The 144,179-nt window shown below is 34.6% G+C and overlaps 3 protein-coding genes and 2 pseudogenes across 3 annotated transcripts; 3 read left to right on the forward strand and 2 right to left on the reverse strand.

Annotated features, from left to right (window-relative positions):
• The first annotated feature begins 11,729 nt into the window (after nt 1-11,729).
• Nucleotides 11,730-18,349, forward strand: LOC132274253 (laccase-14-like; annotated as a pseudogene).
• A 14,151-nt stretch (nt 18,350-32,500) lies between these two features.
• Nucleotides 32,501-34,969, forward strand: LOC132272796 (laccase-14-like). The gene is made up of 3 exons (XM_059773886.1): nt 32,501-32,531; nt 32,651-32,779; nt 33,514-34,969. The coding sequence occupies exons 1-3, from the start codon at nt 32,501-32,503 to the stop codon at nt 34,518-34,520; spliced, it is 1,167 nt and encodes a 388-aa protein (XP_059629869.1). The 3' UTR covers nt 34,521-34,969.
• A 1,059-nt stretch (nt 34,970-36,028) lies between these two features.
• LOC132272797 (uncharacterized oxidoreductase At4g09670-like) lies at nt 36,029-38,425 on the reverse strand (annotated as a pseudogene).
• A 3,055-nt stretch (nt 38,426-41,480) lies between these two features.
• On the forward strand, nt 41,481-92,607 carry LOC132272798 (laccase-14-like). Its single transcript, XM_059773887.1, is given in 7 exon segments — nt 41,481-41,658; nt 88,468-88,645; nt 88,764-89,008; nt 90,306-90,434; nt 91,171-91,824; nt 91,827-92,114; nt 92,239-92,607. Coding segments are annotated over 7 exon segments (1,803 nt in total). The 3' UTR covers nt 92,370-92,607.
• Nucleotides 92,608-93,026: 419 nt separating this feature from the next.
• LOC132274255 (uncharacterized oxidoreductase At4g09670-like) lies at nt 93,027-99,309 on the reverse strand. Its single transcript, XM_059775488.1, has 2 exons — nt 98,782-99,309; nt 93,027-93,865 (listed from the first exon to the last, which is right to left on the reverse strand). The coding sequence occupies exons 1-2, from the start codon at nt 99,241-99,243 to the stop codon at nt 93,245-93,247; spliced, it is 1,083 nt and encodes a 360-aa protein (XP_059631471.1). The 5' UTR covers nt 99,244-99,309; the 3' UTR covers nt 93,027-93,244.
• Nucleotides 99,310-144,179: the final 44,870 nt, after the last annotated feature.

A 144,179-nucleotide genomic window follows, 5' to 3' on the forward strand; every position in this document is an offset into this window, starting at 1 on the left:
AACCCAAAAATTTCCCCGCTGATACTTCAAAGGCACACTTCATTAGATTCATCTTTAACTTATGGGCCCTCATTCTTTCAAAAGATGCTTTGAGATGAACCAAATGTTCCTTTTTTATTACTGATTTTACTACCACATCATCGATATATACCTCCATAAACTTGTTGAGCATAGTATGAAAAATAGAGTTCATAGCTTGCTGATATGTAGCACCAGCGTTCTTCAATCCAAAAGGCATCACTACCAACTCAAAATTTCCAATCGATCCTGGACATCTGAAAGTTGTCTTTGGGATATCCTCCTCGGCTATATAAATTTGATTATAGCCTGAGTGTCCATCCATAAAAGAAATGATTTCATATTTTGGCAGCCGCATCAATCAATTGATCGGCTATCGGCATAGGATACTCATCTTTTGGGGTTGCCGAGTTTATGCTTTGAAAATTAACATATATTCGTAATTTTCCATTCTTTTTAATAACAGGAACTACATTTGATAACCACTCGACATACCTTATAGTTCGAATGAAACCAGCATCCAACAATCGTTCAATTTCTACCTTGATTTTATCTACCACCTCTTGAGACATTCGGCGAGGTGGCTGTTTGTATGGCTTGTATCTATCTTTAATGGGTAGCCAATGTTCCACTAGATCTTTGGATAAACCCGGCATTTCTTCATAATTCTAAGCAAAACAATCACTGTATTCCTTTAACATGCCAATCAACTTGGTTTGTAATTCTGGATCTAGCAGTGCACTGATGTAGGTCGGCCTCGGCTCTGCATCAGTACCTAAATTAACCTCTCTGAATGGATCTTGAGTTTCTGCTTTGAGATTATTAAGCTTAGCTGGTGCCAATTCCAAGTCTTCTAATTGAATGGCATCTAACTTTTCATTATCGATTTACTCAACTTCGGTAACATTAGCCGAGAGTCTTGGCTCTATTTTTTCTTCATTTTCTAGCTGTTTTTCGGCTATGTAAGCTTACAACCTAATGCAAGCGGCCCTGAGCGCCTGCTACCGAGTTGCTTCTCTTTCAAGTTTGGCTTCCATTAACAATTTTTTCTTCAGTTATAGTAAGCCGAGGGAATTCTACCTTCGGCCTAGAATTTTCCTGTTGCAACTCGCCGATTTCCCGATCGGCAAGACTCCTTCTCATAGTTGCCAATATGGGGCTCCCATCGGCTTTTATTCCCATAAATAGAATAGGAACACACTCTTCATCATACAAAATAGTATATGCCGAATATACATTTGCCACAAATGGCTTATCATTGGCATTCACTATTTTCACCTTGTCTCCATCCCAAAAGATCAACATCTGGTGTAATGACGATGGAATGCACATATTTGGATGAATCCAATCACGGCCTAAAAACAAATTATATGAGGCCGTGGATTCAATAATAAAAAATATTGTGAATGATGTTCTTCCTCCTATTTCGACTTCTAAAGGAAGAATTTCTTTAGTGCTAGTTGAACCTCCATTGAATCCACATATAGCTACATTAGTAGGAATAACATCTTCCATACTCTTTCTGAGTTTCTTCAACATATTAGCTCGGATAACATTCAGAACCGAGTCTTTATCTACAAAGACTCGATTAACAGGTTGGCCTTCTACCCATACCTTCAGATACAATGGCCTTAATTGTTGAGTCATTGCTAACAAAGGTTTCTCAAAGACTATCTTCTCTACCGATTTTGAAGAAAGAATTGATAACTTTTGAATTAGCTGAGTTTCTTTCTCCTTGGCACTACATTTTCCTTCTGTTTCATCATTCTTTTCAGTATCTACAGTTGATGCTGATGGGGCCTGGAACATTGCAGGTAATACAAATGCCATATTACATGACATTTCATTTGGGAAACTGCCAAACTGAATTCTAAACTCATTTTTGCGTCTGGGTCATTTCGGCTGATGCTTTTTTACCTTATCTGGTTGATCTTTCTCTGGAATATTGACCTGCTCAACCAACTCTTCTTGGCTTACCTTTTCTGTTTTCCTTTATTCCTCAGCCCTTCTCCTTTATTCCCTACGTTTCTGTGATCGAGTAGGGCCGCTATTCGGATGTTGCTGAACTCTAGGAAATTTTAGGTGATTGACTTGAGTCTATTTATCCTCAGCCATGTCTCTCCTTGGTCGTACAGTTTATACTTTATAGGAATCGGTGCCTTTTTGTACCCAAATTTTTAATTGGACTACGAACGTTATTTAAATCTAGTATTACGATATTAGGAATGGAATCGGCTAGATATATATTCTTGCTGATCATTTTTCTTTACCTTCGCATGACTTCTGCTGGAATTTCCCTGCCGAAGCTCTTCTCCTGGTTTAATTAGGAAGGTAAGCCTTCCAAGAATCCCTTTCTTCTTTGGTTGAACCTCAATTGGCTCTTCTTCCTTAGATTTCTGCTGCCCCTTACAATTTGGGCAACAACCATGGTCTATTAAGGCCAATTGAGCCTCTCTTAGTTGTCTCTATAACTCTGCCCTCTTTTCTAGTGTCACACTTGATGAAAGAAACTCACCTGAGATCTTCTTTGCCTTCTGCCGATTTTCTCGCTTAACTAAGCTTATCACATTAGTCGATGTGATTGTAGGAAATGGATTGGTATCCACATTCATGGTATCTGATGTTTTCTCCAAAAAATTTAATGTACCTTTATCAATGACCTTCTGTAACATACCTTGTAGAACAGTACAATCATTAGTAGTATGGTTCCAAGGGTTATGATACTTACAATACTCTTTTCTTTTCAGGTCACTTACTGATGGAATCTTATGCCCCTTAGGCAAATATATCCTTTTATCAGCCATTAAGTGATCAAAGATTTGATCTATTTTTGATAAGTCGAAAGAATAGATTTTCCCTGTATCGACAGCTCCTTTCCTTGTTGCTGATGTTGATGTTGCATTGTCCCCCATGGTCGGCTTAGGTTTGATCAATGCCTCATAGATGTATGGCTTTTTGAAATTGATCTCAGTAACGTCAACTTCTAATTCATCACCAACTTCTGCCGAGAACACCTCATAATTAGGGTCCTTATAGTAAGCACCCTTGGAGGAATTCTTCATTTCTTTCTTTTCTTTAAGTATCTCCTCATTGCGAGTGGTCCTGTCTGCTAAATCGAAGAGATCTTGAAATTTAACCCCGTCAAACCTTTTGTGATGTTCAATGTCTAAACCATTTAATGCCAACTTGATATATTATAGTTCTGGCAAACTTACTCGACACTTGAGTTTGATTTTTCTGAACCTGGCCACAAAAGTTTCAACCGATTCATTCGACAACTGAGATAATCGAGATATATCTACCAGCGTAGCTTCTATCTCTGTTCGATAAAACTGGGTATGGAAAGCTTCTTCCATTTTATCCTACGTTCGAATAGAGTTGGCAGGTAGATTGATGTACCATTTAAATGCTGCCCAGCGAGGGAACTAGAAAATAACCTCATCCTTAGCCAAAGATTAGGACCTGTTTCCCCACATTGTGCTGTGAACCTTGTAATATACTGCACTGCAGAAAAGATTTCCTCACCACTGTATATAGAAAAATCAGGATACCGATAATTTTTGGGTAACTCATAGGCATCGACATGATCAAGATAAGGCTTCTTATATATTGGCCGAGCACGTCTGCATCCCTGTGCTACCTCAGCCTATATTAGGGCTAAAATTTGAGCCCTATTGATCCCCGCATTTTGGCCTGGAGGGTCATTCGGATGAAGTGGAACATATAGTTTGACCCATTCTTGTTGTGGATTTATATTTATATGCCCCCCGACAGTCGCCAGTGGTATTATTGAGTTACCCCTTCCTTGGTTCTGACTGCCCCCTTCTTGCTGATCTCTTAAAGGAGGAATCGGTTGCATCAGTGGGCGTTGCATATTCTGATTCTACTGGTGATGTACTTGCAGCTGATATACTGGCACAGTGGTTATCATTGGTGGATCTGATAGTATTGGTAGATTACCAATCGACATGCCGAGTGTTGGGTTTTGTATATTGCCGATCGGCATACCGAGAGTTGGGTTTGGCAGTATCACTCCTATCATCGTTGCTCTTGGTTCTTCAGGAATGATCACTTTTGATGAAGAAATATGTTGAACTAATGACTCATAGACATTTGAAGCTTCGGCTTGATCAGATCGGCTTTGAACAACTGATATTTGATTTGATATTGAGTCCACCTTCAGACCCATCCCATCTATACGAGCTCCCAAATAGGTCTCCTGGCTTTCCATTCCCTGCCTGATTGCTTCAAGCATTTGCATAATTGGAACATCCGATAGGAAAGACGTCCTGCTATATGGGATCCGGCTTGGCCAGTTGGCTAAACTTCTTCTTCCTCGTTTGTATTCATTGTCTTTGAATTCTTCTTGGGAGGCATCTTTGCTATAAATTATTCACCTAATGGGGTCCACCAGGTGTCCTAAAAATATTGACAATAAAACCAGCTCGTTAGATCCGATTTTAAATTGATGTAATACGGGCGTGCCATAACCAATTATATGGTTCAAGTGTAAATTTTTAACTACAGTCCCTTTAAGAAGGTTGACTTTCAGACGATACGAGGAAAAAAGGAACAGTAAAACTCCTCTTTTGAGTTCATAATTGCCTTAATTAAAAGGACTTTTTACAATGAATAATTTATAGTAATAGATTGAGAATAAAAAGTGGAGAAAATTTGGGTATAAAAAAACATAGAGAGAATGAGATAGAGGGAGAGAATTAGAACGAGATAAAGAGAATAAGATAGATAGAGATAGAGAAAAATAGCAAGGATGTTATTTAGGGAAAGGGCTTGAGAAAGTAAACACAATAATAAAATGATTCTGAGAGTACTGAACCTCACGTAAAAACAAATCCCTACACATAAGCATTCTAATTACATCAAAACTCTATTAAGTAACTAACTAGTGTTTTCAAATGAAAACCCAATCCTACAGATAAACACAATTATGCAATTAAATAAATAATCTAATCGATATATATTAGCAATTTCCTTCTTATCTATTCGTTACTCCAACTCATCCAAACCAACTCCATCTGTAACACTCTTGAACGTAATCCATGCAAAATCCAATCCTTCTTTAAATGCAACATCACTATCCAATTGTAATCCAAGTTTATTATTTGATCCATATAGAACAGTTCGATTTCAGCCCAATTGTAGTCCAAGCATTCTTTAGCCCACTTTCAGCCCAATTATATTCCAAGCCCAATTACCAAAATAGGTGTCAACAAAAACACGAGCACCTTGTTAATGTAACTCGTTCTCAAATTCAATAAAATTAAAAAATGAACAAACACTATTAACTTATTAATGTAATGCATTCTCAAATAATAATTTAATGCAATTAAAGAATGATCGAACACTAGTACCTTGTTGATGTATGGTATTGTTTAAAAATGATTCAATAAAATTAAAAAATGACCAAACACTAATACTTTGTTAATGGAACCCATCGTTTAATAATGATTTAATGAAAGTACATAAAGAATGATTAAACACTAATAACTTGTTAATATAACGTGTCATCGGCGCTATTCGGCTTAGTTGGTAGAATGCTCAACTTCCTCAACAGATATCTTTATGTTTGAGTCTCCTTCTCCTAATTTATCAGAAAAAAAATCTCTAACTGAAGTATCACACAATCTTATGACTTAAGAAAAGAAAAGACAGAAAGTTACATTTTGTGGGAAGTTACACCCAGGATATTATTCTCTCTTGTTATTTTCTACATTACGTGTTAAAGACTCTCAAAAGTCAAATTTGATTGCATTGAATCTATGAAAGAGAAGTTCAAGTTCGATATTTTATTATTCTTAAACCCATGATTGCTACGTATTAATGGAGATTTGTGACACCCCTTGATTCTAGAGCCACGGGTGATCAAGTCCGAGCACAGAATACAAGGGATATCAAAGAATTAATATTTAAACAACATTGGAATACAAGATGAATTAAGAATAAATAAATAAACTGAAAAGAAAACTAAATAAATAATAATTAAATAATCCCATAATAAAATTTGTTAATCCTCTGATACTAGTAATTATTTAAACTACAACTCGAGAATCCATACTATGGACCCCTAATAATATCCTAACTGAAATAACTGAACTGAAATAAATCCAATAATTAAAACATGAAGAAAAAAACTCCTATGTAGAGTCGGAAGAGTAAATGACTGTCTCTGCTCGGCACGAACAATCTTTAAGACTGGAATTGACGAACACCTGAAAAATAATGGTGGGTCAGGCTCACAAACAAGTTATAATCTACTACATCCCAAACAGAAACCCGATACATGTATATATCCTAGTTAATTCAACAATAATTAAGTAATCCATATATAGATATCTATACACTAAAGGAACCTCACTAGACTATAGAATTGCCTCAACCTGAATAGTAGGCAACATGCAAAACGCACATATAGTGGGCATGAGTACCTAGACCTACCAGGGCACACAACTACACTATATCTAGCTACACATCCCTTACAATATACGCACCCTTACCATTGATTATGAGATTCAAGCTCATATCATGGCATAGTTATATATATATAATCCATGTAATTAGATCCAAAATAATTTATTTAAAAAATCTAGAATTAATCTAGCATGCATAGGGTATGAATCAAAGGAGAAGAGAAGAATTAAAACTTGCCTTTATGGATTTGATAAAAACCCTAGCCTCTTTCTTCCTCTTTCTCTTTCTTCTTCTTCTTTCTCTCTCTTACGTGATTTATTTTCTAACCCCTTTTACAACCATATAGTTATATATTTATAAGCAAATAAAATAACCCTAATCCTTTTCCCAATCCAATTATAATTAAAAGAAAAAGAAAAAGAAAAATATAAAAGTTAATTTAAATAAAATATAAAAAAGTAACTAATTAAATAATATATATATATATATATATATATATATATATAATCTATCTATATCCTCTATTATATAAATACATATATATACACATCAGATTATTTAATGTTATAAATAATATTAATTAATAAATTTCATTCCTTATATATATATGTATATACAACTATCCATGGGTAAATTATATGTACCCATTTAATCTCCCATCCAAGTAGTCCATAGGACCCAATTGGTTAGTCCACTACTATTATCTATATCCAATTCCTTTCAAAATGAAAAATAAAAATGTATAAAACTAAAATGAAAAAAAAATAATAAAACAATTAAATTCATAAACAAATACACATCATCACACACAATCACACAATTTGATTTAAATAAATAATTAAATCAATTAAATAAGTAAACAATTGGCCAAGAAATCAAATAACCAATTGAAATGCAATTAAAACAATTAAAATAATACCAAGACAATCCTTTTGAAATTAGAGGTATTACAAGTTTCTAGTGTTCCAATTGTCTACTGTGTAATTTTGTTTTTATTTCACTTTTCAATTTTATTGACCTTTAAAGCCATCTCTAAAATACATCTTTGACTTTGAGAGTGAAATAATGCTATACAACCAGAATTATTGCCTGGTCACATCTATTCAACTTTCAATATTTATGGATCATAAGTGTCCCCTATTTACTTTTTAAGTTTTAAGAAGCTTCTGTTATAATCATTTAAGAGTTTGTTTGGATATTTAATAAAACATAAAAGATTCTCTACCGTAATTATGATTAGCCATATCAGTCGGTATACGAGATATCGTCCGGTTCGTAATTTTTTTTAAAGATCTGATATCGTTACACATTCTCATGAATCGACTGGTTGGCCGTAGGGGTGCACAAAAAAACTGTAGAACCGTGGAACCATGAGAACCGAACCGAACAAAGGGCTTTGGTTCCGATTCTGGTCCGGGTTCAAAAAAATCTAAAACCGTGACTTAAGGTTCCAATTCCAGTTCTAGACCCGTGGAACCGAGTCGGAACCGGAACCGTATATAGAGATATATATTATATTTAATTATATTATATTACAAACCAAACTACTAGTATAGTCACAATTAGTTTATTTTAGTCATTAGATTCCTCACCCACGTGGTCCCTGGTGTCATTGACTTCTTGAAAACTACAAAAGCAATAAACAAACCTACCTAACCTCTCATCTCTTCTTTGGTGAAAGCCGTCTCCTCCTATCTTTTTCTTTTTATTTTTTCCGATGAAAAACTTCTCATCTCTTCTTTGGTGAAGTCGCCTCCTCCTATCTTTTTCTTCTTTTTTTTTTCCCCCAATGAAAAACCTCTCATCTCTTCATTGGTGAAGCCGCCTCCTTAGTACTCCCATCTTTTTATTTTCTTTTTTTTATTTGGATGAAAAACCTCTCATCTCTTCTTTGGTGAAACCGCCTCCTCCCATCTTCTGTTTCAGTGTCCTCTGTTCAACTTTGATTCGTTATTCATTGATGATTCTAGCCTTTTATTTTCTCAAAACCACACACTGTCGTGACACCGTCTCATTATCGTCACGACTTCAACGGTTCTGTGGAACCGAATAGGAAACAAACCGTGAATGGTGGTTCGGTTTGGTTCCATATACATATGGTTTCGGTTCCATTTTTAAGAAACCGTTGTGACCGATTCCAGTTCCATAAGGAACCAAACCATGTGTACCCCTAGTTGGCTGGTTTACACCGACATTCGCCCGAATCTGTTATACAGCGACCAAGTTCGTTACCGTGACCGATACCGCGATTGCGAACCATGACTGTAATACATCACAATATTACATGTTATATTATCAATTTTAACACTAGTACAAAAACAATTTAAAGCTATATAGCATATTTATATCGAAAATGCAACACCTCATATTACATCATATTACAACATTATAACATTATAATTTTATTTTTTTCTTTGTCATTTATTATTAAATTTATTTCACAACAGCTTTTTAAACCGATCTTTAAAATACATCTTTGACTTTGAGAGTGAAATAATGCTACACAACTAGAATTATTGCATAGTCACATCTATTCAACATTCTATATTAATGAATCATAAGCTATGAAGCACGGACACCCCTCTCAAGGTCCAATACTAGTGTCGGACCCGCGTGTTCGAGGCTCGGACACGTGTCCGACCATTCTGTGAAGTGTCCAGAAATTATTTTTTATTAGGCACGGTTGGGACACACGGAGGACATGTATTCGACACAACGGGGTATATATATATATATATATATATATTAAGAAAAATGGGGTACCTAATGTAATTTTTTGAAGTTTAACTCTTTTGACTCTTTTGTCTGATATTCTAAACTTTTACTTTTATTAAATTTTATGATTTTGTTATGTTTATTTTTTTATTTGATTCGTTCATCTCAGTACTTGAATTAAATAAATTTTTAGATTGTACCAAGAAAAACAGAGAGAAATCAGAACAATTATATTTGTGGATGTGTGTAAAATGTAAACTGTAAAGTTGTTGATAACTTTGCTTTGTTCTTAATTAATTGAAGTATTTCTTTTATTGCAGTATTTTTTTGGGGAGGTTAGATTTATAGAATTTTGAATTTTGAATATATATATATATATATACATATATATATTATTTTAAAGGCTTATCCCCGCCACGTCCGTGTCCTATTTTTTTGAAATTTGCCGCGTTGCCCTATCCGTGTCGTGTCGTGCCCGTATCTTGTGTTCGTGTCCGTGCTTCATAGATCATAAGTGTCCCCTATTTACTTTTTAAATTTTAAGAAGCTTCTATCATAATCATTCAAGAGTTTGTTTGCATATTTAATAAGACATAGTGGATTGTCTACTCGCCATATCGGTTGGTACGTAAGGTATAGTCCGTTTCGTAACTCTTTTCAAGGGTTTGATACTGTTACATACCTCCACGAACCGACTGGTTCGGCCAGTTTACTCCTATATTTGCCCGAGTCTATTACACCGCGACTGTAATCTTTACCGTGATCGATACCTCGACTGCGAACCATAATTGCAATACATCACAATATAACACGTTATATTATCAATTTTAACACTAATACAAAAACATTATAACGCTTATGTAACATATTTATATTGAAAATGAACACCCACATGTGAAATATTACATCATATTACAACATTATAAAACTATTAGATTAAAACTTAATTCATTTTCATAATTGGTATATTATCGATTTAATATTATTCCAGTAACGATTTAAAGTTGTTGTGTTGACGAAGTGAGCACAGAAAACAAATATAAATGAGAATCTTGATTCCGAATAAAAGCAATCGAAAAGAAAATTCTATTCTCTGAAATATTTACTTTTCAGGAGCTTGCTTGGTTTGTAACTAGGTAAATAGTTTTCTATTCTCGAAAAACTGAAAACTGAAAGTTGTACAAAAAATTCTGCTTGGTTTAGTTCTCTAAAAACTATTTTCTAAAAACTTAATTATAAAAATGTCTGCTTTCAAAGAACAGTCTTTTATAGTTTTCTAAAAACTGTTCTCCATTTTCTGAGTTTCTGAAAACTATTTTTAAGAGTTACAAACCAAGCATGCCTTCTACTTTATTTGTTACTCATTTCTTTTCAAAGGAAAGAGTGCTACAAAAATTACCTTGATCATGTTGCGAAAATACATTCATAAATACATTCACATTATAACCAATGGACACTAGTTCAAATGATATTATAAGTTCTCTTCCCCATAAGGAAAGGTTGAGCATTTGAGGCACGGTGAAGGCATAATTAATATATATAATGGATATGTATATATTTATTTAAACTTTAATATATATATATATATATATATATATATATATATATATATATATATATATAAACTAAAACACCTCCCACATTATCTTCAACTAGGAGGATCCTACTAAGGAATCATCTTATGCTACGTTTGGTGTGCATGAATGGAATGAAATGCAAGTAGGAATGGAATGAGAATGGAAATGGAATGGAATGGTCATTCTCATTCTATTGTTTGGCTATAAATATGAAATGTGTAGGAATGGAATAATGATAACCATTCTAGTGTTTGGTTGGACCAATTTAAAATTTAGAATTGAATAAATTTCTAATTGAATTCTCCAAAATATCCCTCTTAATTAGTAACAAATAAATTAAATTAAATTAACAATAGTGGTGGTGGTGGAAGGCGGCGGTGGTGGTGGTAGTGGCGGCGGTGGCGGATGGTGGTGGCGGTGGTGAAAGGTGGTGGCGGTGGCAGTGGCGGAAGGTGGTGGTGGTGGTGATGGAAGGTGGTAGAAGGCGATGGCGGTGGTGGAAGGCGATGACGGCGGCGTTAGTGGTTGTGGAAAGCAGCGGCGGTGGCGGTGGTGGTGGGAAGTCAATTTTTTTAAATAAATTACTTGAGAATGGAATGGTCATTCCATAGGCTTAGTTGTGGAATGGATTTTCATTCCCAGGAATGGATTTTCATTCCAATGGAATGGCCATTCCCATTTTAAATTGCATACCAAACAAAGGAATGGAATGGAATGGACGCACACCAAACGTAGCATTAGTGATTTCCTCCTACACACGATTTTAATAAGTGGTCAGATTCAAAATGTTTGAAAGTTTTGATCAATGAAAAAGAAACGTAATTCAATTGTTTTGTGTTAATGGGTATAATGACAAGCACATTCGACGAGTACGTTTCATCACCATCTTCCCCATTAATTATTTTAGCTCTATATATATAGAGAGAGAAGTAACACAGAGAGAGAAGTAACACACACACACACACACACACACACAAACACACAGAAAAAATGTGGCTAATTATGAAGATCTTGATCTTGTTTGGCTTATTCATATATGATGGGCTTATCCTTCATTGCCAAGCTTTGGTTCGTCACACTTTTGTTGTAAGTATGATGATATCATTAATATGTTTACATCGAATGAAATTATTTAGTTTTGTGGTTTTAATTATTTGAAACAACATTTAATTCTCATGAAGAGTAACATTGTTTTTTGCATAAATATCAACATTAAGATGCATCATGCTTATTTTATTTTATTTTTTTATCTAATATATTATATACCCATGCACGTATATAAATATATTGTAGTACGTACATATTAAATAAATGACTAAATATGTTGTAAAGAATAATATTGGGTAAATTATAATGATATTTTTAGAGGTTTAAGCAAATTACATACAGTTAGAGCGTTTGACTATTATTACTTTGACTTCTCTTGAGATTTGATGTGAATACTCAACAATATTCCCTGTTGTTGATAAAAATTTTAAAAATGACTATGTTGCCATTTTCTTATGTTAAAAGATCTCAATAACATTATATTTTGACATGAATTGTCATTGAAATACAAAGTATCAATTTTCATACTAATTTCATATTATTATATTTTACATTTTTTTTTTTATGGTTTGATTAGGTTTATTTTTTTTAGGAAAAAATATAGGTAGGGTAATATAATGTTTAAAAGAAGGGGGGGAAATAAAGTAATTAAGTATTTTTATTTGACAGATTTTTATTAAATTAGATAAGGATATGAAAGACATTTCATATTACTAGGGAGGTTAAGGTAATAATGGTTGAACACTCTATCCATGTGTAATTTACACAATCCTTAGGGAAGGTCAATGTAATTTATCCAAAAATATTTGGAAGAATGTCCAACAAATTAATAATGTGACATAATCATATACGCACAGGTTCATTTTTTATCAATAAATAACATGTTTATTTTGAATTTAAAATATAAGAAAATGAAAATTATAATTTTATTTATTTATTTTTTAATATATATTTTAAATTTAAAATGAGCACTTGTCATTCTCTCATTGTCATTGTGTTGTTAATATCATTAGCAAGGAGACAAGGATTGTTGGTTTTACATTTCAAAAAAAAGATTGTTGGTTTGTAAATGTCAAATCTGTCGACTTGCTATTTTATGATCATGACTCGTGAGGGCATTGATCAAAAATTGGGATTAGAAAAATGCTACAAACAATTCAGAAAGAAACAGAGATAAACTTAGTAATAAAAATTAACAATAGTTAATATATATATATATATGAGTTCTCATTCTATATTACACTGAATGACTTGAAAATTCAGAAAATAAGAGCTTGAGATCCATCACTATATTCAAAAAATAATAATAAATAAATAAAATAAAAATAAAAATTGTTTCTATCGACATCTACAATTATTATTATTATTATTATTATTTAGTTATTTATTTATTTATTTCATTCAAGGTGAAAGAAGCTCCATATACAAGAGACTTTGCAGCACCAAGAACATCTTGACAGTAAATGGACAATTTCCGGGACCAACTCTATACGTTCACAAAGGAGATACAGCAGTGGTCGATGTTTATGACAAGGGCAAAGTAAACATCACAATTCATTGGTGTGTATATATATATATATGATCCAGTTTCTTTTTCTTTTTTCTATTCTTTTCAGTTTTGCCATTAGATATATATATATATATATATATATATATATATATATATATATATATAACAAATAAGTATATATAATTTGCAGGCATGGAGTGAAACAGCCAAAGTATCCATGGTCAGATTGTCCTGAATATATCACACAGTGCCCGATTCAACCAGGAGCAAAATTTAGCCAAAAGATCGTATTTTCCACAGAGGAAGGAACTCTATGGTGGCATGCTCACAGTGATTGGTCACGTGCCACTGTCCAAGCTTGGAATTGGCTACCCTTACCCTAAGCCTTATTCAGAAGTGCCCTTAATTTTAGGTATACAAATATTATTTTCGTATTATATAAATATATATATGTGTGTGTGCATATATACAATAAATACTCATCATTTTCTTTTTTATCAAAGGTAAATACTTGTCATTTTCCTTATTTATAGCAAGTGTGATGTTATTTGAGCCCACAAAATGTTTGAGATCCACCACGGTGTGGTGAGTCACTCATGATGTAGTTAGAGGTACAATTCGAACCGATTGGAGGTACAACTCGGGTCCAACCCTTCAACCTGACACGTGAAATGTTCTACTCTGACTCAACCCAAACCCAATCTTTTCTTGAATCTTTAAACTCAAGTTGAGATTTCAGGTTAGAAAGTCGGATTAATTATTGTCCATTTGGCTAATCCCACATTAAAGTTAAAATTTTGAAGTGATCATTAGTTAGTTTTATATTAAAGGGTTAATTACAACCACACCCCTTGAGGTTTGCCATATTGACAGTCATATACAATTTAGCCATTTTTTGGACAAAGACACCCCCTAGGTTTACAAACTTGAACAATGACACCCCAAATATGATGAAAGTACATGTTTACCCTTTGACCATGTAAAATGACCAAATTACCCTCATCCAAAATTTCCTTTCTTCTTCCAATTTTTAGATCTTCCCATTCATTCTATGAGCCCTTCTTCCCCGCCATCCATTAAGCCGCCACGAGCCCATCACCGTCCCGTCGTCGCCCTCATCCGAGCCATCCACAGTCGCATTCCATCAAGCCACCATAGGCCCACAGCCGAACCCATCACCGTCCCGTCGTTGCCCTCATCCGAGCCATCCATAACCACAGTCCATTCCTCCATCGTCTGCTCACTGCCATTGCCACTGCCGCCGAGCTGAACCAACCTCGCTCACCGCATCCTAACTCTGCCATAACCGAGTCCAACTCGGACGAGTCAGCGCCCGTCACCCGCCGCTGTCAGTCAACCGCGCCCGTCATTGCCGTTCTGAAGTCAACCGAGCCAACTACCGCCGATTCTATCCAGCTAAGTTATCCACCGGCATTCAGTGTTAACAGCTCGTCGCCCACAAACGAGGCCATCTTCCCGTCGCCCACAGCCAAGGCCGTCTTAAACACGGCCGAGCCCTCACCGGCCGCCGCGAGTCCTCCACGACCGAGCCATCTACAGTCAAGCTCTCCACCGGCTGAGCACTCCATTTTGCTCGCCGGCCGTCGTCCTAAAAGTGCTTTCCGAATCGAGATAGTCACCCATCACACGAATCTAAAACCCAACTCCATGACACTCGATGACGGCGGGCGGCTCAGCTAGTGGAGGGCTCGGCCATGAGAGGAACTGCAACATGGAATTGGCGGGCAAGAATCCAGATTGGGGGTTTGAGATAAGGGTTTGAGAGATACTGTGTGTGTGTGAGAGATAGAGAGAAATTTGGGTTTGATTTACGGATTGGGAGGATGTGGAAGAAGAAGAGGAACTGGGTTGAGAGAGAGAGAGAAATGAGATGATGAGATGAGATGATGAGATGTTAAAAGAGATAGATGAGATGCGAGGGTAGTTTGGTCATTTTATGTGAGGATTAAAATATATCTTAGAGCATATTAGACATTTCAAGTCACTTAAGGCTGTGTTTAGCTCCGTTTTTTTAAAAATGGGGTATCATTGTTCAAGTTTGTAAACCTAGGGGGTGTCTTTGTTTAAAAAATGACTAAGTTGTATATAGCTGTCAATATAGTAAACCTCAGGGGCTGTCGTTGTAATTAACCCTATATTAAATTACTCCTAAGCACACAAAAGAAGAAGAAAAAAACCTTAGAAATTTAATTCTCGAATTATTAACATACACAAAATTAAGATTTAAACAAAGAAAGTTGAAAAGGAAAAGTTGATTATAATTTGAAAATTATATATAATATATTTAAAATTATGTATATATATATATATATATCTAATATTATAATTCAGGTTCAGATTGGGCTCATGTTATTGGCACCTCAACCTAATATAACTTCGGGTTGAGATTTTTCAATCCAAACCCAATCCTAATTGCAAAAATAGTTATCCAAAGTTGTAAAAAAATGAGTCCGTTGGAATAGACCTGTCCAAATTGCACCCCTAGGTGCAATATGCACTATTCGGACCAAGTAGCTTTATTCTTTCTGGTATCAATCCAAGAGGAATCAAAATACTCAACCATTGGGAGTAAACAAGGAAAAATAAATAAATAAATAAATAAATAAAACTATTGCCTATTGTGGGTAACCAGTTTGGGGGTACCTCAGGATTGTCATACGCTTCGATCTATTGGGCTGACTTATTGGAATTACGGGATTGGACTTCAATGTTTGTATTTGGATTGGGCCAATCCTTTTGTTCTCTCCCCAAGTAGGCCAAACTGGCCTTACTAAGGCCCATGCCCACTTGGTGGCTACACATTTATACAATTTATTAGGGCTAATTATTGACAATCCTGAGGTACCCAATTTTTGAGGTGCCAATTAATATTGGTATTTTGGTAAATTTGAAATATCAAGATGATGAATTTAATGAATTTTTTTATTTTTTATTTTGGGTAAATAATTTAATGAAGATATTTGATGGTGGAGAAAATTAATTATACTTGAATGCAGGGGAATGGTGGAAGGAAAATATAATGGAGGTCCAAAATGATTTTCTTGAGAATGGAGGAGACCCAGTTGTGTCTGATGCTCTCACTATAAATGGTCAACCTGGTGATCTCTATCCATGCTCCAAATCAGGTGCTTATCTTTTTTATTTTTGTATTTTTTTAATGTTAATTTATATTGTTATATTTCTTCTTTTTATTTTTGGCTTCATTATACTGTTGAGTAGAAGAACATGGTAGACGTGGACACACTTACAAGTTACCACTGCCAAACAAAATGGACATTGCCCAGTGGTTTAGTGTCTAAGTGCGACTTGTCCCACATCAAATTCTGATGGAGAAGTGAATGTGTCTATATCGGTTGGGTGTTAATCCCATTTAATAGCTCAAGTTTTTTGGTCGGATCGCGAATCACCTGACCCATTACAGTTGATATCAAAACTAGACATATTCCTTGATCCGATGTCATTACAAGCACCAAGCCCGGAAGAGTCCGGATCAACAACTCGGATAAACAGAGTGGCTCGACCGTGAAAAGCAAAAAATAAACTTGCAATATTAATTGATGTTTTGGTATTTATAGCTCCACTTTTAACTAATTAAAACTAAATATGGAACTCGTTAAATAAGGATACTCACATTAAATTTGAAAACTACAAGTTCCATTACAAATGGAACATGATTTTAAAAATAGGCATGTAGGGAATATATATATTTTCCAAATGGCATATCTACGGCTTCATTAAAAGTGTCATTTTTTTTTTTTTTTTTCAAAATATGTAAAACAAACAATTTTAACTGATCATGACCTTCCACTTAACTTACATATTTGCCGGTACATTCAAGTTAATGGTTGAACATGGCAAAACCTATTTATTCCGCATGATCAACGCCGGCATGAGCGACATTCTCTTCTTCTCAGTCACAAAACATCACCTCATAGTCATTGGAACGGATGGTAGCTACACCAAGCCATTCAAAGTTGACTATGTCACGATATCTCCCAGACAAACCCTAGATGTCTTGCTACCAACCTCCCAACCACTATTACATGGCCACTAGGGTTTATTCGAGCGTCAATGGAGTCCCCTATGACAACACAACTGGGACAGCCATTGTCTGCTACAAAGGAAACTACGATCCATCTTCATCTCCTTCCTTACCTAATTTTCCAGACTATAATGACACAAATGCGTTGGCTAATTTACTGGTAGCTTCAGAAGTTTAGCTAATGAAGACCACCCCATCAATGTCCCATTAAACATGACCACCAAGCTCATTTTCACAGTCTCGGTCAATACCTTGCCATGTGCTAATAATGCGTATAACAGACCAAATGGTATTAGGCTCTCCGCGAGTGTGAACAACATAAGCTTTGTGACTCCATCAATTGACACACTCCAAGCTTACTATAATCACATCAATGGTGTGTACGGAGATCAGTTTTCTAATTTCCCGCCATTGGTATTCAATTTTACCATGGATTATCTTCCTTTTGAGCTACAGTTGCTGAAAAATGACACTGAAGTGAAAGTACTTGAATATAACTCCACGGTTGAGCTTGTTTACCAAAACACCAACTTGGTTGTAGGGACACACCACCTCATGCATTTGCATGGATACAGTTTCTACGTGGTCGGGTGGGGATTTGGTAATTTTGACAAAGATAATGACCCTTTGAGGTATAATCTCGTCGATCCTCCGTTGCAGGACACCATTGTAACCCTAAGAATGGATGGCCAGCCATTAGATTCAAGGCAAACAACCTTGGTATGTGTGCCATGACATCTGCAAAACTTAATTAATGATGGTTTATTTATTTATTTATTTTTAAATTATTGTCAATTATAAAACTATATATCCACTTTAAGAGCTTAATCTGATTAAGAAAATGTATGTTTTGTTTTAGGAGTGTGGTTCATGCATTGTCATATAGAGCGGCACCTAATTTGGAGGATGGAGATGGCATTCATTGTGAAAGATGGTGAGCGCTGAGAAGAAAAAATGTTACCTCCACCTCTTTACATGCCACCATGTTGATACTTCTAACAAAATTGTTATCGTAATTTTGTTTATATACGTGTGTGCAATAATCATGTTATTTTTTATTTTAGCAAAAATAAGATTTTTCAATGAGATATAACAATTGTTCGAATCAAATGGACAAGAATCTTCATTGGGGGAGAATTTCTAAAAACTTGTCAAATTCACCGACAAGTGTTTTATGTAATTTTGAAATATCATGCAAATCACATAACGCTAAACAATTCTTCTCTCACATACGTCTCTTTGTTCAATTCCCTCTTATCTTCGTTCAATTCTCTCTTATAATTACTAATTATTTGATGTCTATGAAGAATGCATAAATTAAGAACAATGATCCTCAACGTGAAACAAAGAACCGAAATGACTGAATGAGGATCTGCAACAAATAAGTTCCGTCGCAAATTCATGAATTTTTGCAACAATTAATCTTGGTGTCATTTGTTGAACACCAAATGGCTCCAAGATTATCTAAGAAGACCAAAGGAAAGGGTATTGAGATTCCTCCACCTCCCAAGAGAATAAGAACAATGATTTCCATCCGGGAACCACAAGAGGGTTCGAATGCTCCAAGGGATGATCCTACGTCTCCTATGAGTTCTAGCTCACCTTCTACTGAGGTACCAACTAGGTATCCTTCAGTTTCTGACATTGGGAAGGTTGAGTTTGCTAGAGAACACTTCTACAATGACCATGCTTGGAAGGTATATAACAAAGTGTACAAGGGCAATCCGATAAAATCAAAAAGGAATGTTAATTTGAATAATCTTAGAGACAGTCCGGGTAAGAAGCTCGTTGAGTTCATTGAGAATAACAAATGGCTTTTCTTCACGAAAATAGAGCATACATACTGCCCAGATGTGGTACATTATTTCTATTCAAATATCAAAAAGGTTTCCGATTCTGGATATTTCGAGGTATGTCTTTTTGGCAACGACTATGTGGTGGATAAAGACGTCATTAATACGATCTTAGGAGTTCCAAAGAGAGTGACAGGGTATTGTCTTCCACATGACAAGTCAGGGCTGAAGTGGGAAGATATTGGCAATGCTTTGTGTGTTCCTAATGCTTCGAGATACCCTAATCTCATTCCTTCTTGCTATCTCACAGACGAGACGGCATTCCTAAATTTGTTTGCAATGCCAAATCTTGGTTACTTCGGGAAGAAGGATGTTATATCTTCAGATCGTGCAGAGGTATTATTTCTTCTATCTACTGGTACAAGGATTCATCTTGTAGCTTCTATCTGTGAGTTAATGGTTGCACATTACAAGAATAATACGAACAAGAAATCATCTCCATTCCCTATGATCATCATGGGTTTGTATAGGAAGTTTGAGATTTCATTTCCACCCCGAGCTCATCATATTGAGATTTTGCCTAAGTTGGATCTTTGGGCTTTTAATAAGTCTAAATTCGCCAGGGCTACAGCTACGAAAGTTAATAGGGGTTCAGCTACTACTTCTTCTCTTCTAGATATCTCTCAGATTTTTTCGTCTAAACGGAACTTCACGACAAATGACGCTAATCTGCTATACTCACTATTTCTACAGAATCAGAAGGCCTTGCTTGATGTTATTTTTGATCTACTGGCTGATGTTAGATTCCTTAGAGAGTAGAGGACTGGTAGTACGTCAAAGGATGTCTACAGACCAACCCCTCTAGAGCCGTCACTAGATGTTAAGGTTAAGAGAGATGAGGAGGATAAAATTGATGATAATTCTGAGGATGGTAGTGGTAGTGGCAGTGATGATGACATTCTGACTACTATTGTTCCTTTTGAGGGAGATGTTGATGGTTGATTATCTGTTCATGTCATACATGCATCATATTTTGTTCAATTTTTACATTGTCATAACTTGTTATTTTTAGATAATATCTTTTGATTAATGACATGTAATAAACTGTTGACTGTTTCTCTTATAGTTCGTTTTCTACTCTAATAAACCTGTTAATTACTTTACCAATTTTGTTCTAAAAAGGGGGAGAACAATGGTTAATTTAAAGGGGAGAAAATACTGAAAAATTGGATAATTTGTGCAGGGAGAGTTTTTAACTTGTTTTATTAAACTTTCATTAGTAGTTTTGTTTGATCCATGTGCAAGAAATCAGGTGAAATTTTTCTCCAAGAGAAGAAGAAAACAGAGACGGTATACATTCCGTATTTCCTTAAGCAATTATAATTTACTTTTCCACTTGAGTAGATTGCTTATATGTTTTTAGGGTTTTGTCATAAAATTGCCAAAGGTGGAGATTGTAAGATTCAAATTTGTATTCGATGTCAAAACAAGTACAAGTCGAGTTGTAATATCAAGTTACCATATTAGGATCGACATCAACTGCAGAATGGAAATGTTGTTCAAAAGAAGAATACTGAGATCATCGAAAAAAGAAAGAACAACACTTTTAGGAAGTCGTTTACCACTTAAGACACGATAACTACAAGGTATATTTGTCAAGTTACAGAAATAGAATTTTCAAACTTCTATTTAGATTTTGTCAAGTGAGAACCAGTACCACATTTGGGAACCGGTTCAAGAAGCTGAGATTCGAAGAATTCAATTATGTCCTTTGGGAACCGGAACCAAATCTGGCTACCAGTACCACTGCTGTTTCAGTTTTAGGTAAACTTATCCTGATCAGTTTTAAACTTTTTATTTGGCTTAGAATGTTACCAAAAGTCCAATGCACAAAATTTCCTTTATTTTCAGAAGGATTAGGTTTTTGAAAATTCTATATAAATCCTGATATACATTTAGGTTTATTCATGGTTTTTGCACTATCAATTCATTATTCATAAAAGCCTTTGGAAGATTATTTTTGCAGCAAATTTAAGAGATTTCTCTGTCAATCTTTCTAGAACACACACACAAACACATAATGAGTTTAAGAGTGTTGTTGTTCATAATGATATACATTTAGGTTTATTCATGGTTTTTGCACTATCAATTCATTATTCATAAAAGCCTTTGGAAGATTATTTTTGCAGCAAATTTAAGAGATTTCTCTGTCAATCTTTCTAGAACACACACACAAACACATAATGAGTTTAAGAGTGTTGTTGTTCAAATCCTGATCGTGATCATACAGTTGCATCTACATCAATCAAAGAAAAGTAGATCTACTACTTCTACATCGAATTTAGATATTAAAGAACAGAAGTAAAAGCGATCACACTTTGAAATGGTCAAAGCATTCGAGGAGAACGTTGTTTGATCTACCTGCTAATCTTCTACAAAGATCAAGTATAAGCCTGAGGTCAAGTTGCTGTTGGACGGGACTTTGCAAATCCAGAGGATTGTTTGGTAAAACGATAGGGTGTGAGCCAAAGTCAAAGTTCAGTATACTTTGTTTCAAGCATAGTTGATCGATTTATTTTTGTTCTTCAATATCTGAAGAGCATTAACCCAAATATCTCCGATTCATTTTGGCACATATGGTTGGTTCAACCCCAATTGGTTCACTTAAAGCTGGATTTGAAAACACAAGAAATCAGTTCAATTAATGCCACATATGGTTGGTTCAACCCCTATTGGAAGGTGATTAATGGGTCAGTTTGCAAGATATATATATCTCCTTTTGCTCAACAAAAAGATAGAAAGAACAGTACTAGACGTGAAATATTTGACTAATCCAACTTTAATAAATCAATTTGTGTTGGGTTAGTAACTTAGTGATTCCAAATAGATTTGAAATATTTGGATTTACTCTCTTTCAATTTGAATAAAACTCGAAGAATACTTGCTGTTTTAGTCAAGCTTGTTTCTTATGGCACCCAACGCGGATATGTCATGAAGGGCCTTGATGCTTTCGGCTCAAGGATGAGGGCTTCTTACTTCTAAAAAAACTTCTTAGAAAATATATATATATATATATATATATAATAAATAAAATAGGTTGGCCTTTTCAGCTCTAAAATCATTTTCCAAACTTAAATGTTACTACAAATCAATATTGTCAACGAAACTGACTCTGTCATCATTGAATGATTGAAAAAATTGTTGGTTTCTTGTGTTTTCTAATCCAGCTATTAAGTAAAGTGATTAGGTTTGAATCGATAACATGCCAAATGGATTAGAGAAGATATGAAAAGGAAAGAAAGAACAGCACTAGCAAAAAACTCTCACTTGGGATGGGTTGAACATAAACAAATAAACAAATAAAACTTTGGTGAGTAGGGAAATTCTATACAAACGAAAATAGCAAGAGAGTGTGTTTGGTATTATGAAATTGGAATTTTAAAATTAGTAGAATTTGAAAAAATAATTAAAAAAATTGAATCAAAAAATTTTCAAATTTCAATTCCAATTTTATAGAACCAAAAAACACCGTGACTGTATTTCAAAGTGTAGCTATATTCAAAAATCAATTCCACGATATATATACTTGCGTACAAGATATGGTCACGTCCCAATCGTAAAGAATTTGACTAGGTTACATTTTGAAACGCATGCGGGTTGTATATCCTTTTCATCCACGTTTTTTAAACTTTAACAAATGGATTTGATTTTTCAAACTTTCAACTTTTGATTTTTCAAGAAATAAACGACAATGCATCGAGAGTTTTAAAAATTCCAAATTACACTTTTGGTTTTATTGCATAAGATCTCCTTCCACTACAAGAAATTTTCTTTTTACCTATGTAGCATATTAGACACAGACATGGTTACAGCACGATACAAATGCATTGACACGTTAAATTTTTAAAAAGTAGGACAAGGATACGACCAGTGACAGACCCAAAAAATTTTGTGAGGAGGGCGGCCTTTTAATTTGTCATTTGTGAAGCAAACTTTTATGGTGGGTCCATTTTTGTAATTTCAATGGAGTTTTCTTTATAAATTTTTAAAATTTCAAAGTATAAAATGAAACAAAAATTAGTTCAGTATGGCAAATTGTAATTTTAATGGTAACATCTTCATAAATTCTCAAAAATTTAAAGTATAAAATGTAAAAAAAAGAATTCAGCGCGGCGAATTGTAATTTTAGTGGGGGCATCTTCATAAATTCTAAAAAAATTGAGGTCTAAAATGGAAATATAAAAAATTCCCACTGGTCCTGTGCTAGGTCCGTGCCTGAGTACGACATGGATACAACTATATATCAATATGAATTTTTATTTAATTCATTTCTAATTTGCTTTGAAATGATTCAGAAAATAAATTTATATCATTATTGTAATGACTTTATATCATATACACCGTTATTACACTACTTTCTCATAATAGTATTTTTATTTTAAATGAACAAATATCATTTTATATTTTACTTATGATCATATATGTATAATATAAATTTTCTAAAAGAAAAAAAAGTTGAACACTTTAGGTGTGTTCATATTATTTTCAAAATTACCGAGTAGAATTGCATTATAAGTGTTTGATAATGTTGCTCTAACTGTTGGTGAAATGTCAAAGAAGTGTCGATAAAGTGTACAAAATAATAAATTTTTATTTTTATTTATGAACACGTATATGAAGTGGCGGAGACGTGTTCAAGAAGTGTCCAACACAAACACAATACGGGTACAACTCTTTCTTAAAAGTGTCCGTACTTCATAACTTTTTACTATATAAGTGAGGACCGATGTAGGATCTATCAAGGGACAAATTGGGGGCGTGGCGCACGTGGCATGCCACATGCACCTATTGAATTTTTTATATTTACATTTCGACTTATAAATTATGTTAAAATCTTAAAAACACCCCATTATTATTTTTATTTTTTTAAAATACACCATTATATATCCTTATCCCGCCTAATATTATTGGATCTTAAAAAAGGTAAAATAGTCAAGAGTTTCTCTCTCTCTCTCTCTCTTCTCACCCCACGTGGACACTAACTCTGTCAATTTCTCCCGCAATCAATTTTGGATCTTAAAGAAAGTAAAATAGTCAAGAGTTTCTCTCTCTCTCTCTCTTTTCTATCCCATGTTCAATTTTGGATCTTAAAGAAAGTAAAATAGTCAAGTGTTTCTCCCTCTCTCTCTCTTTTCTACCCCATGTTCAATTTTGGATCTTAAAGAAAGTAAAATAGTCAAGAGTTTCTCTCTCTCTTTTCTACTCCATGTTCACTTACTCTCTTTCGTTTTCTCCCACAACTGGACGAAAGATCAATGGATGAGTCATACATAGTTAGGGTGTGTAGGTCGAAAAAGAAATATTTGGTAGCATAAATAATAAAGTTTATTTTTTTTAGTTGGTATTCTACACACACGTCTCTATTGAGATTTGAACTCCTGACCCGTTAATGTATAAATAATAAAATTATTTTACGACATTACCAAAATATAAAAACTTGTCGAAAAATTATAATTGTACTCAATATAAAATATCAACTAATGTCAAATTCTTTTATTTATTCACCCCGCGTATAATTTTTCTACTTCATCACCGCCTACAATGAAAAAGAAAAATACCTTAATGCTATCCCTTAGAACAATGGAAAAATATGCAGGTAATTTTTTAAAAAAAATAACCTCATAAACGGTAAATTTTTTTTTTTTTTTTAATGACATCGGAACCCTTGCAATTAAACTCCAACTACTTACACCAGTCCCACAATACGAATAACATTTTAAGTTACAAATTTACAAAGTGGAGAAGAATCGAACCCACAGCGAAGGCTGCAGTTGGCCGAACCCATTTTAGGTTAATTGGTGGACCATGTTTGTGGCAGTCAGCACCAAACCCACACTAATTAGGAACTACTGAGCTTTGTCCGAATGTTACAAACCCAGGTTTGCCCAAAAAAATGTACTCCGGAAAAAGGTTGAAAGGAATCTACTTATCAAAAAAAAAAAAAAGAGGTTGAAAGGAATCCACTTTTTCAAATATTTTCCAAATTAACAACCTTAAATCACATAATCATATGAATGTCGTATGGTGTTTGTGTTATAATTTTTCTATTCATAACCAGCTAAAAAAAATTCACAATTATAATATTGAAGGTAAATTCTCTGACGTCTAATCAGTTATTACATGAACTATGTCACACGTTGTCTAGTAATTATCCAATAAAATTAAAAATTGACTGAAACACGAGTACTTTGTTAATGTAACGCGTTCTCAAATAATGATTCAATAAAATTAAAAAATGACCAAACACTATTACCTTATTAATGTAACACGTTCTCAAATAATAATTTAATGAAATTAAAGAATGATCAAACACTAGTACCTTGTTAACGTACCGTATTGTTTAAAAATGATTCAATAAAATTAAAAAATGACCAAACACTAATAATAATGATTTGATTCTTCTTAATCCCATGATTGCTACGTCAATATTAATGGAGATTCTGGCGTTCAAATTGTCTACTATGCAATTTTGTTTTTATTTCACTTTTCAATTTTATTGACCTTCTTTAAATTTATTTCACATTTTTTAAAGCCATATCTAAAATACACTTTGAGAAGGAAATAATGCTACACAGCCAGAATTATTGCCTAGTCACATCTATTCAACTTTCAATATTAATGGATCATAAGTGTCCCCTATTTAAGAAGCATTTGTCATAATCATTCAAGCGTTGGTTTGGATATTTAATAAAACATAGTAGATTCTCTACCGTAATTATGATTCGATGTATTGGTCGGTACGCGAGGTATTGTCTCGTTCGTAATATTTTTTCAAGGATCTGATATCGTTATATACCTCCATGAGTGGACTGGTTTGACCAGTTTACATCGATATTGATCCGAATTCGTTATACCGCGACCGTTACCTTAATTAATACCGCAACGATAAACCATGACTGCAATACATTACACAATATAACACATTATATTATCAATTTTAACACTAAAATAAAAATAATATAACATTTATGTAACATATTTATATGGAAAATACAACACCCCATATTACAACACTATAACATTATTAAATTTATTTCACAACAACTTTTTAAACCAATCTCTAAAATACAACTTTGACTCTGAGAGTGAAATAACGCTACACAACAAGAATTGTTGCCTAGTCACATCTATTTAACTTCTAATACTAATGAATCGAAAGTGTCCTATTTACTCTTTAAGTTTTAAGGAGCTCCTGTCATTATCATTCAACAGCTTGTTTGGATACTTAATAAAACACAGTGGACTCTCTACTGCAATCGTGGATACCGTATTGATCGGTACGTGAGGTATTGCTCAGTTTGTAGTTAATATTTAAGGATCCTTACACAACTTCATAAATCAATTAATTCAGTCGGTTTATACTGATATTCGCCTGAATCCGTTATATTGCGATCGTGACTATTACTGTGATCAATACCGCGACTGTAAATCATGATTGCTGCAATACATCACAATCCTGACATGTTATATTATCAAATTTAACACTAATACAAAAATAATATAACGCTTATGTAACACATTTATATCGAAAATGCAAGACCCACATGACATATTACATCATATTACTGTAAATCATGATTGCTGCAAATACATCACAATATTGACATATTATATTATCAAATTTAACACTAGTACAAGAATAATATAACGCTTATGTAACACATTTATATCGAAAATGCAAGACCCACATGACATATTACAATGCTATAACATTATTAAATTTATTTCACAACTTTTTAAGCCAATCTCTAATTACATCCTTGACTTTGAGAGTGAAATAATGCTACACAACCAGAATTATTGCCTAGTCACATCTATTCAACTTTCAATATTAATGGATCATAAGCATCCTATTTACTTTTTAAGTTTTAAGAAACTTCTGTCATAACCATTCAAGAATTTTTTTTGGATATTTAATAAAATATTTTGTATTCTCTATCCCAATTATGGTTTGTTGTATTGAGTGAGGTATCATCCGGTTCGTAATTATTTTTCAAGAGTTTGATAGCGTTACACATTCCCAATTCGACCGGTTTATACTGATATTTGTTCGAGTCTATTACATCACGACCAGTCTAGTGACCGATACCGCGACTATGAATCATGACTGCAATACATCAATTTTAACACTAATACAAAAACAATATAACACTTATGTAACACATTTACATCATATTACAATGCTATAGCATTATTAAATTGAAAACTTGATACATTTACGTAATTGTTACATTATCGATTTAATATTATTGCATTAACAATTTAAAGTTGTTGTGTTGAGGAAGGGAAAACAAATACTCATAAACTTAGAGGATTCTGATTTCTAATAAAAGCAATCGAAAAGAATTGGTTTTACAATAGGATTTTTCATATCTAAATTTAATTAAAAATAAATAAATTTGGAATATCATTAGTTTAAATAAGTGCAGAAAGAATTTATATAAAGACTTTCACAGTAGATGGAAGAATCATAGATCCTTTTTTACTTTATTTGTTACTCATTTTCTTTTCAAAGGAAAGAGTGCTACAAAAATCATCTGCATCATGTTGCCAAAATTAACACAAAACATATCAAACACACAAAGTTTACTGAGTTCACCTAAATTTAGAGTTATGTCCACGAGTACAAGATTTCACTATATTCATATAACGGTCAAAGAGTAAATAGAATTGAGAATGAATAAATACATTCACATTAGGGCAACATAACAAGTGTGGAATATAATTCGGATGGTATTATAAGTTCTCCTCTCCTTACAGAAAGGTTGAATATTTGAGCCACGGTGAGGGCATTTTATATATATATATATATAGTGGGTATGTATTTATTAGAACTTTTAACAAAAATGCAAAATATATACTAAAACACCTCCCAAAAATTCGAGATCCATAAAAAAAATAATCAAGATCATGCATGTCATATTCCTAATTTAATTATCTTCATCCTCCCACATTTCAACTAGGAGGATCCCTCTAAGGAATCATCTTAGTGATTTCCCACACACGACTTTAATAAGTGGTCAGATTCAAAATGTTTGAAAGTTTTGATCAATGGAAAAGAACAAATTGACATAAAGATATGCACTGAAGCAAGCAATTTTTTTTTTTTTTTTTTTTTTTAAATGTTTACCAGTTTTGTAGGGTACAAAAATTTTGTGTTAGAAAAGAAACGTAAGTCAATGGCAAGCACGTTCACCTGTACCTTTCATCACCATCTTCCCCATTAACTATTTTACCTCTATATATAGAGAGAAGTAACACAGAGAGAGAAGTAACACACACACACACACAAACACGTATGATTATGTGATTTAAAGTAACACACACACACAAACACAAAGAGAGAAGTAACGCACACACACACCCAAACACACAGAGAGAGAAGTATAACAAACACACAGAAGAAATGCGATTAATTATGAAGATCTTGATCTTATTTGGCTTATTAATATTTGATGGGCTTATCCTCCATTGCCAAGCTTTGGTTCGTCGCACTTTTGTAGTAAGTATGATGATATCATTAATTTGTTCACATCAATTATTGAACTGAATGGCTGATGATCACTTAGTCTTGTGGTTTTAATTATTCGAAACATTTCTCATGAAGAATAACACACTGTTTTTTTTGCATAAATATCAATGTTAAGGTGCATCATGCTTATTTTTTATCTAATACTCCATATTCTATACCCGTGCATGTATATAAATATATTGTAGCACGTACATATTAAATTGATGGCTTAATATGTAAGAATATTGTAAAGAATAATATTGGATAATTACAATGATATTCTTTTTAGAGGTTTAAGTAAATTACATATAGGTAGAGCGTTTGACTATTATTACTTTGACCTCTCTTCAAATTTGGCGCTCATTCTCAACGATATTCTCTATCGTTGATAAAATTTAAAAAATGACTATGTTGTCATTTTCTTATGTTAAAAGATCTTAATAACCTTATATTTTGACATGAATTGTCATTGAAATACAAAGTATCAATTTTCATACTAATTTCATATTATTATATTTTACAATTTTTTTTTTTTTTTTGTTAATAACATTTGATTTTTTTTTTTATATGGTTTGACTAGGTTTATTTTTTTGAGGAAAAAATATAAGTAGAGTAGTATAATGGTTAAAAGAAGGGGAAAAAACTAATAGAGTATTTTTATTTGACAGAATTTTTTACTAAATTAGATAAGGGTATGAACGACATTTAATATTTTTAGGGAGGTTAAAGTAACAATGGTCAAACACTCTATCCACGTGTAATTTACACAATCCTTAGGAAAGGTCAGTGTAATTTATCCAACAATAATTGGAGGAACGTCCAACAAATTAATGATGTGACATAATCATATACAATGGCACCGGTTCATTTTTTCTCGATAAATAACATGTTCATTTTGAATTTAAAATATAAGAGAATCAAAATTGTAATTTTATTTATTTAATTTTTAATATGTATTTTAAATTTGGGATTATTACATATAAATGGTGCTAATGACCCATATTTACCATTTAATGGGGTCAAAATCTCATAGTTTTGAAAAAATGAAGATATGAAAAAACACTGTTTACCCTCACTGATATATCACTTTTAGGCACATAAGTACCACTTTTTGTTATTAGATACCACTTTTTGCGTTGCACAAAAAAATGGTACTTGATGCACAAAAAGTGGTACCTCTATACCCAAAATAAAAGTAGTACCTAATACACAAAAAGTGGTACCTGTATGCACAAAAAGTAGTATCTATGTGCCTAAAAGTGGTACCTCGTTGAAGATAAACAGAGTTTTTCCATATCCATGTCAGCATTTTGGTCAACTTTATTTTTTCGAAACTATGAGATGTCTTTGACTCTATTAAATAGTAAATATAGATCATTAGTACCATTTATATATAATAATTTCTAAATTTTTAATATGAACACAATGTCATTCTGTCATTGTCATATGTTGTCATTGTGTTATTATCATTAGCAAAGAGACAAGGATTGTTGGTTTTAAATTTGAAAAAAAAAAAAAAAAATTGTTATTTTGTAAATGTCAAAGCTGGCAACTTGCTATTTTATGATCATGACTCGTGAGGAGGGCATTGATCAAAAATTGGGATTAGAAAAATACTACAAACAATTCAGGAAGACACTGAGATAAACTTAGTACTCCGTCCCACAATACATGTCCTGCACGAAAAATTTAACTTTTTATGATAGTGGAGTTTTAATAATTTTTTATTATATTGATAAGAATAAAGTCTCAAATATATCTTTACTAAAAGACAAAATAGTACTCCGTAATTAGTGCAGTTATTTAGTTAAAAGGATAATTTGAAAATTTTATACAAAATATTACATTCAATTTTGGAATAGGACATATTTTTTAGAACATCCCAAAATGGAAAGATAAACAATTATTTTGGGACGGAAGGAGGGAATAATAAAAATTAACAATAGTTAATATATATATATATATATATATGAATTCTCATTCTACATTACACGGAATGACTTGAAAATTCAGAAAAATAGAGCATGAGAACTATCCCTATATTCAAAAATAATAAGTAAATAAAATAAAATTTGTTTCTATCGACATCTACAAAAATTAAAATTTATTTATTTCATTCAAGGTGAAAGAAGCTCCATATACAAGACTTTGCAGCACCAAGAACATCTTGACAGTGAATGGAAAATTTCCCGGGCCAACTCTATACGTTCACAAAGGAGATACAATAGTGGTCGACGTACATAATAAGGGCAAACAAAACATCACAATTCATTGGTATATATATATATGATCCAGTTTCTTTTTCTTTTTTTCTCTTCTTTTCAGTTTTGCCATTATATATATATATATATAACAAATAAGTATATATAATTTGAAGGCACGGAGTGAAACAGCCAAAGTATCCATGGTCAGATGGTCCTGAATATATCACACAGTGCCCTATTCAACCAGGAGCAAAATTTAGCCAAAAGATCGTATTTTCCACAGAGGAAGGAACTCTATGGTGGCATGCTCACAGTGATTGGTCACGTGCCACTGTCCATGGTGCTATCCTTGTCTATCCCAAGCTTGGAATTGGCTACCCTTACCCTAAGCCTCATTCAGAAGTGCCCATAATTTTAGGTATACACATATTATTCTCGTATCATATATATAAATATATATGTGTGTGCATATACAATAAATACTCATCATATATTTTCTTTTTTCTGAAAGGTAAATTTACTCATCGTTTTCCTTATTTATATATATGTGTGTGTGTGCGTGCGCGCAAGAGTGATGTTGGTTTGAGTCCACAAAGTTTTTGAGATCCTCACTAATGGTGTAATTAGGGCTACAATCCGGATTGATTGGAGATACAATTCAGGTTCAACCTTTCAACCTGACATATGAAATGTTCAATTCTGACTCAAATCCAATCTATTCTTGAATTTTTAAACTCGGGTTTATTGCTCGAGTAGAGATTTCAGGTTAGAGAGTTGGATTAATTTGGATTATCCATTTGGCCAATCCCACATTAAAATTAAAATTTTAAAGTGATCATTAGTTAGAAAATTAACTCTCAAATTGTTAACATACACAAAATTAAGATTTAAACAAAAAAGTTGAAAAGAAAAAACTAATCATAATTTGAATATTATATAAAATATATTTAAAATTATATATATATATATATATATATATATATATATATATAAAATTTTAGAATTCAGGTTCGGATTGGATTTGGATTATTAGCACATCAACCTAAGCCCAATCCTATATAAGTTCGGGTTGAGATTTTTCAACTCAAACCCAATTCTAATTATAAAAATAGTTATCCAAAGTAGTAAAAAAATGAGTTGGTTGGAATTGACCTGTCCAAATTGCACCCCTGGGTGCAATGTGCATTATTCGGCCCAAGTAGTTTTATTCTTTCTGGTATTATTCCAAGAGGAATCAAAATACTCAAACTATTGGGGTCAACAAGGAAAAAAAAAAACTATTGGGGGTAACCAGATTCAGAAAATAGCCGTTGGAAGGGTCGTACGCTTCGATCTCTTGGGCTGACTTATTGGATTTATGGGATTGGACTTCAATGTTTGTTTATGGGTTGGGCCAATCCTTGTTGTCTTCCCCTAGTTCAAACTGGCCTTCCCACTTGGTGGGCAACTATACATTTAAATAATTTAGAATACTTGCTTAATTTTTTGGAAAAATAATAATAATCAATTTCTATTAAATGGTTGCAAAAAAGTTTCTATTAAATGGGAGGGCTACATTATTGATAATCCTGAGATGCCCAATTTTAAGGTGCCAATTAGTATTGGTATTTTGGTAAATTTGCAACATCAAGATGATGAATTAAATGTTTTTTTTTTTTTTTTTGGGTAAATAATTTAATGAAGATATTTGATGGTAGTGAAAAATAATTATACTTGAATGCAGGGGAGTGGTGGAAGGAAGATATAGTGGAGGTTGAAAATGATTTTCTTGAGAACGGAGGAGACCCAGTTGTGTCTGATGCTCTCACTATAAATGGTCAACCTGGTGATCTCTATCCATGCTCGAAATCAGGTGCTTATTAATTAACCAACCACTTTTTTATTTTTTTTCTAATTAATTTATACTGTTATATTTCTTCATTTTATTTTTGGCTTCATTATACTGTTGTTGAATAGAACATGGTAGACATGCACGCGGTTACTAGTTACCACTAAAGCAAACAAAATCAACATTACTCGGTAGCCTAGTGTTATAAGTGAGATTTGTCCTATATCAAATTCAGATTGGGAAAGTAAATGGGTATATATATCGGTTGGTTGTTAGTCTCATCTAATAGCTTAAATTTTTGGATCGAATCGCGAATCACTCAGTCCGCTACAGTTGGTATCAAGGTCAAACTCATTCCTTGATCAAGTGTCATGCCAAATACTATGTCCGGAAGGGTCTAAGTTAGTAGCTCGGGTAGGCAGGGTGGCACAACCGTAACAAAAACGTTATGAGTTCAGGTGAGAGAGAATGTTACAATTGCATCGGACTTGGCTGGAAGGGGTTCGGGCTCCACTTTTAACTAATTAAAATTAAATATGGGACACATGAAATATGAACATTGACATTAAATTTGAAAACTACAAGTTCCATTACAAATGGAACATGATTTTAAAAATAAGCGTGTACATTTCTATAAATAGGTAATATATATATATATGTTCGCTTCATTGTAAGTGACATTATATTATTATTATTCAAAACATGTAAAACAAACAATTTTAACTTCTTGACCTTCCACTTAATCTACATATTTGCAGGTACATTCAAGTTAACGGTGGAACATGGCAAAACCTATTTACTCCGCATGATCAACGCAGGCATGAGCGACATTTTCTTCTTCTCAGTCGCAAAACATCACCTCATAGTCGTCGGAACGGATGGAAGCTACACCAAGCCATTCAAAGTTGACTATGTCGCGATATCTCCCGGACAAACCCTAGATGTCTTGCTAGAAGCTAACCAACGTCCCGACCACTATTACATAGCCACTAGGGTTTATTCGAGTGCCATTGGCGTTGACTATGACAACACAACCGGGACAGCCATTGTCTGCTACAAAGGAAAGTATGCTCCATCTTCATCTCCTTCCTTACCCAATCTTCCAGACTATAATGACACAAATGCGTCGGCTAATTTCACCGGTAGGTTAAGAAGTTTAGCTAGTGAAGACCACCCCATCAATGTCCCATTAAACATGACCACCAAGCTCATTTTCACAGTCTCGGTCAATGCCTTACCATGTGAAAATAATTTGTGTGCCGGACCATATGGTACTAGGCTCTCCGCGAGTGTGAACAACATAAGCTTTGTGTCTCCATCAATTGACATACTTCAAGCTTACTATAATCACATCAATGGTGTGTACGGAGATCAGTTTCCTAATTTCCCGCCATTGGTATTCGATTTTACCGCGGAATATCTTCCTTTCGAGCTGCAGTTGCCGAAAAAGGACACTGAAGTGAAAGTACTTGAATATAACTCCACGGTTGAGCTTGTCTACCAAAACACAAACTTGGTTGCAGGGACAGACCACCCCATGCATTTGCATGGATACAATTTCTACGTGGTGGGGTGGGGATTTGGTAATTTCGACAAAGATAAGGATCCTTTGAGGTATAATCTCGTCGATCCCCCATTGCAGAACACCATTGCAGTCCCCAAGAATGGATGGGCAGCCATTAGATTCAAGGCAAACAACCCTGGTATGTGTGCCATGACATCTGCAAAACTTAATAATGGTTTTTTTTTTTTTTTTTTTTTTTAAAGTACTGTCAATTATAAATCTATATATCCACTTTAAGAGCTTAAGTTGATTGAGAAAATGTATGTTTTGTTTCAGGAGTGTGGTTCATGCATTGTCATGTTGACCGTCACCAAAGTTGGGGGATGGAGATGGCATTCATCGTGAAAAATGGCAAGCGCCGAGAAGAAAAAATGTTACCTCCACCTCCTTACATGCCGCCATGTTGATACTTCTAACAAAGTCATTGTCGTGATTTTGTTTATATACGTGTGCAATAATCATGTTTTTTTTTTTTTATTTTAGGAAAAATAAGATTTTTCAATGAGATACAACAATTGTCCGAACAAATGGACAAGAATCTTCATTGGGGGAGAATTTCTAAAAACTTGTCAAATTCTCCAACAAGTGTTTTATGTAATTTTGAAACATCATGCAAATCACAGAACGCTAGACAATTCTTCTCTCACATACGTCTCTTCGTTCAATTCTCTCTTATCTTCGTTCAATTCTCTCTTATAATTACTAATTATTTGATGTCTAGGAAGAATGAATAAATTAAGAACAATGATCCTCAACATGAAACAAAGAATCGAAATGACTGAATGAGGATCTGCAACACATAACTTTGGTCACAAATTCATGATTTTTCGCAGCTGTTAACCTTTAGTGTAGAATTTTTTTTGTCACTGGTTCATCCTTATATAGCCGTCACACTAATGGTTTACAGTCTTCACGTATCGGTCGATTTGTAACTCCTTTTTAATTGTCCGGTACCGTTACACACTTCCATGAACCAATCGATTAAGTCAGTTTACACCGATATTCACGAGAGTCCGTTACACCGACAGTGGTGACGAGACCAATAAATAAATAAAATTCGTTGCTAAATCTCCATACAATATTATTTACTCACTTTCAATATTTTGAAATCTAACTAGCAACGACAGTTCCGTTAGTTGCTAAATACTACTAACCCACCACAATAACAGCATTTGCAACAGAATTTTGTCTCGAAATGTTTTCTTTAAAAATATATATTATACTCATTGAATTCCGACATTCAATTAAACTCATTTCAAAAAAAAATTAAACATCAATTTTCACTACAAAATTACTATAATACAATTTAAGTTCAAATTATACTATTCAATTTTTTTATTACACATACTTAGAAAAAAATATATATATTCCATTACATATTCCATTTCAATTGCCAAACAGAAAAATTCAAACTAACATGAAAAAAGTGCTCTCATTCTTTCACGCAGAGAAAAGCCACAAAAGTAATCGTATTGTCAATCACCTTCAGAGCTACCTTCTATAGTTCCTTCAACTAATAGCATCTTTGAGTTTCACATGATATCTTCTGTATTCCTTCACTGAAATCACCTTCGTGCGGACTTTAATTTTGCTGATGTCGTTTGCTATGATTGATCGGGACCATATTTGAGATGGTGGTCCCAGAACTAGACAATGCACAGCAGATGATCCAGATTCCATAATCAAATCAAGTGGCAAAAAATCCATATTTAATTCCCAACCTCGACAGGATCGAAACCTTTCTCAATGGATGCCTTGACTGCATTCAGAACCATTTGTGTCTTCTTACTCAGAGCAGGCCACTTCTTCTCAGGTGTCATGACAATGTGCATGCTTGGCACTGGTACCCAACCAGTCCCGAGTTCCTTGAACCCAGATTCGGAAGCAAAAGAAAATGAAGCCATGTTCTCTTTAAAAGGGATAACAAAGTCGTTGAGATGCAAATTCCCTTTGTTCCAATAGCGGTGACATCCATGGTCAAGTGGGAAAGAAAAGAGCAATGGAAGGTTGCTACCTTCCCATCTTCCCAGTATAAAGAAGAGCCACAAGATAGAATTACTCCTGCTTCGTTGAGAACAGGCTCACGCAGAGCTATTACCGATTTAGGTAGTTCAAAGTCAGCTGCCCATAGGATTGACCTGATGGCGTACCACCCAACATCACCAAGAGCACCAAGGCTATCAAGATCTGGCTTCACACGAATGTCATTCTTGAGAAAATCTGGGTCACTAGCAAATGTAAAGCAGCTGTGTACCTGTGGGATTTACAAGAAATCATTTTTCTAGCAGATCACATTAAATACTTGATTGTGTTAAGTGATTAAGAAGATACATATTCAATTTGAAAACACACAATTCATCAACAATAAGGCCACATGACTCATGAATTCAACAAGAAGAAGGCTGCTATTTCAATCGCATGCATCATCAACGTGGAAATAGATGGAATGGATTATCACAATATTATAAAGAAGAAATGATATTATATACACACAAGCCAAACTGTTGAAATGCAAGCATGTATCTCTATCTCATCCACCAAAACTCTCACGCGCTAACCATTTGGGAACCACTGGTAGAAAATAATTTTTCCCACGTAAAGAGTCAATTAATTAAAGGGCCAGTCCAGTGCACGAGACTCCCACCACTGTGAGTTCTAGCACCAACCATTTGGGCACCACCAGTAGAAAATAATCTTTCCCACATAAAGTGTCGATTAATTAAAGGACTAGCCCAGAGCACGAGGCTCCCTCCACTGTGGGTCTAGGGAGGGTCATATGTGCGATATCACCTTCACTAATTACAAAGAATATTCAGATTAAAACCTCCTTGTTTATGATACATGACTATGTAGTAAACTCTATACTCATCTTTCAATGATGCAAACATCACCCATTTCCATGAAACTCATTCCCCCGCCTACCTAGGCAAAGGTTGGCGCAATTTGGAAGAAAAACAAGAATGATTGGTCTTTGTGTGTGTTTGTGTGTGTGTGTGAGAGAGAGAGAGAGGGTGGGAGAAGGAAGGAGGAGGAAGGGTATCAAGAATAGCTTATGCCAAATGAATGGAAGGATATCATTCAATTTCTCACTCCATAGCGGAAAATGCTACTGGTAATTTCAAAAGATTTCCCTTGACTGCTGTTATATATATGTTGGGAAACTCCAAATGAGCTCAATTCAAGTGGGTCAGTCATGCAAAAAGAAGAAAAGCATGCAACAATATGTATGTTAGAGAATCAAGATCAACATCTGTTTCAGGCATCAAAGAGCAGTGGGGTAAGTTAGTTGCAGAAGTCATATCATTAAATAGTTGGCTTATTTTTGCCTATGAACACAACATAGATATCTTTATGGTTGAAAATCCCTCCAACCTTACAAGACCGGTTCTTTGTAGTGTAGCTGAAGAGAAGAACTATAATGAATAAAGTCATCCGAAAGCGATAAACATTTTACAAAAAATAAGATTCAAGTTTTACTCAGTTGTTTCTTGTGATCCACATTAATGCATATAGTTTGAACAGACTTTAAAAAGATATGCAGTCCAGTTTGAGCGCGAGCGCACGTGTGAGAGAGAGAGAGAGAGTCAAGGATCAGTACAGCTATAAGAGCACAATCAGTTCATTATGCTGATGAGAGTGAATGATTAGAATCTGTAAGTATATGCTTTGGAAAGACAAGTGGATACCTCACACTTAATTTTCAGGGAGACTCTCATGGCTCAAGTCTTTGAGAATTCTATAAAGTTGTTTGATCATATTATTTGAATTGATATTATGTCCCATTAAATGCCCTTCTTTGAACGTGTTTAACTCTGGAATTTCCAAGGAACTTCCCTTACAAATCTTGGAAGGAAGTGCCTCTACGGAAACATAGCATCTCGGATGAGCCACCTAGGCTAGGGTGGCAGAGCCTAGGAGAACTGTATGGGATCTTATGAGGTTGGTAATTGAAGCTTAATGATGTTTTGGCTTAGGGATGGTTGGTAATGAAGCTCAGGTTATTTCTTAAATACAACCTTTTCTTACTCCCATACCCTTCCTCAAACACTAGCTTCTCTACCACGGTGCACCTCGGATGCCGCTTTTCCCAACTCCTCAGATATCATTGCTCAATCCCCACTGATGATGAAATTAGACATTGCATGTTCTCCCTTAGTAGTGAGAAGGCCCCTGGACCTGATGGCTTTAATGCCCTATTCTTTAAGAAATCTTGGTCAATCATTGGTCCTGATATCACCACTGCCATTAAACAATTTTTCACTTCTGGTAAGCTTCTCAAGGAAGTCAATTCAACCTACCTCTCCCTTGTTCCAAAAACCTCAAACCCTACAAGCCTTAATGAATTTAGACCTATCTCATGCTGCTCCACAATTTACAAATGTATCTCTTCCCTCCTTGCCAACAAGCTAAAACCAACCTTACCACACCTAATTGGACCTGCCCAATCAGCATTCATTAAGGGAAGGAATATTGAGGACAACATTCTTTTGGCACAGGAGCTCCTTAATGGTCATAGTAGGGCTAATAATTCCCCAAGGTATGCTATTAAGATTGATATCAAAAAAGCATTTGACTCAGTCTATTGGGATTTCCTACTTGATTCCCTAAAATTGTTTGGCTTCCCATCCACATTCTTGAATTGGATCAAAGCTTATGTTACTTCCCCAACTTTTACAATCTCTCTGAATGGGGAGTTCAACGGACATTTCAGAAGTGTCAAGGGGCTGAGACAAGGGGATCCTCTTTCACCCTTCCTCTTTGTTCTTGTAATGCAGGTTTTCTCTTCAGTTCTTACCAAATACATCACTGAAAGAACCTTCAAATACCACTGGAGATGCAAAGAGCTTGCCATCTCCCACCTCATTTTTGCTGATGACTTATTTTTGTTCTCTCATGGAAACCTTGAGTCAGTTAAAACAATGAAGCATGCTATTGATTTATTCACCAATCTTTCTGGCCTCCATATCAATAATGACAAAAGTTAAATCTTCTTCTCTGGTGTTAATGGGCAATTAGAATCCACCATCCTCAACACTCTTGGATTTGATAAAGGGTCCATTCCTGTTAAATACCTTGGGGTTCCTCTACTCATTTCCATGTTTAGTGCAAATGACTGCAGGATCCTCATTGATAAGATCACTACTAGAATTGGGCACTGGACAAGTAAAACCCTTTCATTTGCAAGTAGACTTCAACTTATAAGGGTTATCTTGTACTCCACACAAATGTACTGGAGCTCTAAGTTTATCCTTCTAATGAGTATCATTCAAGAACTTGAAAGTCTCTTTGGTGCATTTCTTTGGTCTGGTCCTTTACCCAAGAGGACTTGTGCTAAAATTACTTGGGATAAGTGTTGCAGGGCAGGGGGTCTAGGCTTGCCTAACCTTCATACATGGAATGAATGTGCAATCATGAAACAATTTTGGCATTTAATTAACTCAAGAGATATGCTTTGGGTGAGGTGGATTCATACATTTCTCTTAAAGGGCAGAAGTGTTTGGGAAGTAAAGGTTCCGAGTCATTGCTCTTGGAGTTGGAGGAGACTACTTGGTCTTAGAGATTCAATCTCTCCTCTTGTCAAACTCGAAATTGGGGATGGTTCCTCATCCAATTTCTGGTTTGACAGGTGGTGTTCTCTAGGTCCTCTTCACCTTCTAGTCTCTCAACAACAGATGCTCAACTCAGGTTTTGATTCTAAAACTAAGGTTAGTTCATTTATCACCCATTCTTCATTGATCTGAAATCTCAATTAGATCGATCGAACTGAACGGGAAAAGTTTTTAAAAATAGAACCTGAGGGTCTCAAGATTGATTCATTAGATCGATCCAACCCTCCAAACCCTTGTCCCTCATTCCTGTCACCACTGTGCACCCATCTTCATCATCTTCTCCGGCGAACCTCCGACGAGATCCAGTGAGGGTTGGCTTCTCTCTTCTCTCAGATTCCATCACCCCCATCGCATCTCATCCACTTCTCTCATATTTTAGGTGAGATCCGAGATCCACTTTGTGATTTAAGCTTTGTATTTTATGTATTTGTACTTTACATGCTAGATCCATGATATTTTGATGATGAAATCCACCATTGATGAAGCTTGAAACATTGTGTATATATGTGTATATATGTGTTTGTAAATATTTGAGTTTTGATTTGTTTTGTGGGAGTATGGGCTTTGTAAAGTGAGTAGGATTGAGGAATTGTTGTGTTGATGGGCCCACGACATTGTTCGTGAAAGCCCTGTGACATCCACGTCACAGATCTGTGACCTTTCGATTTTCATCTTCCCACAGTTCGATCAATCGAACTTCTATCTCAAATCAATCTTGAGAGATCGATCGAACTTATCTTTTTCAGTTTCTCAGACCGATCGAAGTTTTGAGATCGATCTCACATTTTTTGTGATCGATCGAACTTCACATATTTCACACACACGTTCTATGCATCTTATCTTGTGTCCTTGCTATCTCATTCATGCCCAATGCTTATGATATTCCACATTGGATGCATTTCATACTCATATTGCTTAGCATGTTCACCTCCTGTCACTTGTATAGATTCATGTCATATATGTTTTGTTTATCTTATTTGACATGCATGTTTCTATTTTGTACTTTCAATTCTTTATTCTGGCACTGACTCCCCTTGCAAGTTTTAAATTATTTTTCAGGCCATGACTAAGCACAAAACTATTGCCAAGAGGCAACACGGGCTTCAGAGATGTATCAGACCTAGGATAGAAGAGCCAGCAGAGCCCTCTTATATACAAGAGGAGCCATTAGAGCCTACTCCACCTTAGTCACCTTCTCATGAGGCTGAGGCTGATCATATTCCATCTGCTTCTGAGGCTCAGCCTGCATTTACACCATCTCCAGCTCCATCATAGGCTGAGGCTGAGCATTCACCATTACCATCTCCACCACACCAGCCAGCTCAGCCAGCTCAAAAGCGTGACAGGCATGCGCCTAGATATGCACATATGACAGTGGACCATGAGTTAGTTTTCGACACAGATTTCTTCTCCAGATCGGTGCTGACCCGATCAGCTTATGATGATATTATCCAGAGGGGCCTTGCAGCTATTCTTGCCCCAGTTACTGAGCCAGTCTACTCGCGTCTAGTACGGATGTTCTTCCAGAACCTCCGACCGTCCCCGTCGTACCATGACAGAGCTAGTCACTACCATAGATGGCCATCAGATTTCTATTGCTGTGGACACACTAGCCAAATCATGCCATTGTCCACACCGATGCCCTCAAGAGCTACAAGAGCTTTATCCTAGGCTATACAGGCCTTCTTATGCTGACATGGCAATATTTCTGATAGGTCTCCATGCCGATGGTGAGACTTTCGCCACCCACACTTATCTTCCAGATGACCTAAGGTTCTTTGATTCCGTTCTCTTTTGGAACATATATATGGCCGGGCACAAGATTCAGCGGCGAGGAGACTATCTGACAGCCCTCTACGCATTTTATACAGGCCACTGGGTATCTATCCCCATGCTCATCTGGAGCATGATGAGGAAGCTCTTCGATGAATATATCAGCAATGAAAAGCCCAGAAGGGCTAAGTCTCTCCTATTTGGCCACCTCATCACCCAAATACTGATTGATTAGCATTATCCTTTCCATCCTCATGAGCACCCTGAGAGAGATTCCTGTCACTTCTTGAAGAAGGACTGGGATAAGAGCTACAATGCTATTATCACCAGACTGCAAGACCACGCAATAGTGGCTGCAGAGGAGCTCGAGGCTGAGGAGGCAGAGACAATAGCAGAGGCAGCAGCAGTAGACCCCGCAGCGGACGATGTACCAGTAGGTCTAGCTGCCGAGCATATAGACATTGATTTAGAGCAACCTGCAGATGACGCAGAACAGCACTCTCCAGTTGGGTCGCTAGTACACGAAGAGGAGCAGACTCAGGATCTTTCTTCTGATTTATCTGTACCTGAGGCTCCTAGTCAGACCCCTGGCTTTGGAGAGCATCTTCAGGCTCTTGAGGATGCAGTGGTTACTATCAGAGCTGATACTGCAGCCATTCAAGCCGATGTTGTAGCCCACCGAGCTGATTTTGCTATATTTCGCACGGATGTCATGACTGCACTCCGAGACTTATCTCACGATATCCGCGGAGCTCGCCCTGCCCGTCCTGCCTCGTCCACCTGAGATTTCCAGTTTCTTTTATCTTTTCATACTATACCTCTGTGATCTATACTTCATTTTTGTCACTGTATATTGTTTGCAGCCGGATATGTCGGCTTTGCTCTTTTGATGTACTATATACTTTATTTTCTTTATATATGTTTTTGCTATGGATGTCATCTATTATGTTTTCATATCTATCTTTTTGACTCCATCAGGTGCATCACAGTGACTACAGTGAGAGAGAATGCTATATAATTTTTAGGACCACCCTTATACCTCTCTCACTGTTTTATTTCATTTACACTTGCATGTCCACTGTGCACTGATTATCCCTTTTTGTTATCTGATGAGTTTATACGAGTGCCAAATTTCAGGACCACAGTTAGTCCCAAGTTTGGGGGGGCCATGCCACTCACTTTAGATACTTCAGTCCTAGCCATTCTTTGCCTTAATTGCACCGGTATACTCTTTCATTTTGTTCTCTTTGGACATTGAGGACATTATGCCGTTTAAGTTTGGACGTAATGGTGTATGTTACAGTGTTTGCTTTTAAATTCAAAATTTTGAGCATAACTTGTGTATTTGAGAGATTTTCTATGATTGGTCCATATTAGCGATGATTTTGATCTTTTGAGGACTATATTGCTTAAAATTTAAAAATTGCTTGACTTGAGAGTCCAATACTCCTTGTATGCCTTATGGATGCTATTTATGAGTAAATTTTTTGAAAGATTGATATCTTGCAAACACTTGTGGTCCACATCATCTTGATCTTGTGATTGTTTTGAGATTCACTTTAGAATTCTACACTAGCACCGGCGCACACTAGCATTCATTTGTGGGGTACATGCTTTATTGATTATTGAATTGGTTGTATACCAATTGAGCTAATAGTGCATTGAAAGTTTTCATTCTTGATAAAGATGGATAACAACCCCTTTTCACTAAGTAGCCGGGATTCTAGCCTCATCAAGCACTGAACTTCTCGTGACGAAAGGTGGAGGGCCCAAACTCTAGGTTAATAATTGAATATAAAAATAATAATAATAATAATAATAATAATAAAGAAAAAGTTGCAAAAGTAATAAAAAAGTGAGGACTTCTCCCAAAAGGTGAGAAATGGGAAATGATTAGATGGAGGTTGTCTTGATTTGTAGCCTAGTTGATTTGAGCTTGTAAGTTCGTAGGGGTGTTTGAACGCCTAATGCCCTAAAGCCATCTGGTTTGGGAGTCATTGACCTAACACTCAATCTCATGGATCACTAGAAAGCTTAATAGATCAACACATTGCACTATACTTCCATCTTTGATCCTATAAAAAATAAAAATAAAAAAATAAAAATAAATAAAAAAAAATTGAATGAAAAGAATAAGCGTATCTAGAACAATAAAGCTTTAATAAAAAGGTCCACTTTTTGTCTTGATGATCGGTACTAGATTTGTGTGCTAGTTTGAGGGTAAGGATATGATTAATTCTTCAGTTTTATTTAGCTTAGATAGCAACATATTTGATGCTGGTCCACTCAAAAAGGATTCTAGAGTTGTTTTGATTTGCATGATCATTTTCTTGATGTGTGGAGGACCATATTTGCTTGCTTGATGTTGAAATTTTGGAAGATTGTTTAGAAATGTTTGAAAAATTGCATACTTGAGATAGTTTTCTCCTAATGCTTGTTAGCAATATTGGTGTCTCTTTTGTGAGAATGAGCTTAATGTTTGTGGGTATCATTTCTGGAAATCCTCACGAGGCTTCACTTGTCCACTAGGGGTAACCTAACGAGGCCGCTTGATAAACGCCAAAATAATGTAATGAATGTGCGGTTCAAGAAAAGCCTTTTTAGTCAAGTTTAAATTTATACAAACCACTACCACTACTACTACTAACATAGCAAGAGTGAGTAGGGATCATCCCAAGGGATTGTACGTGTTGGAAGTTAACTTCGACTTTAATGTACTAATTGATTGCAAAGAGAGAGATTGGTTGATTAAACTAAGATGTAAGGAAATTAAAATGCAATTAAAATAAACTAAGTTGAGTTAGGGATTTAAGAGATATGAAGAGAGGACTTAGGGTGTTGGAATAACCACTAAGCTCATGTAATTAACCACTTGCTTTCCATTAATGGGAAATACATTGTTGTGAACAAAATGTGACTACCAATTGCAATATTAAGCATGACCATCAAATTCATTCTATGAATTGTCTACTTGACCAACAAATAAACTAAATGTAGAACAACCGATCAAATCTAAGCATGGCCCATCAAAATAGTCACAATTGTAGCACACATTAATCTAGATAATCATGGAATTTACAATAATAAGTCATGGAATATCAAATCAAGTATAGATTGTCTACCTACCTACAAGCATGAATTAAATTGTAGAACAACCCATCAAGTATAAGTATAATCCATCAAATTAATTGGCAAACCCATATAATAAAAACCCATGTCCAGCCATCACTAAATCCTTAATTAATTACACATAGACATGCAACTAATATAGAGAATCTAGTATAAAGATCAATTCCCCAAATAATCACACATAAGACAACATGTAATTAAAATAAAAAATCATAAGGAAGAATTAAACCATATGAATCATGTGAGATATAATTCATAATTTAATCACGCATAGACATATAAATAAACTAGAGAATTAATAGGAAGAATTAAACCATAGAAATTATAGAAATATACCAAGATTCATTAAATTCACAAGACTAGAACACTAATCACAACAATATATATAGAAATCCCCAAAAATATAAATACAAGGGTTTAGATTACACAAGACTTAGGGCATATCCAAGCCCTAAGTGTAGATCTAGCCAATCATGGAGGAGGTAGATGTGGTCATGGAACCCTCAAGGGTAAGCTCCAAACATGGCTCCATCTTCTTCTTCTTCTTTTTTGAAGCTCTAGAGAGAGAGAGAGAGTGGATCTAGAGATGGGTTCTTGAGATGAGCCTCCACTTCTCTCTTTTCTTCTAACCCTAATCTCTAACTTTTATGGAGAGAGAAATTAAAATTACAATGTAAAAATAAAATGATAAAAAACTTCTTTACAAAATGGGTCACTTCCTTTTATATAGAAGGTCCTTTTCTTAGTCACTAAGTCAGGAATATAGCTCCAAAAATATCTAATCCCGTACTATGTGGTAGGTGGGAGTTTTGGGCGCGCACGGGAATAAGATAGCTTGCTGCCAACAAAAGTTCGATCGATCAGACTTTTTTTTTTTTATCGATCAGAGAAAAGTTCGATCGATCCAACTTTTATTTTCGATTAATCCAACTTCGATCGATCTCAGAAAAAGCGATCAATCTCAGAAAAAGTTGGAACGATCTAACTTGGCAGTTTTTCAGCATTAGCCTCCTTTTGCTCCAAATCAGCTTCCTTTTGCTCTGGATCCTCACTAAGACTTAGTTTGACTCCAAAAAGGCCTTAAGAAACCATTTTTAGCCCATTTTAACATTATTGACCAGAAATAGACAAAAACACAAATAAGTACTAAAACAAAAAATAAGATAGATAAAGGTCCTAGAACACTCAAGCTTAAAGGGTTTAAAAGCGCACTTTTCAGCGCTCATCACACCCCCAAACTTAAATATTGCTAGTCCCTAGCAATAAACTACAAAGTAAGAAATGAACAACTAATTAAACAACTACAAACTAGAAAGCAATAAAATGATAACGCCACTTTCGTAGGGAACACAATTGCACTTAGCACATGCAACAAGCCTTTTAAACCCCTAGGTTACCCTTAGTGGACGAGTGAAGTCTCGTGAGGGTTTTCAGAAATGATACCTACAAACATTAAGCTCATTCTTACAAAAGAGACACCAATACTGCAAACAAGCATTGGGAGAAATCTACCTCAAGTATGTAATTTTTCAAACATTTGTAAGCAATCTCCCAAAATATCAACATCAAGCAAGCACATATGGTCCTCTACACATCAAGAAAATGATCAGGTAAATCAAAACAACTTTAGAATTCTTTTTGAGTGGACCGGTATCAAATATGTTGCTATCTAAGCCAACTAAAGAATTAATCACATCATTACGCTCAAATTAGCACATAAATCTAGTACCGATCATCAAGACAAAAAGTGGACCTTTTTATTAAAGCTTTATTATTCTAGATGCGCTTATTCTTTTCATTCGATTTTTTTTTTTTTTTTAAAAGGATCAAAGATGGAAGCATAATGCAATGTATTGATCTATTAAGCTTTCTAGTGTTTCATGAGATCGAGCGTTAGGTCAATGACTCCCAAACCAGACAGCTTTAAGGCATTAGGCGTTCAAACACCTCTACGGACTTACAAGCTCAAATCAACTAGGCTAAAAATCAAGACAACCTCCATTTAATCATTTCCCACTTCTCACCTTTTGGGAGAAATCCTCACTTTTTTTATTTATTTTTTATTTTTTATATTCAATTATTAACCTAGAGTTTGGGCCCTCCACCTTTCGGCACGAGAAGTTCAGTACTTGATGAGGCTAGAATCCCGGCTACTTAGTGAAAAGGGGTTGTTATCCACCTTTATCAAGAATGAAAGTTTTCGATGCACTACTAGCTCAATTGGGATATAACCAATTTAATAATCAACAAAGCATATATCCCACAAATAAATGCTAGTGTGCGCCGGTGCTAGTGTAGAATGCTAAAGTGAATCTCAAACAATCACAAGATCAAGATGATGTAGACCACAAGTGCAAGCAAGATATCAATATTTCGAAAAATTTACTCATAAATGGCATCCACAAGGCGTATAAGGAGTATTGGACTCTCAAGTCAAGTAATTTTTAAATTTAAAGCAATATGGTCCTCAAAAGATCAAAATCATCGCTAACATCAATCTCAAATCTCAATCATGCATTTAAGTCTCAAACTTAAGTAGAATGCAACAAAGACACCTTACCCCCAAACTTAAACTGCACATTGTCCTCAATGTGCAATGAGAACAATGGAAAAGATGGAAAGAGTATACCGTTGTGGCAAAGACATGAAGCTCGGCAATGATCCAATTCGAAAGACGTCTCCCCCAAACTTGGAATCAACAACCTACTTGAATAACCACACTAGCAAACTCACATTAAATATCAAATGAGATAAGAATAATCAAGCATTCTAAGGCAATATATCACAAGATGAAAGAGAGATATGAGATCAAGCCCTACCTAAAGCATAAAGTATGCATGGCTACACATAAGGGCACAATGATGAATCTTTTTATATTTTTCATTTAATAAAAATAAGTATATACAAAATACAAGAAAAACAAAGAATAAAATGCATGAACAAAATATAAAAAGAAAAATAAAGAAGATAAAATTTAATGAAAGAATATATACAATGTAAGAAATGAAAAACAATATGTACAATGCAAGTATATACAAAAAAATTTACTTTTTTTTTCATTTTTTTTTTATTTATTTTTTATTTATTTATTTTATGACATAACAAGTATGTACAGAAATAAAAAATAAAAAGGCAACTAAAAAAAAAATGCAAGAAGTAAAAATGAAAAGAAATAAAGAATGTAAAGAAATAATTTTTTTTTTTTTCAAATTAAAAATTAAAAATTAAGAAAAATTAAAAATTAAAGTTAAACAAAATATTTTTGGAATTTTTTTTTTTTTTTTAAAAAAAAGTTTGAAATAAAAATAAATCTTGAAAGTAAAAATGAAAATAAAATAAAACAAACAAAAATATTTTGGTGTTTTTAACGAATTTTAAAACTTTTTTTTTTTATAAGAGAAAAGAGAGTAAATAAAATAAAATAAATAACAAAAGTCAAAGAAGATGAAAAAAAAAATAATAATAAAAATAGAAAGAAGAAAAAGTCAAAAATTCAAAGTGGCAAAGTTGTGATCGATCTTGACTTGGATCGATCACACCATGATCGATCTATGCTCGCATGATGGGATAGAGAGTATGAAATTTGCAGTGCTTTGAAATTTTTTCTAAGTATGGAATCTCGATCGATTCAATAATGAAGTTGGATCGATCGAAGAACTTTAGATCAATCTAGGAATGTTTTCGATCGATCTGACAGAGAGCTGAAATATGCAGGTTGATGCAGGCTCAAAATTTTTCCAAGTGTTGAAACTACAGATCGATCAAACTTAATGTTTGGATCGATCGAAGGTCTTCTGATCGATCTAACTGAGAACTGAGATCTGAAGATTTTCTTGGATCGATGAGACAAAGAGTGATTTGGATGCAGGTTTGCTGCAGAAATGAAGTTCGATCGATCGAACTCTCATTTTAGATCGATCGAACTTATGCAAAATGCTTAATTTTCAACATGAAAGTGCAGAAAACCCTATGCTAAGCCCCAATGATGGTAACAAAAATAGAGATTGAAAAATGGATAGAAGAATGTACACAAAAACGAAAAATAAAAATAAAAATAAATAATAAAAAGAAATAGGAGAAGAATAGAGTTTAAAACTCTACGAATACTAGTGTTTAACGTCTCTAGCAAGACGTTGGGTCAACTCACTAATCAAAAGAATCAAAAACTGGATATGAAACATCCTTATTGACCGTCTTTTCCATTTTCTCATTTAATGCCTCACTTATGACAATGAAATCATCCTCTAAAAGAATGACTTGAAAAGAAATGAAAGGGATGATATTGTTCTTTTCATCCACGGTCTTGAAAATAAAATCAATGATGAACGGCCTTGCACTTGGCAAGGCAAAGTCTTTCAAAGACTCATTTGGAATATCAAGAAACATATTCTCTTCATCCTTTTCCTCTTCCTCAAAAATCACAATCTCCTCACCTTCCAAGTTAGCTAAGGAGTCCATTAGAGAGTTTATTTCATTTTTGGAGCTTTCAAGGTCAAAACCACAATTTTTATACATTTCAAAAAGGCATTCCTCAGGAGGTTATTGGAGACAATAGAAGGAAGGCCCTCTTCTACGAGTTCCTCCTCCTTCTCTCCTACCTTAAGTGTGGTCAACATCTCATCACTCTCTAAAGTAGCAATGTCCGAGATAAAATCATAATCAAAACAAGGAAAGTCCTCATTAATCATGTTATGCTCTATTGGATTAGCCACTAACTCACTTGCCACTTTCTCCTCTATACAAGATAGAGTGCTAGGCATTAGCTCACTTGCTACTTCTTCCTCACTTTCCTCATCCTCATCTATATACATTAAAGTTCTTGCCATTTTTTCATTTGCTTCTTCCTCCTCCTCTTGACGAGAAAGAGTACTTGCAATTTGCTTAACTTGAGCTTCAAGCTTGGCTAACATTTGAGAATGAGAATTAATAAGTGAAGTGTGTGAAGTATGCACATCAAGTAAAGCTAACACTTTTTTTTAAAATCCAGGTGAGTACCTAGAAGGTGGTGGATTTGGTTCTTCATAAAATTGTGGGGAAGGGTAATAGTCATAAGAAGGATTAAATGAGTGATCAAGTCCATAATAAGATGATGCATGAAATGAATTGGACTTAATCTCATAAGGATTAAAATATGATAGAGGAGCATAAGGTGAAGGGATATAATTTCCCCCCAAACTTGGATCAAACAATTCCTCCATTCACAATTAAAATCCAAATGCAAGAAAATATTGGCCTCAACAAGGGCTTATGCTTAGACTTAAAATAAAGCAATGAAATAAGCCTCAACAAGGGCTATCACAAGCATGCAAAGAAGTGAAACAATTAAAATACAAGAGTTCCAAGAATTGCTCACAACGGTCCTGAAACAACTTCAAATTTTAATGTTAGCTTTAAGCTCCAATGATTGCTTCAAGTTCCAAAATTTGCCTTCCTTATAGTCAAGTACCTAATTGAACAAAAAATAATGAGAAAATACAATAGAAAATAAAATAAAAATAGAAGCAATCAAATGAACACTATTGTCGACTTTAATTCCAACAAAACCGTTAATCCCCGGCAACGACGCCATAATTTGATGAGGCCGCTTGATATACACCAAAATAATGTAGTGAATGTGTGGTTCAAGAAAAGCCTTTTTGGTCAAGTTTAAATTTATAAAAACCACTACTACCACTACTACTAACGTAGCAAGAGTGAGTAGGGATCGTCCCAAGGAATTGTACGTGTTGGAAGTTAACTTCGACTTTAATTTACCAATTGATTGCAAAGAGAGAGATTGGTTGATTAAACTAAGATGTAAGGAAATTAAAATACAATTAAAATAAACTAAGTTGAGTTAGGGATTTAAGAAATATGAAGAGAGGACTTAGGTGTTGGAATCACCATTAAGCTCATGTAATTAACCACTTGCTTTCCATTAATGGGGAATACATTGTTGTGAACAAAATGCGACTACCAATTGCAATATTAAGCATGGACCATCAAATTCATTGTATGAATTGTCTACTTAACCAACAAATAAACTAAGTGTAGAGCAACCCATTAAATCTAAGCATGACCCATCAAACTAGTCACAATTGTAGCACACATCAATTTAGAGAATCATGGAATTTGCAATAATAAGCCATGGAATATCAAATCAAATATAGATTGTCTACCTACCTATAAGCATGAATTAAATTGTAGAACAACCCATCAAGCATAAGTATAATCCGTCAAATTAATTGGTAAACCCATGGTCTTTTCCAACAGCCATCACCGCCATCCTTCCACAATTGCATTGCAATACATCACTACCAACTCCCAAAGCCAACTATTGTGATAAGTTTCTTTAGATCCCTTCTAACTTTTCCACATTCTCCATATCCAAAACCCTGAAACACTTCAACAAGCACCTACCCACACTTCCATGGCACCATCTGGTCTGGACCAAACCTTTAATTCCAAAACACTCTAAGGGTTACTATTCAAAATAGGCTCCCAACATTAAACAGGAGGTGCACATCACATATAAACTCAACATTATGCATCCTCTGCAACTCTGACCTTGAGTCACATGATCATTTATTCTTCAATTACCCTTTTGTCAAGCCCTTATGGGCATTTCTTCAAGCACGTTGTGGGTTCTACATCCAGCCTTCTTCATAGAGAGAGCTCATCATTTGGGCTTCATATCACTGGCAGGGTATTTCAAATTTCCACAGCTTTTCTATATCTAAAATGGGGTTAGCTTCACTAGTCTATCACATATGGAATGAACGTAACAGGAGGATTTTCCAGAAGAAAGTAGCAACAGCCAATTCTAAACTCTATCTCACTCTTTAGTCTGTTAGAGAAAAGCTTCTTATCTCATCTATCACAGATACACTCAATTCCAAAAGGATCGCTTTTGAGTGGGAATTGCCCGAGTCAGTAATTCGACCACCGGAAAAGCCGCCTGATTGATTGTGATTCGTTACAATTGGAATTTCTCCATGTTTATCGGAATATATGCTGACTGTTTCTGTCTTGTGCTTATTTTGTTTAGCTTGGTTTAGGCATATCCCAATGTTGTGTTTTCCTTTTGGGCCTATCTGGTTGTCATTGGGCCTTGGCTTTCCTTGTAGTTAGCACTGTGCTAGCTTCTTTGGGCCACTTTGTATTTTCTCCTTCTATTAATCCAATTTCATCTTTACCTTTCAAAAAAAAAAAATACAAAAAAGCAAGGCTGACGTGCATTTAATACAATATATGATTACTGTTTTGCTTCACATCTCCAATGATATTCTTTCAATGGATTACTTGTGTTGATTAAAAAATTACACCAAATATCCCTAATAAGGCTAATATGGCACAATTAGATTGATTTAGAATATCTATATCTATATCTATATCTATACTATTCTGAAAGTGTAACAAATTTCTTAACAATTTTAGATTTTTAAAAAATATAAACTAATTTTCATTAAATATTTTAACTACTTTACATTAAATTTGTTTACTAACAATTATTATAATTATTCAAATTCTGTTTGGAATTCTAAAAAGTACCAAATTAATCACACTAAAAAACATCAGTTATTATAATTGTTAACAATTTTGTATCTATATCTACACTTAATTGTTAACTTTTATTTAGTTTGGAATTTTTTTTTTTTTTTTTTTTTTTTTTTACTTTAATTAAAAGTGCACTAAATTTTTTGTAACACAATTATTATTTCATTGGTTATTAATGGCATGTTTTTTTATCCTTATATTCTATATACTATTCTAAAAGTGTAACAAATTTCTTAACAATTTTTGATTTTTAAAAAATATAAAATAATTTTCATTAAATATTTTAACTACTTTACATTGAATTTGTTTACTAACAATTATTATAATTTTTAATTCGAATTCTATTTGGAATTCTAAAAAGTACCAAATTCATCACACTAAAAAACATAAGTTATTAATTGTTAACAATTTTGTATCTATATCTACACTTAATTGTTAACTTTTATTTAGTTTGGAATTTTTTTTTTCTTTAATTAAAAGTGTACTAAATTTTTTCTAACACAATTATTATTTCTGTGACGGCCCAAGTTTTGTAAACCCCGTGCGTCAGTGATGACCAAAAGATGACCCGATAATGGATCCAAAATGCAGAAGCGAAGGGTGAAGTAACGGTCTCTAGATATACAATGCGTCTCTAAGACACCAATGTGACCCTCAATGAGGTCACGGAACCCAAAGGAAACAAATTCAGAAGTGTCGTTTCAAAAACGGACAAAAGAACCTAGGGGCAAAACGGTTATTTTGCAAAAAATAGATTTAGGTGCTATCGAGCACACCGATGGAAAGACAATGACAAATTAGTCAAGTTCAAAAAAAAGTTTACTCAATTTGGAGTCCGGACGGGGGAGAAAGGTCAAAAACAAAAATGATATCGTGGCGGCCCGAAGAGGACAACCCACCACTGCTGCAACTGAGAGTAAAAACGGGCATCTAAATGGACTTTTTTGGAAAAAATCAAAGAAGAAACCCCCCCTAAAATCAAGTTTCCTACCCTGATCACAGACGGAAACAAAAAATTACATTGTAAAATGCCCAAAATGCCCCCAAGAAAAATCAAGTCAACAGGAAAAAAATAATCCAAGTTACTGCCCAAGTTTTGGAAATAGAACTTCGGGAGGTTTTTAAATTGCCTAAATTGAAAATGCAATCTTAAAATACACCCACAAGAGCTCCGGAAGTTTTGGATCGGTCGTGACGATTTTCAAAAAAAAGTCGATGAATAGTACCAACTACATTTGTACTAAAAATTTGCAAAACCTGGCAGCAAGGATTTTTCAAAAAAATATTGATTTTTGAGGGCCAAGATGATGTTTTCTGGAAAAACACAAAGAAGAAACCCGCCTCAAAATTGAGTTTTCTACGTGACTCTTAAGGAAAAATGAAAAAAATGCATTTTGAAATATCCAAAATGCCCCTGAAACAGAATAGGGCAAAACTCCCTAAAAATGCTACTTAGAGTTTTTGTTTCATCAAGGAAGGTATTGTTTGCCAAAGTGAGTATGTAAGTGCATGCAATATGATAAAATAGATGCACCAACATGGCCTAAAGCCTCTTTATATTCCATTAACAAGTTTTAGCATACAAAGCCTCCATTTCTCACAATAAGCTATAATGGCAATACTTGAGTTTTAAAGAGAACATGCTTGTAGTCTTTCATGTTAATGGCTCTTGACCTCATCTCATACATGTCAAATACATTGTAAAGAGTGTACTTATGTACACATTACATTAATGGAATCAAATATATACATTTTGACATATAAAGCTATAAAAGCATTTTAAGCCAATCTTCACAAAATCAAAATCTTCAAGTCCACAAGTCATCCAAGCATAATGGGAGTCTCAACTTTAATTCTTGTACCTGAAATATGCCCCAGTATCGTAGGGGTGAGTAACATAAAGCTACTTGTAGGAAATGAGCATGCATTGACCTAGCATTTTACAATTATATCACCTTATTGTGAAACATGTTAAAGGGGCTCATGCCACCTAACGTCTAGATCAAGTGAGACTCGGGGAGCATCCTAAGCTACCCATGCAAGTTAAAGCGAACAACGGCATCCAAATATACATGCTTAAGTACACTAAACCATATTAAAACATGATACACGACATACAAGCATACATTTCCAAGTATACTAACCATGTTAAGACAAGTCACACAATGTCTAAGCATATTACCCAAGTATACATTTTATATGAAAATCTCATAAATCAAGTATACGAACATAAGTATATTAAGCTCAACAAAATGCACATAAGACAAGTATACATGTCACAAGTATACTAAATGAAAGTCAAACTCACGGAGCAAGTATACAAGTTCAAGTATACTAAATAGTATTCAATTGTCCCAAACAAGCATCAATTCTCAAGCTACAAGTAATCCATAATTAACAACTTAAAATTAAATGCAAAAACAACAAATAATGGAAAGACTAGGACATGCGGTCGCTAGACCAAGCAAGTATTTTCGGGTAATTACGACCTACAAGGTACTACCTAGTGCGCACTTATGAGTTAGAAGACACTTATCTCCGTACTAAAGCCAAACCCTAGCCATCACGTAATATATGTCCTCACAAGCTTTCCAAAACCAATAAGTTCAAAACTTATACAAAATCAAATGCAAGTTACCACATTGCATGCACAAGTAAGGTTGATTCCACACAAACCATGTCATAGAATTCAAGTCTAAATAGCATATGACATGTCAAGTCCTCAATATGCAATTTATACACAAAGTAAGAATATTTTACAACAATTGAGTCACATTACCATCCTAAGCCACAAGTACTAAATAAGCTTCAATTTAGTAACTAGTTTCCAAGGTAAACAATTGTTATATTCGAGATAAGCTATATACCTACACAAGATACATTTAGACAAGCTTTTCTAATCAATGATATTCTATATCATGTTAAGTCTAAATACCATTTTAAGAGGCCACAAGTACTAAATATACTTCAAATTAGTAGCAGCTCACAAGGTAATTAGAATACTACATTTTAAGAAATTTTCAACCTAATCATGGAAAGTCTCTAGATTTCAAATCTATCCAAACAACCTCAAATTAATCTATGTTAAACAACATGGCATACTTAATACATATATCAAATCAAAAGAGCAAAATAAGCAAGACATCATCATGTAGATTTTAATTAATTCAATTTTAATTAAATCTCTAGATTTCAAAAGTTGTTCAAATGATCCTAAATTAATATATAACAAACACCAAATCATGGTCATACCATATCTCTAGTCTAAAATGGAATACAAGTAAAATACAATTTACTAGAATTTAAATCAAATTAAATCCATTAAATCTCTAGATTTGAAAACTCATCTAAATCATCCCAAGTTAGTATATATCAAATATCAACTCATGGCCATGCCATTTAACAAGTTTAAAATGAGTTACATGCAAGCTATGATAAATCATAATTTCTCAAATTAGCAAAAGACATGCATACAACTCATATAAGCATCAATAGCATGCAAGAAACAATATATAACCCTAAAACATCCCCTACCTTACAAGAGGATTGTTCCTCTTGAATCCAAGGCAAATCAACACAAAATGGCAAACCCTTCAAGGGTTATTAAGAGGAAGATGAGGGGAACTTTTGTCTCCCAAGGTTAATAATCTAAGGTGAGTGGAAGACCTTCAAAAATCAAGGTCAAGGCTTAAGGCTTCAAGCTCCATCCATGGAGGCTAGGGTTTTTAGTGAGAAAGGAAATGAAAACAATGAATGAAGTGTGAGTAGAGGAAATAAAAATCCTCCACTCACTATGTGATCTTACACCATGGTCAACACACACATCTATGGTCAATTGCACAAAAACCCTCCTTTAAAACCATAATCCCAAAGTGGCCCAAAGATATTTGCAAGACTAAATTGTGGCCCTACACTTGTCACCAATCCATGGCTCCTTCCTAGGCTTTATCCCACACCTACACTTGTCAACCATCCAAGCCAACAAGTGCACCAATCCTAGGCCAACAAGTGGGTGAATCCTCACCCTCCAAATGTCATCATCCAATGCATCAAAGTGTTTCCACACAAATGTCAACAAGTGGACCAATGAGAGTGTGACACTTGTCACACTTTTCAAAAATTACAAAAAGATCCTTTTTGAAAATATCTTCCAAGTTTAATTACAAATTGGTCCCTAAGACGAAAAATAATTACTTTGCATAATTACACTAAAACCTCTCAAGCTTAGGTTAATTACCAAAAAATCATGCTTTCATGCACTTTACGAGAAAAGTAAACATCCAATATGTTCTTCTACAAAAGTAATAATGGAGATATCATAGAAATGAAATATCATGGATGTATGCCAAGCCGGAATCAAATCCGAGCACAAAAAGTGAGTTTAAGCATGGAAAAATGAAAAATGACTAAAGGACGAAAAAGGGAAAAGACGAAAAAATGAATAGTGTCGAAAAACAAAAATGTGGACATGACTCGGTTCTCAAAGGAAGTTGTCAATCCAAAGGAAAAAGTCTCAGAAACCATTTCCGAGCACTCGAGACGACACTAAGAGGCGGGAAATCGAACCCGAAAAGGAAAAGGCAATGGAAAAAATTTATCCGCAAAATTTGAAAAAATGGAAAGAAATGAAAATGACCGGGTCATTACAACCTTCCCACCTTAAAGGGATTTCGTCCCCGAAATCCAGCCCCAACAAAATTAAAAGGCGAAACCAGGATAACTACAGAGTACATCTCCGAGTATCCCACACAACATGCTACAAAAGCAATCCCAGAACTGAAAGACAAGGCGCAACCCCATGTCATTCGCACCCATGTGCTCACGATAGGATAACCCCTTAAAAGAAAAGTGACGACATGGCCACACGACAAGTCAAACTTATACATAGAACCCAAGGTTAGACAAAGGAACAAAAAACAACAACGATAAGCATCCCTCATGACGAACCATCATAAGGAACCAAAAACAACCACCAAAAGAACTCCAAGATAACCACATATCAAATCAGGGTACAGAACAAACACAACGTGGCAGCACGAATAGTGACCAAAACCCGCCCACGATGTACTCAAATGTGTGGTAGTAATGACAGTACTTAGTACTCGCCCACAACACATAACTTTGTACGGTAGCATGACAGTATAAGGCACTAGTTCATAACCTGCCCCCCACTAGGTCTACCCATGAAACCTCTCGATACCAATGACATCAATGTCAAAATGATCATTACCAAAAGCACTACGGGGACCAACATTTTGTGAGAGTTAAGATATGGTTCAAAGATGTTCAGCCGGACCATCCTAGCCAATCCCAAAACTCTGACAACAATGCTATAGGTACCGCTATGCTTAAGGTCTTAAATCCTCAATACAACAAAACCAATAACTTCAATGTCTCAAAACACTCCTATTAACAACATCAATCAAAAATTCAAAGCCTGCCAGATAAATCAACCCCACCATGAATCAAAACGAACCTCAATACAAGACATTTCATCAAAAGTCCCACATATCTCCCTGAAACAGATCAACTACAAAACTACACCGAAATTAAACATCAGATCCACATCCTTATCATGGATAACTAAGTCCTTGAAAAACAAGTCCACCACGTGGCATACACATCAAAATTCTGACAACCATGGTCATAAAAACAGAGTCTCTCAAAACCGTGCTTGGCAATACCAGGCTAAATCAAAATTCCTCAATTTCATTCCATACCCAATCACTGGAATTACAATTCCTCAAAATGATACCTAGCCATAACTAGGATGAGAAAACTTCACAAACAAGCCAAATCCAACTGTGATCCTTCAAAACCTCTTATAAGGGTCAACCACATCCAGGTTTCCAAAATCGAAACAAGTCTCCAAAAGACATTCTCAAAAGAGCATCGAGCTCACCTCACAAATCAAAAAAAAAAAAATCCTCAATAATATGGACACAAGTCCTCGTAAAATGATCTCACACAAATCAACTCACCCTGAGCACCATAACTCCATCAACAAACACGGTAAAAACTCCCCAAGGGAAGACATGAAAGAAAGAAAACCACCAGTCCTAAGAAGGACAACACCACGACTCCACCTCTGAAACAAAAGACAACATGTACAAAGACTTCACCCCCTACTTAGAAGTAAGTCGACCAAAATCCACCAAACCCTCACCAAGGACTCAAGACAACCACGGTGATCCGTATGGACCAACCAACCCCAATACTGTGTACGAGGTGACGAAGAGAAGAGACAACCAAGAAAAAGAGGAGGAACCCTATCCCCCCACGAGTGTTAACACAACGAACACGAAAAATGGAGCGTTCTTCCCACCTTAGGGAAGCGGACAGCTCAAAACAAAACAAATGTGAAAACTCCTCCACAAGGAATCTCACAATGGAACCATTGCAAAACCCACATACGCACTAAGTGTGACCTGAGGAAACAAAAAGGAAAAACTAAACATGAAAGCCATGCATATGACAAGGAATACAACTACCAAGTAAGCAAATCTACTCACATAGATAAAATTAAAGGTACATGCAGCATGTCTCCACGTAACGAAAAAGCATATTATTAAAGCATAGTAACAATATGGCATCTCTAAGCATGTAAATAAGGTATGCTAATGTCATACAATAAGAAAACAAATGTGGATAGACCTTCACCTACTCATGCATCGCAATAACATAAATCATACTACTAACATGGTAGTAAACGAAACTGTGGAAGATAAGATGATGCAACAATGAACCCTATGGATATCGTGTCCTAGAGTGTCTAGGTAAAAAGAAAACAAGTCCTAGCTATAATCTGACTCCAAACAAACGTGAGACCTTACCACAACGGTAAGACTCTAACAATCTAACTCCGAATCTAAAGGTGACACTAACAGTGCAGTGCTCTCACTACCCAAAACATCAATCAATCGACTTGATCCCAAAAACGTCATCACGCAAGAACTCCTCAAGGAAAATGGCAACTACAGCCATACCAATAACAACTAAATCAATCACCACGACTGATCCCCAAAACAACCATCATCATCACTGATCAAAGGACAACGCCTATCAAAACAAAACCAACACTGATTCCATCCAAACTGCGCTTGTAGCTAGCCAACACAGTAGAATGACAGTGCCATGCACCTGCCCACAAACGTACCCACCCACGAAAATTGCAATCTCAGAGGAATCTTCCTAAATAACCAAGGATCCTAAGAGGTCCACACCTTCATCATAGCCCAAAACCAACAAATCCTGCACTACGGCTACGCATAATGGCTCACCCCACGAGAGCCTAAACAAAAGGTGACCATCCACCTATCCAAAGCCAACGCTAGGTCAACAACGACCTAACTACCATGAAACCAAACTGACAATTGCTAACAACATCTAAGAAGAGTGCCTAAACAAAACCAAAACACACCAAATATTGCACTAAGTGCAAACTCACCAAACAACCCAACCTCGAGTCAAACATCCGTGACTAATCCAAAGTCCTATCAAATACGCAAAACAATATGCATATACAAATCTAACCTAGCATACATCATATGTCATGCTTCTTATACTAGAATAAAATCATGCTTTAACCAAATGATATACTACATATACCACTTAAGCATATAAACATGTTATCAAACCAAAACATGTTATCATAAAGCATATAAACAAATAGAGTATGGCAACACAAGCATGATATGCACCCAAAACACGTCATCTAAGGTATTCAAACCTAAGAGCTCTGATACCACTTATGACGGCCCAAGTTTTGTAAACCCGATGCGTCAGTGATGACCAAAAGATGACCCGATAATGGATCCGAAATGCGGAAGCGAAAGGTGAAACAATGGTCTCTAGAGATACAATACGTTTCTAAGACACCAATGTGACCCTCAATGAGGTCACGGAACCCAAAGGAAACAAATTCAGAAGTGTCGTTTCAAAAATGGACAAAAAGAACCTAGGGGCAAAATGGTTATTTTGCAAAAAAATAGATTTAGGTGCTATCAAGCACACCGATGGAAAGACAATGACAAATTAGTTAAGTTCAAAAAAAAAAGTTTACTCAATTTGGAGTCCGGACAGGGGATAAAGGTCAAAAACAAAAATGATGTCGTGGCAGCCCGACGAGGACAACCGCTCGGTTCTCAAAGGAAGTTGTCAATCCAAAGGAAAGAGTCTCAGAAACCATTTCCGAGCACTCGAGATGATACTAAGAGGCAGGAAATCGAACCCGAAAAGGAAAAGACAATGGAAAAAATTTATCCGCAAAATTTGAAGAAAGGGAAAGAAATGAAAATGACCGGGTCATTACAACTTCATTGGTTATTAATGGCATGTTTTTTTATCCTTATATTTTTAAAACCTTCTATTCTAAAAGTGTAAAAGTCATTTTTTTATTATTTCTTAACATGTTATAATTTTTAAATTCATTAAAACACACGTTCTCTGTGGTATTAAAACAATATTATAGGTTACATTTTCGGACCCCACTTCAAATCATTCCCTTCAACCACTTTGAAAACCCTAATTCCACTGTAACATGTCCTCTATCTTATTAAATGTGTTACATTAAATTTGTTTTACTAACAATTATTATAATTGTTAATTCGAATTTTGTTTGGAATTCTAAAAAGTACCAAATTAATCACACTAAAAGACACCAGATTATTATAATTATTAACAATTTTGTATCTATACCTACAGTTAATTGTTAACTTCTATTTAGTTTGGAATTTTTTATGTTTTATTTTTTGCTTTAATTAACAGTGTACTAAATTTTTTCCAACACAATTATTATTTCATTGGTTATTAATGGCATGTTTTTTTATCCTTTTATTTTTAAAATTTTCTATTGTAAAAGTGTAAGTCATTTTTTTAAAAAAATTTCTTAACATGTTATAATTTTTAAATTCATTAAAACACACGTTCTCTGTGGTATTAAAACAATATTATCAGTTACACTTCCAGACCCCACTTCAAATCATTCCCTTCAACCACTTTGAAAACCCTAATTCCACTAAAACACGTCCTCAATCTTATTAAATGTGTGTTTGTTTTTTTAAGGGCTTTAAGTTTAAACCCTCAGTTTTTTTTTGATGTTTTCATAATGTGTATTTAAGGACTTCAAATGTTTCATCATGTTGGGTTCAACCTTTTTTGCTTGCCAATGGAGTTTCAAACCATTAGAAGAAATCTTTCCAAAAAAAAAAACCTACAACAAAGAGCACTCAAAATCCGCCACCGCAAGAGGCACAACGGAAGGAGAAGTCTATTTAGTCTCCTCATCTTTTCTAATTTTATACATAATTTTTTAAAATATAAATAAATAAAATATTAGTAGATTGAAATAAAAAGTGGTGCGCGTGCACACTTATATATTTCAAGTACCTTTATAGGTTTTTTGAATCTATGGATTTCTGATTATGCTTTTACTTTTCTATTCAGGATATATCGTTGGAAAATGTTTCAAGCATGTACGAGCTTTCTATTGATATATATATGCTTCATGTGACATTTAAGATATAACAAACCTTATACTAATATGTCGTGAGATAATTAACAATATTCTAAGAAATTATTAATTAAATATGCAACTCTATATTTAATTAAATATGCAAAATAAAGTAATAAAATAATAACAATATACAAGGAATGAACCTGGACCGAGGCTAGTATTGGATACTATGGTGCTAACGGACTCAGTGGCGTCTATCTCCCAGGATACAACGGTCTACATCTACCAGTAGCAGTACTACAAACTCGTGGATACGGCGAACCTCCTCCGTGTAATATTCTCTCTGACTCAAAAATGCATCTATACTCTATAAATGTTGAATTGAGTGCAATCCGAACCAAATGGTTCGGACCAATCTTAATATGGTTCGATGAAATTGGATTAAAGTCTAAGGGGTTCGGACCACTTAACCTATGGTTTGAACCCACTTGGGTTGGGTTCAAGTCTAGAGAGGGAGATAGAAGAAATTGAAAAATGAATGATTTGCAAATGATCTAAAGGGGGGTATTTATAGGCAACAAAGTGTCTTTTCGGATTGGGTGCAACCCTTTGGAAAAAACTAAAAAGTAGTTTTTAATTAATATGCCTCTTCGGATTGGGTGTGTCTCTTCATCATTGGACATAACCATTTATATGTGTCTCTTCACACTGGACACATCTAGTCCAATTGGTTGTAATAGTTCACATGGTGTCTGTTCACCAACAGACACATCCACTCCAATAGGTTGCAGTGGTTCACATGGTGTCTGTTCACCAATAGACACATCCACTCCAATAGGTTGCATTGGTTCACATGAATAGTTATATCTGTTGGTTTTGAGTTGCAACCCTTTAGAAACAGATGCAACTCTTTGAAAAACAAATGCAACCCTTTGAAAAAAAAAAAAAAAAAAAACTAACTTTTAATTTAAATTCAAAAACTAACCATCCATTTAAATAAGATCAGCCCAAAATTAAAGTCCCAATCCAAGATTCCATTTAGTAAAAAGAATAATTGGACTTTACAATTAGGCCTAAGCCCAAGCCCAAGCCCAAATTTGGCTTATTTAAATTTCAATTAGTTTCAACATTTTTTTCCATGTGGGACAAACACTTCTCACATTTTGCATACCCATTTAGGCTTATCAAAACACCACACTTTGGAGCTAATTTCTCATTCACCCAGAAACGGATTTGAGAAAATAAATATACCACGTTCATCTCCTTGCGAAGAGAAACGCACTCATCTAGAGATCCGCAAAAAATTATTAGCGAAATCTATTCCAAACATCATCCAAAGTTTATGTTTTTAATGCCCCCGTTTCCAACAATCCCCTACATGAATGGAAATTTGCGTAAAATGCAAAAGATGATCATGCAGACACTAGAGAGAGTATAGTCAGAAAGTTACTGCATCAGGATAGGTAGCTTTTGGCTTTGAACCTTCCTTAGTGTATTGTTATCGGATTTACTGGCTAACCAGTGAACGCGATGTCTTGAACTGTTCAGCCGTTTGTGTAAACCAAGACAATAATAAACACACAGTACCTTTCCTCACAAAGTTGGTTCTCATTATTGTGTTCATTTTGGCCCTGAACAACTCCTGGTATTCAATGAGTGCTCCAGAAAACTTAGCCTTTATAGTTCTCATAGAAGCGGCCCCATTTCACAATCATATAGGCAACTTCTTATTAAGAGTATCCTACCATACCCCACTTGAATTTTCAAGGTATAAGAGTCATTAAAAGCGTAACTTATCCTAATATTCATTGTAGGTAGCACTGTCTCATCATAGAAATGGGTAGAAGATTTATATCTTCCCAGTGCTTCTGGTGAGTCATTCAAAATTTCTGTTGTCCCTTTGAACCTGGATCTTGGGATCTCCAGTCAGCTAGGTTGGGTTTCCATTAAGGTGACTCGTTAGCTTTCGGCTTTTAATCCCATTCCCCTCGATGATCTGTACAATTGCTCTCTTATACAACCCTCAATTTTATATGTGGCCACAAGGTTGTGTTTAGAAATATTACACTCTGCAGAGATTTCTCCAGTTGAGAGTAACTGTATACTTTGTGCCCTAAAATTGCTTATTGTTAGCAATATCATTTTCTTTAGTGGCACAGGTGTAGACTTATTTTTGAAATGTCCTCTAGGTAAAGCCTATTGACTTTCCTATTTGATTTATTCAAAGTTTATAACTTTGAGTTATATTAAGAACATACAATTACACCTTTAATATTAAAGACATATCCACTCTTGGATTTAAAGTCTTTAATATCCCACATCCAGATTGCATCACTGTTACACCTTCAATTTAGTTAGATACCTCTATTTATGCAATATTGGACTTAGGGTGTATCTCAACTATCCAATTTTTTGTTTTTCAGTGATCCTATTTTGGATTGAAAGTGTGTAATTAATCACAGTTATTAAGATGCCTTGTAATCTTAACCAGTGATATACTTTGACTAGTATTTGTATTTGAGATTTACATCTAAAAAAGTTAACTAGGTTTTTGTTGTCATAACTAGTATTATCCCAATCTCACTCTATCGAGAATATACTATGTTAGCAGATGTTAAATCTTTCATATCAAATATACCAATTAGTATATCATTTATTTTTTAAGGCATATAATGACTTATGTATCACATTTATGTCATTGTCTCGGTAACAACTTTAATCCATTCAAGGACTTATAAGCTTGCACACTTGACTCTTCAACTGGAACAAATAACTCAGCTTTTCAGCTAGAAAATAACTCTACTAGTTGTTCTATAATATTTTCCTCGTAGGAAATAATATGGACTATTGGTATAATACTATAAATGGTTTTTGATTTTATCCAAAATCTCTTTGGATTAAGAATCCCCACATTTATAAGTATTTCTTATCTGATGAGGTAACTCGTATCAAATTTCATCTATGGACAATATCCCCCCACAACTTTGGGATAATCCTGAAATTATTTATATATGATATATTTCTTATGGTTTTCCAATACATGAAATACCATATATTAAATGTTTCATCCCATCTACCTTTCCAAGGTTCTATATTCGCTTCTCAACAAGCATGTATAACAGTCTCTAGTGCATATATATTCACTTTATGTGATACCCCTCGGATTCTAGACACGGGTTAATCAGGCCCAGGCCCAAACCTGAGGGAATATCAAACAATTAATACTTTAATGAACACAAAATACAAATTGAATTAAGAAATAAAATTTAAGCTAAAAGAAACTAAATATAAATCTTTTAAAAATTAAATACTGAAAATCTGACAATCCAAAACTCCATAAGTTTAACAACTCAGGAATCCATCCCTAGTGGACCCCTAATAAAAATCCAAACTGAATTAAAACAACTGAAAGTACATCCTGATAAAAACTATGGAGAGAAATCCTACATAGTCGATAGAGTGAGTAGAAACCTCTGCTCAGCACGAACACGTCTAAGTTTGGAACTGTCGTGTACCTGAAAAATAGAAGTGGGTCAGGCCCACACGCAAGTTCTATACTACTACAATCCAAACAGAGGCCCGATACGCATGTGCACCCTAAATAATTCAACAATAGCTAATAGTCTGTAAATATATATATATAGTCACACTAAAGGACTCCACTGGACTACAGGCCGGTCTCAACCTGAATAGAGGTAACATGCTAAAACGCACACGAAATGGGCATGTGTACCTAAACCTAAACAGGGTACACCTCTAACCATCGTATTTAGCTATGCATCCCAATGCATATACGCTCCTTAACCGTCGATCCTGAGACTCAAGCTCATATCGAGGTACCATAACAATATATTTAAAATCCATCCTGAATCCTAGTAGTGCCACTCAACTAGTTATTGCCATGACACTACAATCAATAGGACTTAACTTTTAGTTAATCCAATTCTTAATCCAAAGTAGGTAGGTTTTGGTATTTTGAAACCAAACCGTCCCTAGTATACCACCGTCCTATACTGGTGTATACTATCCAATCATCCAGCAGTTGATAATATCAACAGTTAAAGTAAACATCAACTAAATCCATATCTCCATCATTGATACTAACAGGCATAGTGTAAGCTTTAATAATAGAATCAGCTATATACATAAACATGTTCAGTTTTATATCCAACACTGATACTAACGGTCATAATGTAAGCATCAAGAAACATAGTCACCGTATATATACAAACCTACTCAGTTTAGGTTGTTTCATAAAATCTGATATAATGATAAGATTATTTCAAATTATCATTCAACGCTCAGCAGTTGATATTACAGACATTTAGAGTAAACATCAACAAGTCCATTCCTCCAACAGCTGATACTAATAGTATTAATGCAAGCATCAAGACAGAATTACAGTATGTATATATACATGCTTAGTTTAGGTTGTTTTACAAAATCCCATTAGTGCTAAGTATAAGATTTATTATTCTTCAACACTAACATATTCTAGACAAGTGTAATTCAGATACATGCTCATGATATAGAGTTATACATGTTCTAAATTATATCATCCGTCTCAGAAGATTACTATTGCAGAGAGAATTAAACATTACTAGCTTCACAGATTTAAACTTAGTGTAGCTACCTGATTAAATCCCTACTGTCCAAGCTATTCTAAGCAAGTAGAATCAATTAACACTACATCTGAAGCTTTAATCTAACCATATACACAAATTAGACCTTCCATATTCAATTCTGCACTCAACTGAAGACTCCAGAATCCACTACTGCCTGCAAAACTGACTAGAGAACGAAGAAAAATGAAAATTCACCAAAGGAGACGTCTCCCAAAATATGGAGCCACCTCCTTTAGACCTTGGAGCTGGCTCCCACACTTGGGAGCCGCCTCCACATCAAAGGGAGCCAGCGCTTTCTGAGGAAGAGCCGGCTCTCTCCCTCTCTGCCTCGTCTTCTCTCCTTCTGATGACTTCTGCAGCCTTTAAACCTCACTGTCATGGCTTCCAGACACTGTAACCCAATCCCAGTATGTTCCCAGTCCATTTTTAAGTCTTTATTACATTCCATACATAGGTTTAAACAAAGAATTATGCAATTACAATTCACGTTTTAACAGGTTTACAAGCATACAACACATACAGATAGGTTTTAGTTTTAGCACAAACAGAAAACGTTTTTATTGATTAAATCAATCCTAGAATTATTTAGGAATGCAAAGAACACGAAGTCTAAGGAAGAGAGTAAGGATAGAACTTGCCTTACACTGACGTCCGTCTAAATTCTCCAGCGAATCTTTTGTTTGTCTCTCTGTTTCTTCCCGGCCATCTCCAATTCCCTCAGCCCTTACTATATCGTAATAGTTTTCTAAAACCCTAGTCAGAATATTACTCGTATATTTATAGGCTACTAACCTTAAGTTCAATTAAACCCTAAACATGACCTACTCGGCCCATAGAACAATCTAGGGTAAAACTTATGTCGGCTACTTATGTGTATACTATATATACAACCAATCCTATAGTCACATTAAAACTAAATAAATTTAATTACATCACGTCAATTTACAACAATTAAATTAAAATAATTAATTAATTAAATATCAATTAAATCAAAATAATTAAAAACTATCAATTAAATCAATAAGCAAATAAACTGACACATAAGTCAAATAATCACAATTAGGTTAAATAATGCAACCAATCAAGCAATTAAACAATTAACCATTAAAAATTGCAATTAAACAAGTAATGAAATACTAGGACTATCCTTTATAAAATTAGGGGTATTACATTCTTCCCCCGTAATAAAAGGAATTCCGTCCTCGGAATTCGCTCTTACCTTCTTCTAAAATATCAGGAAACTGTGAGCGAATGACATCCTCCCGTTCTCAAGTAGACTTAGCCTCATTGTGATGACTCCACTGGACACGAACTAAAGGGATAACCTTATTACGAAGGATTTGATCCCAACTGTCGATAATCCGACACGGTGGCTCCAAATAAGTTGCATCCGGCTGCAACTCAATCTCCCCAACATCGATATGCTGATACCGATCCTCATCTAGCAAAATTTTCCGCAACATGGAAACATGAAACACATTATGGACGCGATCCAAACTATCCAGAAGTGCCAACCGATAAGCGACAGCTCCAACTCGATCCGTAATCATGAATGGACCGATAAACCGCGGTGACAACTTCCCTTTCTTCCCAAAGCGCATTTTGAGATAACCTTTTGAGAGATATTTTTTATTCATTCAGAAAATCAATCTGATTTTTCTGATTTTATTTTTGAGAGCACACACATAAACACAAGATGATTTAGGAGTGTTGTTCTCTATCTCATCGGAATTGAAGCATAATTGAAGATTCAGAAATTCTGGAAAAGCAGAATTCATTCGTTCTTCATCAAATTCAGATCTAGAAGAAAAGGGGTGAAGCGATCACATTTTGAAGGGGTCAGAGCATTCGTGGAGTGTTGTCTGATCTACCTGCAACTCTTCTACAGAGATCGAGAGTAAGCCTGAGGTCGAGAGCTGTTGGACGGGAGAGTCGCAAAGCCAGGGATTGTCAGCAATTGGTTTTTGGTAGAACGATAGGGTATGAGACTGAGTCAAAGTTCGGTATAATTTGCTTCAAACATAGTGGATCGTTTATCTTAGGACTGCGAAGTCCAACAAGGTTTTTCCTGTTACAATTGGTCTATTCTACCAATTGGGATTTCCTCGATAAAATCCTGGTGTCATCTCTCGAACTCTATTTACTTTACTTGCACTTTATCTTTGCTTTATGGTTGGATTTTAGTTTTATTTCGGTAAAATTAAAATAAGTAAAAATTAGATAAAAGAGCAAGTTGAATCTATTTACCATCTCTCTAGATTATCTATCCATATAATATATTCCACAACCATTCTGTTGCGCACACTCAACAGGTCAGGCTCACGCGCAAGTTCTATACTACAACAATCCAAACAGATGCCCGATACGCATGTGCACCCTAAACAATTCAACAATAACTAATAGTCCGTAAATATATATATAGTCACACTAAAGGACTCTCACTGGACTACAGGCCGGTCTCAACCTGAATAGAGGTAACATGCTAAAACGCACACGAAGTGGGCATGTGTACCTAAACCTAAACAGGGTACACCTTTAACCATCGTATCCAGCTATGCATCCTAATGCATATACGCTCCCTAACCGTCGATCCTGAGACTCAAGCTCATATCGAGGTACCATAACAATATATTTAAAATCCATCCTGAATCCTAGTAGTGCTGCTCAACTAGTTGTTGCCATGATACTACAATCAATAGGACTTAACTTTTAGTTAATCCAATTCTTAATCCAGAGTAGGTAGGCTTTGGTATTTTGAAACCAAACCGTCCCTAGTATACCACCATCCCATACCAGTGTATACTATCCAATCATCCAGCAGTTGATAATATCAACACTTAAAGTAAAATCAACTAAATCCATGTCTCCATCACTGATACTAACAGGCATAGTGTCAGCTTCAATAACAGAATCAACTATATACATAAACATGTTCAGTTTTATATCCAATACTGTTACTAACGGTTATAATGTAAGCATCAAGAAACATAGTCACCGTATATATACAAACCTACTCAGTTTAGGTTGTTTTATAAAATCTTATATAATGATAGGATTATTTCAAATTATCATTCAACACTTAGCAGTTGATATTACAGACATTTAGAGTAAACATCAACAAGTCCATTCCTCCAACAGTTGATACTAATAGTATTAATACAAGAATCAAAACAGAATTACAATATGTATATATACATGCTTAGTTTAGGTTGTTTTACAAAATCCCATTAGTGCTAAGTTTAAGATTTATTATTCTTCAGCACTAACATATTCTAGACAAGTGTAATTCAGATACATGCTCATGATATAGAGTTATACATGTTCCAAATTATATCATCCGTCTCACAAGATTACTATTGCAGAGAGAATTAAACATTACTAGCTTCACAGATTTAAACTTAGTGTAGCTACCTGATTAAATCCCTACTGTCCAAGCTATTCTAAGCAAGTAGAATCAATTAACACTACATCTGAAGCTTTAATCTAACCATATACACAAATTAGACCTTCCATATTCAATTCTGCACTCAATTGAAGACTCCAGAATCCACTATTGCCTGCAAAACTGACTGGAGAACGAAGAAAAATGAAAATTCACCAAAGGAGACGTCTCCCAAAATATGGAGCCGCCTCCTTTAGACCTTGGAGCCGGCTCTCACACTTGGGAGCCACCTCCACATCAAAGGGAGCCGGCGCTTTCTGAGGAAGAGCCGGCTCTCTCCCTCTCTGCCTCGTCTTCTCTCCTTCTGATGACTTCTGCAGCCTTTAAACCTCACTGTCATGGCTTCCAGACACTGTAACCCAATCCCAGTATGTTCCCAGTCCATTTTTAAGTCTTTATTACATTCCATACATAGGTTTAAACAAAGAATTATGCAATTACAGTTCACGTTTTAACAGGTTTACAAGCATACAACATATACAAATAGGTTTCAGTTTTAGCACAAACAGAAAAGTTTTTATTGATTAAATCAATCCTAGAATTATTTAGGAATGCAAAGAACACGAAGCCTAAGGGAGAGAGTAAGGATAAAACTTACCTTACACCGACGTCCGTCTAAATTCTCCAGCGAATCCTTTGTTTGTCTCTCTGTTTCTTCCTAGCCGTCTCCAATTCCCTCAGCCCTTACTATATCGTAATAGTTTTCTAAAACCTTAGTCAGAATATTACTCGTATATTTATAGGCCACTAACCTTAAGTTCAATTAAACCCTAAACATGACCTACTCGGCCTATAGAACAATCTAGGGTAAAACTCATGTCGGCTACTTATGTGTAAACTATATATGCAACCAACCCTATAGTCATGTTAAAACTAAATAAATTTAATTACATCACGTCAATTTACAACAATTAAATTAAAACAATTAATTAATTAAATATCAATTAAATTAAAACAATTAAATAATTAACTATCAATTAAATCAATAATCAAAAAAACTGACACATAAGTCAAATAATCACAATTAGGTCAAATAATACAACCAATCAAGCAATTAAACAATTAACTATTAAAAATTGCAATTAAATAATTAATGAAATACTAGGTTTATCTTTTATAAAATTAGGGGTATTACACTTTATCTCTAACTTGTTCTTATAATATCTCACAGATGTTAATATTTGTTTTTACATCTTTTGTATTTATGAATTGAGTTATTCATGTTTTGGTTCATGTTAAGTCAGTCATGTTAACATGTCATAACCTTTCATGTATCACACATTACATAACTTAATCATTTAAGCAAATAACTCACTTATTGTTTAAGCTTTGGATACATCACCACATACTGAACACTCACTTCTCAACTATCATTACTAGTTAAAAGTGAGTTTTTTAAGCTCTCATTTCTAGCTTAGATTAAGCACATTCTTCTCATTAATTATTACTAATTTATAATGGGCACCCACTTCTCTGTTATTACCACTAGTTTGAAGTTAAGTTTGCTCAGTTATCAATTCTAGTAGCTCTTAACTTTAGTACACACTTATCTAAGTAGTTTACCTTGGTAGTAAAGTAATTTGTTTTGAAGAATATTCTTCAAAAACTACTACTTTACAAGTAGTATTATTCACTCCTATATGAGCAGATATGATATATAGCTCAAATAGCTTATTACTAAAATGGCTACTCATTACCTTCGTGTTTTTTACTACCAAGTAGAGAGCAAGAACCAACTAACAGATTTCCATCTTCCTCTTAGGTTCTGTGCACCTCATTAATCATTTTAACTTATAACTAAGGTAACTAGTTTGCAACTCAGTTACATTTTAGCTTTTAGCTAAATTGTACATTATAACTAACTAGCTTGATTTGGCTTGTCTCAGGGTATTTGCTTTCTGTATCCATAACATTTTCCATTAAACACTTTAAAGTTATCGGAAAATCTTATCTTATTCAGCCCATTCACAGCTATACGTGTCTTTAAACACTAGTATAAATCGTTTTCCTTTGACTATCAGAAGAATTGACATAATTGGATTAGTCAATTTTTGTTTGTTGTATTACATACACAAACCAGTCATGAATTCTTACAAAATTCAATAATATCACATATTAAATAAATTATGTTATAAATTTGAATTACAATGCACATTAAGTAATTCAACTACATAGTTCAATATTATAGTCTCAAATAAAAGTAAACATTTATATAAATAATATTGAACTTGCATAACAATATAGTTTCATATTATATCACATGATTAATTATATCACATAATTAATTTAAGAAAAAAGATTTGTGGCTCATTCTCCAATAAACATGCTAGAAAATTAGGACCAAAAGATTTAGATGTTCTAGCCCTCTTGCTACATCTAAGCTTATCCTTATTTTCATTGTATGATTTATGTACAAGAAAATGATATGCACTACTTTTATAAGCATAAACTATCAAAGGTTTTATGTAACGATCCACTCCACCACATAGTATGATATTGTCTACTTTGGGCCCGAGCTCACGCAGTTTTGTTCTTGGGGTTTTATCCCAGAAGGCCTCATACCAATTGGTGATAACACTACCACATAAAATCACTTCACATTTTCCTTCTATAGGTGGTGTGGGACTGCGCACATGTAGCTTACTCAGTGTGGTAGCATATCAGTGCCTCTTGCACTCGCTTACGGCATACCCACTCACAAGGTCGCCATATTATAGGTCCTATTTTAACTTTCTTAGGAATAGAAACTGCAACATTAGTTAGACACCCCCACACTTCTAGAATTTATAGGAAGGTTTTTCAACCTTTCCATAATTCATATGATGTCACATTAGTTTCTTTTAAGATATTTTATTGATAACATAATTTGCGGAAAGCAAAACTTCCCCTCACAAATTCTGAGTTAAACAAGAACTTGTCAACATAGCATTCATCATTTCTTCGTGAATGATACCATGTTCTGAATAAATATCAGCAAATGATGATTCGTATTCATGAACTCTATCATTTCTTAACACCTTGTCAAGTTGATTCTCAACCTCATTTTTGTAATGTTTAAACATTTCTAATGCTTTATCTTTGCTTCATAATAGATATAGATAACATCATCTTGTGACATCATTGATAAAAAGAATGAAATACCTTTTTCTAACTCTAGTTGGCACAAATTTAAGATAATATAATATACTACATAACATTATATTACAAAATTAAAATAATTCAACCAATATTGAATTATATAAATAATTCAATAATTTACTAATATAACATGTTTCAATTTCATATAATATTGAGCACATCAATATTTAGCATATTATCATATAATAATGTAGATAATATTATTTTATTATATCTCATTTATTAGTATAATCTCTACTTGTTTATATCTTAAATAGAAGCATATAATAAAACATACGCAATGAGCGAGTCTATCTTAAGAATGTTGATAAATATATGCTTCATGTGACATTTAAGATATAACAAATCTTATACTAATATGTCATAAGACAATTAACAATATTCTAAATGGTTGGCGCCTATCTCCCAGGATATAATGGTCTATATCCACTAGTAACAGCACTATAAACTCGTCGATACAGCAAACTTCCTCCGTGTAATACTCTCTCTGACTCAAAAATGCATCTATACTATATAAATGCTGAATTGAGTGCAATCCGAACCAAATGGTTCGGACCAATCTTATCTTAATATGGTTTGATGAAATTGGATTAGGGTCTAAGTGGTTCGGACCACTTAACCTATGGTTTGAACCCACTTGGGTTGGGTTCAAGTCTAGAGAGGGAGATAGAAGAAATTGAAAAATTAATGATTTGCAAATGATCCAAAGGGGGGAATTTATAGGCAACAAAGTGCCTTTTCGGATTGGGTGCAACCCTTTGGAAAAAACTAAAAAGTAGTTTTTAATTAATGTACCTTTTCGGATTGGGTGTGTCTTTTCATCATTGGACACAACCATTTATATGTGTCTCTTCACACTAGACACATCTACTCCAATTGGTTGCAATGGTTCACATGGTGTCTGTTCACCAACAGACACATCCACTCCATTAGGTTGCAATGGTTCACATGGTGTCTGTTCAGCAATAGACACATCCACTCCAATATGTTACAATGGTTCACATAAATAGTTATGTCTGTTGGTTTTGAGTTGTAACCCTTTAGAAACATATGCAACTCTTTGAAAAACAGATACAACCCTTTGGAAAAAAAAAAAAAAAACTAACTTTTAATTTAAATTCAAAACTAACCACCCATTTAAATAAGCCCAGCCCAAAATTAAAGGCCCAATTCAAGATTCCATTTAGTAAAAAGAATAATTGGACTTTACAATTAGGCCTAAGCCTAAGCCCAAGCCTAAGCCCAAATTTGGCTTATTTAAATTTCAATTAGTTTCAATATTTTTTTCCATTTGGGACAAACACTTCCCACATTTTGCATACCCATTTAGGCTTATCAAAACACCACACTTTGGAGCTAATTTCTCATTCACCCAGAAACGGATTTGAGAAAATAAATATACCACGTTCATCTCCTTACGGAGAGAAACGCGCTCATCTAGAGATCTGCAAAAAGTTATTAACGAAATCTATTTCAAACATCATCCAAAGTTTATATTTTTAATGCCCCCGTTTCCAACACTTTCAAAACTTATTGGATTTTATGAAGAGCCAATAGAGTTGTACCTTGTTTCCAATTTGTGGGTTTGGAATTTATTGCTCTGTATTTACCGTTGAGGATGCTTCCTCTTGATTGATGGTTTTTATGCTGGCCCAATAAAATTTGATGTAGTAGGAAAAAAAAAAAATATATATATATATATATATATATATATATATATATATCCGAACTTTTATTGCAAGCAACTCACATTGCTACTTGATTAACTCAACTCTTAACTTTTATTAGGGCATTACATTAGAGAAACTATATTGTGGGACAAACATCAATTAGAAAGAGAGAAAAAAAATTCTAGAGTTGCAAATATATGTTTCAAAAATTCATCCACCAATACCTTTAAAAACTCCTATCAAGAAACATTGGATTTTTAAATGGGTTCAAGATTCAAATGGATTATTCTGTGAAGAATGAGACCCTGGAAAAATGGATAGTTTGATTGTTAGAAAAAAGAGAGACAAATTGTTGGAAGAATCCTGGATAGCGTATCCGAACCTCAATCGATCGCGAAAATAGTGTGTCTGAACCTAGATCGATCTTAAAGATTGGTGCATCTGGTTAAGGCGAACTAGAATGACTCAAATCAAAATGATGAGAAGCAAATCATAATAAGGCAATAGACTGGGCACGCATTGCCAGGATTGCAGACCAAAGTTGTTGAAACACATGTCCGTCTAGAGAGTTTTGGTTGGTGAGAATGATGATTTTTGAAATTGTACTTTTTTTTCTTTTTTCCTTCACAGTTTCCTTGATTTGAGTTTTTGACTCTTTTGGAGACTAGCAAATAGGACCTCTCTGGTGGTGGTGAAAAAAAGAAGCAAAATGTAAAAATGTTATTATTAGTTCTCTTGCCAGAGGTAATTGTATATATTTATGTATATATTTATCTAGTTTATTGTTATATATATCTATATATATCATACCATCTTACTATAAGATCCTTCAATTAAGTCAGCCAACTAGCATACTTTTGTCATGTAAAACAAGTTTCCCTACATCATGATCCGGCTCATGGCATCCATTTCATTTTCATAATAAAAAAATTTCTATAATGTGACATATACTAGCTTATTATGCCTAATGTTTGAATTTTGATATCTTAAGAATCATAAATTAATTTTGCTTATAGTATTAACAAAACAAAGATATCCACTTTGCAATACAAAATGTTGGAGGAGGCCAAGTTTTGAAAAGCTACTACTATCGACGAAGGAACTCCAATTAGTGCTAAAACAATTTAAAATTTTGAATTCATGGCAAAGAAAAGGTTAAAGGAGACCAAGTTAATTGTGTGATTCCATTCTTGTGTTGCGTTTATTTCTTTCCAAATCTTTGGAAGATGACTCCAATTAGGGAAAGAGTTACTCGATCTTGAAGTTTTATCTTGAAATATGATTTTGGAAGGTTTTTTTTTTTTTTTTGGTCTGTGTTCTCGCATACTTTAGAACTTTGCATATTTTTGTTCTCCAATTGAATTTAATTAATCAAATATATGGCTCGTATGGATAGTTTCAAAAAATACGATATTACAAATTATACTTTAAATTTGAGTTTATTAGAGATTTTTAAAAGTGGTTTTCATCTTGCATGATTGCATCATAGAAATAAAAAAAAAAATTAAAAAAAATGATTTATAGAAATTTTTTGGTTTATACATGTACACTTTTGATTTATAAACTAGATTTTCTATTAACTGATGGAATAGCAAAAAAGAAAAATGTTTTGTATCTAAATCATAGAATATTAAGAACCAAAATTTGATTCCAATTAATCCGTAACTGATGGAATGTTAACTAATGAACATATAATTTTCATATTAAAATCATAGACTATTAAAAACCAAAAATTGATTGCCATTAATATGATACGCTTAATAATATTTGTATTAGAAAATTTTAGTGCATGTCAAAAATACAAATAGACAAAGTTGGAAAGAATGTTTTAATTGAAGTAATACAATAAGAACATTTAATGTAAATTATTTAATATAAATGATTTTTGTAATTTTAGAAATATAAAAATGTTAATAAATAGAGACTTTTACCATAATTCATATATTGAAAGGATGTATTAATTGAAATAATACAAATATTGTACCAAAAATAAGAATAGACAAAGGTGGGCCTTTTGCTATAATTCTTTGAAGAGAAATGATACATCTTTCGAACTAATCTGCAGACATATCCTTCGAATCCGAATCCTAGGTGGCTAGGCGAAGTCAGCAACAAAAAATACAGCTTTCTCCAGGGACGGACCCAGCAGGGGACTAGGGGGGCAGATGCCCCCCCTGAATTTTTAATATTTTCATTTTATACCTTAATGTTTTTAAAATTTATGAAAATGCCCTCCCTAAAATTAGAATTCGCCCCCACTGAATTCTTTTTTTTTAGCATTTTATACTTCAAATTTTGATAATTTATGAAAATGCCCCCACTATAATTATAATTTGCCTCTCTAATTTTTTTTTTTTCATTTTATACTTAATTTTTTTAAAATTTATGAAAAAAACCCTATTAAAATTACAAAAATGAACCCATCATATAATTTTGTACCCACAAATTAAAAATTCGTCCCCCTCACCAAATTTTCTGGGTCCGTGGCTCTCTCCCTCTCCACAATCGCTGACTTTCTCCACCGGTACAGGGAGATAGAGTATGAGAAAGAGAGCGATTAGATATCCTAAATATTAAATTCCAATCATCATCCCAACCAAGAATTTTATCTCTGAGTTGCTTGGAGGCGCCGCCGGAAACTTCGCCGCATCAAATCACCGTAACAACGAATCCAACCCAGTTTTACCTGATCAGAAGCTTTAAAACCCCAAGACCACAACGTCGGTCCCAAGTTATCCTTTGCCTTTGTCGTCGACTTCACGGGCCAAGCCGTCGCCAAATCGGAACTCCATCTAGAAGAAGTCGATGGAGACTGAACTGATGGGTTCTTCGTCTCTCTGGTTTGCGGCTGGCGTACTCCGATCTGATGGCTTCTTCGTCTCTCTGGTTTTTCCGGCGAAGAGCTCTCACCGATCGCACGCACTCTACGACTTGGTTCTTCCGAGTTCGAGACTGTGACGAATTTGCAAGAAAGTTCGAGTGCTTGTGGAGAATCAGAGTCCGACTTCTGATTGGAAATTAAAGTTCCAGAACGACTTCGAGCGCCGATTCAATATTCCTCACTGATGTTTCGCTGCGCCGATTCAATATTCCTCACTTGTGTTTACGATTTTGTACTACATAAATAAACATTATTATTATTATTAATATTATTATATTATATATAATAATTTTATATACGATTGTATTATTATTTATATTTGTCAATGATTAATTGACCACGTGAATTTTCCTAGTTCTTACAAAAAAATGTTTGATTTAGAACAATCTTATAAAAAATGTTACCTAACCTCAACACTTGGAATGAGAGTGCTGTTATGAAGCACTTGTGGCATATAATGAGCTTAAGGGATATGCTGCGGGTAAAATGGATTAATACATACTTGCTCACAAAGGTAGAAATTTATGGGAAGTCAAGGTATCTAGCGAGTGTTCCTGGAATTGGAGGAAACTCCTTAGTCTAAGAGATGTCATGAAGCCACTTGTCAAGCTCAAAATTAGAGATGGTTCCAGCTCCAATTTCTAGTTTGACAATTGGTGCCACATTGGTCCTCTTCATCAGCTGGTCTCCCCTCAACAGATCACTACCTCTGGATTTGACAAAAAAAAAAAAAAAAAAAAAAAAAAGGTCTGCACCTTTATCACAAACAACTCTTGGTCTTTCCCATCCTCTATCTCCCATATCCTACCTCAGCTCCATCACACTGCATTACTTCCTAGTCCAAGGCCTAACTGTTGTGATAAACCTCTGTGGCTTCCATCATCCTCTGGTCAATTTTCTATCTCACAAACCATGAAACACTTCACTCAGCACTTCACCACCCTTGATTTCTTGGCCACACCTGGTTTGGACAAAGCCTTTAATCCCAAAACACTCCTTTACCCTTTGGGTTGCAATTCAACAAAGATTGCCTACATTGGACAGAAGAAACACTGACCATATCAATGCCACCATGTGTGTACTGTGCAACAATGAATTGGAGTCCCATAAGCATCTCTTCTTTGAGTGCTCATTTGTTAGACCTCTGCGGTTATTATTTTTACAAGCACGTTGTGGGTTTCACGTCAACCCATCCTCATGGTCAGAACTGGAAAGGAACATCCAAATCGAACATCACACCACTGGAAAGGAACATCCAAATTTCACAGCAACTCAATTTCCAAATTGAGTTTGGCAACCTTGGTTTATCACATCTGGATTTACAGTTTACTTATTAACAATATTGACTTTAACTGTCAAAATAAAAAAATGTTTGAGTATTTGACTTTTGCTATGTCAACAAAGTTATATTATAAAAGACAAAATATGTCCCTATCTTTTTACTTTTCAACTAAGCTATAAGGAAAATTGCACTGACCTTCCCTTTGTTTAAATTTTCTTGACAGCACTTATTAAAACGGATTAGACAAAACCAAAGTTGTAGCTTTTAAGGGTCATTCAATTAATCCATCAGGTGGTCTATTCTGAAGAGCATTATTAACCCAAATATCTCCAATTCCATTTTGGCACATATGGTTGGTTCAACCCCATTGGTTCACTTAAAGCTGGATTAGAAAACACAAGAAATCAGTTCAATTAATGCCACATATGGTTGGTTCAACCCCTATCGGAAGGTATATAATGGGTCAATTAATGGGTCTGTTTGCAAGATATATATAGCTCCTTTTGCTCAACAAAAAGATAGAAAGAACAGTACCAGACTTGAAATATTTGACTAAACCAACTTTAATAAATCAATTTGTGTTGGGTTAGTGATGCCAAATAGATTTGAAATATTTGGCTTTGGCTTTACTCTCTTTTAATCTGAATAAAACTCGAAGAATACTTGCTATTTTGGTCAGGCTTGTTTCTTATGGGACCCAAACGCGGATATGTCATGAAGGGCTTTGATGCTTTCGGCTCAAGGACAAGGCTTCTGACTTCTAAAATCTTCTATATATATATATAAAATAAAATAGGTTAAGCCTTTTCAGCTCTAAAATTATTTTCCAAACTTAAATGTTACAAATCAATATTGTCAACGAAACTGACCCTTTGTCATCTTTGAATGATTGAAAAAATTGTTGAATTCTTGTGTTTTCTAATCCAGCTATTAAGTGAAGCGATTAGGATTGAATCAATAACATGCCAAATGGATTAGAGAAGATATGAAAAGGAAAGAAAGAACAGCACTAACAAAAAATCTCACTTAGCAGACTTGTATATGATATCAAGAAATAAAACCATGGTGAGTAGGGAAAATTTATACAAACGAAAATAGGAAGAGTGTATGTTCGGTTGTATAGAATTGAATTTTAATATTGGTAAAAAAAAAAAAAAAAAAAAAAAAAAAAAAAAAAAAAAAAAACTTAAAAAATTGAATTAAAAAATTTTCAAATTCCGATTGCAATTCCATATTCATACAACCGAAAACACCGTGGCTGTATTTCAAAATGTAGCTATATTCAAAAATCAATTTCCCCGATATATATACTTGCGTACAAGATATGGTCACCTCACAATCGTAAAGAATTTGACTTGGTTACATTTTGAAGAATATCCTTTTCATCCACGTCTTTTACATCCTTCTTGTTAAAAGAAGCATTTTAGCAAATTGATTTGATTTTTCAAACTTTCGACTTTTGATTTTTCAAGAAATAAAAGACAAAGCATTGAGAGTGTTAAAAATTCCAAACTACACTTTTGGTTTAATTGCATAAGATCTCCTTCCACTAGAAGAATTTTTTTTTTTTTTTTTTACCTATGTAGCATATTGGACACAAACACGAGACACGAGTACAGCACGACACGAATATGTTGACACGTTAAATTTTTAAAAAGTAGGAGACAAGTGCGACGTAGATACAGTTATATATAACTATGAATTTTTATTTAATTCATTTCTAATTTCTATACTAAAAGTTGCTTGAAATGATTCAGAAAATAAGATTATATCATTATTGTAATGACTTTATATCATATATACCATTATACTTTACTTGTGGTCATATATATATAATAATAAATTTTCTTAGTTGAACACTTTAGATGTGTTCATATTATTTTCAAAATTACCGAGTAGACTTGTGTTAGAAGTGTTTGATAATGTTACTCTACCTATCATTGAAGTGTCGGTAAAGTGTACAAAATAATTAATTTTTATTTTCATTTATGGACACGTATATGAAGTGTCTGAGACGTGTTCGAGAAGTGTCCGACGCAGACACGATACGAGTACAACTCTTTTTTAGAAGTGTTCGTACTTTATATCTTTTTACTATAGAAGTCCACAAAACCGATAGAGGATCTATTTGGGGACAAATTGGGGGCGTACATGGCATGCACCTATTGAATTTTTTTATATTTACATCACGACCTATAATTTTTGTTAAAATCTTAAAAATACCCCCTTTATTATTTTTATTTTTTGAAGATACACCATTAAATATTCTTGTCCCGCCTAATAGTTTTGAATCTTAGAGAAAGTAAAATAGTTAAGAGTTTCTCCCTATCTCTTTATTTCGTTTTCTCCCACAATCAATTGTGCAATTTGACGAAAGGTCAGTGGATGAGTCGTATATAGTTAGGGTGTGTGCGTCAAAAAAGAAGTATTTGGTAGCATAAATAATAAAGTAATTTTACGATGTTACCAAAATATAAAAACTTGTCAAAAAATTATAAATGTACACAATAAAAAATATCAACTAATGTCAAATTCTTTTATTTATCCCACAAATGGTCACTAACTCTCTTTCTTTCATTTTCTCCCACAATCAATTGTACAATTTGATGAAAGGTCAGTGGATGAGTCGTATATAGTTAGGGTGTGTATGTCAAAAAAGAAGTATTTGGTAGCATAAGTAATAATTTTACGACGTTACCAAAATATAAAAACTTGTATAAATGTACTCAATAAAAAATATCAACTAATGTCAAATTCTTTTATTTATCCCACAAATGGCCGCTAACTCTCTTTCTTTCGTTTTCTCTTTCTTTCGTTTTCTCCCACAATCAATTGTGCAATTTCACGAAAGATCAATAGATGAGTCGTATATAGCTAGGGTGTGTATGTCAAAAAAGAAGTATTTGGTAGCATAAATAATGAAGTTATTTTACGACGTTACCAAAATATAAAAACTAATCAAAGGTTTTGAGAATAAGATTAAATTAAAGGTGTTGATAAAAAGATTAAAAAGTGTTGAAAAATGTTGAGAACAAGATTAAAGGTGTTGAGAAAAAAGATTAAAAAATGTTGAGAACAAGATTAAAGGTGTTGAAAAATAATATTAAAAAGTGTTGAGAATAAGATTAAAATTTGTTGAGAATAAGATTAAAAGGTGTTCAGTTAGAGATTAAAAAGTGTTGAGTTAAAGATTAAAAGTGTTAAGAATAAGATTTAAGGTGTTGAGAATAAGATTATAAGGTGTTGAGAACAAGATTAAAAGGTATTGAGTTAAAGTTTAAAAAGTGTTAATAACAAGATTAAAAGGTATATTAGACAAATTGTATGTATATGGCTTTATGAATTTTAAATTTCTCACATATTTTAAGACTTGCCAAAACTGACTTGATTACTTTTTACAATGAGCAGAGATTCCATCAAAAGTAACACATTCAAATGAACTAAAAACTAAAAATTCATCACATTGAAATGTGCTTCCATGCAATATCAATATTCAGTTACATCAGTTAGTTCCCATTCCATCAAAAGTAACACATTCAAATGAACTAAAAACTGAAAATTCATCACATTGAAATTTTGCAACCATTAACAGTCATGAGTGCAATACTAAGAAAATGAGGAGAACAGCAGTAGGTCATCCCATAGAAGTCCAAACACAGATCTTAATTCCAAAACATCCAATCAATGAAGGAATGATCTCAAAAACCTACAAATCAATACAGAAAATTAAATAAATTTTCTTAACATAAATCAGAAATACAGATTAAAAAAAAAAAAATCCTTAGAGCAAAAATAGCCATGAAGCAAAAATCTTTTATCGTTTTAGAGCTTATCCCAAAGGTGAAGCTGCAGGTAAACAGAAATTATATTTTTAGTATCCCTAGAATTTAGAAATACAAATGTCGGTAGCAACAAGTAATCCAGTCCCATTTCAACAGTTTCAAAATTACCTAAATGCTTCGTACCATTTTGCATAATATGCCATATACAAAGATGGTGGTGTTTCTCGGGCATCACCAATGCTAATGCCTTTGTAATAGCTGCATCTTGGTCACTTATAATTGTTTTCGAAAATTTATGAGACATTGCCTTAAGAAATGTTTCAAACAACCATACAAATGAATCAAATGTCTCATCATACATCAAAGCACCTCCAAATATAACTGTTTCTCTGTGATGATTCAGACCAACAAAAGCGGCAAATGGTCAATTCACATATTCACCTTGTATGTTATGTCGAACGAAACAATATCTCCAAAATGACCATAGTCAATAATCATCCTTACATCAGCCCAAAATATATTGGTTATAAAGTCATCTTTGTCCAACTGAACCGCATGAAAAAATGAGGGATTTTCCAACATCTGGGATTGAAAATACTCAAATATGATCCAACCTCTCCAGATTGTAATTGTTTTTGTCTCTTGGTTCTCAAATAATTTTTTTGGTCTACTTTTGTAAACCCAAGAGCTTCTCTTGCCTCAGATTGTCGTCCCATTAGTTCATATGAAGAAGTCCAGAATCATCAGCTAAGTCGACGTCAATTGCTTGAGGTATAGAGATATTCCGTTGTGAAGGCATCAAATAAGTGCAATCTTTTCTAATAAGTTTATGATTGTGCTTCTCTTCAAATCTGTCTACGAAATATATTCCTTCCCCCCTTTAAAATTTTATATGCATGAATGCACCACATCCGACCCTTGTTTCTGCCCTAGCTTCTTCTGTAAGATGGTCCATTTTGTCATTTACTCTGTAACCCTCTTTGCGACATACAAATTGGGCAGAAGTAATTTCTCCAGTTTTAATGTTTTTATTGGAATAATCTATTCTCACACTAAATCCAACTTCACGTCCGTATGCATTGTAAAAGTCGTGTGCATTTTCAAAGGGCTTTAACATCATTCCAATTTTGGATTTACGGCCTCCTTCACCTAATGGACTATCCATTTAAAACCACCACCTATAATAAGATAACAAGGTGTCTTAGAGAATGCATGAAACCTCTTGTTTACATGTCTATTTGTTTGTGTGTCTGTTTATTGTTTACAAAAACACACATATATGAATAAATCTCAAACTTTCATTACACTATCCCAAGCAGAATACAACAAAGGGGTTTATGGCCTCCTTCACCTAATGGACTATGCATTTGAAAATTGGAGGAAAAAAAAAAAAAGCACAAATGATAAGAACTATCTTACCTTTAAAGTTCAAATCATGACATTCAAATCCTAAAACCATTAGGATACCAAAATTTTGTTTCAATTCAAATCTCTTTCAAGTCATAATTAATAACACAATCAAAAAATTCAATTGTGTTCTTAAATGATACGATACAATTACAATTTTTAAATGCTAGCTAAAAATTTAAATAACTTGCCTTGACTATATTGTTAGCCATAATCAAACATTGAATTCTTTTCAGTTACAGAACCCCACTTCATCATCTACCTTTTGTTAAAGGTGTTCAATATGCCTAAGTGTATTCTAGGGGGTGTAAGTAAATAGATCTAAGAAGAACCCAAATTTTGGTTTCCTATCCTTCTCCTCTGCCTTCTCGACAACAAAAAAGAGGTTTATATGGAAGAATTAAGTTTTCTTTCCAAAATAGCGTGAAAATTAAAAAGGAAAAATCAGCATACAAAATTTATATGTTGAATTTTTTATTTTAAATGATTTGCCTTTTCCAGTATTTGAATTTGACGGGAATAATCGAGCCAATTAGAAATTTATGGAACTTCATTTTTGGTGAAGGTACGAGTTTTTTTTTAAAGTTATGTGTTACGTTCTTTAATAATTTAGACTAATCTATAACTGAATACTTTTACTACGTTTGTTTGTCGAGAAAATGGAGGGGAAAAGGAATTAAAAATTTCATTCTGATGTCGATTGGGTAACCAATATTTGAATAACTTCACTCAATTCAAGCCAGAAGTGTGAATTAAGATATGTTAATTCTGGAAGGTATTAAACAATGAAATTCCAATTGATTCAGATTTTGATTTTGTTTTCTCTTCCCACATTTTACAAGCAATCAAACTGAAGGTTAATTCTAATTTTAGTTTTGTTAAGTTTAGTTTTGTTTAATCTCTAGTTCTATGATATTAGGACAAATCTTCGCAAATACAAGTGCTAATAGTTAATTACCTAATTTCTCTAATTCTCACGACACTCAAGTTGCATGAGTTTTGTCACTGCAATTGCATGAAACATAACGATGATAAACGTATGACAACTAATATATATATATCGAAATAAAAATAAATAAATAAATAAATGAGAATCTAAATGGAGTCGTCATGATTTGTGAATGATTCGTTGGTCATACATATAATATAAAGTTGTTTTACTTAAATATAAATTATTCACATTCCACATATTAATTTACTTTATGGATTATCAATTATCTATATTTGCTTTATTTTCAGTATACATTGTAAATAGATATATGGGAGGAAATTAAATTTAGATTAGAATAACCCAAAATTTGGTTTCCTATCCTTCTCCTCTACCTTCTCGACAACAAAAAAAGAGGTTTATACGGAAGAACCGAGTTTTCTTTCCAAAATAGCGTGAAAATTAAAAAAGAAAAATCGCATACAAAATTTATATGTTGAATTTTTTATTCTAAATGATTTGTCTTTTCCAGTATAATGATATACTGTGTAGAAATAAGTGTAATTTTTAGAGAGAGAGTTAGGGTTTATGAAGAGGGAAAGAGAGAAAGAAATAGTGAGTACCTGAAAATACAGCCGCAAGACAGAGAGGAAGTGATGACTGAAAAACCCAGTACCCAGTATGCTATTTTGAGATACATTGTGACGAGAGAGGGAGATGGCGTACAGGGAGGCTCTGAAGTTCGTTTTTTTTTCTGTTTGTTTTTTTTGGTAGGGATGTGGCAGAAAAGATATTTTATTTTTCTTTTTTCCTTTTTCTTTTTTACTTTCTATTTTTTTTTTATTTTTTTTTTATTTTTTGTTAACGTCGTTTCTTTTTCCATTGGACTCTACAGTTTCCAATTTACAAACAATTTTTTTTTTCACTACAGTATGGGTACAGCACGACCCGTTTACAGTAGAGGATCTCAGTCCCCATAAGTGTCCCTTATTTACTTTTTAAATTTTAAGAAGCGTCTGTCATAATCATTCAAGATTTTGTTTGCATATTTAATAAAACATAGGGGATTGTCTGGTCGCCGTATCCACTGGTATGCGAGGTATAACTCGTTTGGTAATTCTTTTTTAAAAATTCGATATTGTTACACACTTTTATGAATTAATTGGTTCAGTCAGTTTACACTTATATTCGTCCAAATCCATTATACTGTTACAGCGATCTTTACCTTGATCGATACCGCGATTGCGAATCATTGTAGTGATTTCCTCTGCATTATCTTCAACTAGGAGGATCCCACTAAGGAATCATCTTAGTGATTTCCTCCTACACACGATTTTAGTTAAGTGGTCAGATTCAAATGTTTGAAAGTTTTGATCAATGGAAAGGAAACGTAATTCAATTGTTTTGTATTAATGGGTATAATGACAAGCACGTTCACCTGTACCTTTCATCACCATCTTCCCCAATAATTATTTTACCTCTATATATATAGAGAGAGAGAGAGAAGTAGCATAGAGAGAGAAGTAACACACACACAAACACACAGAACAAATGTGGTTAATTATGAAGATCTTGATCTTATTTGGCTTATTCATATTCAATGGGCTTATCCTCCATTGCCAAGCTTTGGTTCGTTACACTTTTGTTGTAAGTATGATAATATCATTAATTTGTTCATATCGTATGAAATTATTGAACTGAATGACTGATAATCACTAAGTTTTGTGGTTCTAATTATTCGAAACAACATTTCTCATGAAGAGTAACACTGTTTTTTGTATAAATATCAACATTAAGATGAATCATGCTTATTTTTTTATCTAATATATTCTATATCCATGCATGTATATAAATATATTGTAGTACGTACATATTAAATTGGTGACTTAGTATGTAAGTATTTGTAAAGAATAATATTGGGTAAATTAAAATGATCTCTATTGAGATTTAGGTAACTAAGGTATCGCTAGAGTGTTTGGTTATTATTAGTTTTGTGGTTTTAATTATTCGAAACAACATTTCTCATGAAGACTAACACTGCTTTTTGCATAAATATCAACATTAAGATATATACATCATGCTTAATTTTTTTATCTAATATATATATATATATATATATATATATATATATATATATATTGTAGTACGTACATGCATATTAAATTGATGACTTAATATGTAAGTATTTGTAAAGAATAATATTGGGTAAATTACAATGATCTTTTTAGATGTTTAAGTACCGTTTGGCTATTATTACTTTGACCTCTCCTGAGATTTGGCGTTTGTGTTCATCAACATTACCTGTCGTTGATGAAAATTCAAAAAATGACTATGTTGCCCTTTTCTTATTTTAAAAGACCTTAATAACCTTATATTTTGATATGAATTGTTGTTGAAATACAAAGTATCAATTTTCATACTAATTTCATATTCTTATATTTTACAATTTTTTTTTTTAATGGTTTGATTAGGTTTATTTTTTTTTCAGGAAAAAATATAAGTAGGGTAATATAATGCTTGAAAGAAGGGGAAAAAAAAAAAGTAATAGAGTATTTTTATTTGACAGATTTTTTTATTAAATTAGATAAGGGGATGAAAGATATTTCATATTTCTAAAGAGGTTAAGGTAATAATGATCAAACACTCTATCCATATGTAATTTATACAATCCTTAGAGAATGTCAATGTAATTTATCCAACAATATTTGGAGAAACGTCCAACAAATTAATGATGTGACATAATCATATACAATGTCACAGGTTCATTTTTTCTCAATAAATAACAGGTTCATTTTGAACTTAAAATATAATAGAATGAAAATTATAATTTTATTTACTTATTTTTTAATATATATTTTAAATTTAAGATGAACATGTGTCATTGTAATTGTCATTGTATCATTGTGTTGTTCACATCATTAGCAAACCAACGGGCCAGTGGCATAACAGTATCAGCCTCTTACCTCCCAAATGAAAGTCAGGAGTTTAAGTCTCAAAAGAGACAAGCGTATATGTACCAATTAGGATAATAATAATAATAATAAAATAAAATAAAATAAAAACATCATTAGCAAGGAGACAATTGTCATTTTGTTGTTAATATCATTAGCAGGGAGACAAAAACAAAAAAAACAAAAAAACAAAACAAAACAAAACAAAAAAAAAAAAGAAGATTGTAAATGTCAAATCTGGCAACTTGCTATTTTATGATCTTGACTCGTGAGGGCATTGATCAAAAATTGGGATTAGAAAAATGCTACAAACAATTCAGAAACACACAGAGCTAAACTTAGTAATAAAAATTAACAATAGTTAATATATATATATATATATATATATGAGTTCTCATTCTATATTACACGGAATGACTTGAAAATTAAAAAAAAAAAATAGAGCATGAGAACTATCCCTACATTCAAAAAATAATAATAATAAATAAAATAAAATTTGTTTCTATCGACATCTACAATTATTATTAATATTATCATTATTATTATTATTATTTTATTTCATTCCAGGTGAAAGAAGCTCCATATACAAGACTTTGCAGCACCAAGAACATCTTGACAGTAAATGGACAATTTCCGGGACCAACTCTATACGTTCACAAAGGAGATACAATAGTGGTCGATGTTCATAACAAGGGCAAACAAAACATCACAATTCATTGGTATATATATGATTCTGCAGTTTCCTTTTTCTTTTTTCTCTTCTTTTCAGTTTTGCCAATATATATATATATATATATATATATATATATATAACAAATAAGTATATGTAATTTGCAGGCATGGAGTGAAACAGCCAAAGTATCCATGGTCAGATGGTCCTGTATATATCACACAGTGCCCTATTCAACCAGGAGCAAAATTTAGCCAAAATATCGTATTTTCCACAGAGGAAGGAACTCTATGGTGGCATGCTCACAGTGATTGGTCACGTGCCACTGTCCATGTTGCTATTCTTGTCTATCCCAAGCTTGGAATTGGCTACCCTTATCCTAAGCCTTATTCAGAAGTGCCCTTAAATTTAGGTATACAAATATTATTTTCGTATTATATAAATATATACGTGTGTGCATATACAATAAATACTCATCATTTTCTTTTTTTTCTGAAAGGTAAATTACTCATCATTTTCCTTATTTATAACAAGAGTACTGATGTTGTCTGAAAACACAAAAAGTTTTGGATCCACCATTGAGTGTGGTGAGTCACACGTGGTGTAATTAGGGCTACAATTCGGATCAATTGGATATACAATATATTCAGGTCCAACCCTCCAACCTGACATATGAAATGGTCAACTTTGACCCAACCTGAACCCAATCTTCTCTTAAATTCTTAAACTCTGGTTTGTAACTTGAGTTAAAATTTCATGTTAGAAAGTTGAATTAATTCAAATTCTCCATTTGGTCAATTCCCCATAGTAATATTAAAATTTTAAAGTGATCATTAGTTAGTTTCATATTAAATTACTCCTAAGCATTAAGAAGAAGAAGAAAAAACCTTAGAAAATTAATTCTCAAATTATTAACATACACAAAATTAAGATTTAAACAAAGAAAGTTGAAATGGAAAAGTTGATTATAATTTGAATATTATATATAATATATTCAAAAATTTATATATATACATATATATATATATATATATATATATATATATATATGTATGTATCTAATATTATAATTCAGGTTCAAATTGGGTTCATGTTATTGACACTTCAAATTGGGTTGAAATTTTTAATTCAAACCTAATCCTAATTGTAAAAATAATTATCCAAAATCATAAAAAATGAGTTGGTTCGAATTGGCATGTCTAAAATTGCACCCCTAGGTGCAATGTGCATTATTCGGCCCAAGTAGCTTTATTCTTTCTGGTATTATTGCAAAAGGAATCAAAATACTCATCTATTGGGAGTAAAAAAGGAAAGAAAAAAAAAAACTATTGGGGGCAACCAGATTCAGAAAATAGCCGTTGGAAGTGTCATACGCTTCGATCTCGTGGGCTGACTTATTGGATTTACGGGATTGGACTTCAATGTTTGTATTTGGGCTGGGCCAATCCTTTTGTTCTCTTCCCTTGTAGTCCTAACTGGCCTTACTTAGGCCCATGCCTACTTGGTGGGAAACTACACATTTACACAATTTATTAGGGCTACATTATTGACAATCCTGAGGTACCCCAATTTTTAGGTGCCAATTAATATTGGTATTTTGGTAAATTTGCAACATCAAGATGATGAATTTAATGAAATTTTTTTTTTTTGGGTAAATAATTTAATGAAGATATTTGATGGTAGAAAAAATAAATTATACTTGAATGCAGGTGAGTGGTGGAAGGAAGATATAATGGAGGTTCAAAATGATTTTCTTGAGAATGGAGGAGATCCAGTTGTGTCTGATGCTCTCACTATAAATGGTCAACCTGGTGATCTCTATCCATGCTCGAAATCAGGTGCGTATCTTTTATTATTTTTGTATTTTTTTTAATGTTAATTTATACTTATATTTCTTCTTTTTATTTTTGGCTTCATTATACTGTTAAATAGAACATGGTAGACATGCACACAGTTACTAGTTACCACTAAGCCAAACAAAATGGACATTACCCAATGATTTAGTGTCCAAGTGCGACTTGTCCCACATCAAATCCCGATGGAGAAGTGAATGTATATGTATCGGTTGGGTGTTAGTCCCATTTAATAACTTAAGTTTTTTTGGTTGGATTGCGAATCACCTGACTCGCTACAGTTGATATCAAAATTAGACCCATTCCTTGATCCGGTGTCACGGCAAACGCCAGGTCCGGTGGAATCCGGGTCAGCAGCCCGGATAGACAGAGTGATCCGATCGCAACAAAGGCGATGCGAGCAAAAAACAAAAAATAAACTTGCAATATTAATTGATGTTTTGGTATTTACAGCTCCACTTTTAACTAATTAAAATTAAATATGGGACACATGAAATATGGACACTCACATTAAATTTGAAAACTACAAGTTTCATTACAAGTGGAACATGATTTTAAAAATAGGCATGTATATTTCTAAAAATGGGGAATATATATATATATTCCAAATGGCATATCTACAGCTTCATTAAAATTTGTCATATTTTTTTTTTTTTCCAAAATATGTAAAACAAACAATTTTAAAAGTGCATGACCTTCCACTTAAACTACATATTTGCAGGTACATTCAAGTTAATGGTGGAACATGGCAAAACCGATTTACTCCGCATGATCAACGCCGGCATGAGCGACATTTTCTTCTTCTCAGTCGCAAAACATCACCTCATAGTCGTTGGAACGGATGGTAGCTACACCAAGCCATTCAAAGTTGACTATGTCGCAATATCCCCCGGACAAACCCTAGATGTCTTACTAGAAGCCAACCAACCTCCGGACCACTATTACATGGCCACTAGGGTTTATTCGAGCGCCAATGGTGTCATCTATGACAACACAACCGGGACAGCCATCGTCCGCTACAAAGGAAACTACGCTCCATCTTCATCTCCTTCCTTACCTAAACTTCCAGACTATAATGACACAAATGCGTCGGCTAATTTCACTGGTAGATTCAGAAGTTTAGCTAGTGAAGACCACCCCATCAATGTCCCATTAAACATGACCACCAAGCTCATTTTCACTGTCTCGGTCAATACCTTACCATGTGCTGATGATTCGTGTGATGGACCAGATGGTACTAGGCTCTCCGCGAGTGTGAACAACATAAGCTTTGTGCCTCCATCAATTGACATACTTCAAGCTTACTATAATCACATCAATGGTGTGTACGGAGATCAGTTTCCTAATTTCCCGCCATTGGTATTCAATTTTACTGCGGTTATCTTCCTTTCAAGCTATAGTTGCCGAAAAACGACACTGAAGTGAAAGTACTTGAATATAACTCCACGGTTGAGCTTGTTTACCAAAACACAAACTTGGTTGCAGGGACAGACCACCCCATGCATTTGCATGGGTACAGTTTCTACGTGGTCGGGTGGGGATTTGGTTATTTCGACAAAGATAAAGACCCTTTGAGGTATAATCTCGTCAATCCTCCATTGCAGAACACCATTGCAGTCCCTAAGAATGGATGGGCAGCCGTTAGATTCAAGGCAAACAACCCTGGTATGTGTGCCATGACATCTACAAAACTTAATTAATAATGGTTTTTTTTTTGAATTATTGTCAATTACAAAACTATATATATCCGCTTTAAGAGCTGATTAAGAAAATGTATGTTTTGCTTCAGGAGTGTGGTTCATGCATTGTCATATAGAGCGCCACCTAAGTTGGGGGATGGAGATGGCATTCATCGTGAAAGATGGCGAGTGCCGAGAAGAAAAAATGTTACCTCCACCTCCTTACATGCCGCCATGTTGATACTTCTAACGAAGTCAATATCATGATTTTGTTTATTATATATATTTATATACGTGTGTGCAATAATCAGTTATTTTTTATTTTTAGCAACAAATAAGATTTTTCAATGAGATACAACAATTGTCCAAATCAAATGGACAATAATCTTCATTGGGGGAGAATTTCAAAAAACTTTTCAAATTCTACAACAAGTGTTTTTTATGTAATTTTGAAACATCATGCAATTCATACAACGCTAGACAATTCTTCTCTCACATACGTCTCTTTGTTCAATTTTCTCTTATAACTACTCATTATTTGATGTCTATTAAGAATGAATAAATTAAGAACCATGATCCTCAACTTGAAACAAAGAGCCTAAATGACTGAATGAGGATCTGCAACAAATAAGTTTCGTGCAAATTCATGAATTTTGCAGCTATTAACCTTTAGTGAAGAAATTTTTTTGTCACTGGTTCGTCCCTATATTGTGACGGTTTACAGTCAAGAAGTAACGGTGATGATACCATTAAAAAAAAAAAAAAAAATTCGTCGCTAAATCTCCATACAATATTTACTCACTTTCAATAACTAGCTGCTACGGCTCCATTCGTTTGCTATGATTGGTCGGGACCATATTTGAGATGGTGGTCCCAGAACTAGACAATACACAGCAGATGATCCAAATTCCACCATCAAATCAAGTGGCAAAAAAACTTGAGTCTTGTTTAATATTTTTACATCTGATTAGATATAAATAAATGTGACATTTGAATCACAACTCAACCTTGAAATTATACCATGCCAACTACATAATCAAACTCACAATGGGGTGAGAACAATTAAGATCTACACACAAGATCAATTTCAGTGGGAGGAGATTCGAAAATCCATATTTAATTCCCAACCTCGACGGGCTCAAAACCTTTCTCGATGGATGCCTTGACTGCATTCAGAACCATTTGCGTCTTCCTACTCAGAGTAGGCCACTTCTTCTCAGGTTTCAAACCATTTCTTTTAATACCTCCAACCAATCCAGAAAACTCCTTCACCATTAGAGCTTCCTGGGGAAGATCTGTCACGACAATGTGCTTGCTTGGCACTGGTACCCAACCTGTCACGAGTTCCGTGAACCCAGATTCGGAAGCAAAAGAAAATGAAGCCTTGTTCTCTTCAAAAGGGATAACAAAGTCGTTGAGATGCAAAGTTCCCTTCGTTCCAATAGCGGTGACATCCATGGTCAAGTGGGAGAGAAAAGAGCAATGGAAGGTTGCTACCTTCCCATCTTCCCAGTATAAAGAAGAGCCGCAAGATAGAATTACTCCTGCTTCGTTGAGAACAGGCTCACGCAGAGCTATCACCGATTTAGGTAGTTCAAAATCAGCTGCCCATAGGATTGACCTGATGGCATACCACCCAACATCACCAAGAGCACCAAGGCTATCAAGATCTGGCTTCACACGAATGTCATTCTTGAGAAAATCTGGGTCACTGGCAAATGTAAAGACGCTATGTACCTGTGGGATTTACAAGAGATCATTTTTCTAGCAGATCACATTAAATACTGATTGTGTTAAGTGATTAAGAAGATGCATATTCAATTTGAAAACACATAATTCATCAACAATAAGGCCACGACTCATGAATTCAACAAGAAAAAGGCTGTTATTTCAATCACATGCATCATCAATGTGGAAGTAGATGGAATGGATTATCACAATATTTAAAAGAAGAAACGATATTCATAATATAAGCACAAGCCAAACTGTTGAAATGCAAGCATGTATCTTTATCTCATCCACCAAAACTCTCACACACACCAACCATTTGGGCACCACTGGTAGAAAAAAAAAATTTCCGCATAAAGAGTCAGTTAATTAAAGGGCTAGCCCAGTGCACAAGGCTCCCGCCACTGTGGGGTCTGGCACCAACCATTTGCGCACCACTGGTAGAAAATAATCTTTCCCACATAAAGTGTCGATTAATTAAAGGGCAAGCCCAAGAAACAAGACTCCCGCCACTGTGGGTCTAGGGAGTGTCACATGTGCGATATCACCCCTTCACTAATTACAAAAGGTCTTCAGATTAAAACCTCCTTGTTCATGATACATGACTATGTAGTGAACTCTATACTCATCTTTCAATGATGCAAACATCACCCATTTCCATGCAACTCAGTCCCCCGCCTACCTAGGCAAAGGTTGGCGCAATTTGGAAGAAAAACAAGAATGATTAGTCTCTCCGTGTGTTTGTTTGTGTGTGTGAGAGAGAGAGGGTTGGAGAAGGAAAGAGGAGGAAGGGTATCGAGAATGGCTTATGCCATATGAATGGAAGGATATGATTCAATTTCTCACTCCATAGCGGAAAACGCTGCTGGTAATTTCAAAAGATTTCCCTCACTTTTCAAAATTGACTGCTGTTGTATGTTCGAAAACTCCAAATGAGCTCAATTCAAGTGGGTCAGTCATGCAAAAAGAAGAAAAGGATGCAAAAATATGTATGTTAGAGAATCAAGATCAACATCTGTTTCAAGCATCAAAGAGAAGTGGGGTAAGTTAGTTGCAGAAGTCAAATCATTTCATAGTTGGCTTATTTTTGCCTACGAACACAGCATTGATATCTTTATGGTTGAAAATCCCTCCAACCTTACAAGAATGATTCTTTATAGTGTTGCTGAAGAGAACTATAACGAATAGAGTCATCCGAAAGCAATAAACATTTTACAAAATATAAGGTTCAAGTTTTACTCATTTATTTCTTGTGATCGACATTAATGCATATAGCTTGAACAGACTTTAAAAAGATATGCAGTCCAGTTTGTGCGTGTGTGTGTGTGTGAGAGAGAGAGAGAGTCAAGGATCAGTACAGCTATAAGAGTGCAATCAGTTCATTTTGTTGATGAGAGTGAATGATTAGAATCTGTAAGTATATGCTTTGGAAAGACAAGTGGATACCCCACATTTAATTTTCAGGGAGACTCTCATGCCTCAAGTCTTTGAGAATTCTATAAAGTTGTTTGATCATATTATTTGAATTGATATTATGTCTTATTAAATGCCCTTCTTTGCAGGTGTTTAACTCTGGAGTTTCCAAGGAACTTCCCTCACAAATGTTGGAAGGAAGTGCCTCTGCGGAAACATAGCATCTCAGATGAGCCACCAAGGCTAGGGTGGCAGAGCCAAGTAATTGAAGCTCAAGGATGCTTTGGCTTAGGGATGGTTGGTAATGAAGATCAGGTCATTTCTTAAATACAACCTTTTCTTACTCCCATTCCCTTCCTCAAACACAACCTTCTCTACCACGGTGCACCTGGAATGCACCTTTTCCCAACTCCTCAGATATCATTGTCTTTAGTTCTCTAATTACATTTAATGTGATGACAACTCCATGGAAGCAAGGCTGACATTCAATACAATATATGATTACTTTGATCTCATTATGACTTCCTTGAATTGACCTCTATATACCGACTGTAGGCCCTTATGCATTAGACCTTGGAAAATGACCATTTTACCCTCGTTCTTTCCCACTATAAGTAGGACCCTTCACCCCCTCATTTAATACTCTTCAACCACCTGAACCGAAGCACAAACTCTCTCTATAACAGACATTTCTCTCTCTAAACTAGCATCCCTCTTATCTCTACTTGGATTTTCTAAGGCTTCACACACTTGTTGAAGTTTATATGTATACTTTCTGGGGTCACTTTCCAAGGTCCTGGCCAGCTCCTCAAAAGCTCACATTGTGACCCTGGAAACACCTTGAACCATGGGATGAACTCTCACTCTAACCTGTATCTTCTAAGGCCTTGGACACCTTGATTGGGGTTTACACTTATATCTCCCAAGGTGTCTCCCTGAGGTCTAGACCAACTCCTTGGAAGCCTACCCTTGGAGTCTGGAACACTCTGCACTATGGAACCATCACACACTCCGGACTTCCAAACCAAGCATCATACGACAACTTGAGGAACTACCTCCTTTAATACCTAGTCTCCCATCCCCTGGACTTCCCTGCACTTTCACCTTGGTCCTTGGCCACCATATCTTTAGACTATTGTTGTACATCCAAATCATTCCTCGAATCCTCTAACAAGTGCATTAATGGAGTTTATCACAAATTCCTCACACTTTACACCTTGGACTTCCAAGAAATGTAGCCACCCCAGTCCCTCAGATCCCTGGTTCTTTAGTTGTCTAATCACATCTAATGTCCACAAGTCTGCCATGCATATAATGCACCTGGACCCTCATGATGTCTACCTTAACTCAACCCTAGACAACTATGTATATAGATTTCAGAAATTACCACTCAAAAAAATGTCATACAAAAAATAATAATAATAATAATACTTTTACCATACTTGCAAATATTGTCGCCAATGAGTTCACACAAGTAGCACAGGTGCTTGCTTGGCAAGAAGGCCATTAGAAAGTCAAAACGCCAGAACTGTAATTACCCATTCTTCAATCAAGGAAGTTTCTATCTTTGAGAAACATGTGTCTTTGCGCATTTGGCTAGCAGACAGTTGAGAAAATTTGTGATAAAATCGTATTTCTTGAGGTAATTTTTTGAAAGTAAAAAGAGGTTATAGAGTATCATACCATATGCCTATTGCAAATCAAGCAAAAGGAACAGATAGAGAGAACCCAGATCAGGACAACAAAAGTGTGGTTCTCGTATTCAAATTTGATTTGTCATGGTTGTAAGCTACTAAGAAACAAATTTAAAAATAAAAATAAAAATCACAAGTTAATAATGAAAAGCAAGTGAATTTTGGTTGTCATATTGACCTAACCAATTCAAATGTCATATTAGGGAATTTCAGTTCCACCAGAACCAGAAGTGGAGTGTTTGGGAATTTTCTTACAAGATGGGAATAAACTATAATATTTTGTTGCACTTATCCTGCCCAATTCTCATTAGTCTGTGCTCATCGACCAAAGTTCATATTTGATTGACAAAGGATTAACAATGAATATGATATGACCAAGCAGTAATAATCAGAACAATCATGCAAATTATTGAGATCCAAACATATTGAACTAGAAGAGAACTTAAATCTATCACTCAAACCAAAGAAGAAGTAAATTAAACATATTATTATAAGAAACATATTTTTGTTTTCTATTTTTAAGAGACACAAAACACATAAAGTCCCAAATCAGGGGTCACACTCAAAACTTATTTATACTCCATCACTGAAAACAGACCAATATCCGTCCACACGCACAATAAATTCCATCAACTAACACTTACCTAGAAATTGAACTCAAAATCCTAAATACCTTCAACAATGATTATCAACATAATAGGGGAATATTGGCACTTCCGGCTCTAGGAGGCCTAAATGCCCTCCTAGTTCCTATGCTTTGTCTTTAATAATTATGACTTGGACATAGCAAGACTAATTTCAAACATAATCAGATATGTCATGTCTTATTGCAATGCTGCAAAGTGCCAACAAGGGTTAATACATTTCAATATAACCATGATATCGCTATTGTGATTTATCGTCATTTCATGGATATGGTAGTATATGTTATGCCCCATTATTGTAAATGCATCTATGAATTATAAGAAATCTATAAATGATTCAATTTCCATGCAACTTGTAGCTCCAAACACGCACTTTTACGATAAAATCATTTTAAAATTACTCAAGTTCAATGATCCCTCCATTAAAAAAATCTCCACACGCCTCCAATTGCGACCATAAGTTTTCACCACCTTAGGTATCCTTTCTGCTATTTGAAGCCTGCATTTTTATAATGTATTATGAACAAGTAAAACAAGACAAGCCATGTTTTGAATTTTCACCACATAAAAGTCATTTTGATAGGCCAACAAAATGCCATATTGATTGGGAATGAGTAGTTTTTGTATGAGTAGTGACCAGAAATATCCATTATATTTTTATAACTACAAATCATTAGGCAAGCTAATGCTTCACAGAATTGATGCAACTGCAAATACTAATGAAAATAAACTATTAATGTATCATCTTTCTCAATGACTGAGCTAAAAGCATTTTAGATATTAAACAATAATAGTAAAAAATAAGATTGGAATACAAGAAAATACATACAGATATATATATACACACACACACTTTTTCAATCTTCAATCAAGCAACCATATTCATTTCCATCAAAAAAAAAAAATCACATATTGATTTCCAGTTCAGATTACTTATTAAAAAATAATAATAATAAAATTAAAAAATTAAATAAATAAATAAAAAAAAAGAAAAATTCCAGCTCAGAGCATCATCACAACATTGAAAAATCCCCTATATCCAAAATTGGGTAATTATTGAAAAACATAGATAACAAAAAAGTAACTAAATGGTTAATTAATAAGAAAAAGCAACTAATTTCAATAAATATACACCCACATACTAAATGTAAATGCTAATTTTCAATATACATACCGATTTAAGTGCCCCGAAACGGTGAGAATCGGAGAGAAACTCTTTCATCTTGGCCGTCCGAGGGTGATGCATCCACATGGTAGCATCCATGAACTGCACACCATTGGATTCACACGCCTCCATAATCGTGTCGAACTCGGCCACGTTGAGAGCCACTGGCTTCTCGAGCAGCAAGTGCTTCTTCTTCTGGGCGGCGAGCACCGCCCACCGCGCGTGGAGGCTGGTGGGGAGAGGGACGTAGACGGCGTCGATGTCGGGGTCGTCGAGGACGGCCTCGTAGCTGCCGTAGACCTTGGCCGCCGGAGGGAAGCCGTTGTCGGCAGCAAATCTGGTGGCCTTGTCGATCGAGCGGCTGCCAACGGCGGCGATGGTGGCGTTCGGCGCGAGTGTAATTGCTCGCGATACCTTGCGTGCAATTTCGGCACAGCCAAGGATTCCGAATCGAATCGGCGTTTCTGCCATTTTTCTTTGAATGCTGACGTTGGAAAGAGAGAAACAAAGTACAGCCCCACAGTGGTAAGAAGTGATCTGTTTCAGTACTTTAAATAGGAAAATTAAATCATATGTTAGGACAAAATATAAAATTAGTCTCAATTTAGTTGTGGTAAATTAGTCCTCAACTTTCTAAATTTATATATCACATTTCTATATAGAATAAAGGTTAAGTGCAAAAAAAAAAAACTTTTCGAAATTATTGACTTTTTTTCAATTAACCCCCTAAATTAAAGATTGTTCCCTAAATTATTAATTTGTTACAATTAAAAACAAATCCATTACAAAAGTCTATTTTACCCTTTTTATTAAATTTTTATTTCTTATTAAATTATTTTTTCTTATTTAAATATTAATTATACCATTTAACTTAATTTATAATTAGTATCAATTGATTATAAAAATGGAAACAAATAAATAGATTTGTAGCTATTATTTTCTAAAATTATTAACTTATTATAATAAAATTTATTAAACTCACTTGAAAAAAAAAATTAGTACAAAAAAATATCTTCTTTTTCAAAAACTATTCATAAAAATTTAATAAATTACATAATATATATATATATATATATATATATATATATATATATATATATCTTCTTTTTGATGTAATATATTCATGAAAATTAAAAAATTACTTAAATTGTTTCAAAATTTTCTATTTAAGATTTTTATTTAAATAATTAATTTAAAAAATTAAAGGCAAACTTTTGTAAATTTAATGAAGAATATTTCATCAAATTAATATGAATTTTTTTCAAAATTTTTTTCAACAAGAAAAATATATCAAGTGTAATTTAATAAGAAATAGTATTATGGTCATTTAATGAAAATAGGTAAGTTAGTGGGACATTTTGCAACTAAATGTGATAGTTTAGAAGGTTTTATGTACAAAACATAGTTCAAATAACAATGAAAAAAAAAAAAAAAAATCTGCAAATGACAAAGATGATATTCAGTTTTATCTTCTTTTCATACCTTTCATTTTTCTCTTTTTACGATTTCAAATTGTGAAATCGTTCACGTACACTTTTTTCACTCTCTTTCAAATTTGGGTTTGAATTCTCTCTTTTTCATCTCTTTCAAATTCTGTAACTTTTTCTCTATCTAAAAATTTACCCATCTCCTTTTTATCTCTATGAAATTTTTCTTCACCTTTTCTCTATCTAAATTTTCTTCCTCTGTAATCATTTTTTCTCTTTACAAATTTATCCATCTCTCTCTCTCTCTCTCAAATCTTGCACATAAACCCTAATATCTAAACTTCATCAAAATAGGTCTATTAGTCTATATCAAAGTGGCTTATTAATTTGGTTGGTCTTCTTCAAAGAGAGAAGGCAACAGAAAAAGAATAAGTAGTTGAAAGGTTTCTAGTATGATACAAATTTATGAATTGAGAATATGGTGGCCATAGAATACGTAGGAGAGAGAGAATTTTGGAAAGAGATTTAAAAAATTTTGAGAGAGAGAAGGAGTGGGGGTACGTAATTAAAATAAGGACAAGTGGGGTATGTAATAAAAATAAGAGCAAAAACTTGGATTAGAAACTCTAAGAAATGTGCACAAGAGAATCTAACGTGGCAAAGCACGTCAATTTCGATGCCCATTCGGTGATTTCGTTGGGTTATTGTATCACTCTTTTATATATTTTCATAAAATACTTTTAAATTTTTTTAAAAATTAAACTCGGTTATATAAATATTCAAACTTGAAAAGACAACTAGTAATTCTTAAAGAGAACAATATAATAATTATATATCCCTTTAAAAAGTTATACTCCCCAAATATGACATTTAATACAACGATGGAATAAGATAAAGAGTATATCCAAATCTTGAATTTGCTTTTTTTTTTTTTTTTTGTTTCTTTCATGTAACTGGTATGATATATACCATAGGGAGTTTGGGTAAGATATGAGTTTGTCAAAATGATAACTTACTAATACATGATAAAAACTCTCATTTTCTTTCAAAGATTCAATTATAATACATTAAAAATGTCTAGTTACTTAAAAGGTACCTTAATTGAGGTATTTTCATTCAAAGATTCAATATTTATTCATTAAAACACTCTTCGCGACGTCAAAAGAAACATGAATAAGTTTAACTCAAAACTCTCATTTTCTTTCAAAGATTCAATCTTTTTACATTAAAAAGGTCTAGTGACTTAAAAGGTATTTTGATTGACGTATTTTCATTCAAAGATTCAATCTTTACTCATTAAAACATTATTTGTGACTTCAATGGAAACTTGAATTAGTTTAACTAAAAATTTTAATTTTCTTTCAAAGATTCAATCTTTATACATTAAAAAGGTCTAGTGACTTAAAATGTATCTTTATTGAGGTATTTTCATTCAAAGATACAATCTTTACTCATTAAAACACTCTTCGTAATATCAACGGGAACTCGAATAAACTTAACTCAAAATTCTCTTTTTGAAGATGTAAGAAATTTTCTCTCTTTAAATTGACAGAGTTTCATTACACTTCAAAAATTTCGATCCCCACTTTCCTTCAATTTTCTCCTATTTATAGATTGTTTACAATGTTCTAGAAGATCCCTAACTACCTTCTTCCATTGGGCTCATCATCGAAGCTTTTGTATCCATGGATCCATTCATCTTTCAGGCCTTCAGCTTCACCCTTCGGCGTTAGGCTTGCCTCACGACAGCTTGATTTAGGCCCAGGCCATTTGCCTGGCCCATTCTTCATCATGTGGGTTAAATCCGGCCCATGCCGCCTTTGGTATCCTCAACTGCTCCCATAACCACTCCCTTATTAATTAGGGTGTGATTATCAATAGACCTAATGATGACTTGACGGCTAATGATGATTCGACGGTTCGAGACGATCACGTAGGGCATCGAGCGGTCGGCCTCGGAATTAATGTCTTTAAAATTTGAATCTTCTTAACTCCCTGATGTCTCGGTTAGCAGGACCACTTCCCCTTTATATACCACTCCTTCATATCCACATTTTCCCTTGTCGTACCCTCCACAAATCACTGTTAATTGATTCCAGTTTATTTTCTCATGGTAACTCAGATCTTTCTAGTCAAGCCAAATACTCTCAGGTAAATCCAGTGAAAGGTTCTTCTCTCTCAATTCTTTTGCAACATCCCTCGCTGATCTTCATCTTTTCAAGGTTAGTTCTGTTTCTTCTTCTTAAAGTATTTGCACATTTTCCTCAAGGATCATAATCGTCAGCATCATGCCTATAGATTTGGATATTCTACGTATGAAGCTCCATCTCCCTTCCGATATTCACCTTAGAGAATGTCCCAAAAACGTTAATGTCAGAACTGGTGCTGGTCTTCTTCCCGGCGAAGTCTTGTTTTCCCTTTATCACCTCAATATTATTAGATTCCCTCTTCACCCTTTCTTTTGCTATGTGTTCAATAGGTTGAAACTTTCTCCTCTTCAAGTTAACCCCAATTTTTTTAGGGTTTTGTCCGTTCTGTTACTTCTGAACCGTGACAGAGGCCTAGATCTTGACTTAGTTGATATTCTCCTCTGTTACAAGGTCAGCAAAATCAGGCTGGAGGATACATTTTACCATCTTTACGCTCTTGAAAAGAAATCCATCTGTACAGATAAGCTTAATTCCGAAAAGGGGTGGAAAAAAGGTATTATTGGCGTTCGGGGTGCTTGGTTTGCTCCGGCTACCAAGGACTATCCTATCCTTACCGCCTTCGACAAATGCTCCGTGTCTTTGTATAAGAAATTCAAAACCCATAAGACAGACTGCCCTTGTGAAATTTGCATTCCTCGATTCTGTTCGTTTCTTTGCAATTCTTTGGGTATCCCACAAGATAACGAACTTAGTTATAACATTTGCAGGGATATGACTAATTACCTGAAGGACTACGTTCTGAACGACATCCCTTCCTGTTCGGAACTCCTCACCTCCGAGAACTTAAGTGATATATCTCTCCTCCGCACCACAATGAGCCAGCTTCAGATTCCATCCTTCAACAGGAGGAAGGATCGTCCCAGGGTCAATGCTGCTCTCGCGGCTTCTTCTTCTCCGGCTTCGGCATCTTCATCTGCCACCACATCCAGTACTACCCCGAATGTGGTGACTGTTCACCCGATCGTCACCGCTCTACCTGTCAACTAGAACTCCGTCACTCAAGCTCGGAGTACCACTGCCCCCATTGCATTCGTTCAGGATAAAGAACAGGGAAAAAGGCCTCAGCCTGAAAGCGAAGGCAACCCTGATAACATTCCTCTAACAATGAGGATTCTTACATCTGGGCCAGGTTTGCCTATCCCTCCTCAGGTTAGGCCAACTGCTCTTTCCGGGTCCAGCAATGCCACTGGTTCCTTCTCTGGAGAGGCTCCGTGGACCCCCAAACTAGTCCGAGTTGACGGATCGGTAGTGAAGCCGAGCAAAACCATGTTTAGGGAAGGTCCAATAGCTATGGCTTACTACAAGAACATGTGGTCTCCCAAAGACATTGAGGTTACCAAATCTCTGTCTCAGAAGGAGGTCTTCAGCCGTTTTCCCCTTGCGGCTATGGAGGTAATTCCCTACCCTTCTCTTTGTTGCATTTGAAATGTCTTTACATTGTAATTCCTCCAGACATGGGTTCGGCTTAATTAGTACTCATGTATTGTTTTACAGACTCTCTTTGGCATGATGGCCATGCAAAAACATGTTGAGGCTGTCAATGCTAAGGTATGAAAGTTCGCCAAAGACGTTGAAGTGGGTCACAAAGAGAACAAAATCATCAGCACCAAAAATGCTGAGCTTATGGTGCAGCTGGACAAGGTTGAGAAGGAAAGTGATGGTCTGAAAAAGGAAATAGACTCCCTTCAAGACGAAAAAAATGCCCTTCAGATCGAGAAGAGCATCTGGCAGACCGAGCACGAAGTGCTCAAGGCCGAAAGAGACAATATTCAGCCCCTGCTTCATAATGAACAAGCAGAGCGTATGGCCTTTGAAAAGAGGGCCTAGATAAGCGTAATGCCCTGCTCGGTGTCATCGACAGGGTCAATGGAGGGATGATGGCTCTGCACAATCGTTTCTCCCACACTGGGGCCCTCATGTATGCCGAAGGATACCGAGAAGGTTTCAACGATCGCCTTCTAGCTGAGGGTCAGACAATCTCAGGCACAGGCCCGGATGATGTTAACAATGAGCTGGGAATTGATCCTCCAAGAGTGTATGCTGATCCAGACCCCACTCCTGCCGAACATATTTTTGAAGAATGTGATGGGATTACCTTATCTGGAGTTATCCCTATTCTTCCTCCCGCTCAGCCTTTAGACATACCTCCTCTCTCTACTGTGGTTCCCCTTGTGACTACCACCGAAGATGGAACTCAGCAGAATGAAGTGGTGATTCAGCTTGACTCCCCCCCTCAGAGGGATGCCGTGACCAATAATGGGGAGGGGAATGCTAACCATTCTAAGGAGGCTGCCGAGGGTGTGCAGGAGAATTAGGAGACAGACAGAACTTGATTGTACCCATCTTAAGTATCTCTTTGTAATCTTTCAACTTATAATGAATGAAAGGATAATTTTTTACTACATCTGATTTGAGTCTTTGCATCACTTGGTAGCACTTAATAATAATAATAATTTTTTTTTTTTTTTTTAAAACACAAGTGTGTGGCCTTTGGCTAATAACAACAACCACTTGTCTTTTTCATTACTTTTAGTAAGCGCCTGGCGCTCGGCTTGAACGCCACTTGCCACTTGTCTTCTCATTATTTTTAGCAAGTGTTTGGCGTTCGGCTCGTGGTGTCAGTTGCCACTTACTTCGCTTAAGTGCCTGGCACTCGGCTAGAACGCCACTTGCCACTTGGCTTTTTCATTATTTTTTAGCAAGTGTTTGGCGTTCGGCTCATGGTGCCAGTTGCCACTTACTTTGCTTAAGTGTCTGGCGCTCAGTTAGAACGCCACTTACCACTTGGCTTTTTCATTATTTTTTAAGGAAGTGTTTGGCGTTTGGCTCGTGGTGCAAGTTGCCACTTACTTTGCTTTAGCGCTTGGCACTCAGCTAAAACACCACTTGCCACTTGGCTTTTTCATTATTTTTTAGCAAGTGTTTGGCGTTCGGCTCGTGGTGCCAGTTGCCACTTACTTTGCTTAAGTGTCTGGCACTCGGCTAGAATGCCACTTGCCACTTGGCTTTGCTTATACTCAATCACCTTGTTAGAAGAAAACGATACTTTTTTTTTTATAAATCTTTCAAAGTTTTGCTCTCTTGCAAGTATATAATTGAAGGTAGACATTGGCTAAACTGAAACTCAATTTTTATTGATAATACCTTTTTAAAGAAGTGGCGTTCCAAGGCTTGTTTATCAGCTTTTCAGCCATGGTCTCTAAGACATATGCCCCCCCCCCTTTCCGATAACCTCTGCAACTCTATACGGACCTTCCCATGGTGACACCATTTTCGTAATAATACCAACTTTTCTTTTCAGAACCAAATCACCAGGTGCAAAACCCCTATGTTTCACCTTTCTGTTGTGACTGTTCATGAGCGTTTGTTGATATGATGCGAGCCTTATTACTGCAGCATTCCTCTTCTTTTTAAGTAAGTTGAGGTTGAATCTCGGCATATGATCATTCTGCTCTTGATTCCACGCTAAACTCCGAATGGTAGGAACTTGGTGCTCTACCGGTATTACTGCCTCAGTACCATATGCCATGGCAAATGGGCTCTCTCCGGTCGGTCGTCTTGGAGTCGTTCTATACGCCCACCAGACGTTCGGGAGTTCATCCAACCACTTCCCTTTCTCTTCTTCAAGCTTCTTCTTTATACAAGCAAAAATCGTTCTGTTTGTGATTTCAGCCTGACCATTCGCCTGTAGGTGGCTGACCGCTACTAACTTTGGATTAATTCCATATTCGTCCAGCAACTCCCTCACCTGTTTGCTATCAAGGCTAGTCCCATTATCCATGACGATCGCCCTCGGCACACCAAATCGACAAATGATATTATTCTAAATGAAGCGTCTCACATAGGTCTGAGTCACACTGGGGTACGGTTCTACCTCCACCCATTTAGTAAAGTAGTCTGTTGCAAGTAGAACGTACTTATTTTGTGATCTGGCAGTCGGTAATGGGCCAACCACATCCATCCCTCATTGTGCGAAAGGCCATGGTTTGGCCATTACATGCAAATCTTCTGGTGGTTAGTGGATCAATGGTTCGAACCTTTGACACTTACGCACCTTCTCAAAAATTCCTCTGCGTCTCGTGATATGTTCGGCCAAAAGTACCCCTATGTCATCACTTTGTGTGCTAGAGACCTTCTCCCTGAATGATTGCCACAAACCCCTTCGTAGATAGTCCACAGTATCTGCTGAGCTTCTGTAGGGGTTACACATTTTAAGTATGGTCCTAAATAAGACCTCCTGTAAAGTTGGTTGTGCATTATGGCATACTTTGCGGCATTCGATCTGATCATTCTTGCTTCAGCCCTCTATTTGGGCAAAACACCATCCTGTATATACGTAATAATTGGATCTATCCAGCTCGGTTCATATGGTATAACATTCACCTGCCAGGGATCCGAACTGGACGGTTCCTTAAGGATAGATGGCTGGCATAGCACCCCGATTGGAATTACACTTGCCAATGTTTCACCTGAACTTAACGCACTACAAGCTAACCGATCAACATCTTTATTATGCTCCCTCGACAATTGAATGAACCTGATCTAATCGAAGTTTCTAATCTCTTGCATAACGGCAGAACGGTATGCCTCCATTGTCTTATCCTTTGTTCCATACTCTACAGTCACTTGCTGAATTATTAACTGCAAATCACTGAAGGCAACTAAACCTTTAACCTTTAGCTCCTTGGCCAACCTTAAGCCAGCCAGCAGTGCTTCATACTCTGCTTCATTGTTGGTTGCTCTGAACTCAAGCCTGATCGCTTGGCTCAATGCAATGCCTTCTGGTGTTTATAACTTGATCCCGATTTCTTCCCCCATCTGATTTGAGAAGCCATCAACGAAGAGCTTCCATAAAGATTCTTCAAGGCATTCATCTGGCTCATCTACATCACATTCCAGTAAGAAATCAGCCATAGCTTACCCTTTAATAGCCGTTCGGGATTCATAAGTTATGTCGAAAGAACTAAGCTCTATTACCCACTTCGTCATTTGTCCGGACAAATCGGGCTTATACAAAATCATCCTTATAGGAAATGTGGTCAGGACGACTATAGGATGAGACTCGAAGTAATGCCTGAGCTTCCTTTTTGCGTTTACCAAGGATAAGATTACTCGCTCGGCCTTCGAATTCCTTCTCTCTGGCTCGGTCAATGTTTTGCTTACATAGAAAACTAGGAATTGCTTATCCTCGGCACATTGTATCAGCACACCACTGGTTGCAATGTTAGAAACTTCAAGGTACAAGAAAAGCTTTTCGCCTAGCGCTGGGGCATTCAAGACTGGTGGGTTCCACATATATTCTTTCAGCTTGATCAGCGCTTGCCTTTGCTCATCCCCCCAGGACTGTTTTCCATGACCCCTGATTGTATCGAAGAATGGTTTGCATCGGTCAGATAACTTAGAAATGAATTGACTCAGTGCCGCTATGCATCCGGTGAGAGCTTGGACCTCTTTGATAGTACTTGGTTCAACATTTTTTAACAAAACTTCCGCTTGGGTTGGACTAACCTCAATTCCTCTGTTGTTGACCATGTGGCCAAAGAATTGCCCGGATCCCACGCCGAACGAGCATTTAGTTGGATTCAGCCTCATTCCATACTTTCTTAGCACGCTGAACACCTCCTGTAAATGTTGTAAGTGATGGTCCTTCTGTTTGCTTTTGACCACCATGTCGTCGATGTAAGCCTCTACTGTCCTGCCCATTTGATCCTTAAAAATCTCGCTAACCAACCTCTGGTACGTGGCTCCGGCATTCTTCAGTCCGAACGACATAACCTTGTAGCAATAAATCCCTCGTTCGGTGACAAAAGAGGTCCTTTCCTCATCGCTTGCGTCCATTGGGATTTGATTGTAGCCTGAATATGCATCCAAAAAGGTCAATCGCTCATACTCGGTTGTTGCATCCACCAATTGATCAATCTTTGGAAGTGGAAAATTATCCTTCGGGTAGGCTTTGTTCAGATTAGTGAAATCAATGCAAACTCTCCATTTTTCATTCTTCTTTGTACTACAACCACATTCGATAACGAGTTTGGGTACTGTACTTCTCTAATGAACCCAACCTCCAGCAATCAATTAACTTCGTTTGCAATGATCTGATTGCGTTCTGAGGCGAACCTTCTCTGCTTCTGCCTCACTGGCTTGACGTTCGGATCTACATTAAGAGAATGGTAAGATACTGATGGGTCGATCCCTGGCATGTTGAGATGGCTTCAAGCTAATTCATCGGCCTTCTGGGAGAGGAAATCAACCAATTGACATTTTTCTTCTTTGGAAGCCCTGAACCTACCTTCGTGGTTCGATCTGGGCTTAAACTATCAATTTGAACTTCAACCAGTGGTTCCTCGGTCAGCACTGGAAGCTCCTCCTATCCGTTCATGCTGAGGGGAGTCTTCTATAATTGCTATTGTTCATCAGCAGATCAGGTAGGAGCTTTTCCCTTCCCTGCAGCTTTCAGAGTCACCAAGTAACACTCCTTTGCTGCAACCTGATCTCCATGGATATCTATCACCTTGCTCCCGTCTGGACTTATGCATCTCATCACCTGATGTAGGGTCAATGGGAATCCTTGTACCCTATGGATCCACCCCCTCCCCATCAGCAGATTGTAGAAGGGATGGATTTCCACCACCACGAAACTTTAGACAAGGTTCTTTTCAGCTTCACGGACCATCAACTCCACTATGTCGATCGGTTCTACCCATTTTCCATCAAACCCCAACGGGTTTCCAGTAGACTTCAACTCCTTTGGATTGATTTCTAGGCGATCAAAAGTGACCCTTGGCATGATATTTGCACTACTCCCGAGATCAATTAGCGCTCTTCGTACTAAACACTCAGCCACTGTCAAATTGACATCCAAGGGGTCCTCATGAGGAATCTGAACTCGCATCAGGTCTGTCTTATCAAACCTTATTAGCGTTGTTGAGCTTTGTTGGTGCAGAGTGTTGACACTGCCTATCCGTCTCTTCATTTGTGCTTGGCGGAGACGTGTTTGAAATACTTCCTTGGATTCTTCGGTCTGTCCAGGTCAGCCATGAATTGCATTTATAATCCAGATAGGCTGAGCATTATGGTGGTTCGGCTTTTGGTTTCTCTTGACTTGCTCAGCTGGTCGATTCTGCTCCTGTGCTGGCCCCTGAACATATCCTGCAAACTCTTCCCGGGCGATTAGCATCTCCACTTGCCTCCTTAGGTTCCTGCATTCATTAGTCTGATGACCAAAGTCACTATGAAAAACAAAATATTTAGATTGATCCCTTTGTTCAAGAGGTTGTCTAATGGGCAATGGAGGACGAAATTTATCTTTGTTTTCTTAGAATAGCCTTGCCAGCGTAACTTTAAGTGGAGTAATCAAATCATCCTCCCCTCCTTTTCTCTGCCTTCCAGGAGGTCTGGCGTTGCAGCGGAGCTTGTTTCTGCCGTATCTTGGCTTTGAACTTTTCTTCTGTGGAGATGATAGATGTCTTCCTAGCATTAGCCGCTTCTTCTTCTTCCAGACGCACGAAACCATCAGCTCTCTCATTCAGCTCGTCCATTGTCTCCGGTGTGTTTACCACCAAACTTGTATGGAACGGTGTCCCTCGAGTCATTGCTAACTTGAATGCTTGAACCGCCGTGGAGGGATGGCATTCTATCACCATGCTCTTGGTTAGGTTGAATGTGGTAAAGAAGGCTTGGAGACGCTCATCATCATACTGATTCATGGTGAACAGGCTAGAGATATCTTTTGCAGGGCGCTTATTTCCATAGTACTGGCTTATGAACCGATCACACAAACTACGAAAACTGTCCACTGAGCCCCTCGATAGGTTTTTGAACCAATTGAGCGCTGGTCCAGCTAAGCTTGTTGGAAAACATTTGCACATCAAAGGATCATTCCCGTGTTCAGTGCCATCTTCAACTGAATGTGATACACATAATTAATCGGATTGGTTGTTCCGTCGAACAGAATGAAAACAGGCATGGAAAACTTCCTCGGGCTTGGAGCATTTAGGATCTCGTCAGTAAACGGCGAATCAACCATCCGTGCTGCCGAACGGAGGGCCTCATTCTATCTTTCGTGACGACTCTATGATCTGTAGATCTTCTTTCCAAACTCCTATAATCATATGTGGCCATTGAAGGCCGATAAGGTGGATCGAACGATCTTTCCTCAGTGAACTCTTTTTGCCATGGCGAGTTAATCTTGTGACAATCAAACTCCATATCCTGTTCGCAATTATGCCTTTCTTGATGCGGATTGAAAGCTATATTTTCTTCCTGCCGGATATGCTCACGATGTGGATCGAGATGTACAGATCCTTCTCGATCCTCAGCTCGATGAGCATTTGGTGGTAAATTCTCCATCCTAACCTCTTCACGGTGGAGATCTACGTAGTTATCTCCCTTTTGCTCACCTTGATGTGCTTCATCAGGTCACACGCCTCTTTCACCCACCGGAAGCGGTCGCGGCGCAACCGGAACCTCTCGGCGTTCCATTCCAGCTCTCAACTCTGCATTTTCTTTTCTTAAAGCCTCGATCATGTTCATCAGTTCATCAAGCTTCATCTGCTAGCCATTCTCCACTGGATTCAAACTCTCTCCTCCGATCATCATTCCGGATCGTAGCAAAGTCATTAACCGTGAATTTCTGATCAGATTTGAGCTTTGCTAATGCAGACGCTCTAGATCTGGATTCTAGCTTAGCTGAATTTTGATCGTGATTAACTAGATCTGAGTCGCTCCGGCGACGAACTTGCCAAATTCAGCAATCTCAGCAACTTTCGACCGCATAGCTCTCCAAAACAAGCATAAAACAGAACTGCGTAGATCGAACGCCAACTTCTCCGATCATGATTTCACCGATCTTGATTCTGCCTTCAACGATCAGACTTCGTCTTCACGCGTTACACTACTAGATCAAATCAATCTGAGTGAATCATCAATGAATTCTCATCGATTCCCACGAACAGCGCCATTGAAGATGCAAGAAATTTTCTCCCTCTAAATTGACAGAGTTTCATTACACTTCAAAAATTTTGATCCCCACTTTCCTTCATTTTTCTCCAATTTATAGATTATTTACAATGTTTTAGAAGATCCCTAACTACCTTCTTCCATTGGGCTTATCATCGACGCTTTTGTATCCATGGATCCATTCATCTTTCAGGCCTTTAGCTTCACTTTTCAGCGTTAGGCTTGCCTCACAACAGCTTGATTTGGGCCCAGGCCATTTGCCTGGCCCATTCTTCATCATGTGGGTTAGATTCGGCCCATGCCGCCTTTGGTATCCTCACTTTTTCTTTTAAAGATTCAATCTTTATACATTAAAAAAGACTAGTGACTTAAAAGGTAAATTGATTGAGGTATTTTCATTCAAAGATTCAATATTTGCTCATTAAAACACTCTTCGTGACTTCAAAGGGAACTCGAATAAGTTTAACTCAAAATTCTTATTTTCTTTCAAAGATTCAATCTTTATTCATAAAAAAAAGGTCTAGTGACATAATAAGTACCTTGATTGAGATATTTTCATTCAAAAATTCAATTTTTACTCATTAAAACTCTTTGTGACTTCAAATGAAACTCGAATAAGTTTAACTAAAAACTCTCATTTTTTTTTTCAAAAATTCAATATTTATACATTAAAAGGGTCTAGTAACTTAAAAGGTACCTTAATTAACGTATTTTCATTCAAAGATTCAATCTTTACTCATTAAAACACTCTTCGTGACTTCAAAGGGAACTCGAATAAACTTAACTCAAAACTCTCTTTTTCTTTCAAAGATTCAATCCTTATAAATTAAAAAAGTTTAATGACTTAAAAAGTTCCTTGATTGTGGTATTTTCATTCAAAGATTCAGTCCCACTTGATGGGCAACTATACATTTAAATAATTTAGAATACTTGCTTAATTTTTGGAAAAATAATAATAATCAATTTCTATTAAATGGTTGAAAAAAAAAGTTTTTATTAAATGGGAGGGCTACATTATTGATAATCCTGAGGTACCCAATTTTGAGGTCCAATCAATATTGGTATTTTGGTAAATTTGCAACATCAAGATGATGAATTTAATGTTTATTTTTTTTTTTTTTTTTTTTTTTTTTTTTTTTTTTAATGAAGATATTTGATGGTAGAGAAAATTAATTATACTTGAATGCAGGGGAGTGGTGGAAGGAAGATATAATGGAGATTCAAAATGATTTTCTTGAGAATGGAGGAGACCTGGCCAATTGTGTCTGATGTTCTCACTATAAATGGTCAACCTAGTGATCTCTGTCCATGCTCGAAATCAGGTGATTATTAATTAACCAATTAACTACTTTTTTATTTTTATATTTTTTCTAAAGTTAATTTATAGTGTTATATTTCTTCTTTTTATTTTTGGCTTCATTATGTTGTGGAAATTCTACATATTTTATAAATTAAAACAAATAGAATAAATCAATTCAATATTACACCATGAAATAAAATAATAAATAATTCATTACTGAATAAATATGAATAATACATTAATAACACTTTGCAATTCTTTCAATAAAATGAATACAACAATATGAACAACATGGATATAAAGATGAATAAGGATTTAATAATATAATAATTTTGCAATAAAAAATTAATATAATAATAGAAATTATGAAATGAAAACAATATTAAAATAGGTAAGAAAAGTGCTGGCCTAATTGTTGAGGCATGTGTAAACACAATGAGGCATGTGTAAATATATTGACCTAAAGTTGATAGTCATTTCCTTCTTGTGGATATTGGTGAAACTAGTTAACTCTAAGATACAACCCAATCAGTAGGGGCGGAGCCAGAATTTTAGTTTAGAGGGGGCACAATGCACTTGTTGAAAATAATAATAATAATAATAAATATGAAAAATAGGAAGTATAATTTTTTTAAATCAAAAAGGCAAATAAGAAAAAAAATAGTTGTAAAATAATATACTAAATAAATAATGTAAAAAAAATATAGTTACAAAATATTAATTAATAATATTTTAATTAAATAAAATCACAAATATCATCGATAAAATAAATAAGTTAAAGAAAAAAATAGAAAAATACATAATTATACATAAGTAAAAAAAGAATTTTTTTGAAAAAGGAAACAAAAATTAGAAAAAGGAAAAATATATTGTATACTTAAAGAAGGAATATATATAACTCAAGGAAATTAGAAGAATTTGAAATTTTAAGGGGGGACACTATTTAAAATTACTATAAAAGCATATATATATACCAAAAATATGTACCTATGTATAGTAGGTTGGAGCAAAGTGAGGAGGGGCACGTGCCCCCTCTGGGCCTTAATTTACTCCGCCCCTGCCAATAAGCTCGCAGCAGCGTCTCCTCCATGTGCACGACCACAAGAAGACTAGGTCCAAGTCTATATAAGTCTAGTTGCTCATAAACTCAATATATAAAATAATATGCACTAACATCTCACAGAAGAAAAAGTTTTAAAAATAGATTATAGAATAGAGAGAAAAGTCTTAATCACTCTATATCATCACTCATACATCAAACACTTCTTTATAGAAAAATGAGAAATCTTCCTCTTTATATAGAATAATAACTATAACGGTTATCCATACTTAATATGATATTAAGTAAAAATTAAAATGATTAGATTAAATATAATTTAATAGTATTTAATATTTTATAATTGAATATATAATTTATTATATATTTATTTACTTTTATTAAATATTTCTCAACAATCCCTACCTATTTTAATAAAATAAGTAATATAAATAATTGAGCAACTTTATACTATGCAATCGGTATAGGTGCTTTTCTAGGCTTGAACTTATACTTAGTGTGATAATCTCCATTTGAGGAACCTGAATAAACAAAGTCTTGAATTCGGTTCATTGAGCCAAACTTCAACATACCACACACATAGTATTGACGATAGACTTGGTTTGGCGGGTTAGCGCGATTAATGGCCATACGCTGGTATCTTGATTCTCATGAAAGCTCTAAGGAACAGCCCAACTGCCACGGTCGCAGCCTCACAAGGACTTTCACTTAAGTGAATCCTCCAAGGATATATGTGACCTATACCCTGTAAGAGTATGCTCGCCTCGAATTCATTTAGGGCAAAGCCCTTCCTTAACATAACATCACAACACTGATGCCATAGGGATGAGTAGGAAAGAATCTCCTTGATAAGAAACCTCCTAAAAAGAGTGTTGTCAATGAGTCACGCAATGCAGATTATTTCTACCCATTGAACCTTTCGTCATGTGATATAAATCGTCAATCAGAAGGTTGGGTTACCTCCGTAGGTGACTCCCTTGGGCCTATCCCCCTCGACATATATAGGACTGTGTCTTAATAAGACACTTGATCATTTTATTTTATTTTTTCTTCACAACCCAACTCTTGGGTTTTTTTTTTAATTATTTTTTTTATTTTCTTTTTCCCCCTCATTTTTTTTCACCATTTTTCTCATTCACCAATTTTTTTTTCCCTCACCCCACCATTTCCTTCTTTTTCTCTCTCATCATTTTTTTTTTTCCTCCACAAAATAATTCATCACTGAGAATACCTCTTTGCATAAATATTGAGATGAATATTTTTGTTAGTTTTGTTAATTATATCCGGATAGAATGTTAGTATATTCTTTGATCTCAAGATGGCAATGTTGGAAGTGACATGAGAGAGAATTAGAGTAAGTCACATGCATATGCACACACACCATATCGGATGAGAGAACCCGGACAATTCTGTACGATCTCCCTCCGCCACACAAAATAATAATTTTATTAGGATTGACCTGCCATGCAACCATACCTCCATGGCAAAGGTCCATGTAAATTATTACATTGACAGTAAACATTCATCCTAGTGTATAAATCTGCCGGTGGTGTTCAATTAATTTTTTTTACGTGACGCCATATCTCCATATCTCTTGTGCTCTCTACTACTGGCCTCTTGGAAGACGACTCTGAACACCACCTTTTTCCTCTTCTTCTTATTCAATAGCTAGATTTTCCCTCCAGTGCTTTAACATTGTACCTCATGAAAACAGAAACAATTCTGTGAGTTTTCTACAGAAATAATTTTAGCCCCAAAATATAGCAAACACAATTTTTTCGATAAGTATAATAACACCAATTTTAGGAAACTTTACTAAACAAGAATTCATGACATATAAAGCATACACCACATGTGATGTTTCCAATTTTCATCATTTTTCGGACCGGACGAACCTGTGTGGGACTTGCTACCGGAATTATTGCATACAGGATTTTAGTTGGGTCCATTTGCATCATGTTTATTCTATTTAATATGTTGCATTTGGTTATGATTTAATGTGTGTATACATATTTATGTAGGTGTGTGGTGTAAAATGAAACTAAAAGAAAAAGGGAAAATAAAAAGAAAAGTGATGGGGCCCACTATCATTCTTAAGTGGTCATGAGACCACATTTTGGTCTCATTTCTCTCTCTCACACCCGTAAGTCTCTCTCTTTCCCATTCTAGACTCTTCTTTTTTCTTTTTCTTGGTTTCATGATTCAATTCTTGATTACTCCATCAATATTTGGAAATTTTGGAAGCCGTTTACGGCTATTCGAAGCCCACAACGAGATCTATGAGTTGATCGGAGCCAATCTCCATTTGGCCACCATTTGGGTGATCTCAAAATCCTAGGATTTGAGGTGAAATTGGGGTTTTTGCATCATATTGAGGTAGATGTCTCTAATTCCTACAATCTTGTACCTTTGTGAATTAATCTTACTTGATTAGTGTTTTAGCATGCTAAATTATGTTAATTGCTTTTAATTTGACTTGATTGTATATGTATATAAAGCATGTGAGTATGTCTAATTAATTGAATTGTATGAAAGAGCACTCTAAATGTGTTAACTTTCCATGCCTATGATGCTTATTTAATTGTTAGAAATTTTATGAGGAAACATTTTAATTGTATAAGAATAATTTTCCCCATTTCCATAGTTTTAAAAAGACATGTCATATGTATGCAAGCATTGGGCATGAAAGAAAAAGGAAAAGTGTTTTGACATGAAAATGAAAGGGGTTTTAGGGAGAAATTTTGAGAAATATGTTTTGAAAAAAACCCGGTCGCCGCGGAGTCACCAAAGGGCCGGTGTGTTAATGTAACCTAGAGGGAACTAGGGAGATTGCCCTAGCGTGGTTGGGCTATTTGGGTCCCAAATGACACCGCGGAAGTACCAAAGGTTAGGGACAGTAGCCAATCAATCTCTCGTGTAGCTGGGGAGTCACCAAAGGGCGGGTTATATCAATAGTTTGTGAAGTAATGGATGATTTTCTGAAAATGGGGAGTGATATGCATGGCACGACACTTATTTGTTTTGAATTTGGAATTGATATTGTATTTTTCCCGGTTTTGCATGACCCTAATTCTTATTGTCCTATTCATTGTTTGGATTCACGGGACTACAAGAGGTGTGTCTTAGGCACTACCTACTGAGCTTTATACTCACCCTATCATTTAACATTTTCAGGACTCGGAAAGGAAGTAATTGATGTCGACCCTTCACAAGCATGAGGGAGATTAGAAGTTTACTTTTGTGCCTTTTGTATACTTCCCATTCTTTTGTAAAATCTCAAAGTCTCAAAGCTGTAATAAAGTGCATTCATTTTGCAAACCTTGACTATGTATTGTAATTATAATTCTCAATGGAATTTGATGTAACTTGAGACCATGTAACATTTCTTAATGAATGGGTTAAAATATTATATTTCGATCTATTATGGATGCCATCCAATTGTGTTATAGCTCATTTTGTTGCCGTGAATTAGAAAATGGGTTACAAAACGGGTCAATTATAGTTTGATTTTGTTTGAAACACAGCCAGTGGCCATTCTAATGAGTTTCAGGGTTCAGAGCCTTGTTTCGGCCGGCTGATCCTCACCGTCGGCCGATCGAAACCCCAAGTTCGGCCGACCGAACCCCTACCATCAGCCGACCGACGGTTGAAACAGTGGAAGTCCTGAGAGCAAATTTTTGCCCCATCGTTTTAGCCGACCGACCCTGTAGGTCAGCCGACTGATCCAGCCTTGTTAGCCGGCCGATGAAGGGTTATCAGCAGACTGGTCATTGTCTTTTGACCTATGACAGTTGATCCTTTCTGCAAAGTTGTTTATGGAACGATTTGGAACCTTGGATGGACCTGTATGATAGGTGTGGACTTAGAAAAGTAGTGGTATGACCTAGTTGACCTCGGGTTCGGGCAAGGACCTGGGTAACGGTCCGGATCCACGGGTTCGGGTTGTTACACCACAATCACCAATCTAATTTATGTAATTAATAAATGCTATCATATAAGCATAATGTAGCACGTAATCTCGGATTGTATTTCTGCATGATGTCATACTCTCAATTTACAAATAGTAATGTTCTGTAATAGTTATATATATACACACACATTAATGCTTATAACAGTTACTTTTTTTTTTTAAAGATATACAATTAATTTATTCCTTTACAATTAATACTCCTATATAAGTTATGATTTATACAATAATATAAAGACATCTAAAATTGGAAATGGATCATTTTCCATTTAATTTCATTCACAAATACAAAACTACACCATATACAACTTCATAAAATTCAGACACAAAACATCATAAATAGATTAATGCATTAAGTCGTTATTTAACAGTGTAACAATCTATTAGATCATTGTAATAGATATAAATTAAAATTGTAACAATCAGTTACAAGTTAATAGTATTACACAGTCAAAGTATAACACTCCCACTAACCTTACACTTTTCTAATTAACTTGTGCAATAAACAACTTTTGTATGATAACAATAAAATAACTACCAGCAAATCAAATTAAATTAATACGTTTACTATTAAGTCAAGAAACAATTTAATTTCTCTTTGTAATTGAGCAAAACAAAAAACTGTCATATTCTCTAATAACTATATATAGTCATTGATTTATAATATTCAAATATATATCTTTAAATTTCCCTTTAATGTTGTAAAACTTATAGTCAGTTACATTGTGAATTATTCAATCATAAATCATTTAACGGTTCACTGCCCACCATGTGTAAAATAAAATTCCAGCAATATATATATATATATATATGTATATATATATATATATATGTATGTATATTTGTGCATATTGTAACTGCCATAATTCAATAGGCAAGAGGCTAGAGCACATAGTGAGAAGGAAATGAATGGCATTTTATTTTTTATGCTACTTGATGGGTGTCAATTATAATCAACCCTTACAATAGCCCAAATCATTGTAAAATAGGGCTATCGTAGGGGTAAGTTAAACCACAAGAACTGCTAGTTTATGGCAACCAAGATCTTTAAAATCACTTTTAGTTTGATGAAAGAGGTGTAAGGTTTTGTTTGGTTTGTCACTTGGTACTTAGAATTAAAATGTGCATAAACAATAAATGCAAGGAATGTAAAGGAGAAAGATTTATGCAAAGAGGGTTAGGGGAGTGAATCCACTACCTACCATATAAACATGCTAGATTGTGATTAACTTAGGGAAACAACATATGCAAGTGGCCATAATATGTAACAACACAAAATTGATATATTATCTTCAAGAAATTCATGAAATCAATAGGCAAGAATAATCTCTCAAAGTTTTACATGTTTGAACTACCTAAACTAGGGTGTAGCCTTAGACATACTCACTAAGCTAGAGATTACGAAACCCTCAATCAAATGATACAGCACATGAAGTTAAAACCCAAGAATAGTCCATCAAAGGAAGGCCTTAAACTGTGAACTATCAAATTTCTTAAACAACATGCCATTAAAACCATTTCACAATCTCATTTCCATTGTCACTATGAAAAAGTAAGCCATATAATCATGAGAGAAAACAATCTAAGACAAGATAATAAACTCAAAATGATCATTTATAAATATTAATATCCATTACAACATGTGTATAGCTTTAGATTATGAAACTTAGCCCATACATATATTTCATCCCCCAAATTTAACCAAAACTAAGGCATGCTTACAAGGAAGGGCTTCATCACTTCCCTAGAAAAGGAGTTAGTTACCCATAGAAGCAAAAGAGAAAGGAGAAGAGGTGATCTTACCCTCCATTTTCTTACTTAGAAGCCACAATACATACACACCCTCAAGAACTCAATATTTCTCTCTCTAAATACCCTTACAATATAAAATATGAATAATACATTGTATCAAGACTCTAATAATCCACCATAGCCTTCCAACCACTCCATTTTCGTTGCCCAAAACTCCTAGAGAAGTGCAAAGCAATCCCCCCAATTAAGGGGATAACATTAGGTGAAATAAAGAGGGCCATGCTTTCTTGTCTGCAGAATAGCGGGTGCCCACGAGGTGTCAAAGGAGGTCGATGGTGGCACACGGCGGGGGCCCGTAATGCTTGGCGAGGCCCCGCATTTTTGCAAAGTTTTTGCGCATTTTGGCGGGCGCCCGCAATGCAACAGCTTTGGTCACCACTTTACTTCATGAACTGATTTTTGCTCGGCCTGATGACGCGATCACCCTCCTTAGCGCTTTTTGCAGGGATAACCATGAGTTCAACGGATCACTGGCTTGGCCAAAATAAAGGTCCCTGGCAACGACATGCTTTGATTTTTCAAGAACTCAACAAAGCCACACTTTTATCTATCTTTGGGGAACCAACCTAAAAGCAAACAAAAATACGCAAATCAAGCTAATATATACAATATAATCAACTAATGAACTTAACTAATGCAAATAAAGGAGCTTGAATATGCAATATTCGGCGCTTATCACTACTAGAAGTTACAATAGTCAATAAAGTTTTATTTAAAAATCATTATCAAAATAACAATGAAAATACTACTGACTGCTACATAATTAATTCATTATAAAATATAATTAAAAATTATGTTACACAATTTTGTAAGACCTTATTTAAAAGTAAGTACAAAATAAAATCAATCATACGAATAATATTATCATTCGTAATTGAAACTCCATTTGATGCATAGGTGTCATTGTTGGGAAACGTGCTAGTTTTAAAAACTTTCTGAGGGATTTTCAAACATAGATCTTGATTCATCACATTGAGACAAGTTTTATGCAAAAATAATATGATGTATCATTTAATTAACAGGTTGAATACTTACATCAAAGGTCTGAGTAAACCTTTAATTCTTTCCTCTAAAGTGAATGTTCTCACTTATTGTATATCCCTTAGCAAGATGTCTTCTCCCTGGATTTTCATCTTCTTGGTAATTGTTTTGCCTTTAGGAATCACTCATAAGCCTCCATGAATGACCTTGGAAAACTAGGTTTGTGGGAGCCTCCATTAGATGAGAACATAAACCCTAATTTTCTAGAGAGAGAAAATATATTCATTTTTCCTTCTCATAAAATCACCCTTAAAATATTCATAGACCATGTATATTTATAGGCAACATAAAGATAAAGAAAATGAAACAATAAATCCTTCTCAATCTCTAATTCACATGTCTCAAATCTAATAGGATACCAATATCAAGTTGGGCTATGAGTGCGAATCCATTGGGCCTATTATTTTATTGGCTACAATGAATTAACAATTGGCCCGGTCCATGGACCCAATTCAATTAATTCATAAATTAATTTCTACTCCACTAAAAGAAATTAATTGAACTCCAATTAAATAATAAATAACCTCTAAGCTAATATCGCACTTTAACCCCTCTATGCATAATTAGTTATCGGATAAATAAAGACATCAATCCGACTACTTAATTAATATATTTATTTTGGTACCTTTGATTATTTTTAGCTTGATCACAATAAAACATTTGTTTGACAAAAATAATAATTTAAATAAATAAATATATAATAAATCATTTTGTCTAAAAACACACGAAGGCCTTCGAATTTACTTTGTGATCAACCATAATCAATATAAAATAAATACAAGTAGCAATGATGCAAATATTGAAAATATAACCCTCTAACCATTAATTACATAACTACCCAAAGTGTCGGTCTAAGGATCCCGAAGAATTCGCCGAACAAATCAAAGTAATTATTAATTAATAAAAGAATCTATACTTTCTCATGCTTAAGAGTCAAATGCCATGACGGTGATAGGGAGCAATTGCATACGACGGCTCTCGTAATATATCTCAACCTAACGCGGATCCAGTTTAAGTCTTAATTAATTATGAGTCCATCCATAATTACTGACTATGAACAATTTATGATTACTATTTATATTCATGTATTGATTGCCATCACATAAATATATAAATATCTCTTGTAATCAAGTGGATACTATCAATTCTATAATTAATCGAAACATAATACATTAAATTCACCAATTGTAAAAAGCATAAATATTTCAGAAACGTCATGAACATATGTCATTATAATCCAGATATGAATTTGCTATGCCAGGGCATATAAATCCCAACAGCTCCCACTTGCACTCATAGCCAATTCAAATTGCATCTAACTCCAATGTTATCCAGGTGTTGATCAAACCTATTGATCGACGACACCTTTGTTAATGAATCAACAAAGTTGTGTTCCAATGCAATGTTCTAGCCACAAGTACATTTTCTTGCTGGACAATATCATGTAGAACATGATACTTCCTCTCAGTGTATTTTGTCTATCTATGGAACCTTGGGTTATTGGTTTGGACTATTTCTGCGCTATTGTCGCAATGTAGCTCGATAGGCAGGCTAGTATGCTCCATAACCTCTAAATCAGTGAGATCAAACCAAAAAGCTTCCTTTGCCGCCTTTAAGGCTGCAATGTACTCCACCTTCAGGTTTGAGCAGCAGTTTAAATCTGCTTAACAATCTACTAACTAATTTTCCTTCCATTGAGTGAATATACACCGAGTCATGAACCTCATAGTATCTACTTTTGATTAAAAATCAGAATTAGCATACCTGACTAGTACCATATTATCACATCCGTAAATGAGTATTAGATCATTGGTTCTCCTAAGGAACTTAATGATATTTTTCACAACAGACCAGTTATCAAGTCTAGGATTGGACTGATATCATCTGACTATCCCTACAATGTAGCGGATGTCCTGTTTGGTATAGACCATGGCATATATAAGACTCCCATATGCCAAAGCATATAGTTCCAGTCTCATTTGCTCAATCTCCTCTGCTAGTCTTGGAAAACTACTTACTAGAGAGAACAATCCATATCAATAAAGCAAGAACTCATTCTTTGAGTTATACATACCAAACCTGGTCAAAACTTTATCAATGTAGGATTATTAGGATAAGCCTATTTTCTTTTTAACCTGATCTTGCAAAAGCTATCCTAGGAATATAGCTTACATCTTGAAAATCCTTCATTTAAAAGTAATTGAACAACTACCTTTTATTGATGACAAAACTTCCACATCATTCTAAATGAGTAGGATGTCATCAATATATATAAAATCAAAAAAATAATGACATTCCCTTGTACACTCATAATTTATTCACTAAGAAATCTTCTGGTATCTTTTTGTAGATTAACTTGCCTTCCATAGGTATCACCCTACTAGAAAGTTCTACAAGATCCCAGAATTTATTAGAATAAATAGATTCCAATTCTGATTTCATAGTTACTCGCCAAAACGATCTGTATCCATATCGGTTCACGCTTCCGTGTAGCTTACTGGGTCTAACTCATGTTTAACAGGGATGTCCATAACGGTCTCACCTAAAAATATGATTTTGTCGAGTTGGATGATAATCCTCTCACTACATTAATGTACCGATGCAGGAATCTGTGTACTAGATGATGCTGACGCATTAATAGGGAATTCATTTATAATTCTTAATCTCTATAATAAGTGTGTTCATATGTGGTACATCTGGTACTCATACCATATTCTCTAACATCATGCTACTAGGTATGTAATTCATAATATGATCCTCTTATAGATAAACAGTGAGTGTAAACAATAAACTTTTAGCATTGAAATCATAAAATAATCCATCCTTGTGCCTTTAGAGTAGCTATCAAATTTATCATGCGTATGATCTGTTTCTAACTTACTTGTCCATATCAAGCTCACACGCGCAAGACTACCCCATATGTGCATGTGATTCAAACTAAGATTTAGTAAAAAATACAGCTCAAAAGATATCCTTGAGATAGACTACGATGGAATGCAATTCATAATGTGCATTGATATCGTCACAGCTAAACTCTAAAATGAAAGAGATAATGTAGCATAACAGATCATAGATCTAACCATGTTAAGCGGAATTCTGTTATTCCTATTTGACACCTAAATCCATTTAGCGTCAATTGCGGAAAACCTGGTACACCACACCCTCATTGACCATATAGTTTTTGCACTATCCCAAGAAATACTCATATCCACGATCAGATCGAAGTGTTTTGATAAGTTTACCTAATCTGTGCTCCACGTCAGTCTTGACACTTTCGGAATATACCAAAAATTTAAGAATTGTGTTGCATCAGATAAATTTATCCAAAACGTGAGTAATCTTGCTTGGATGTTTATAAGACCACACGTGTCTGTGTGTACCGACTCCAATTGTCCTTTATGTCTATTTCATTTGGCTGATTAAGCCCTTAGAGTTATCTATCCTTCAAAACAGGATTCACAAGTTTGGTTTAAGCTCCTCTGCCTCACTAGGTAATAAACCTTCTTTGACCAATCTTTGAATCTCATTTTGATTGATTACAACCCAAAAATAGACACTAAAAATACATTGAGTAAGGAATAAATTTTCTCTTAACATTCAATCTAGAAGATGCAACATTAGTTTCTACATCCTGCAAATCTTAAGAGCTTGTGATTATAATATATTAACCATCTTTCAATGCACCAGAAGCAATCGCATATCTATTCAATTTTATAAAACTAGTTTTACAAAAGTGAAACAAGAATTACATTGCGTCTAACATCTGTATATAAAGATAGTTCTCTAATACTAATATCCTCATACTCTCTAATTTTAGATGTAATACTCTCACTGACTTAGCTACAACCTTGACATCAGGTCAAGTACAAATATATATCCATATCATCGAGGCTTTTGGATTCCTGAAATCCTTGCAACGAATTGCAAACATGTTTAGTGGCTCCAGAATCTATCCATCAGGAATTAATAGATACAACCACATAACATGGCTCAATGATTAAATATATATTTTCCTATGACGCGTCATTGCTTAGACAGTTCGTCCTTGAGTGTCTTAGTCAGCGGCAAAAGAAACAATTTCCTTCGCCCTCAACATACACTGCCTTATTCCTTTAACCTCTTGGATACCTATGTTTTGTGCTATCCTAGTCCTATTATCATCATTCTTCTTTGCTTTGCCCTTCCACTTGGGTCTTGAAGAAGATGGTACAGACTAGGTTAGATTGATAGGAATGCCTATTCTTTTGATTATCCCTTCATTTGTTACCAATTCTATAAGAATATCAGCGAGTGTGAACTTAAATTGATTCCTTATTTAGTTTACTCTAAAAGAGTCGAACGAGTTTGGTAACAAGGCAATAATCATGTCAACTTGAAACTTACCACCCAAGTCAGCCCCATTGATCTCCAGCTAATTTTTAAATAATAAACAATTATTTTCTAAAATTCGATCTCATACTGGAGTTCCTTAGGCTATCTTGGTGGTATTCAAGTCTGACATAGTACTTTGACATACTCTCTATCTAATCTAACCAAAACATCTTATTGACATTTAACATGATGCTTGAAGAAAATAAAATAATGCAAATGTTAGCTTTGGAGCGTATTCGAGATAAATTCTAGAATATTACACCAAATCATATCATTTGCCTTATTTCACTTATTAAAAACATTAATGTTCTCTTGGGTATCTTAAAGTAAAAGGATTAGATTTAGGAGTAGTAAATACATTTTATACCACCAAGTTGTGAATAAAATATCTAAGGTCATTTTCCAGTCAATATATATGAGGTCCAGTTACATTGAATATGTAAGCAAGCAGATAAAATGGATTAGACATAATTAATCTGAATATAAATGCATTCATATAATATGCAAGGTGAATTATTAATACTATCATGCATACTTAAAATTAAAATGAGTTTGTTAACCACATAATATAATAAATCTCAAATAGAATAAAAGATCATTATCATTATTGGTGAACAATCTCTTTTAATTAATGCGAGTCCCTCAACTTCGTAGCATAATAAATCACATAATCAATACGTCAATAACTTATCCTGTTGGAGGAGTTCATTATTACTGTTGTTGAGATTCATTTGCTATTAGGTGAGCACTTCCATAATAATATGTGGGTCCCTTAACCACTGCATAAAAAATCGAATAACCAATACGCCAATAACTTATTTGGTTGGCGAAGTTCATTATTGCTATTGGCGGGCAAATTCCGTCATTTTCATATCTCTTAAAACAATGCCTTGTCTATCTATATGAAATGATTTCCGATTTCGTTTAACCTTTCTAAAATCACATAGTGTAGACCACTCCGTTGGGGAGCTAACACTATTGATTTTAGATTTAGTGTATAACGTTATTAAAGCTCTAATGAAAAATAAAACATTAAATATCTTGTCATTATAATCTAGACTCTTTAAATCATGCGTAGGGCCTTATTTTTAAAGATCTAATTACAATGAACATTTAACATTTTATTTTGATGAGACAATCATTCTTATAATATTAAGACTCTTCAAATCATGCGTGGGGCCTTATTTTTGAAGATCTAATTACAATGGTTTTAATACCGAGATGTCTATTAAGAAAGAATAAATTAAGAACGATGATCCATAACATGAAACAAAGTACCGAAATGACAGAATGCGGATCTGCAACAAATAAGTTGCATCGCAAATTCATGAATTTTAGTAGCTATTAAACTTTAGTGAAGAATTTTTTTTTGTCACCGGTTCGTCCTTGTATAGCTGTCACAATCATGGTTCGCAATCGCGCATGCGAATATCAGTATAAACCTACTGAACCAACTATTGAAGTATACGTGTAACGATATCGGACACTTAAAAAAATGATTAGAACCGGAGAATCATGGTCACACTTGGTCAAAGCAGATTTTTTTTTTTTTTTTTTGGTGTGTGTGACAAAGCAAAATGTCGTTTCTATTGCTAAGCTTTTAGTGACAAAAATGAAAATTCGTTGCTAAATCTCCATACAATATTTTCTCGCTTACAATACTTTGAAATCTAACAAGCCGCGACAATTCCATTCGTTGCTAACTAACCCACACAATAATAGCATTTGCAACAGAATTTTGACTCGAATTCCGACATTCAATTATACTTATTTCAACTTCAAAAATTAAACATCAATTTTCACTACAAAATTATAATACAACTGTAGTTCATATTATACCATTCAAATTTTTTATTACATACTTCGAATATATATATATATATATATATATATATATATATTCCATTACATATTCCCTTTCAATTGCCTAAGAGAAAATTTCAAACTAACATGTAAAAAGCGCTCTTATTCTCTCACACTGAGAAAAGCCACAAAGTTCTTCGTGTTGTCAATCACCTTCAAAGCTACCTTCTATAGTTCCTTCAACTAATAGCATCTTTGAGTTTCACATGATATTTTGTGTATTCCTTCATTGAAATCACCTTTGTGCTGACTTTAATTTTTACTGATGTGGTTTGCTATGGTCGGGATGACAGTTAAGTTCATGGTCTCGGAACTACCTAACAATTTCTCGAAATACACAAAAGATAGATCCAAATTCCAAAATCAATCCCATATTTGAGGTAGTGGTCTCAGAACTACCTAACAATTTCTCGAAATGCACAATAGATAAATCCAAATTCCACTATCAAATCAAATGGCAAAAAGCATTGAGTCTTGCTTAATATTTTTTGATCTTATTAGATATAAATATCATAAAAAAAAATAACAATAGAAAAGATAAATGTGACATTTGAATCACAACTCAAGCTTGAAATTATTCCTTGCGAACTACATAATCAAACTCACAATAGGGTGAGTACAATTTAGATTTACACACAAGATCAATTTCAGTGGGAGGAGATTCGAAAATCCATATTTAATTCCCAACCTCGACAGGCTCGAAACCTTTCTTGATGGATGCCTAGACTACATTCAGAACCATTTATGTCTTCCTACTCAAAGTAGACCACTTCTCTCATGTTTCAAACCATTTCTTTAAATACCTCCAACCAATCCAAAAAACTCCTTCACTATTAAAACTTCATGGGGAAGATCTGTCACGACAATGTACTTGCTTGGCACTAGTACCCAACCTATCACGAGTTCCGTGTGTAAGCCGTACGCAGTGAAAAATACTTAGAAAGTTTTGATTATTTTAAAACAGATCTGTGTTTTCCAACTTTCTTTATTTTAGCAATTAATAAATCAATATCATGCAATATAAAATAAAGCAAAGTAAAGTTAGAGATGACACTAGGATTTTAGCGAGGAAACCCCAGTTGATAAAATACGTCAACTATTTGTATGGGAAAAACCTCTTGGACAGTGCAGTCCAAAGTAAACCGATCCACTATATTTGAAACAAAGTACACTGAACTTTGACTCTGACTCATACCCTATCGTTCTACCAAACACCAACTGTTGACAATCCTCTGGCTTTGCAACCTCTGGCTTTGCAACTCCCCGTCCAACAACAATTTGACCTCAAGCTTATGCTTGATCTTTGTAGAAGAGTAGCAGGTAGATCAGACAACACTCCTCGAATGTTCCAACCCTTTTAAAGTGTGATCGCTTTTACTTCTATTCAACTTCTGGATTTGATGTAAAAGTAGATCTACTTTTGTATGATCGATGTAGATGCAACTGTATGATCACGATCAGGATTTGAACAACACAACTTTAAACTCAAGTGTTTATGTGTATATGTTCTAGAAAGACAAACAGAAAATTCTCTAAGAATTTCTGTGATAAAAATCTTCCTAAGGCTTTTTGAAAATAACAAACTAATAATGCAAAAGCCGTTAATAAACCAATATATATGACATGGTTTATATAGAGTATAGAATGACCTAATCCCTCTGAAAATAAAGAAAAATTCATACATATGATTTGGTACAATTCTAGACCAACTGGGAAACAATTCAGGATAAGGAAACTGAAGTTGTATAGGGAACAAGACACCTTGAAACTGAATCGGTTCAAGTTTGGCAGAAACTTTTCGAAGCCAACTTGAGCATCTTGAACCGGTTCAGAGGGGCTGAACCGGTTCAAGTTTGGTAGACTTGAAATTTTGGTTCCTTCAGCCTAAAATCATTATACGGTAAGTTCTGAACAAAATGAAAAGTGTAGAATGTGTCCAATCCTGTTTAGAATCCTTCCTAAAGTAATAATCTTACCTTTGTCTTCAAAAAATCTCAAGCATGGTAAGTTTTAACAATTGCCCAGTTCTACAGTCACTGTCGAACTTGATAACTTACACAACAAGTAATTTAAATTATAACTCGACATGGACTTGTTTTGTCTATGATAATTGCCAAAAATAAAATAATATTTCACAATCTCCCCCTTTGGCAATTTTGTGACAAAACCCTAAAAATAATTTTCGCAATCTACCCAAAGCAGAAAAGTAAATTACATTAATTGTTTAAAGGCAAAAACATGAAATATGACCACTGTTCTTCTTGGATACAAGGCTTAACCTGATTCCTGCACACTATCAGGTAACAACTACCAGTGAAGTTTAATAAATAAAAATTTATAACCAGAGAAAAAATTATTCATCTGTCTCTCCCCCTTTATATCTTACTGTGTGATCTCCCCCTTTTTGTTACAAATTGTCAATGCATAACAGATAAATAAGAGAACAGATAAAGCATATTCCAAACCAAAGAAGTTATTTAAAGCATATTCCAAGAATATCCGAAAATAATGACAATGTGATCAACAATCAAACAAAACATGATGTCATGATGCGTGAAAAAATAACATTAAAAGCAGTATCAGTGTCTTCTCAACCACCCAGAGAAAATAAACATCATCTTTAGTCTCCACCACTCTCCTCCTCCTCCTCGTCCTCCTCATCCTCATCTGTATACTCATCCCCTTCCCTATCTTCAGCTCTTAGAGATGGATCTGGAAGTGCAAGCCTGTAGACATCCTCATCCGGAACCCCAGATGGCTGTCCTCTCAGCTGAGTCATCTGTAGTTTTAGATCTTAGATCTCAACCATCATCCTATCAAACAACGAATTCTGATGCTGAAGTAGATGAGAATACATAACGTTGGCATCTGCTCTCGTGAAAGTTCCTTTTGGAAGAAATAACTGAGTAATCTCTGAAGCTTGTGACGACCCCTCATCAACAGTTCTCCTGGATTTCCTAGCATTCTCTCGAGCAATCTTTGACTTGTTCAAAGCATGAGAATCCAATTCAGTCATAATAGGCTTATGATAAGCCCTTGGAGGAATCTGCACATTCTTCTTCTTAAGAATTTCCATGATAATCAATGGAAACGGAGAAGAATACTTGCGCAAGTTTTTCTTGTAATGAGCTATCATAAGCCTCACAATAGAGTAGGAAAGCATAATAATCTCATTATTAGCAAGAAAATAAAGCACTTGTGCTCGCTTAAGACTTATTTCATCTTTCTTTCCAAAGTAGCCCAAATTTGCCATAGCAAACAAGTTGAAGAAGGCCGCTTCATCTGTTAGAAATTGAGCTGGAATACTATTTTGATTCAAAGAGGAGTTTGACACACAGATCTTTGGAACAATTTGGGAAAAATCAGGACCTGTGACTGTCAAAGGCAGAGAATGTCCACATAACTGATGACTGTCCTGAAGGCCAAGGTTAGTCTCAATATCCTACTCATCAACTGTATAATCAACTCCAAACAGAAAAATGATGAAGTAGGATTCATAAACCTCACGGATATTTGGATAGAAATAGATAACCATATCCGGACATTAAAAGCTTTTGTCTAGCTTAGTGAAGAAAAGCCAATCATTCGACTTGATATAGTTCACTAGCTCACGTCCGGCTATGTCTTGTAGTTTCTGAAGATTGACATTCCTCTCTGTCTTGATTTGACCATCCCTGTAAACAGAGAGATACACTTTCCAAGCATCTTCATTATAGAAGTGTGACTCAGCAAATTCAATCCTTCCGGTGCTAGAAACGGATGGATATCTCATTGGAGCCGTGCTTGGTGCTTGTGAACCACTTTGAGGTTCTTGCATGATGATGCTTGTTCGGGACCTTTTTGAAGGTCGTGGATTTGCAATTCCTTTCCCTTTTGCTTCCTTAGTTAATTTAGGAGGGATGTTCTTTAGAAAAAAATTTCAATTTGAAGCTTGTAACTCTCTTAGGAATTTTATCAAACACTTGGTGTGCAACCCCAAAAGTGTTTATAAAAAAGCTTGTTTTGATCTTCAATCTCCCTAAAAATCAACAAATAATGTTGATTACTCCTCAACAATCTGCTTAGAAGCTTCAATTTCTTCAATCAAGTCAAAAGATTAATTAACCAATCCTCTAAGTTTTAATCCCAAACTCCACAAAACTCATTTAAACCCATTTTTCAACTTCAATTCTTCACACAAGTTCTTTAATATTTGATTTCAATCTCTAATTATCACGTAATGAACAATGTTGTAGCATGGAAAAATGACAAAGATGTATTATATATGATGTATATATATATGAATGTAGGATGGGTGAAAGAGAGCAAGAGAGTTAGAGAGATTTTACAAACAAAATGAGGCTCGAAGCAGTTTTTAAACCCAAAACCTAAGCCCTTGAACCGGTTCAGCCCCCTCGAACCGGTTTGCTGAACCGGTTCAAGAAGGGCAGTGTGCAATATGCACAAAGACTTGAATTTTTAAAAGGGGAAAGACAGAATATGCTCTGATACTAATCATACAGTAAGATATAAAGGGAGAGAGACAGATGAATAATTTTTTCTCTGGATATATACTTCAGGAGGAGTTTTTATAAATTTTTATTTATTAAACTTCACTGGTAGTTGTTGCTTGATAGTGTGCAGGAATCAGGTCAAGCCTTGTATCCAAGAAGAACAGTGGTCATATTTCATGTTTTTGCCTTTAAATAATTAATATAATTTACTTTTCTACTTTGGGTAGATTGCGAAAATTGTTTGTAGGGTTTTGTCACAAAATTACCAAAGGGGGATATTGTGAGATATTATTTTATTTTTGGCAATTATCATAGACAAAAAAAGTCTAAGTCGAGTTGTAATTCAAATTACTTGTTTTGTAAGTTATCAAATTCGACAGTAACTACAGAACTGGGCAGTTGTTCAAACTTACCATGCTTGAAGATTTTTTGAAGAAACAGGTAAGAACAGCACTTTAGGAAGAATTCTAAACAGGGTTGGACACATTCTACACTTTCAATTTTGTTCAGAACTTACCATAGAATGATTTTAGGCTGAAGGAGCCAAAATTTCAAGTCTGCCAAACTTGACCCAGTTCAGCCCCTCTGAATCAGTTCAAGATGCTCAAGTTTGGCTTTGAAAAGTTTCTGCCAAACTTGAATCGGTTCAGCTCCTCTGAACCGGTTCAAGGTGTCCTGTTCACTATACAACTTTAGTTTCCTTATCCTAAATTGTTTCCTAGTTGGTCTAGAATTGTACCAAATCCTATGCACGAATTTTTCATATTTTCAGAGCGATTAGGTTATTCCATACTCTATATAAACCATGTCATATACATTACTTTATTAACGGCTTTTACATTATCAGCTTGTTATTCTCAAAAAGCTTTAGGAAGATTTTTGTCACAGAAATTCTTAGAGAATTTTCTGTTTGTCTTTCTAGAACATATACACATAAACACTTGAGTTTAGAGTTGTATTGTTCAAATCCTGATCGTGATCATACAGTTGCATCTACATCGATCAGACAAAAGTAGATCTACTTCTACATCAAATCCAGAAGTTGAATAAAAGTAAAACGATCACACTTTGAAAGGGTTGGAGCATTCGAGGAGTATTGCCTGATCTACCTGCTACTCTTCTACAAAGATCAAGCATAAGCCTGAGGTTAAATTATTGTTGGACGGGGAGTCGCAAAGCCAGAGGATTGTCAGCAGTTGGTGTTTGGTAGAATGATAGGGTATGAGCCAGAGTCAAAGTTCAATATACTTTGTTTTAAGCATAGTGGATCGGTTTACTTTGGACTACACAGTCCATGAGGTTTTTTCCCATACAAACAGTTGACGTATTTTATCCACTGGGGTTTCCTCACTAAAATCCTGGTGTCATCTCTAACGTTAATTTGCTTTATTTTATATTGCATGATATTATTTATTAATTGTTAAAATAAAAAAAGTTGGAAAGACACAGATCTGTTTTAAAATAATCAAAACTTTCAAAGTATTTTCCGCTGCGTACGACTCAAAAATTAGTATCAGAGTCAATCTCTACACATTGAATTGATCCTTACTGGAAAGTTTTGTTTTGTTTTTCAAAAATTGTTTTCAAAATCATGTCGTACGCGTTGAAAGAAGGCGGTTCTTGTAATACCCCTAATTTTAAAAGGATAGTCTCGATATTTAAATTAATGATTTTATTGCAATTTTGTTTGATTAATTGATTTATTTGCTTATTTGTTTAATTGTTAATTAGTTAATTAAATTATTTGCTTATTTATTTATTTAATTTAATTACTTGTTTTATTACATGTGGAACTTTAAATAATTGATTATTTACTTTTATTATTATATGCTTATGTGGAAATTTAAATAATTGTTTATTGTGATTAAATGTTTTAAATCTATGTTTTGGTTTTTATGTGTAGATAGTTTAGGGTTTTATTTTATGTAATTAGGTTAGCTGAGTTATAATTAGGTTGGAATTAGGATTAGGTTTTATAGAAGCCTATATATATATAAGTTATGTATCTGTCGAGGGTTTTAGAACCATATTCATGTACTGTGAGGCAGAGAGAAACAGAGAGGGATTTGGGAAGAAAGGAGAGAGAAACATAGAGAGGCTCAAGGAGGAAAGAAAGGGTGTTGCTCGTGGGTTGAACCAAGAGGCAATAGAAGAGGAGAACAATGTTGGGATTTGTCAAAACTTAGAGACGGTGGTTTAAAGTTTCAAAACTGAAACTGAAGGCAAGTTTTATTCTAACTCCTTCCCTTAAACCTGTGTTCTGTGCAAGCTATATAATCTCCGGGAATTTAATCAAACTTTTAAAATGGATGTTTATGATTGTTCAATCAGGCTGTAAACTGTTCTATGTTTTTGTGTAACTAAAATTATTTTATTGCATGAACTGTTATCGATTTTGTTTTCAATTTTTGTCAAGCAATTCGTATTGGATTTTGAGGAGGTTCTGGAACTTTTGAGACTTAAACTGGATCCTAAAAATCTTAATAAAATCAGTACAGAGGATTCAGTACTTCGCCGGAAGCAAAGAAGATGAACAGAAAGAGCGTTGCATAGCTCTCAGGGAGAGAGCCGGCTCCCTTGCTAGAACACCCTACGGGTGTGTATTTTTGAGGTTTTTCTGACTCCTGGGGCTAATGTGTAATTCTGGAATTTCATTGGGGGGTTTTAAATGATTTATACAATATATTTAAGGCCCAGGAATGTTGGTTTATGCTATGGTAATGGACATCATGAAATTTAAACACTAAATTGTATGCTGTCAAGAGTGGTGGAAGTTTTAATTGGTAGTTTTATTTTAGCGAATTAAATGGACTAGTATGAAAAATACTTTTGGGATTTCATATAATATACTCAGTTTATACTTTTGAGTATCGTTATATCATACTCTGGATTTATAATTGAGGATTAAAGGGACATCATGAAATTTAAATATTAAGTTGCATGCTGGCTAGATATGTTTTAGCAAATTAAATGGACGAGTATGAAAGTATTTTTGGAATTTCGTATAATGTGCTCAGTTTATATTTCTGATTTTCATTATAATATGCTATGGATTTTTAATTGATAAATGATTATAATTTCTGTTTTGTCAATTATATGGATATGGATAGTTTAAATTGTTTATCATTACTCTAGCAGTTTAAACAGAGGTTATATGAGTACAATCATATACGGAATGCATAATAGGATCTTGCATATATCTGACTCCTATTATGTTTGTCACTGGATGTATTTGATGTTCAAATGAGTGTGCATCATTTATGGATCATATGCATTATATGCACCGGTATGGGACGGTGGTATATTAGGAATGGATTAGATCAAAACGCTAATTCTTACATATTCATACATACGGAATTGATTAACTAAAACAGTTAAATCCTACATGGATTCATGTCCTGTCAACTAAAATAGTTGAACGACATATCGGATGTTTGTTTTATATTCTATATTAGGAAGGATTTATATATATGATTATGGCACCGTGATATGAGTTTGAGTCTCAGGATCATGGTTAGGGTGCGTATATCGCGTAGGATGAGTAATTAGATATAGTTGATGTTCCCTGGTAAGTATAGGTATACATGTACACCATGATGTGTGGTTTACATGTTACCTTCTATTCAGGTTGAGACTACATTATAAGCTAGTGAACGTCCTATAATGTGTATTTATACATATATGGACTACTTTAGTTATTACTGAGCTATTTAGGATGTATCTGAGCATCAGATTTCTGTATGGATTGTAGTAGAATAAAACTTGCATGTGGGCCTGACCCACTCTTATTTTTCAAGTGTTTGTCAGTTCCAAACTTAGAGCTTGATCGTACTGAGCAGATACAATTATTCACTCCTCCGACTACGTAGGATTTCCTTTCATATTTTAGTTTTGGATTACGGTTCTGTATTTTACTTTCATTTGGGATTGTTAAGGGCCCACAAGATGGATTCCCGAGTTGTACGGATATTGGAAAGTTTGAATTAGATTATTCTATAATTGTTTGGGGATTTTAATATTTAGAATTCTTTTCAGCCTTTCAATTTATTTCTTATTTCATTTTTGTATTCCGTGTTCAATTACATATTAAATGTCTGTTATCCCTCGGATCTGTGCTCGGACTTGATCACCCATGGCTCTAGAATCGAGGGGTATCACAGTTCTAATCAACGTGGTCCTTTATTTGAAGGAGATTGTTAACCACTAATTGACTCTAGAGGGGGGGTGAATAGAGTCAATGGCCAATTTTCGCAATTTATGAAATTTGTTTTACAACAACTATTATGCAATGATTAATTGAAAAATTTAAACAATATATAGCACAAGTATAAAAGAGATAGAGATAGGAAAATGCAAACAATGAACTCAGTGATTTAGCGAGGTTCGGAAACTCCTACTCCTCGGCTCAAGATCCCCCTTGAGACTTCCCAAATTCACTAGAGCTTCTCCTTAATGGTGGAGAGCAAACTTTCAAATTTGAAGCAAGACCTTGCTTCTTTTCCTTGCTAGGAGAACACCCTTCTCCTAGGCTTCTTTTGGGTCACACCAACCCTTACAAGAATGTAGCAAAGTTTGTTAATGAAATACAAGAATCTCTCTCAATAGATATACAAGTGTAAGCTCACAACTAGATAATATCAGAATATTAATGAAGCTCAAGTTCTAGGATGAGAGAATGTAGTGATGGTTGAAAGTGAAAGCTCAGAGAAGAATTTAATGGCTTATTGAATGCTCTTGAATGCTCTCTTGAATGTATTATTCAGTGGTATCTTACTTCAGTAAAATGAACCTTCTTTATATAAACAACCGAGGCTTAATATGTCTGTTAGAAGTAGTTGGAAGTCTTAAATGCAGAAAAGTGCCGTTGAAGATTCAAATAATCTAGAAGAGCCGGCTCTTCAAAAAATTGGAGAAGGCTCCAATAAATGGGAGGCGGCTCCAATAACTGGGAGGAGGCTCCAATTCACAAAATGCATTCTACGACACACAATTTGGCTACAAAGAGCAGGCTCCAATATTTGGGAAGCGGCTCCAATCCTTGTGTAAGACTAAAAATGAAACAGGTCTTGTTCTGTGCACTTCCTATTATGAGAGCATGCATAAGTAAAGTTCATGGAAAGATTTTAGGCCTTCTAAAAACTGATTTTTAGAGAAAATATGCATGAACCTAAAAACTTGAGCTTCAGAAGATATTCAAATATGCTTTAACATTTAAATCTAAAGCTCTCACCATCCTATCTACCATTTTCTCCATTCCCTGACCATGATTTTTTGAGCTTGATGAAGACTTGCTTTCTTCCTTGAAATTGTTTGATTAATCTTTGAAGTTTGAGTCTTTCTTTGATTTTTTGCAATCTTTGAGGCTTCATTGAGTCCATAGCTTGAGTACTTGAATGCTTGAAATGGCTCATCTAGCTCATCATATAAGATATGAACTATATATAACTCAATGAAAATATTAGTACATAAATATCATTAATGGTTTGTAATCATCAAAAATAAGCTTGACCTTTAGATAAAAATCCTTAGGCCAACAATCTCCCCCTTTTTGATGATGACAAAACATTGATGTGTTTATTGACAAAGTAGAGTTGTATTTGAAAGAGAGCTCCCCGTATCAATAAGCATATCTAAAGTATCATATCATGCTTGATTTCATTTAACTTTTTACAGATATTTTTATAAGTCTCCCCCTATCAATATGCATCAATCAAGATATATATAAAAAGTAGAGTAGACACATAGAGTAGACACATAGCATAATAACACATCTTTCTCCCCCTTTGTCATCTCAAAAAGTCTACTTCTATGAAAGAGAAAATACATGCCAATTCATGAACTATTAGAGAATGAGAATTTAAAGGGCAATAAAATAGGAAATATGTCATTTTATAGATGACAGAAGTCAAAACAGTAGATAAGGAAAATATGAACATAACTAGCAGATGTTAGACAAAAGCATAGATTATGATAAAGACTTCAAAAGAAAAACGACATAAGTAAAAACATAGCTAAAAGAGGCTTCTTCAAAGCAGATAAAACAAGTGAGTGCACAAAAAGAGTTTTTAGACGAGGTGATATTGTTCTAAGTAGAAGGAGGAGGGGGTTCAAGGCCTTTTCGAAAGGCTTCAAAGTCTTCACTGATATGAGTGACAGTCATAAGCACTTCGTCAAGTTGTTGTTGTTGGTGTTCAAGAGTGGTTTGTTGTTCTTTGACGACGGCCGTTCCAATACGCCAAACTAAATGTAGTGAATGTGTGGTTCAAGAAAAGCCTTTTATGTCAAATTTAAATTTATAAAAACCACTACCAACACCACTACTAACGTAGCAAGAGTGAGTAGGGATCATCCCAAGGGATTATACGTGTTGGAATTTCAACTTCAACTCTAGCGTACCAAATGATTGCAAAAGAGAGTTGGGTTGGTTGATTATTTCTAGAAAAGAATTAATTAAAATGCAATAAAAATAAAACTAAGTAGAGATAGGGATTTAAGAGATGAGAAGAGAGGACTTAGGGTGTTGGAATCACTACTAAGCTCATGTAATTAACCACTTGCTTTCCATTAATGGGGAATACATTATTGTGAACAAAATTTGTTCGACTAGCAAAGGTGACTCAACAAGTGTATAATGTCTAAACAACATGTGAAAGGCTACAATATATCTATTGGAAGAGGAATATATTGTCTAGACAACATGTGAAGAGAACAAAATATCAAATCAAGTCATTAAACATTTCATTAAGCTCATAGTCCAAATAATTCACAAGGATGACTTAGTTAAACATGTATTGTCTAAACATCATGTGAAAGGTCACAATATATCTATTGGGAGAGGAATATATTGTCTAAACATATGTGAAAGATACAATATATCATAACAAGTCATTAATCATTCATTAAGCTCAAAATTCCATTACACCACAATATTAGAGCATATGCTTCTTGCATTCAAAAGCATGGAACATCAAAGAACAAGCATGAATTGTCTCCCCATCTAACACTACACTACAACTACACTACTAGCATGAAAATAAACTAAAAGAGAGGCACAATCCATCAAGGAATAAGTATGAACCATTAAGAGACATAACAAGAGCATTCCATTAAGCACTAATGTCTAGCCATCACTAGATTCTCAATTAACCACACATAGACATGCAATTAATATAGAAAAACTAGTGTAGAGATCAATTCCTCAAATAATCACACATAAGACAACATGTAATTAAAATAGAGAATCAATGAAAGAATTAACCCGTATGAATCATGTGAGACATAATTCCTAATTTAATCACACATAGACATGTAAATAAACTAGAGAATTAATAGGAAGAATTAGACCATGGAAATCATAGAAATATACCAAGATTCATGAAATTCACAAGGCTAGAACACTAATCACAACAATATATATATATAAATACCCAAAAATAGAAATACAAGGGTTTATATTACACAAGACTCAAGGCTCATCCAAGCCCTAAGTGTAGATCTAGTCAATCATGGAGGAGGTGGATGTAGTCTTGGAATCAAGCTCCAAACATGGCTCCATCTTCTTCTTCCTCTTCTTCTTCTTCTTCTTTGAAGCTCTAGAGATGGAGAGATAGTGGATTTAGAGATGTGTTCTTGAGATGTGCCTCCACTTCTCTCTTTTCTTCTAACCCTAATCTCTAACTTTTCTAGAGAGAGAAATAAAAATTACAATGTAGAAAAATATAATGATAAAAAGCCTAAAGAATCCTCTTTTACAAATGGGTTGCTTCCCTTTATATAGAAGGTCCTTTTCTTAGTCACTAAGTCTAGAATATATGCCCAAAAATATCTAATCCCGTAACTTTTTGGTAGGTGAACTTTTGGGCGCGCACGGAAAAAGTGACAGCTTGCTACCAGCATGTCCAGTTCGATCGATACAACTTATTTTCGATCGATCCAACTTTTTCGATCGATCCAACTTTTCTGATCGATCCAACTTATCTGATCGATCCAACTAAAAGTTCGATCGATCCAACTTTTCAGCTTTTCAGTATCAGCTTCTTTTTGCTCCAAATCAGCCTCTTTTTGCTCCGGATCATCGCTAAGACTTAGTCTGACTCCAAAAAGGCCTTAAGAACTCATTTTTAGCCCATTTTAACATTATTGACCTGAAATAGACAAAAACACAAATAAGTACTAACACAGGTAAATAAGATAGATAAAGGTCCTAGAATACTCAAGCTTAAGGGGTTTAAATGTGTACTTTTCAGCGCTCATCACACCCCCAAACTTAAATATTGCTAGTCCCTAGCAATGAACTAAGAAGTAAAGGAATGAAATGAATAACTAAACAAGTATAAACTGGAAAGCAAGTAAAATGATAACACCATTTTCGTAGGGAACACGATTGCATTTAACATATGCAACAAGCCTTTTAAACCCCTAGGTTACCCCTAGTGGACGAGTAAAGTCTCGCGAGGGTTTCCAGAAATAGTACCCACAAACATTAAGCTCATTCTTTCAAAAGAGGCACCAATATTGCAAACAAGCATTAGGAGAAAACTACCTCAAGTATGCAATTTTTCAACAGTTTCTAAGCAATCTCCCAAAATTTCAATATCAAGCAAGCAAGCAAGCAAGCATGGTCCTCCACACATCAAGAAAATGATCATGAAAATCGAAACAAGTCTAGAATCCATGTGAGAGGTCCGGCATCAAGTGTGTTGCTATCTTAGCTAAGTAGAGAAGTAATCACATCCTTACCCTCAAACTAGCACATAAATCTAGTACCGATCATTAAGATAAGAGAGTGGACCTTTTATTAAATCTTTATTCTTCTAGGTGCGCTTATTCTTTTCACTCTTTTTCTTTTTCTTTTTTTATTTTTATTTTTATTTATTTAGGATCAAAGATGGAAATATTGTGTAATGTGTTGATCTCTTAAGCTTTCTAGAAGATTTATATAGCGAGCTTTAGGTCAATGACTCCCAAACCAGATGGCTTTAGGGCATTAGGTGTTAAGACACCCCAACGGACTTACAAACTCAAATCAACTAGGCTACAAATCAAGACAACAACCATCTAATCATTTCCTACTTCTCACCTTTTGGGAGAAGTCCTCACTTTTATTGCTTTTGCAACTTTTTCTCTTCTTTTTTTTTTTTTTTTTTTGAAATAATCAATTATTAACCTAGAGTTTGGGCCCTCCGCCTTTCGGCGCGAGAAGTTCACTGTTTAATGAGGCAAGAATCCCGGCTACTCAATGAAAAGGGGTTGTTATCCACCTTTATCAAGAATGAAAGCTTTCAATGCACTACTAGCTCAATTGGGATATAACCAATTCAATAATCAACAAAGCATGTACCCCACAAATGAATGCTAGTGTGCACCGGTGCTAGTGTAGAATCCTAGAATGAATCTCAAAACAATCACAAATTTAGGATGATGTGGACCACAAATGCAAGCAAGATATCAATCTTTTGAAAAATTTACTCCTAAATGGCATCCTCAAGGCATACAACGAGTATTGGACTCTCAAGTCAAGCAATTTTTAAATTTTAAGCAATACAGTCCTCAAAAGATCAAAATCATAGCTAACATCAATCTCAAATCTCAATCATGCATTTAAAGCTCAAATCTTAAGTAGAATGCAACATGACACCTTACCCCCAAACTTAAACCGCACATTGTCCTCAATGTGCAATGAGAACAATGGAAAAAAAAAAGTGGAAAGAGTATACCGTGGTGGTGTAGACATGAAGCCCGGTCATAATCCAATTCGAAAGACGTCTCCTACAAACTTGGAATCAACAACTTACTTGAATAACCACGCTAGCAAACTCACATCAAATATCAAATGGGTTAGGAATAATCAAATCAAGCATTCTAAGGCAATGTAACACATGATGCAAGAGAGATATAAGATCAAGCCCTAACTAAAGCATAAAGTATGCATGACTACACATAAGGGCACAATAATAAATCTTTTTATATTTTTCATTTAATGAAAGCAAGTATATACAAAATGCAGAAAAACAAAGAATAAAATGCATGAACAAAATATAAAAAGAAAATTAAATAAGGCAAAATGTAATGAAAGAATATGTTCAATGCAAGAAATGAAAAAGGAATATGTACAATGTAAAACAAATGGAAAGAATATGTACAATGCAAGTATATACAAAATTTTCTTACTTTTTGTTTTTCATTTATATATATATATATATATATATATATATATGTGTGTGTGTGTGTGTGAAAACATGCAAAGAAAAATGAAAAATGTAAGAAATATGCAAAATGGGTGCTAAGTTTAACGTCTTTAGCAAGGCGGAATGCTTCTTTGAAAAATCGTCTCATTTTTTTATTTTTTATTTTTTTAGACAAAAAAAATATGTACACAAATAAAAATAAAAAGGCAAGTAAATAAAAATGTAAGAAAATAAGGAATGCAAAGAATTTTTTTTTTTGATAAGTTAGAAGAATTAAAAATTAAAGTTAAAGAAAATATTTTTGGATTTTTGGAAATAAGATAAAAGGAAATAAAATAAAATAAAAGAAAAATGTTTTTGGGATTTGATTTTTTTTTTTAATTTTAAATATTTTAAATAAAAATAAAAATAAAGCTTGGAAATAAAAGTAAAAATGAAAATAAAATAAAAATCTTTTTGGAATTTTTGAAAATAAAATAAAATTAACAAAAATATTTTTGTGTTTTTAACAAATTTCCAAAAATTTCTCTTTTTTTAGTCAAGAGAGAGGTAACTAAATGAAATAAAATAAAATAAAATAAAATAAAAATAGAAATAGGAAAAAGTCAAAAAGTGAAAGGGTCAAAGGGGCAAAGTTGTGATCAATCGAAGATGAAGTTCGATCGATCGAACATAGCTGGATCGATCCGAGATGAAATTCGATCGATCGAGCATGTAAAATTTTGGAGATCCCGAGAGCATACATTTTTGAAAAATGGATGAGGCCTGAAAATTTTTCTAAGTGCTGGGACTCAAGTGGAGTTCGATTGATCGAATCCATAGTTGGATCGATCGAAGAACAATTCGATCGATCGAAGGTGATCTTGTGATCGATCGAACTGGCACCAGATGCCTAATTTTGAACTGAAAGTGTAAAAAATCCTATGCTAAGCCCCAATGATGGTAACAAGAAAGAAAATTTGAAAAATAGATGGAAGAATGTACACAAGAATGAAAAATAAAAAGAAATGGGGGAGGAATAGAGTTGTGAAACTCTATGAATACTAGTGTTTAACGTCTCTAGCAAGTTAGGTCAACTCACTAATCAAATGAATCAAAAACTGGATATGAAATATCCTTATTGACCCTCTTTTCACTTTTCTCATTTAATGTCCCACTTATGACAATAAAATAATCCTCCAAAAGAATGACTTGAAAAGAAATAAAAGAGATGATATTGTTCCTTTCATCCACGGTCTTGAAAACAAAATCAATCATGGTTAGGTTTGCCTCTTTTTTGTGTTCTTGAAACACATTCAAATGATCATTCACTTTGATAATCGAAGAGGCATTGCCTTTCAAAGACTTATTTGGATTAATAAGAAACACCCTCTCTTCATCCCTCTTCTCCTCCCCATAAATTACCTTTTCCTCACCTTCTAAGTAAGCTAAGGAGTCCATTAGAGAGTTTATTTCATTTTTAGAGCTTTTAAAGTCAAAACCACAATTTTTATACATTTCCAAAAGACACTCCTCAAGAGGGTCATTAGAGATAATAGAAGGAAGGACCTCTTCAACAAGTTCCTCCTCCTTCTCTCCTACCTCAAGTGTGGTCAACATCTCCTCACTCTCTAGAGTAGCCATATCATAGATAAAATCATAATCAAAACAAGGAAAGTCCTCATTAATCATGTTATGTTCTATTGGATTAGCCATTAACTCACTTGCCACTTCCTCCTCTATACAAGATAGAGTGCTAGGCATTGGCTCACTTATTTCATTCTCTTCACTCTCATCATCCTCATCTATATACATTGAAGTTCTTGCCATTTTTTTATTTGCCTCTTCCTCCTCCTCTTGATGAGAAAGAGTACTTGCAATTTGCTCAACTTGAGCTTCTAAGTTGGCTAAAGTTTGAGAATGAGAATTAATAAGTGAAGTGTGTGAAATATGCACATCAAGTAAAGCTAACACTTTTTCTTCAAATCCGGGTGAGTACTTAGAAGGTGGTGGAATTGATTCATCATAAAATGGTGGTGGAGCGCAATAGTCATAAGAAGGATTAAATGAGTGATCAAGTCCATAATAAGATGATGCATGAAATGAATTGGACTCAATCTCATAAGGATTAAAATGTGATGGATGAGCATAAGGTGAAGGGATGTAATTCCCCCCCAAACTTGGATCAAACAATTCCTCCATTCACAATTAAAACCCAAATGCAAGAAAAAATTGGCCTCAACAAGGGCCTATGCTTGGACAAAAATTTAGCAATAAAATGAGCCTCAACAAGGGCTATCACAAGCATACAAAGAAGTGAAACAATTAAAATACAAGAGTGCCAAGAATTGCTCACAATGGTCCTTTAGCACTTCAACTCCAAATTTAGCTTTTAAGCTCCAATGATTGCTTTAAGTTCCAAAGTTCGCCTTCCTTGTAGTCAAGTATCTAATTGAACAAATAATAATGAGAATCAAGAGAAAATAATATACAATGGAAAATAAAATAAAAATAGAAACACTATTGTCTAGTTTAATTCCAACAAAACCGTTAATCCCCGGCAACGGCGCCAAAATCTTGTTGTTGGTTTCCTTGATGGAGTCGCCACAACCAACAAAGCTTGAGAGTTGTGTATGTTTAAGAGGTGGCCAAGTTTTACATTTATAAAAAGCCACTACTACCTTTCTCTATATAAAATATAGATAGGGCGAGTAGGGATCGTCCCAAGGGATTTAATGGTGT

Source organism: Cornus florida, unplaced genomic scaffold, assembly GCF_030987335.1.
Source record: "Cornus florida cultivar Cherokee Brave unplaced genomic scaffold, ASM3098733v1 CherokeeBrave_3.0.0_Hap2_Chr09, whole genome shotgun sequence".
Lineage (NCBI taxonomy): Eukaryota > Viridiplantae > Streptophyta > Magnoliopsida > Cornales > Cornaceae > Cornus > Cornus florida.

Excerpts from the sequence above, each read along its gene's own strand:
- LOC132274255 (XM_059775488.1), bottom strand. The coding sequence starts at position 99,243 with ATGGCAGAAACGCCGATTCGATTCGGAATCCTTGGCTGTGCCGAAATT. Across the intron at positions 93,866-98,781 it reads GTTTCGGGGCACTTAAATCG|GTACATAGCGTCTTTACATT; the intron begins GTATGTATATTG and ends TAAATCCCACAG.
- LOC132272796 (XM_059773886.1), top strand. The coding sequence starts at position 32,501 with ATGCCCAATTTTAAGGTGCCAATTAGTATTG. Across the intron at positions 32,532-32,650 it reads TAAGGTGCCAATTAGTATTG|GGGAGTGGTGGAAGGAAGAT; the intron begins GTATTTTGGTAA and ends ACTTGAATGCAG. Across the intron at positions 32,780-33,513 it reads CTATCCATGCTCGAAATCAG|GTACATTCAAGTTAACGGTG; the intron begins GTGCTTATTAAT and ends ACATATTTGCAG.